The sequence below is a fragment of the Hibiscus syriacus genome, unplaced genomic scaffold (assembly GCF_006381635.1).
Source record: "Hibiscus syriacus cultivar Baekdansim isolate YM2019G1 unplaced genomic scaffold, ASM638163v2 tig00111582_pilon, whole genome shotgun sequence".
Taxonomy (NCBI): domain Eukaryota; kingdom Viridiplantae; phylum Streptophyta; class Magnoliopsida; order Malvales; family Malvaceae; genus Hibiscus; species Hibiscus syriacus.
Genome location: NW_024063126.1, coordinates 10,480,194 through 10,624,372, shown reverse-complemented (window position 1 = coordinate 10,624,372; position 144,179 = coordinate 10,480,194). Strand labels below are relative to the sequence as shown.

Below are 144,179 nucleotides of genomic sequence, written 5' to 3'. Positions count from 1 at the left end.
ATTGTTTTTAAAGCATAAAGTTAAAGATTTATTAGTAGTTCAAATTTATGTTGATGATATAATTTTTGGTTATACTAATAATGTTATTTGCCAAGAATTTTCTAAGCTAATGCAGAGTGAATTCGAGATGAGCATGATGGGGGAGCTCTCATTTTTTCTTGGGACTCCAAATCAAGCAAAGAAAAGATGTTATCTTCATCAATCAAGCTAAGTACGTCAAGGATATGCTCAAGAAGTTTGGACTGGAAAATGGGAAACCTCATGTCACTCCAATGAGCTCATCAACAAAGCTTGACAAAGATGAAGGAGGTAAATGTGTGGATGTTAAATTATATAGGTCAATGATTGGCTCTTTGCTCTATCTAACCTCAAGTAGACCAGACATTATATTTAGTGTTTTCTTATGTGCTAGATTTCAATCATGTCCTAAGAAATCCCATTTACTAGCTATTAAGAGAATCTTTAGATACCTTAAGGATACTCCTAGTTTAGGACTTTGGTATCCTTGAGATTCTAGCTTTAGCTTGCATGTCTTCTCTGATGCGGATTATGGAGGATGCAAAATAAATAGGAAAATCACCTCCGGTACTTGCCAATTCCTAGGAAATATGTTGATTTCTTGGTTTTCAAAGAAACAAAATTGTGTTGCATTATCTACCACTGAAACAGAATACATTTCAGCCGGTAGTTGTTGTGCACAAGTTTTATGGATAAAACAACAACTTTTTGATTATGGAATTGAAGTAGGTACCATACCTATCAAGTGTGACAATACTAGTACTGTTTATCTCACTAAAAATCCCATCCAATACTCTAGAACTAAGCACATTGAAATTAGACATCATTTCATTAGAGATCATGTCACTAAAGAGGATATAGTTCTAGAATATGTTGATACTTTGCATCAATTAGCGGATATTTTTACAAAACCTTTAGATAAAGAAAGATTTTGGACACTTAGGAGAGAATTAGGTTTAACCAACATATCTTGACTTAGTGTTTAGCACTTTTAATTTTGATTGAAAAATGCTTATAAAAATAACTCTTTTGATTGCATTTTTTGTTATTAGTTAGGGGGAGTTTATAATTTTGATTGAAAAATGCTTATAAAAATGACTCTTTTGATTGCATTCTTTGCTATTAGTTAGGGGGAGTTTATGATTCTTAATGAAAATTAATTATATGTTCAAATGAAGTTTAAGGATTTGATTTGATTGATTGAACATAGTTAATTTTCAATATATGAGTTATCAATACCATTAGAGCTAAATAATTTAGCATTTTGAATGTTTAAAACAAATTTTTGACATTTTTGTGCATAATGCATCGATACACTAGTTAGTGCATCGATGCATCCCTTGAATGTGCATTGATTCACCATGAAGGTGCACCGACGCACTCATTGAATGTGCATCGATGCACTCTACTATGCATCGATATACCAATCGGGTTTTGGGTTTATAATGTTTATTTTTCTTTATTCCTTCAAAACCCTAAACACTCTCAACCATGCATCGTTCGTCCCCCTCACACCCTAATCTCAAACTTACTTCAAAATCAACGTTTTAAGGTTAGAATTAAACTATTCTTCAACTCCTAATCATTCTTCTATCATTAAATCATGCAAAACATCATTACATTCTCACTCAAATCCAAATTTCAAGGTAATATTTTCTAAAACCCCTGTTTTATTGATTTTTAAACTTATGATTTGTTTTGATTAGTTATAGGTTGAACAAATTATCGGGCATTGATTGTTTAGTGTTTAGAAACTAGATTTTACAATCAATTTCGTCAAAAACACTCAATTTTTCAAAATCATTTTTGAAATTCGAAATAAAAAAATGAAAATTATTGTTATAATTGATGTTTTTGATTAAATTATGTTGTTTTCATGAAAACTATACATATTATGATCTTCAAACATTATTTTCTAAATAGCTTTCAAAACTATGCCCATTAGGATTCGGTTTAGAGAACCTTGAATATTATAGACTCTTTTGAGTTTTGGGATTTATTATATTGCATACATGTGTTTTAAATTTGCAGGTTACATATCCCATTCTGATTCATAAACCATGTCTAATCCTAAATATCCTAGGTCGTCTTCGAGTCACTCTAGTCAAAACCGACCTCTCATTCCTCATCCACCATAAAATCCAAACCCAAACGAACCCAAATTAATCATCCTTAATTCTTGCTTCAACCAACCTGGTCGTCGTCAAGATGAACTATATGATAGGTTCGTTAATCATTTCCAATCATACAAAATCCAAGAAGAATGTATCACTTCCATTCAAGCAATGGAGGATATTAACTTCGAGTATCTTCCTATCATTCGATCTTGGAAGTTTGATAAATTGTGTCAAATTAAGCCCATTGTCTATCAAAAATTAGTCCACATTTTCTACTCCAATGCAGTATGTGTCCAAAATGCACATAAATCCGAAACTATAGCCATTAGATCCTACCTTTTAGGACAAACCATTTATATTGACTCAGACAAAATCGCTAATGTCTTTGGTTTAGACAATAACGGAATAGATAATGAGAGAGATATTGTGGCAACTCCCTATCAACCTAAGGGTAGTGTTAGTACATTACGAACTCACCACGAGCGATTCCTTCATTTAATGATCTCTTGGTGGTTTAGACCATCCGGAGGTAGGTACTCCTCCCTTAGGGTCATAGATTTATGGTGGATACATTGTATCCAACATAATAAGAAAAATAATTTGCCACAAATTATTTTTGGTGAGCTTATCGATACCGTAAACGTCATTCCTTCTAAAAATATTGAAACTTTAGTTTATGGTTGTCTTCTTTCTAATCTATTTATCAAACTAGGGCTAAAGTCTTGGTTGATATTCCCATCCCTATTCAGAACCAAATTAATCTCACTTCCTTAAAGAAATCGGGATGGAAGAAGAATAAGGAAACAGGTCAATGGGTTTATCGACCTACTTAGCAAACTCCGGGAGCTAGCTCTTCACGAGCTCCACCGACACCGGCAGCAGACGATGATCCGAAGCTTCAGCAACTAATGCAAGATATTGATGATATCGATGATGAAGCACCCGAGGACGCGCCAGCACAACAAGATGATCAAACGCCTCCATGTTTTTTATCATTCTTAGAGTCGTTTGATCTGCTGTTTCCATTCATGGAGTCTCATCTCACTGTTATAGAGGCAAGAAAACGGAAGATGAACAATCGTTTAGATTCGCTCACACTCGAGATGCGAACACGATACCCTCCTCCTCCCGATCCTCCTATGGATTCGACCTTGCCTTGCTCTGCTTTGCTTGAATTGAACTCCGTATTAATGTTTTGGATTGTTAAAACTTTTGATGTTTTTAAATTGGATGTTTGAATGTTATATTATGGATATTGGATGTTTGAACTTAATATATATATTTGGTTTGTTTAAATTTTTAATCTTAATGTTCATTTCGTTTTCACATCATTTACATATTAGTTGCAATATGACCAATTTACCATTTCACATTGTTTTTGGATATTGATTTATGAAACTAATGGCTAACCTTTCTCTTGATTGTGATCTTAGCAACTTAAACTATATTTATTTAAAATCAATTGGCTAAATTTTTCAAAGTCTTGGTTTGAATTAACGTTTTATAGAGTCTTTTTGATTTAACAAAAAGGGGGAGAAAGATGTGTTATAGTAAGGGGAGAAAGATGTGTTATAGTAAAGGGGAGTAATTTTTCAAAATTGATTTCAAAAATTATTTTTGAAAGAAAATCTTAAAATTATTCAAGTGTTTTGTTATATCAAAAAGGGGAAGATTGTTGAAAATATTTTGATGTTTCGATATAACAAATTAAGTATAAATGAATTTTAAGATTTTACAAATCATTTTCTAAGTATATTCGATTTAATTATTCGAATATCAAAATATTACTCCAAGTCTTTCAAAGTTCGATTTCAATCCTTACTAAAGTTTAAAATTGTGTTTTAAACTTAAAACATTTTTGAAACAATTTTCACAAATTATTTCGAACCAAAAACGAGCCAAATATTAATTTTTCAAAGTAGTGTACCGATGCACCATTTAATGCATCGATGCACCCTTGAATAAATTGAATTTTGAATGCAATTTGTGTACCGATGCAAAAGGCATGCATCGATGCACTCCTGAATATTTTGAACATCAAATGCATTTTGTGTACCGATGCACAGACCATGCATCGATGCACTCCAGGCTCATTTGAAAGATCGAATGTATTTTATGCATCGATGCACCCCTAGTGTACCGATGCACTAAGTCTTCTAACAGTCGAAATATTTGAATTTTATACATAGTGTACCAATGCACCTTGCCTATGCATCGATGCACACACGCTCCCAACTGTTTTATTAATTGATAATTACACTATAACGGCTCTATTGACTTCACCAATGATCCCCAACTTTTAGAAGTGATCCAAGGTGCATTTAAACAACCTTAGAAGCCATTGATCAACAACAAGAAACAACAATTGAGAGAGAATCAATTGAGAAAGCTTTAAACATCAAGTTTGAGCTATTCAAGCCTATTTTTCATTCAATATCCATTTTGCTTTCAAGAACACCATTTGTACTCAATTGTATTCATTCTTGAGTGTTCTTTCTTTGTTCTATAATTGTGCAAACAATTTACCTTGTGAGGTTTTTCTTGTAAGTTTGCAAATTTGTGTATTTCTCTTTGGGAGAGAGTGTGCTCAAGAATTTAGGGTATAATTCTTGAGGGATTTGTAAGGTTACTCTTTGTCCTCAAAAGAAAGACAAATTAGTGAATTTTTGGAAAATCCTTAGTGTGGATAGCTAAGGTAGTGGAAGTAGACTTTGGTTGAGAAAGTCGAACCACTCTAAATCGTTGTGCAATTATTTTTCATTTTCTGCAAAAGCTTCCACCAAAATTTTTATTGCCAATTCACCCCCCTCTTGGTCGATTCGTCGATCGATTAACTCAACATTTGACATGTTTTAAAGTGTGATTTTCTGAAATTACGGATTTACTGATATTTTGATTTCTTTTTAAATGAACTATGACTATATGAAATATGTTCTCTGATTACCTATTTTCACTGGAGAATCATTCTTGATTTATGGATCATGGGATCCACTGGTATGTATGATAGTGGAATTACCCCGAGAATCTATATTTTGACTCGATAAAATTAAAGACACACCTGTTAATTCCTAATTTATTTGGAAAATATCTTATAATCAGTGTTTAACCTCAGAAAAAACACAAGACCTATAAATTCTGATTCTTGAATAAACACTTGAAGCCTAATTTATCAAAAGTATTGCCACTGAAAGGATTAAATGGAATGACGATAATACCCCTAAAGTGTAAATATGACTATAGATGGCTATGATAATGGAAATGACCTGAGAACTCATATTTTGATCCACTTGAACCTTAGAATCACCGATTAAATTCCCGATCTATTTGAAAAACCCAAAAAAAAACTCCTATATTTGGAATTCTAAATACGGTGATCTTCTTGTTTTGAATGATCATTTGAATACTAGATTACTAGAAGTGCGACATGTCACTGAAGTATTTAAATGATGTATTATTCTCAAGTTTTGAAATAACTAATGTGCTTGGACCCCAAAATAACTAAAATAACCTCAAATACTTAGATGATGTAAATACTTTATGAATTGGATTAAGTGAATGTCTTTGGATAGACTATGGGAACACTGATGAACCTAAATAATGTACTGCTCCTAAAGGTTATGGAGCACGACCCAAGTTGTCTAACATTTTGGATACTATTAGAATATATAAATGAAATAAATACCAACAGAATACATATTCGTCTCCTCAAGAACTGATCAATGATGATCCTGATATTGACAGTTCAACTAGTGTAGACAATATTTAGAAGTGAATAATAGTGAAGTATCATAGTCCGAATGATTGACAAGTATCACAGTGTTCGGATCTGTAGTTCAATTGGACTCGAAATCCTGATAATTCAATATATAATCTTGAATACTACAAATCAACATTCTACCCTTATCGAGTTAAATTACTGGGAATTCTTCAAGAATCAAAATGTCTGAAATACCCATGTTTGTTTGAATAATGGAATCACTCATGTCATACATGAAATCTTAAGTAACTCTAATGAAAAAGATTATGAATACCTTCCTAATTACCAAGTACCTCCGAAGAATAAATGGATCCTCTAGTGTGTTCCTTATATGACATGTAAATGTTTTACCTGCTTTAAAACATGATTTTATGAAATTACATATTTACTGATATTTTGATTTACTTTTAAATGAATTATGGCTACATGATATGTGTTCTCTGATTACCTGTTTTCACTGGAAAGTATAATCATTCCTGATTTATGGATCATGGGATCTACTGGTTACTACTTGAACTGTTTTATTGGGATATTATCTGGGTATGCTGGAGTATGGAGGTTCAACTCGATCAAACTGATAATTCCTTATATAGGTTCAAACCGATCGAGCTGGTAATTCCTTACGGACCTAAGGTGACCCTTGGGTATGCTCCGATGCCCCGAGAAAATTTCTTGGGTAGGCACTCAGGCCCCAAGGCACTCCCTTGAGTAATTTATGGGATTGCATATGGTGTATAGATGGAGGGCATTCATGTGATTTAAATAACTACATGATCATTTTTACAATATACTACTGGGTCATTGATTTTGATATTATAAGGTACTGCTAAATATGATTTCTACTGGGGACTGTATGGGTAGGCTGGAGTATGCAAGTTCAACTCGGTCAAACTAGTAATTCCATATATACGTTCAGACCGGACGAGCTATTCCTTATAGACCTAAGAAGACCCCCTTGGGTAGGCCCATAGGCCCTACGGTACTTCTTTAAGATGGCTCATTTGATGTGTGCTTAGGGTAAGTCCTTATGGATGCAGTTCTGGGGAAACTGCATAGAGGTGTTCGGTTGGAGGGTACTACTGTGGTTTTAAAATATGTTTTAAACTAGTAACGTTTTTAAAGGATCTCTATACATTACTCTATTTTATTGGAACACACTAGACATCCTATTCCGATCTCTTGAACTTGGTCCTCTGAATGTTTCCTATGAACTAAAATTTTCATGTCTTTTACTCGAAGAAATATCAGTGGAACCACATCTTATCCCAAAAACTTATAGACGTCTGAATCAATAAGGAAATTTTTATGCTTGCCTATTATTTTTATGTCCTTTAGCATCACTTGGTAGTTCTGTATTATTGAGCTTTCCAAAGCTCACTATTTTACTCATCATTTCAGGTTAAAAGAATTGAACCAGTGCAACTATCAACATTAGTAAAGGAGTTCCACCGGCGTTGCTTGCGAAGTACAATGCATGAGATTATGGGGAATATAGGTTGTATTCTATTTTTATATCCGAGTCTAAAACCTGTTTTATTACTGATATTGTTGAATTCTACTTTTAATATATATGAATAGTTTTTTGAACTTGTGTTTTAATTATAAATTATTTTATGATTTTTACGCGTTTTAACATAAATTTTAATTTTTCCTGGATTTTTTTCTGTGGGTCGCTCCGATGGCGCTAATATGACACCTCGGGTCGGATTAGGTCACATGTATCGGTCTGAGGGTGTTACATTTAATGGTATCAGAGCTTAGGCTGAGTCGAGTCTTCTGGGTAGATCTACTGGTCGACTTTCATAGGATGTCTGATTTGTACATGCCCCTAGATTATGACAGTACTCTCTGAGCCAGAACTCTATGTCAATAAATCATTCTATGATATAAAATGTAAAAAACAAGTTTATGAAATTTTTTGATTGGACAATAATACTTTTTATTGTTTAGTATATTATTAATTTGATATTTGAAATATAATTTTCTAATATATAATGTGAGAGAGGGATCATTCTAGGGATGGGCATGGGTCGGGTTTTGGCCAACCCGACCCAACACGAAAATTTTACATCCTTCACCCGACTTGAAACATTATACCCTCCACCTGATCTTACTTTTTGAGATAAAATTTGAACCCGATTTAACCCGACCCAAAATAATTAAAAATGTTATTTTTATTCAATAAAAACGATGATTTAATTGAAAAAAATAATATATAGATGATATTATTATAATTATTCCTAAATATATAAGGTAAAATTATATTTTTGGGTCGGGTCAGGTAGGGTATTTTTCACCCTAAACCCAAATCTGACCCGACCCGAACCCAAATTTTTTTAAATAAAAAACCCGACCCGACCAGAAACATGTCGGGTTCGGATCCCACGCCCATCCCTAGATCGTTCTATTTCTATAGGAGAAATTTATGAATTATTATTTGTTGGATTTTCTCTCAAATTCTTGATGTGAGAGCCTTTATTTTTGGACGGTTCACCCTTCACAAAAGGGTTACAAGTGACTAGAGAGTCAGAAACATAAAATGTGAGTATTTATCTTATATGAACTCTTAATCTATTTGGTGATCTCATAGATTAAAGAGAATGATATTTTCTCTAGAGATCTTAAGTTCAAGTAACTGTGTTTGTATAGTGTGCACGCTTATCAATGGTTAAAAAAATAAGAACAGTTCGATCTTGCAGAGGTCCTAGGCTCTCTCTATTTGAAGTCAACTTCCCTTCGTTCGTGCGATAACGAAGTTATGTAGCTATGATTCGGAGGTGTTATTTGAATGGATTCCAATGTATTGTAATAGGGTGGCTGATAGAATTGCAAAACTTGCTCCGATCCAACTATTTGATCTGGTACAATACGCTTTCCCTCCTATGGAAGTCGTGGACCTTCTCGCCTAAGATGCTGCCACAGTGTAACCAGAAGCTGTAACACCAGCTTTTTTGTTCGAATCATCATGATCTAGTCTCTTTTCAATTCAAAAATAAAAAATATATAAACATATACTACTTTATAAACACTCCAGACTATTCAAAAAATCTTATATGAACTCAGAGTGATTCTTCACATGATTAAGTGAATTGAATTGATGGTCAAATTTAATTGATTATTTGATAAATAATATTTCATAGACATTTTTAAAAGATTAATTTTTTAAAAAAAAACCTATAACAAAATATATGATTGTATTTCTACCTATAGAGTTTTAAATACATTTATTTTTTAACAATAAATAAACATGAAAGAAATGAAGTTGGAACTTGGAACTTAAGGTTTTCTTAGAGATGATTGATTTGAATATGAAATCAATTTGTTACTTTTGGAAAATGCGTAAATTTTATCCAATCAAGAGAAAAAAAATAGTACAATTGGACCAAGAATAATAAAATAAAGGGTAAACTTCATATTTAGTACCTAAAGTATATACATAATGTTTATTTTATGTTTCATTTTTATATCCCACCTTAAAAGTTTAACAGTGATGTTGGTGTGTCAACATAAGGTAATGTCACATTATTATTAAAAATAAAAAAAAATAGTATGTCATGTTTAACAGCGAAATATCAAATTAAAATCTAAATTAAATATTAAATATAATTTAAAAATAAATATAATTTAAATACTAAAATGAAATAAAAATAATTATTTGAATACTAAACGTGTAACTTACTTTAAAATAAACTTGTATTATGTATTAATTCGCATAGTTGTTGGACTTGTTCCAATCTTCTAGAAATGAATGCTCGCATGATTCGTTAAGTAGTAATATTTTGTTTTCTCCATCAGGGTCCTACTCTTTCATATTTAGAGGAGATTTTCTAATCCAAATCAGATAAAAAAAAACTAGAAAATAAAAATGTTTTCAAATGGTGCAATGCCACGTTTATGGATTATGTCCATAAATTACACATGCATGAATGAAACATCGTAACAATGAAATAAAATTTTATGTTAAGAGAGTGAATTCTTAACATTTTAAGAGGAGATAAATTTATAAAATCATAGGGACGAAAATATATTTTTAATAAAAAAATAAAAAAATAAAATATATAGTAGTTTTAAATTTTCAAGGACGATCGCCACCATTTGTCTCTCCTTAGTCCATCCCTGATCGTAATGCATATATAATTAAGAATAGACGCATGATCTTATGTTAGGAGATTGAATTCCTAAAATTTTAAAGACGAAAATAAATTATCAGTTGAAAATATAAAAAAATATCTAAAATATATATTAATTTAAAATTTTCAGATGACGACTATTTGTACTCGTCCCTCGATCCATCCCTATATATAATATTATAGGTCTCAGGTCTGCATGCTCATCGCTTACCAAGAGGAGGCAGATGAGACTAATCAGAGAGATAGAGGTCTTATTTCCGTAGATATGTATTGCCATTCCTTCAACCTCCACCTCCGCCACCTCTTCCGTTGCTCCTCCCCTATTTCATTCTCCGACAATTTGCCCACATCTTTTGCAGGTATACGTCACTTGTCAACTTTTCTTTTACTTCATACCAAGCACCAACATGTGACATTTTTACAAAAATAATGTAAATTATATTTTAATATTTTTGGTAAAGCTTGAAATTATTTAGGATAATAGATCAAAAGTTATAATAATGATAAAATAGTTATAATCTTATATTGATTTTGGATAAAACCGCCTTGTGTATGATTGTCATAACCATTTTTTACAAAATAATTATTTATTATTTAAAAAACAGTTATGATTTTAATTTTGGAAAAATTGGTGATTTTAAATTAAATTAGATAGAGTTGTCATCGACTTTTGGGTTAGGTAGGTCGAAAACTAAAAATATCTTTTAAAAAACAATTTTAAGAAAAATCATTTTAAGATAAAAAAATTGGTCTGCGTCACCAAAGATTCGTTTAAATGGATTCGGGAGTCGGTTACGCGTGGGGAAGGGTGAACATCCCACAGCGCCCAAATTTTGGTACCTAAACGATTATACATTGTTTAAATATTGGGAATTACAAACTCGAAAATATATTTAAATTACGATCCTTTTATTCATTCGAATTTATTTAAAAATGTAAACAATCTTCAGGAAAACACTTCCTTTGTATTTAGGAGACCTTCCCATAAATTTCTCCCCACAAGCGATATTATTTCGCAAATTTTGCCAATATAAATAAAACAAAATAAAAATAAAAAAACATAAAAAATACTCGAAATAAATAAACGTAGAACAAATAAAATTATTGAATATAAAACAAGCATTTATGAGACAAATCCTTGAAAAGACACATTCCCTTGTATTTGGGAGATGTCTTCGTAGATCTCCCTCACAATTAAATTTCCATTTTTGTATATTAGTAAACAATGATGATTGGAAACATGCGAAATAAAAATATTTACAATATAAAATTAATATTATTCATTTAATGATACATATAAAAATAAATAATATGTACATATATAAGGGGTTGAAATAAAAATAATTAAATATTACAAACCAAGATATAAATGCGTAAAAATTAAGTATTTAATATTATAGTGATCAGAATGGGGAAAACAAAAACTTAAAGAACCAAAATAGTACAAACAAGAGTTTAAAGGTCCAAAATAACAAAAATAGAACTTAAAGAACTAAAATAATAAAAGTAGAAAGTTAAAGGACTAAAATAATAAAAATAAAAACTAGAAGGACCTAATAAAAAATATGCACAAATCAAAGCCCCAATAATTAATTTTAAATAAATACATACTAAAATAAAATAAATAAGAAATATTAAGGACTAAATTATAATTAAACATAAATACAAAACAAGTGGTTAAAATAAAATATTTATAAATTTCATAGCCAAATTCGAATATTAATGAAATACACATTAAGCTAAAATAATGACTAAAATAAACATAAGACTACATTTGAAACCTAAAACATAAAATACCTAATAATCTTTTAGACAGAAACAAGGACTATAATAAAATAAATAACAAATTAGGAGTTAAAATAAAATAATTATTCCAAAAACACATTAATGAACACAATAATGATCAAAATGCAATGTAAATAAATATGGAGTCCAAAGTGAAACAAAAAAACATAGAATGATGATCAAAATAAAATTACTCAAAATAAGCAATCAGAAATATAAACACTTGAACAGCTATAACATCTAACAGATTGGACTAAAATGTAATATGGAATATATAGAAGGCTCAAAATAAAAGGATGACATTTCATTAATGGCTACAACAAATTGTTACAAACAAGGAGGGACCTTAAATGCAATTAACCCCTCACGTTGAACACGCAGACCCCTACCCCTATACGACGTCGTTTTAAATTTGGAATATAACATCCCATTAAGGGATTTAAAACCCTATATCCTGATTTCAATCCCCTTTCTCAGCTGTTCATCCCCTTTCTTAACTGTTCATCCTGAGGAAAACGAAACCAAAACCCCGGCCATCGTAGATCGGTAGCCACAGGGTTAAACACCTGAAGATGGCTTCTCCCTCTCTCATCTTTTCTGGAATAAAAACCCAACCCCTACCCATTCAAACCCGAAACTAAAACCCCAAAATCAAGACCCCTTTTACTTTGATGAGATCCACGACCACCAGGCAATGAAAGGTAAGGTTTTTTCTATTTGGTTTATGTTTCTTTTGGGTTATTTTTCTAAATCCCGAATGCTTCCATATATTTCTCTTCCCCCCTTTTCGGTCTGGGTCTTTTTTTCTCGAATATCGTTGCATGTCTCCTTTTAGTGATAGATGCTAATAGGTTTAGGTAGGATTGTATTGTACTGGTGAATTCCAAAATTTCGGGATTATGTTGGTTTTGTTTTTGACTTTAGTGGCTATTTGGCACGTTAAGGTGATTTGTGTATTTGTTTGGAAAATTTCGGTGACCACGACAGCTCGAAATGCGACTGGGGAAAGTGACCGAACCGATTTGGAGATGAATAGTCGACACGTACATCACACACGCCGGTGAGAAACGATTCAGCTTCGGAATGGCGGAGGCGGTGATATATTTAGGATTTTAAAACCCTAAATGATTTGGGTTGAGTCGGATCTTTGGGTCAGATTCGGGTCATCCGAGTGGGCTGCTAAACTGGGCTTCTGGGTGTTGTTTGGGTCCTCTTGTACTACTGGGCCTTGGGTTTATTAAGCTTGTTTTGGTGAGGCCTGCAACAAAAAATGTAATAATTAATAATAATAATAATAATAATAATAATTTAATTAATTTAATAATATTTATGTAGACTCAGACAAAAACAGGTGTCTACAGCTGCTCCTCTTTGCACATTCTTGTGTTAACAAGAATAGGGCAAAGACGAAAAAGACAATAAGTTTTTGTCCGATGATCTTTTTTGGGTTTTGAAATTTAACACTGCTCATACTATGATAAGTCTTGGTTATCAAGGATTGACACGGCTCCTACATAATGAGGAGATCTGATCATGTGATGACACTGCTCATCTGTTCATGAGTCTTAGCCATCTAAGGGTGATAACACGGTTCCACTCTAATGGGGACGGCTGGTTATCTGAGTTAACATAACTCCTACATAATGAGGAGATCTGATCATGTGATGACACTGCTCATATGTTCATGAGTCTTGGCCATCTAAGGGTAATAACACGGTTCTACTCGGATGGGGATGAATGGTTATCTGAGTTGACACAACTCCTACATAATGAGGAGATTTGGTCAGGTGATGACATTGCTCATCTGTTCATAAGTCTTGGCCATCTAAGGGGGTTTTTCCCAAAAGAAACTGACTTATAAATGATGCTTCAAAATCAAAAGAGACAATTTTATTTCCTAAGAAACAAACTCAAAGATTTTTTGTCTCAAATGAGATAAAATTTTGTTTTTAGAAAACACCATCAAAAGTTATAGACAATATGCTTGCTTCTTTATGTTGAGGAAATATCTTTAGAAGATTTGTTTGTCATTTCCGAATATTGATTTCCTGAAATATCAAAACATGCATTTTTGACTGACTATTTTGTTTGAAAATGCTTTTTTCCTTTGAATTTTCAAAATTTTGAAAAATATCAACAACAAAAATTGAAAATGTTACTTCCTTCTAGGTTTCAAAATTGAAGCAAATCATAAAATAGGAGTTCATTGGATATCAAAAGAATCAACTGCTCTTTTAATCTTTGATAGCTACAAATCTTTGACAAATATAAGATCGAAAAGGTTGGTTCGGAGGTTGCTTACCTAAATTCTATGGTTTATTTCACCTATTCGATCACCTTAAGGATTATGGCATGCCTCTCTTTCTTGGTTTGGACATAAAAAATGACATAACTAGCATAGTCAATTGCTAGACCTTTCAGAAGACTTTTGTTTCAGTTCTCTGAAATCTTTCATTTGTTTAAGCTTCGTAGACTCACCTAGTCAAGGTAGTGCAAAATATCGATCTAAAAATGAAATTTCTGAGTGCTCGTGTGAGTTTGACTATAACAGGTGTTCCTCAACTCCTTTAGTCCATATTCACCGAAACTCCTTACTTAATAAATTTGATTTAATTTGTCATTATCTGTCTAGCTGAATCTTATCCATAAAGTCGGGGCGTTTAACCAATTGCTCTAGAGGGACAATTCAAGCTTTATTATTATATATATATCTTATAATAGCCTTTATAAGACTAGTTGAAGGATTCATGTCGTCATAAAGTCTTCGACTTGACAATCACAGTGGAGCATAAACCGAATTGCCGAATACCCGATCAGTGTCATGGTTTGAATATAATCTATTCATAAAGCCAGGGCTTTCGATTTTCCTCTGTAACCAATTGCTTTAGGGGAATAGCTCAGCTTTATTGTATACATATATATTATATTTTTTGTTGAGTAAACAGATTCTATTTCGTAATCTTGTTAAGGAGAACCTGTTATAGTCCTAGTGTTCATTGAAGGTCAGAAAATCTCATCGTTAGAGTTCAATTCCCAAGCAACTGACCTAAACTGGATTCACCTACTCGATTATTCCATCTGAGAAGATCATGATCATCATTGAACGTCGTCAACAGAAGTAGAAACCAATTAGGTTTGTGATTTCATGTGCTAGATGCCCCATTTTGTTCGCTCTTAACACATACCTTAATGTCAAAATGATAGACTCTTCATAAGAAGAGAAAACTAGCCCAGTCTCTGCAAGAGAAGGGTATTTAGTCTGGTGTATGTTCTAGATCAAGATTAGGATCAAGTGGTCCTTATTTTGCAGGGATTCAATCTTTTCATTTGTCAAAGATTTATAACCTCAATTAGTAAAGAATTCAGTTAAGGTGATATTCAAAGAATTAAAGATTAAAATTTGTTCATTGTTCATTTCCTCAGAAGGAAGCATTTTATTTAAAATGTTTGATCATCAAATGACTTACAAACATTTAAACATAAACAAAAAAATAAGTTCAAACAAGATAACATGCATTTGATGATGCAACAAAACTTATAATGGATGCCCCAGCCGACTCCTGATCAAAATGCCCCATTACACATTGAATGTCAATGCCCCTAAATCGATCATATCTTGGACCTTGCGCTTCAATACTCTACAATCCTCAGTGGTATGCCCTGAGCTCCCAATGTGATAGTTGCATATGGCGTTAACATTATGGCCTTCAAGATATGGATCCTCTCTTGGTTTAGATTGAACTGGAATCACCAAGTTGTTCTCAATTAGCGTTGGGATCAATTCCTCATATTTCATCGGAATTGGATTGATATGAGTCTTTTTACGAAAAACATTATGAGACACGGTCCCCAGACAAGCTAAATTCACTAGACTGATCTCAGATCTTTCCTTAATGTCAGTATAGCTAGTACCACCTGTCTGGTCATTCTTAATAGCTATTTCGATCATTTCTCCATACATGACGATGTCAGAGAAACTCTTAGTGGCAACCCCTATCATGTAGTCGATATATGAAGACTGTAATGTATCTATGAATAGAGTGATAAACTCTCTTTTAGTCATTGGTGGATGCACTTGAGATGCAACATCCCTCCATCGTTGAGTATATTGTCGAAAATTCTCATCACTCCTCATCTATATATTCTGCAACGTTGTTCGATCAGGGTCATATCAATCATGTGTTTATAGTGGTCCATAAAGGCATTTGTTGAAAACATTTTTGATATTTCGATATAACAAATTAAGTTAAATGAATTTTAAGATTTTACAAATGATTTTACAAATTTATATTCGATTCAATTAACCGAATATCAAATTATTACTCCAAGTTTTTCAAGATCAATTTTAATCCTTACTAAATGTGTAAAATTGTGATTTGTACTTAAACTATTTTTGTAACAATTTTCACAAAGTATTTTGAACCAAAAACAAGCCTTAAATCAATTATTCAAAGGCATGCACCGATGCATCAGTCCATTCATCGATGCATCGATGAATTAATTGAAACATCGAATGTATTTCATGCACCGATGCATTCTCCATGCATCGATGCACTCAGGCTATTTTCAAACATCGAATGCATTTCATGCATCGATGCACACTTGGTGCACCGATGCATCAAGTGTTCCAACAGTCAAAATATTTGAATTTTACACTGATGCACCGATGCATCCTCCATCATGCATCGATGCATGAGACGCTCCACCCAGAAAAATTAATTGTTTTCACACTTAAACGGCTCTATTGACTTCACTAATCATCCCCAACATTCAGAAGTGATTCAAGGTGTATTTAAACAAGTTCTGAAGCCCTTGATCAATAAGAAATCATAGAGAAACAAGAGAGAAAGCATCAAACACCAAGTTTGTGCAAATCAAGCCAATTTTCCTTTCAATATTCATTTTGCTTTCAAGAACACCATTTGTGCTCATTTGTAATTATCTTTGAGTGTTCTTTTCTTGTTCTAGAATTGTGCAAACATCTTACCTTGTGAGGTTTTCTTGTAAGTTTGCAAATTTGTAATCTTCTCTTTGGGAAAAAGAGTGTTCTCAAGAATTGGGGTATATTCTTGAGGTTGTTGTAAGGTTATCTCTTTGGCATCAAAAGAAAGAACAAATTAGTGAATTTGTTGGAAAATCCTTAGTGTGGATAGCTAAGGTAGTGGATGTAGACTTTGTTTGAGAAAGTCGAACCACTGTAAATCGCTGTGCAATTTCTTTCAATTTTCTGCAAAAGCTTCCACGAAATTTTTAATTGCCAATTCACCCCCTCTTGGCCGATTCCGTCGATCGATTAACTCAACAATTGGTGTCAGAGCCTCACTCATTTGAAGGTTTAATCGCCTCTTGAGTCGATTCGGGAAGAGTTACATCGATTACAAAGTCATCAATGGCCTCCACTTCAAATTACGACTCCGGTCTCGATTCGATGCCCGTCAACAAGCCTCATTTCTTCAATGGGGCTAATTATGCCTATTGGAAGAATAGAATGATGTACTTCATTCAAGCAAGTGACATGGGAGCATGGAATTTCGTAGAAGAAGGATACATCAAGCCTCTCACTCATCCAAGGTTGTGGAGTGAAGGAGACACAAGAATGTTCCAGCTCAACTCCAAAGCCATCCATATTATTTTTTGTGCTCTTGGACCAGATGAATACGAAGAGTTTCATCGTGTACAACCGCCAAAGAAATATGGGACAAACTTCAAGTCACTCATGAAGGTACCGATGAGGTAAAGAAATCTAAAATTAGTATTCTAACGCATAGCTATGAAAATTTCAGGATAAAACCAAATGAAGATATCAAAGCTATGACGGATAGATTTTCAACGATTGTCAATGGTCTCAAATCATATGGAGAGATCATTTCAAATGAAAAGCTTGTGAGGAAGTTAGTCTACTCCCTCCCAAAATCGTGGCAATCAAAGAAGACGGTAATCATAGAGTCTAAGGACTTAACGTCCTTAACTCTTGAAGAGCTAATTGGGTCACTCCTCACTCATGAAATGATGCTCGAAGATGAGGTGGACCTCGACAAAATTGACGAGACACCAAAGGAGAAGGAGAAGAAGAAAAACATTGGAGTTGCTCTCAAATCCACAAAAGATGAGAGTGATTCGAATAACGATGATGATGACGAGGAAATGACATTGTTTGCCAAACGGTTCAGAAAAATGATGAGACCTTATCGAGGAAGAAAATTCAAACGAAATGAAGGCCTCAAAAATGAACCGAAAGAGAATGACCCAATCATTTGCTACGAATGCAAAAAGGCCAGGGCATGTTAAATATGATTGCCCACAATTGAAGAAAAATGGTCAATCAAAGAATAAGCACAAGGCTCATGTGGCTACATGGAGCGATGAAGAAAGTTCCGATGAAGAGGAACAAGAAGTAGTTAACTTGTGCTTGATGGCATTTGGGGAAGATTCTAAGGTAACCTCTAACTCATCCGATTTTGATGATTTATCCTATGATGAGTTATTAGAGGAATATAATGGGTTGGCTTCGGATTATGAGAAATTATTTTTAAAATATAAAAACGATGTTTCAAAATTGAAAAATGAAAACAAACTCATATCCAAAACCAACAACGATCTTGAAAGTAAAATCAAAGATTTGCAAATCAAACTAGAAGAGTTTGAAAAGAAAAATTTAGATTTGCAAAATTTACTTTCAAAGATCAATGATGATCATCAAAAGAAAATTGATGATCTTAAAACTTCTTTTGATAAAGTTGGAACAAAACATTTTGAAAAAGGTGGAAATTCAAAATCCAACTTTGTTAGAAAAAGTTTTAGAAACTACAATCATAGAGGTCCCCAAAGAACCTCTAATGGAAAATTTGTTAGAAGTATGTGGGTTCCTAAAGAACTCATTACTACTAAAGATAAAAATATCCTACACAAATGGATACCTAAGGGGACTAGGATTTTGGAAACTAATGAATATGGACCCAAAAGAATTTGGGTACCAAAAATCAAAAGTTAATCTATGTTTGTAGGGAAAGGAGCATTGCTACAAGGCACGGGAAACAAATTCAAATTCATGGTACCTTGATAGTGGATGCTCAAGACATATAACCGGAGACAAAAGCCGGTTCATTGAGCTTAACGCCAAAAATGGAGGAGAAGTGACTTTTGGAGATAATTCAAAAGGTCATATTGAAGGTATTGGTACTATAGGTCATACCTCTTCCATACAAATTAAAAATGTTTTATATGTGAATGGATTAAAGCATAATCTCTTGAGTATTAGTCAATTGTGTGATAAAGGATTCAATGTCTTATTTGAAATTAATGGTTGTAAAGTTATTGACATTGCATCTAATCGGATTATGCTTGTTGGTCATAGAATAGGAAACATTTACATGGTGCATTTAGATTCTATTGATATGACTAATTTATGCCTAGTTGCTAAGGATGAGCATGATAGTTGGTTATGGCATAGGAGACTAGGACATGCTAGTATGAGTGTTTTGCAACGGTTAATTCAAGGAGACTTAGTAAGAGGGTTGCCTAAGCTTAAATTTGATAATGATAAAATCTGTGATGCTTGTGCTAAAGGAAAACAAAAACGAGTTTCTTTTAAATCTATTAATGATGTATCAACTAGTAGAGTATTACAATTGATCCATTTAGATCTTTTTGGGCCAACTAGAACTACTAGCTTGGGAGGAAAACAATATGCATTTGTCTTGGTAGATGACTATTCTAGATACACTTGGGTTCTATTCTTAAGTACTAAAGATGAAGCATTAGAAAATTTCATCACATTTTCAAAAATAATCCAAAATGAAAAAGGTTACTCTATCACTAGTGTTAGAAGTGATCATGGAACTGAATTTGAAAATCTTGGATTTATTGAATTTTTTAATTCTAATGGTATTAGTCATAATTTTCAGCACCTAGAACCCCTCAACAAAATGGAGTTGTTGAGAGGAAAAATCGAACTTTAGAAGAAATGGCTAGAACCATGCTTTGTGAAAATAATTTGCCAAAATATTTTTGGGCGGAAGCCACAAATACCGCTTGTTATGTTGTAAATCGAGTAATGATTAGGCCAATTTTAAAGAAAACTCCATACGAAATTTTCAAAAATAAAAAGCCTAACATTAGTTATTTTCATCCTTTTGGATGTAAATGTTTTGTTTTAAACAACGGTAAAGAAAACCTTGGCAAATTTGATGCTAAAAGTGATGAAGGAATTTTTCTGGGTTATTCCTTAAATTCTAAAGCCTATCGTGTATTTAATAAAAGAACTTTAGTTGTAGAAGAGTCTATACATGTTGTTTTCGATGATAATCCCCTTCCGAGGAAGGATTCTTATGTGAATGATGATGTAGGTGTTATAAATACAAATGACGTTAGACATGAAGTTGGAGAATCATCATCAAAGGAAGAAACAAAGGATGAGGAAACTCATGATCCCCTCGAGAATCCAACCATTGAAGAAAGGGAAGTATCTTTTCCAAGAGAGTACAACTATGTCAAGGATGGTGAAATTATAGGTGATCCATCAAAAGGGGTAACTACTTGATCTTCTCTTAGAAATATCTGTAATTGTGTTGCATTTATTTCATGCATAGAGCCTAAGAACATCAAAGAAGCATTAAAAGATGAACATTGGATTATGGCTATGCAAGAAGAATTAAATCAATTTGAGAGAAGTAAAGTATGGACATTAGTTGAAAGGCCTAGTAATAAATCTACTGTAGGTACTAGATGGGTTTTTAGAAATAAACTTGATGAAAGTGGTAATACAGTGAGGAACAAGGCTAGACTTGTTGCTCAAGGCTATACTCAAGAAGAAGGCATAGACTATGATGAAACATACGCTCCCGTAGCTAGAATGGAAGCAATTAGAATGTTATTAGCATTTGCATGTTTCAATGAATTTAAATTATATCAAATGGATGTTAAAAGTGCATTTTTAAATGGTTTTATAAAGGAAGAAGTGTATGTGGAACAACCTCCAGGTTTTGAAGATTCAAATTTTCCGGATCATGTTTTAAAATTGACAAAAGCTCTTTATGGTTTAAAACAAGCTCCTAGAGCTTGGTATGAAAGATTGTCAAATTTTTTAATTGAAAAGGTTTTTCAAAAGGAAGGTTGACACTACATTGTTTTTAAAGAGAAAAGGTAAAGATTTATTAGTAGTTCAAATTTATGTTGATGATATAATATTTGGTTCTACTAATGATGTTCTTTGCCAAGAATTTTCTAAGCTAATGCAAAGTGAGTTCGAGATGAGCATGATGGGGGAGCTCTCATATTTCTTGGGACTCCAAATCAAGCAAAGGAAAGATGGCATCTTCATTAATCAAGCTAAGTATGTCAAAGATATGCTCAAGAAATTTGGATTGGAAAATGGGAAGCCTTATGCCACTCCAATGAGCTCTTCTACAAAGCTTGACTTAGATGAATGAGGTAAATGTGTGGATGTTAAATTATATAGATCCATGATTGGCTCATTGCTTTATCTAACCGCAAGTAGACCGGATATTATGTTTAGTGTTTGCTTGTGTGCTAGGTTTCAATCATGTCCTAAAGAAACACATTTACTAGCCGTTAAGAGGATCTTTAGATACCTTAAGGATACTCCTAGTATAGGTCTTTGGTATCCTAGAGACTCTAGTTTTATCTTGCATGCCTTCTCTGATGCAGATTATGGAGGATGCAAATTAGATAGGAAAAGCACCTCCGGTACTTGCCAATTCCTTGGAAATATGCTGATTTCTTGGTTTTCAAAGAAACAAAATTGTGTTGCATTATCTACCACTGAAGCGGAATACATTTCAGCCGGTAGTTGTTGTGCACAAGTTTTATGGATGAAACAACAACTTTTTGATTATGGAATTGAAGTAGGTACCATTCCTATCAAGTGTGACAATACTAGTGCTATTTGTCTCACTAAAAATCCCATCCAACACTCTAGAACTAAGCATATTGAAATAAGACATCACTTCATTAGGGACCATGTCACTAAGGAAGATGTAGTTCTAGAATTTGTTGATGCTTTGCACCAATTAGCGGATATTTTTACAAAACCCTTAGATAAAGAAAGATTTTGGATACTTAGGAGAGAATTAGGTTTAACTGACCTATCTTCACTTAGTGTTTAAAATATTTTAGCACTTTTAAATAATATTGAAAAATGCTTATAATAATAATTTTTGATTGCATTCTTGCTATTAGTTAGGGGGAGTTAATGATTCTTAATGAAAATTAATTTTATGTTCAAATAAAGTTTGAAGATTAATTTGATTGATTGAACATAATTAATTTTTGATATATGAGTTGCCATTACCATTAGAGCCAAATTATTTAGCATTTTTAAGTGTTTAAAACAGATTTTTGACATTTTTGTGCTTCATGCACCGATGCATTTAACAATGCACCGATGCATGCCTTGAATATGCATCGATGCATAAGACCATGCACCGATGCATCCGTCGGGTTTTAGGTTTAAAATCCTCATCTTCTTCATTTTTCTCAAACCCTAAACACTAAAACATACGGCCATTCGACCCCTCTCTCTCCAAAATCTCTATTTTTGCTCAAAATCTTCGGGAAAACATCGGATTCTTCAAGATTTTCATCCTACAAACCTGCTACACTCATTAAATCGCGCAAAACATCTCCTCATTCCCCTCAATCCAATTTTTCAAGGTATTTTCACAAAAACTCTATTTCATTAAATTTTTGAACTTAGGACTAGTTTAGATTAGTTCTAGTTTAAAATAATTATCGGGCATTGGTTATATGATGATTCTAAACTAGTTTCTACAACGAATTTCATCAAAAACGCATAATTTTTCAAAATTGTTTTGAAATTTCGATTTAAAAAAACAAATCGAAAATTTCTGATACTTTTGATTCAATTATGTTAGTTTCATGAAAACTATGTGTATTATGATACTAATTTTAAATAGTTTTCAAAACTTTGCCCATTAGGACTTTGTTAGAGAACCTTGAATTATTGAGGACTCATTTGAGTTTTGGGATTGATTTTTGTGCATACATGTGTTTTTAAATTGCAGGTGATATTTCTTTTCGATTTCCCTAACCATGTCTAATCCCAAACGCCCTAGGTCATCCTCGAGTCGGTCTCACCAAAACCGTCCTCCCGCTCCTAGACCTCAAAATCCATCCAATATTCCTTCATCCCTCATTAGTACTTGTTTTAACATGCCTGAAAACCGTAGGGATGAATTGTACTCTAGGTACATGAACTCCTTCCAATCCTATCGTATTAGGGAAGAGCGTATTCCATCTCTACAAGCTATGATAAAACTTGAATTTGAATACATCTCAATTCTTCGCCGATGGAAGTTTGATAAACTCTTTTCTCTTCAACCCATCGTCTTTCACCAACTTGTCTGCATCTTTTATTCCAATGCGGTTTGTATTCAGAACACAACTCAGTGCGGTACTATAGCGATTAGATCCTATCTTTTAGGACAATATATCACTATTACTTCTGAATCTATCGCATCTCATTTTGGTTTAGATGACGAGGGTTTATTTAATGAGAAGAAAGATGTGGAATATCCATATCTCCCTAATGCTAGTGTCAGTACCTTTAGGTCTCACCACGATCGATTTCTTTACTTAATGATCTCTTGGTGGTTTAGACCATCCGCAGGTCGGTACTCCACACTACGTACTACAGACTTATGGTGGATGCACTATATAAAGAACAAAAAGAAAATCAATTTTCCACATATTGTCTTTAGCGCGCTTGTCGATATCATAAACATTATTCCCTCAAAGCATGTAGAAACCCTACCTTATGGTTGTCTACTAAGCAATTTGTTTATCAAACTCGGCCTAGATGTCTCCCTTGACAATCCTATCCCGCTCCAAAACCCAATCAATATCACATCCTTAAAAAAATCGGATTGGAAATTGGATGAGAACACCGGACTATGGTCTTTTCGACCCGGTAAGCAAACCCCGGGAGCTAGTTCTTCACGAGCTGCTCCTAGTTCTTCTCGTGCTCCTCCTCCTCCTCCTCCAGCTCCTGACGCTGATGATGATCCAGAGCTTCAAAGGCTTATGAGAGATATTGACGAGGAAGTACCAGCTCGGCAAGATGATCAAACGCCACCTTATTTTCGATCTTTTCTAGAGTCGTTTGATCTGCGTTTTGCCTCCATTGAGTCTACGATTACTGAGTTTCAGAGGGAGATGCGTGATCGTATGGATGCTCTGACTCTTGAAGTACGAGCTCACTACCCTCCTCCTCCCGATCCTCCGATGGAGTAGACTTGCTTGTCATGCTTTCTTGTTCTTAAAACTTGGATTAATTTTGATTTTTGTGGTTTGTTTGGCACTTTGAACTTGATTAGTTGTTGAATGTTTATGTTTGTTTGGATATTTGGATGTTTGAATGTTTGAACTTAAATATATATATTTGGTTTGACATTATATATTTTTGCATCATTAGAAATATATGACCAAATTATGCCATTTCACATTTTATTATGAATATTGTTTATGAAAACTAATGGCTAATCTCTCTTTTGATTGTGATCTTAGCAGTTTATTATTAATAAATCAATTGGCTAATGTCTTTTAAAAACCTTGTTTAAATCGTTTTATAGAGTCTTTTTGATTTATCAAAAAGGGGGAGAAAATTTAAGATATGCTATAGTAAGGGGGAGTAGTAAGGGGGAGTAAGTTTTTCAAAATCGATTTCAAAAATAATTTCTTAAACAAATCTTAAAATTACTTAAATGTTTTGTTATATCAAAAAGGGGGAGATTGTTGAAAACATTTTTGATATTTCGATATAACAAATTAAGTTAAATGAATTTTAAGATTTTACAAATGATTTTACAAATTTATATTCGATTCAATTAACCGAATATCAAATTATTACTCCAAGTTTTTCAAGATCAATTTTAATCCTTACTAAATGTGTAAAATTGTGATTTGTACTTAAACTATTTTTGAAACAATTTTCACAAAGTATTTTGAACCAAAAACAAGCCTTAAATCAATTATTCAAAGGCATGCACCGATGCATCAGTCCATGCATCGATGCATCGATGAATTACTTGAAACATCGAATGCATTTCATGCACCGATGCATTCTCCATGCATCGATGCACTCAAAGCTATTTTCAAACATCGAATGCATTTCATGCATCGATGCACACTTGGTGCACCGATGCATCAAGTGTTCCAACGGTCAAAATATTTGAATTTTACACTGATGCACCGATGCATCCTCCATCATGCATCGATGCATGAGACGCTCCACCCAGAAAAATTAATTGTTTTCACACTTAAACGGCTCTATTGACTTCACTAATCATCCCCAACGTTCAGAAGTGATTCAAGGTGTATTTAAACAAGTTCTGAAGCCCTTGATCAATAAGAAATCATAGAGAAACAAGAGAGAAAGCATCAAACACCAAGTTTGTGCAAATCAAGCCAATTTTCCTTTCAATATTCATTTTGCTTTCAAGAACACCATTTGTGCTCATTTGTAATTATCTTTGAGTGTTCTTTTCTTGTTCTAGAATTGTGCAAACATCTTACATTGTGAGGTTTTCTTGTAAGTTTGCAAATTTGTAATCTTCTCTTTGGGAAAAAGAGTGTTCTCAAGAATTGGGGTATATTCTTGAGGTTGTTGTAAGGTTATCTCTTTGGCCTCAAAAGAAAGAACAAATTAGTGAATTTGTTGGAAAATCCTTAGTGTGGATAGCTAAGGTAGTGGATGTAGACTTTGTTTGAGAAAGTCAAACCACTGTAAATCGCTGTGCAATTTCTTTCAATTTTCTGCAAAAGCTTCCAGGAAATTTTTAATTGCCAATTCACCCCCCTCTTGGCCGATTCCGTCGATCGATTAACTCAACAGCATTAGCCAAATCCTTCTAAGAGCAGACTTGAGTATGACTCAATTAGTTATACCACCTAGAAGCAGGTCCAATCATACTGTTTTGGAAGCAGTGGATCAAAATCTGATCATTTTTAGTATATCCAGTCACCCTTCGAATAAACATCGTGAGATGGGCATTAGGGCAACTGGTTTCACTGTACTTTTCAAGATCTGACATCTTAAATTTGGGCGGAAGCACCAAGTCAGGAATTAATACTAGTTCTATTGCATCTATTCATTGTGAGAGCTCTATCTTCTTATTCCCTTGAATGTCTCTCTACACTACTGTTTTAAATTCTCCAGGATCTCATTCTTGGCTCTTCTCATTATCATGGGAACATATATGTTATAATCAGTAGAATTACCCCGAGGATTTAACACAATCGTATGAGTTTTAGTGGCAGGGAAGCTTATTGGGTCTCTTGGAATCTTGTGAGGTGAAATAAGTATTTAGGGACTAGCACGGGCTATCACACATTCAAAAATTTCACGAGTCGAGGAAATCTTCTCTTTGCCTCTTTCCTGGTTGAGCCCAGCTAACTTTTCTGCCATTTGGTCTACTAGGTCCTTTTGGTTTTGCAAGATACACTCCCTGGTGGCCTTTTATACCTGCTCTATTTTAGATTCCCACTCTGCTCGCATCTTTTGCAAATTCTCTTCCAGTACATTCTTCAGTTGCTAAAATTTGGCTCCCATTCTTAGTACTGTGTGAATGAAGTTACCGTTAGAAGCACTTCTTAAATGCTTAAATGAATGTCATGCAAAATGCAAATGCAAAAGGTATCGATTTCTAAAAGTAATCATTCTTAGAAAGAGTTACATTCCTCCAAAAGAGCTTTCATCTTTACAAGAGAGACCAATCTACGAATGCAGTTTGACCTTTTTATTTAGCTCCATGATTTCAATCATGACCCCAATAACTTTATTCTCTTTCTAGAAATGACTCTGAATCCATATGGTAAGTAGTTGATTGCAACCTATGAATCACTTTCCCTCCAATCTATGGCAATCATTTAAGGATAAAAAAGTCTCTTCCAAGATAGTTAGTACATGACTTATACCTCTTCAATCTATCAAATAAATCTTCTTGAGACAATTCCCCGGAAAGACACTCTCTTTTGTTGAATGTGCTTTTCTATCCAATCTTTAACTCTAGTTGTAATCTTCACAAGCTTACTTTTGAAGGATTGGACTTCAGAAATATGAAATGAATTCTATCTACTTGGAGGTTCTCGAAGTTGAATAGATTGTATACTCTTCTATTGTTGATGTCAAATCTTGTCTTTTGAAAGGGAAGCAATTGTATGTAGAATTTCGACATCGGACCAGAGCTTTAAGCAACGACTCGTCTATCTTTACGCATAAGAGATAGGTCATGTCACCATATTTCTTGTGAAATTTCTCCTTGGTAACTACTCTCCAAATCTCCCAAATCTTTATCAATTCTTGTAGATCATTATGCTTGAAATTGACATTGACATATGTGGTCATTTGTGATATGAATCCCCAGAAAAACTATCTCCTTTTTCCTTTTGTGTTTCTTTAAATCAATCTAGAATCACTGGATTGAGTTCTTCCTTGTTATGAAATCTCTTTTCCATTTTAATGGTCGCTCTTCTACTCTAATGATTACTTGGTTAATCAACACCTTTCTTTAATTTATGATGATCATGCAGAATGTGAAGATGCAAATACAGATGCAAAAGTGATGATCCTCTGAAATACAATGCATCATGCAGAATGCAAAGATGCAAATGCAGATGCAAAATTTATAATCCTCTGAAATGCAATGCAACAAGGGACGAAAAAAGAAACAAGCAAAAGAAACAAGATAAGTTAGTGTGGGTAAAATAATCAATAAATTAAAAGATGATATTTAAAGATAAATATAACACCTACCCAATCATGATATCTACCCGAGCATGCTTTCATTAAATAACAATCCTACCCAAACATGCTTTCTACCCCAAAATAATTATTTTCGATGAAATTATCCTAGTCGCATGGTATCTAGTTTGCATGCTTTTATTCGAAAAGAAAATTTAAAGCAAAAAGAAAGGTTCAGAAACGTTTCTCCTTTGTGTACACTTAATTTGGGTACCTACTGACGGACAGAGGTTCAGTATGACTATATATATAGTGACTGTTCTAAGGCTCACTATATGCATGGTTTCGACTCTAACGAGAAAAAGGTACTCGAATTATCCTGAATGTCAGTGCCCCCTTGGGCTACCAAGCCCTCAATCCTGGCCCATTACAGGTTCGTGTTGATCAAGTATATGAACCCCAAAGATTACTTGCTAAAACCCATATGGAGAAACAATTTATCTCACGTAGATATAAAGTATATGAACCCTAAAGATTACTTGCTAAAACCCATAGGGAGAAACAATTCATCTCACGTAGGTTAAGCTTTCACTTTAACTTAAAAAGGACAAAGCTCATAAGTGAGCTTATGGTATGCGAATGCACTTGTTTTGTGTGAAGAAAACTCAAAAACCTTTGAAAACATGACAGAAAAAAGAAATTTTCACAAGCTCAAAAAATCTGGTTAAATCTGAAGACCACTAAAATAAAATCAATTAGTAGAAAGTAAAATAATAAATGATATGTTGACGCTCAAAATAAACACAAGGATCATAAATTAAATACAATTTAAGTTTATAATTCCCAAATACAAAACAACATATAATCGTTTATGACTTGACTCACGAAGTCCCCAGTGGAGTCGCAAAGCTGTCATAACCATTTTTTACAAAACAATTATTTATTATTTAAAAAACAGTTATGATTTTAATTTTGGAAAAATTGGTGATTTTAAATTAAATTGGATATAGTCGCCATCGACCATTGGGTTATGTAGGTCGAATACCTAAAAAATAGCTTTTAAAAAAATAATTTTAAGAAAAATCGTTTTTAAGATAAAAAAATTGGTCTACGTCACCAAAGACTCGTTTAAATGGATTCGGGAGTCACTTACGCGTGGGGAAAGGTGAGCACCCCACAGCGTACAAATTTTGGTACCTAAACGATTAAACGTTTTTAAATATTGGGAATTACGAACTCAAAAATATATTTAAATTACGATCATTTTATTCATTCGAATTTATTTAAAAATGTAAACAATTTTCGGGAAAACAATTCCTTTGTATTTATGAGGCTTTCCTATAAATTTCTCCCCACAAGCGATATTATTTCGCAAATTTTACCAATATAAATAAAAATAAAAAACAGTAAAAAATACTCGAAATAAATAAACATAGAACAAATAAAATTATTGAATACAAAACAAGCATTTATGAGACAAATCCTTGAAAAGACACATTACTTTGTATTTGGGAGATGTCTTCGTAGATTTCTCTCACAATTAAATTTCCATTTTTGTATATTAGTAAACAATGATGATTGGAAACATACGAAATAAAAATATTTACAATATAAAATTAATATTATTCATTTAATGTTACATATAAAAATAAATTATATGTACATATATAAGGGGCTGAAATAAAATTAATTAAATATTACAAACAAAGATATAAATGGGCAAAAATTAAGTATTTAATATTACAATGATCAGAATGGGGAAAACAAAAACTTAAGGGACCAAAATAACAAAAATAGAACTTAAATAACTAAAATAATAAAAGCAGAAAGTTAAAGGACTAAAATTATAAAAACAAAAACTAGAAGAACCTAATAAACAAATATGTACAAATCGAAGCCTCGATAATTAATTTTAAATAAATACATACTAAATTAAAATAAATAAGAAACATGAAGGACAAAATTATAATTAAACATAAATACAAAATAAGTGGTTAAAATAAAATATTTACAAATTTCATAGCCAAATTCGAATATTAATGAAATACACATTAAGCTAAAATAATGACTAAAATGAACATTAGACTACATTTGAAACCTAAAACAAAAAATACCTAATAATCTTTTAGACAGAAACAATGACTATAATAAAATAAATAACAAATTAGGAGTTAAAATAAAATAATTATTCCAAAACACAATAATGATCAAAATGCAATGTAAATAATTATGGAGTCCAAAGTGAAACAAAGAAAAAACATAGAATGATGATCAAAATAAAATTATTCAAAATAAGCAATCAGAAATATAAACACTTGAACAGCTATAACATCTAACCGATTGGACTAAAATGTAATATGGAATATATAAAAGGCTCAAAATAAAAGGATGACATTTCATTAATGGCTACAACAAACTGTTACAAACAATGAGGGACCTTAAATGAAATTAACCCCTCACGCTGAACACGCAAACCCCTACCTTATGCGACATCGTTTTAAATTTGGAATATAACATCACATTAAGGGATTTGAAACCCTATATCCTCATTTCAATCCACTTTCTTAGCCGCTCATCCTCATTCTCTCCTTCTCTCCCTCTCTTTGCACCCCTCGCCTCCGAGGAAAACGAAACCAAAACCCCGGCCACCATAGATCGGTGGCCACGGGATTAAACACTTGAGGATGGCCTCTCCATCTCTCGTCTTTTCTGGAAAAAAAAACCAACACCTACCCATTCAAACCTGAAATCGAAACCCCAAAATCAAGACCTCTTTTACCTTTGATGAGATCCACGACCACCAGGCGATGAAAAGTAAGGTTTTTTTCTATTTGGTTTCTGTTTATTTCTCGGTTATTTTTCTAAATCCCGAATCCTTCCTTGATATTTCTCTTCCCCCTTTTCGGTCTGGTTTTTTTCTCGAATATCATTGCATGCCTCCTTTTAGTGATAGATGCTAATGGGTTTAGGTAGGATTGTATTGTACTGATGAACCCCGAAATTTCGGGATTAGGTTGGTTTTTCTTTTGACTTTGGTGGCTATTTGGCACGTTTAGGGAATTTGTGTATTTGTTTGGAAAATTTCGGTGACCACGATAGCTCGAAATGCGACTGGGAAAGTGGCCGATGAAGCCCACACAGATTTGGAGATGAAGAGTCGGCGCGTGCATCACACGCGCGGTGGGAAACGACTCAGCTTCGGAATGGCGACAGCGATGATACATTTAGGATTTTAAAACCCTAAATGGTCTGGGTCGAGTCAAAACTTTGGGTCGGATTCGAGTCATCTGAGTGGGCTGCTAAACTGGGCTTCTAGGTGTTGTTTGGGTCCTCTTGTACTACTGAGCCTTGGGTTTATTAAGATTGTTTTGGTGAGGCCTGCAACAAAAAATGTAAAAATTAATAATAATAATAATAATAATAATATTTATGTAGACCGAACAAAAACGGATGTCTACAATGATAATCGGAGCAATTTTTTACAACGTTAAAATTGTGTTTAGTTTTTGGTGACTTCAACAAAGTCATGAGCACCTTCCTATGAATTTGATGCCGTCTAAATGCTAAGGTTTAAAATTTTTAAAAATATGGATCGAAGTTGTGATTCAACTCATAAATCTTCATTATGTATCGTAGACATATGTTAGTATGGACACAAATACGATATATCACATGAAACATTGTCCCAAAATATATATATATAGTCTAAGTTTGTGTTTATCGTCGTGTTAATACATGTCTACAATACGTATGACATGATATATAATAATATCAATTAAGATAGATTCATAGGTCGAACTATTATTTTATCACCTGTTTTTTATTTCATTTTCATTCTTATTATTTCATGAGACGCCAAAATTATCGATAGTTGTTTAGATTCTATTAAAATCACCGATAAAATAATCATGATTTTCACATTTTAAAAAGTCCTTGATTACTACAGCACACCAGGGTTGTTCAAATCAAGTACCTGGGTTCTTGGGTACCCAGGTCCTCGGTAATTGATTTTTCGGCACGTGTCCTGACTGGATGTTGTCGGGTACTCAGATACCCGATTTTTTTTATCATTTTAAAATTATTAATTTAAAAAAACATGTATAAATTTAAATGTTCGAATTACATACTCCAACATCCAAACATAAAATTATTAATAATTAAATATATATATATATATATATATTACTAACTAGGTACCCAAAAAACCAATTTTGTGACCCGAGCTCGACCCGGAAAATGTCGGGTCGTTATCCGGTCGGGTAAATTTATTTTTTAGAAAATTATCCGATTTTTTTAAGTTCGGGTCAGCGGTCGACGGACCGGGTCAACCAGATCGAATATTTTTAGCACTCCTACAACACACTACAATTTTATCCAAAATTGTTATCATGTGAAGACTTTGCAACACTATTTCTTTCGATATATTTTCCTATATAAAAGTTGTAATAGCCTAGTCTTCTATAAAATGTTAAGTACAAAGGTGTGTGGAACTTATTGTTCGTCAACCATGACTATGTTTGTGTGCAAATGTATGTTGTGTCGGTGTGTATGGGTGGAATTGTTTTCTTGTTCTTTAGGCAATTGGTGTGTCCATAAGGTTTGTGGCAGATGTAAGTGTTTGCTTATCCTAAAATTTGAGTTTCTTTTTGTTAATTGTTCATTTCACTTTTGTCCGTTCAATATGAAAAATTTATGTTATTAATATATATATATATATATATATATATATATATATGTCTACTCTCGAAAATATTTTGATATCCACCATTACATAAAGTGAACAATAACATGTTTAGGGTTTACTTACATTAAAATTTTTCATGGTAATTGACTATGCCACTTTAATTTAGGTACAGAATCTGATGGTTTGTTCCAAAGTGGTTTCCCAGTGATTAAGTGGAGTGAGATTGTGGATGATGACATCCAAGAAAAAGAAGATTTTAAGGTAAAAAGATCAGCAAATATAGACATATGTGTGTTTGTGCTGATGTGATTTGTTTTTTTCCATCCAAAAAAGGGTTCAGAATCGAACAAGAGTAAGGAACATGTGGACAACATTAAATCCATGTTGAGTTCCATGGAGGATGGAGAGACAAGTTGTTCAGCTTATGACATGGCTTGGGTTTCTCTCATTGAAGACGTTAATGGAAGTGATTCTCCTCAGTTCCTTTCTTCCCTCGAATGGATTGCTAACAATCAACTTCCAGATGGATCATGGGGTGATGGACACATATTTGAGGCCCATGATCAATTAATCAACACGTTAGCTTGTGTTGTGGCGTTGAAAACTTGGAACATCCATCCAGAAAAATACCAGAAGGGTAATGTAAAATTGAACATAGTGATATCCGGGAATGGATCGAAGGAGGGCGGGTAGGGCAGTCGTCTACCATGAAATTTTCAAATTCTCCTATTTTTCTGAATTTTTCCGTATATTTTCTATTGATAATTTACTTTCGCTCCCTCAAAAATTTTATAAACTCACCCTCTAATATAAATCTTGCGTCCATCCATGACAATATCATACACGTATATGTTATGAACTAATCCAACATAGAATCTAACTCTCTTTTTTCTTTTATTGTAGGAGTTTTGTTTTTCAACAAGAACATAAGCAAACTTAAAAATAAAAATGCAGAGCATGTGCCAATCGGTTTTGAAGTGGCTTTTCCTTCATTTTTGGAAATAGCTCGGACCCTAAATGTTGAAATATCGTATGATTCTCCTGTGTTTTGAGACATCTACGAAAATAGAGATCTCAAGATCACCAGGTATATAGCTTTTTTAACAAATAAGTTTAATCACTATAACTTGTTTGAATACATTGTTAGAGATTGCATGGAAGGTTTCGATCTTCTAAGAAAATAAATTTATTCCCTTCGTGGAACTCTTTTATGAGGATGAAGAGAAATGCAAGATAATTTATTTCTAGGTACACTATCTTTATATATAATTGATTATAGAATCAGTTTTAAATATTTATAATTTGGACTTTCATCAAGTTATAAATATACTTTATGATATCTACACATTATTTTCATGACACTTTAATATCTACGACACTTGTGACATAATTGACCACTTAGTTTTATCATACTTTAATATATTTAACATACGTGGCCATAACCATAATGAAATGATTTTAATCTAAAAATATTCCACTTGGTTAACATATGTTTCCTCATAAATGTATAATCTTATGAGCTTAAAATTTATCATCATACAATGAATATTCTATAACAATCTTGTTCAACGATTGTATTCATATATGATTAAAATCGCCTTTATCATATTAATCATGTTAAACTCCTCAACAGTCACATCTGAGACCGTTATTGATTAGGGGAACTTCTTGTTCTAGTTTGTTAAAAATAAACAAAAAAAAGCAGAGAGAAAGAGAGATAATTTGATTAAATTTTATGTTTTTATAGTTTTCTTTGCCAAGTGATTAGTTTTCTGCTCCCTCAGTCTAGTGGTAGTGGAAGTGAGACTGGACAACAAACTCAAAAATCTGTGAGATCAAAAAGCGTTGAGAAATCTGACAATAACAGCGGCAGCAATGATGAGATGGTCTAAATGTTGGAGATGGTAGTGGCACTCAGGTGTTACATACCTGTCCTTCTGTTGCTAGGGTATTTTTTATGAGGTTAAATCTAGTGGTGAAATTTAGGCCTTAGATTGCTCTGAACTATAGTTAGCTAATTGATTTCTGAACTGCTATTCTTTCATTAATTTATATCATATTGCAGAGATGGAATTTTTCTGTTTATATTTATTTAAATATATTTGTTTTTAGTTGTAATGGTTCATTCAATCTTAATTTAAGACAATGTTTCACTGAAACCACCATAGCATGAGATGAGTTCTATAAGTTATGGATTACAATAAGCGCTGCTTGTGCTGACCTCTGCCTAGGAAATGATGTACACATTCTAAAGAAAAGAGAGCTGTTTAATTTCAGATCAAAATATTTGAGTAGCTCATATCACTACTTGGTAGGTTGTTTATATGAAAGAAAAACAAGTCGGTTCTGATCTCCAAGACTGCAATAGCGTTATTTATTGTTTGGCAAGAATTTCGTACAGATACAAACATAACAGTATAGGTATTTTGGCTTTATCCTCTAATTCCTTATCCTTGATGGTTTAACTTCATCTCTCTCAAACTTGGATGAAAAGTTCATAAAGTTGTTAGAAGAAATAAAGTTCAAACCAATCTTGTATGTAGTTGGAAGATATTTGGAATATGGTTTCCTATTTTACTATCATCTTATGGGTCGTCGTGGATAAATAACTTGAGTCCAAATAGTTTCCTGACTTCTTACCATGAAATAGATAGAGGAACATGTCCAGTTTGATTTAGCGGTTTTGAGATTTGAGCTCAAGTTTGTTGTGCAGTGGTTTGCATATGGTATATGTGCAGGCCTTCATGTAAAGGACACTAAATATAGTTTTTATGACTTTCTTCTTTTATAAAAATAAATATAGTTCAGTTAGAACATCTTAACCTTTTTAAGTTCAGTTCCTAAAAGCAACCTCCTTATCTTCATCATGACATTTTTCGACCATAGTATGCTTTGTAGGAACCTTTCATTTACAAGAACTACTTTACTACCCTTTTCATTAGAAATTATAAGTGTAGGGGTATAATATGTTAAGGTCCATTTATGAGACTAGATCAAATTTAATGGTAGAGGCCTCATGAATTTCTTCATCTGCATTGTATATGCATCGCACCAAGCCACCAATTGTAGTATATAATTTTCATTTAGGTTATAGACATGTTTCTTTGTGCACTTGTCTGTTAGATGGGGGTGGTAAATGTTTCTGAAGTGGAAGTTTAGTTAAAAATTAAAAGAAATCCGTGATTTTTTTTTTTTTTTGGTTTTCTCTTGGTTTCAGAGGACATTTTGTTGACATTATAAATAAGTCTTTTATATTTGACATCTCAATTTGTCTTGTAACATATGTTTCCTCAAGGTCATGCCAATATGCTACAGTAATCTCAACGTAAGCATTCATAGTCATGTTTTTGTTTCAGATTCTACCATATCAACAGAGGCAAAGTAGCTAAGGAAAATAGCATCGGCAATGTCAAAAACGAAAGTTCTACAGACAATGGTTGTTGACAATTTAAATCTGATCATTTAGATTTGAGTTTGTATGTAAATACTTGGATTGGGAAGTTGTATGATGAGTTTGGTGAAACCATTGTTTTCTTGTAAATTTTAAGACATTTGAGCTGGTATTGAGGATGCTAAGTTATTTCACTTTATTGTATATATAAACTTTGATTTATTTTTGTTTTCAAGTATTTTTGTTGTCAAGATATTAAATTTGAGTAATAAAAAATAAAAATCATATTTTTCAAATTAATTATCTTATCGGCATTTGTAAAAAAATGTCACTACAAGTCATGCTCTTTTGCGGCGTTTGGGCATAAAATTGCCACTAAAGGTGTACACATTGTGGCGTTTGTTCTGACAAACGCCACTATATATATAGACTATGACATAACATTTAGCGGCTTTTTTGGGAACAAATGCCACTATATGTCATAACATTTAGCGGCGTTTTATCATAACCTTTAGCGGCGTTTGTAAAAAAATGCCGCTAAAAAACACAACCTTTAGCTGCATTTGTGAACGGCAAACGCCACTACCTTTTGTGGTGTTTGTTTCAGCGGCACTTTTTGCGGCGTTTGTTTTTGCACCACAAAAGTTTTTAGCAATGCTTAAAAATGCTACTATATGATTGAAAAAACGCTGCTAAAAACTTGTTTTGATGTTGTAATTGCTCTAAATCTTCATTTTTCTTCCAACATTCATATTGACATACATCCGAATCAGAATCCAAGTAAATTGTTCCCCATACACTGTAGACAGTTCCACTAATGTTATGGGAGAATCTTAATGGTAAGACATACCTATAGACAGTCTCAAACGATGTTATGGTTTCAACAGTTTCAGGTGCATGACAATGAATGCTTTAATAACATTGATGATACAGAGAAGATGAGAACACATTAAATAGAATCCAGCATGCAAGAACTTGTTCAATTAGTACTGCAAAATTCCTCAGATATGGGCTCAGAATTCAAGCAAACATTTCTTGCAGTGCACGAAGTTTTTACTATGCTGCACATTGTGACTTGGAGACCACCATATTTCACATCGCTAAAGTACACATTGAGAAAGTTCACTGATCAATCCTTCTTTTAAGGTTGATGTAACTGTGATCGTTCCTGAAATAAATTCCCTTTATGAGTAAAGCAAGTTGTAAACTATTGAACTAAGTGGCTACTGTGCTGTAGAAATATTTATCTTAGCTACCCATGGTTGACATTATTAACCAGCAAAATCCAATGACATTGTCTTTAAAAAGCTCTCTCCTATAATAGAAATAGTTTAGAAGAAAAACCAATTTTAATTCTCAAAAGATATGGTGCTATAAGCCATGAGCTACTGCTACTAAGACAGACCAAACTTACTCTTAAAGAGTGGAAAATGACTTGTGACAGAATTAATTTTGAATCCAACACCATAACTTTTCCATTATCATGGGAATAAAAATTTGAACCGAAATGTTCATTTAACCAATCCTGATTACATAAAATTTTAAAGGGACCTTAAATGAAGGATTTTTAACATATGTAATATTCCCATACATACTTATGGGTGGTGTTGTACACAACAGTATCAGATGAAGCTAATGACCATGCTTGTTGTGCTATGACCAAAAGACAAAAAGTAAGATCTTTTGATGCAGCTAATACAAGTTAATAGAGTAACTTTGTCCCTTATCATGGGAATATAAATTTGAACCGAAATGTTCATTTAACCAATTCGGATTACATAAAATTTTAAATGGACCTTAAATGAAGGATTTTTAACATATGTAATCTTCCCATACATACTTATGGGTGGTGTTGTACACAACAGTATCAGATAAACCTAATGACCATGCTTGTTGTGCAAAAGACAAAAGTAAGATCTCTTGATGCGTCTAATACAAGTTAATAAAGTAACTTCGTCCCTTATTCTTATCGTGAGAATTGATCCCAGGCATGGTGGATGGAAAGGTTAATGCATAACCATCGAGCCAATTTTGTTAATTGTTATATTGAGAGCCCCCACTATTAAAAGTTATAAAATTGTCTTTCAACTATAGACAGCTTTTTTGTTGAGTCCTCAACTATTAATTCTAAAATGGTTATTTGGCTATTCATATTGTTCCGAACTCGTCCTTTTTCTTAAAAAAATTGGCAGTCATCACTACATTAAAATTGTTATACAGCGGCGTTTTGAGAGTAAATGTCATTAGCTTTAAACATATAGTGGTGTTTCCCTTCCAAACGCCACAAAATGGTAACTTTAGCGGCGTTTTTATACAAACGTCGCAATAAGATTAATTTATAGTGGCTTTTTTCAACAAACGTCGCAATAGAGTAGTGTTTTAGCGGCGTTGTAATACAAACGCAGCAATAGCTAAAATTTATATTTTCATACCGGATGACCAAAATATGATAGACTTAAAATAAAAGTGACATTTGGTGTACAGTGGCATTTTTAGCGGCATTTTTTGATAAAAAAGTTAGTTGTGTTTTTATACAAACGCCGCTAAATACTAAGACTTTCGTGTCGTTTGTTTACAAACGCCGCTATAAAATCGTACTTTAGTGGTGTTTTTATACAAACGTCGTTATAGAATTCTACTTTAGTGGCTTTTTTCAAACGTCACAATAGTCTTGTACTTTAGTGGCATTTGTATAATAAATGTCGCAATAATCATGTAATTCAGGGGCATTTTTTGTAATAAATGTGGCAATAAACATGTACCTTAGTGGTGTTTTTATTATAAACGCTACGATTGTCCAATCCGTTAACCCATCGGGTTCCAAATCCCTGATTTGGAAACACCCAAATGATTCTATGAAATAACATCTACTCTTTCTCACCAGCGAGGATTAAAGCTGGTATCACTCATCTTCTCAGGTAATCAAATCTTCCCTTTTTTTATTTCGAAATTTTTTATTCCTTATTTCATCTCCTTTCAAAGCTTACTTCTAATCAAGGGTTCACTTTGTCCCCCCTTCAAATTACTTTGGACATTATTTCCTAATCAAGGGTTTACAAACGCCGCAAAAGACTCTTACTTTAGTGGCATTTGTGTAAAAACGCCGCTAAAGACTCATACTTTCGTGGCGTTTGTACAAAAATGCCGTTAAGAGTCGTATTGTAGTGTCTTTTTTTACAAACGCCGATATAGACTTATACTTTAGTGGTGTTTTTGTTCAAAAGCCGCAATAGTCCTGTAATTTAGTGGCGCTTGTGTAATAAATGTCGCAATAGTCCAGAACGTTTGTGGCATTTTATTTGAAAACGTCGCGATAGTTTGTTCTATAATGGCGTTTGGTTTAAAAACACCGTAAAGTTTTATAAAAACCCCCTAATTTTTCTCCTGCCAGATCCCTAAATTAGTTTTATCATCTTCATCAAATCGAGGCAACAGTCGCCACCAGTCGCGCCGTCGGTCACCATTGTCGCGCCATCTGTCACCAATATCGCCCCTCCATCACTCCTCTATTTCATTTCACCAACTACTTAGGTAGAGCAACCCTGTTTGTCTTGTTCCTCAAGATTTTCATTGTCGTCCATTCCACTAACTCCTCATTTCCTCTTTCAATGGAATTTGCTACTCTCCGGTCCTTTCACTGTAACTCTCTCTCCTCCTCTCCCTCATTCGTACTTCTCTTTCATCTTTATTTTATTTGGATAATTTTTGTTTAGTTTTGTTGAAAACGAGTAATTGTTCATTTTTTTACTGTTTTGTGTAAATTATTGTTCATTTATGTTATTTCGAATATGAGAAATATGAAATGAAAATATATGCATGGTTTTCTTGTGTTTTTGGATGAGCAGATTTAACAGCATTGGTCCCATGGTGATATTGAGATTATAGATTGATGCATACTTCATCACAGAAATTTTCTGTCGCAATCAGTACTTTCACATGTGAGTCGTCAACAATTTATAGAATATAAATAATTACAAACCTTGAATAGTGTAGCATATCTCAGTTATGCTTAGATGCTATATGATTTAGATTATAATGCTCTTTTGGTTTCCCTATCTGAATGTTCCATTAAGATTGATAGCTTGCATAAACAACAATTTTTTGGGAAATCTGTCATATATAAACTTGATAAAAATGGTATGCACGTTGAGGGGGTCTATTAATTAACTTGAGATAAATAAGTTCTTAATTGATCCCTGAATTGAATTGAGAAAAAAAAACAAGTAAAGGGATAGAAGTCTTCATATAAGTTAATCACCCACACACACAATGAAACCGACCTGTATTATTTTATGTTTGAAATGAGCGTTGAGATTGCCATGATGCTGGGGACTTTCCATTATTTGTTGCAACAATTTGACCAAGCTCTGCTCCATTAATTGATCTCGATTCCTTTGAAATTTGTGGTTGTTGGATGTTGAACCGAGTCTATGTTCTAAGTGTTGTCATATTCGAAGTAAATTTGTACTATGAAATATTCTGTACTCGGTGAAAATTTTACTTCAATTATTGTTCTATGGTTAAATTACATGTTAAGTCAGGGATATAAGGGTCTATGAGCAGTATTTCCTTAATTTTTTATGTATGGATAGTGTCACTGCTATGTTTTTCCAACTTTTCATTGTTATTGAAATGTGGTGTGTCACTCTCTAAATACATGGCAGAACTTAGAAGATAAAACAAAGAACAAACTTGGAAACATATACATATATAACACACACCAGAGTCTGAATAACATAGATGCATTGTTTTATTTTTTTTCATGAACCCAAGTTTCATAAATTCATAACAGTTGTTTTTCTTAGATGAGTTTCATGTTTGTATTTCTTTACGGATCATCTCTTGATGGTTTCTTGTAAACGTTTATATCCACTGCATAGTTCTCACTTTATTGAATGGGTGCATGTTAATTAGGGTTGAAAAAAATCTTAATTCAAAATTGAAAGAAACTTGTAGTATGGGTTTTTAACCTAGGAGTACAAATGTCACATTTACATCCCCACATACCATACAACACTCTCTCACTACTACAAAGTGATTAATATAATAAGCATTTGTAGTTTATGTTTATTGTTTGTATCTAGTTTTTGATTTGTAGTTTAGTAAACAACAATGATTCTAATTTCTAAATGCTATCGACTGCACTTCTCATAGAGGCCTATGAATACACTATTGTAGCAAATTTTTGTAATGGGCAACTATGTAAGTCAAAGGGGGCAAGCAAATGATCCAAACAAAAAATAGAGCAAGAATCTATGGAATGTTTTTTTCATAGTAAAAATTTATTTATGAACTTGTATGTTTTCTAGCTTCTTAATTTTATGATTCTTATCTTGCATTAGTAGCACCTTAAGAATCAAGAAAATAATATTCATTCCTTTTGTAAAGGAGTCAATTGATGATTTTCTATTTAACCAATCACCAATAATGGAATGGTATCATCGTCAATGTCTCTTTCTCAACTTATCCTTGTTGGAGTACCAACAAGGTCGTTATGCTTGTCCTTGTTGTATTGCACAAACATGTTCGAAGTGGTTGTTTAATGGAAAGAAGTTCTCTTATATGGAACATCATCGGTGGTTAGCTGAAATCATAGATTTAGAAGTCAAAAGAATATGTTGATGGTACTGAAGAGTTTCGAAAAGTTCCTAAGAAAACAATCGGGTCTGATCTCTTCTCCATGTTGAAACATATCAAGTTTACTTATGGAAAGATTAATCAACCACAGAATACACGATCAAAGAAAAAGGCACAGCAGGTGTATGATTGTGATGTTGACTAACAGAGTGATGATGAATCTGATGAAGATGATGATCCAAATGAGGTAGATTTGTGAAAAAGATGAGTATTTTCTTTGAGTTTCCTTATTGGAAGGATCACATTTTGAAACATAATCTTGATGTAATGCACATTGAGAAGAATGTTTATGAGAATATTATTGAGACCATTCTCAATGTCGATAGAAAATCTAAAGATAATCTAAAGAGTCGACTTGACTTAGTCGACATCAAAATTTGACATGATCTTCATCCGCTATTACATTATAATGGAAAATATTTCTTGTCGTCTTCTATTTTTGTGATGTCGAATAAACAAAAAGAAGTGTTTTGCACAGTGTTGAATGATATAAAGGTCCTAGATGGGTATGCATCAAATATATCTCAGTGTGTCAGTGTTAAAGATCGAAGACTTTATTCTTTAAAATCACATGATTATCACATATTAATGCAAGATTTACTGCCAGTATCTTTACGCATTTGCATGTCGACTAAAGTGACGTCTTGTATCATTGAACTTTCTAATATAATGAAAGTTGTGTGTGAGAAAATTCTGATGGTTCAAGAACTTGAGAAACTACAAGATCGAGCCGTATTGACTTTATCAAACTTAGAGAATATATTTTCACCTTCATTCTTCACAATTATGGTGCACCTGCTAATTCATATTCCTCACGAGGCAAAAGTTGGTGGACCAGTTTTCTATCGATGGATGTACCCTATAGAGAGGTGTTAATTGAATTATATGTATTAAATGACTAGTGATTATACCCTTTCATCAAACTTATTTACATAGTATTTTGTTTTGTGCATAGGTTCTTGTGCAAGTTAAAGTTGTACTGTCGTAATAAGCATTATCCGGAAGGATCAATTGCTGAAGGGTATTTGGAAAAGGAATATATGACATTTTGCTCTAGATATTTGGAAGATGTTGAAACAAGATTGAATAGACAAAATAGAAATGTGGTGTTCAGTAAAGTTATGGTGAACCACTCAGCAAAGTTGAAATTGCACAGTTAGATGATAAGTCTTGGGTACAAGCACACTGATATGTTCTTTTCCATCACGATTCAATAGATCCCTTTCGCACGTAAGTTTTACTGACTAAATCCTAATATATTTACTTAAATCTTTTATATTTCTCATTCTTTATCGACATGATATACTTTATAGTGAGTTTAAAGAAGTCTTGAGATCTTATGCACGCTCCCAAAGATTACATCAGTGAGAGATACATAAGTTATTCACAGAAACTTTTCATGAATAGTTAGGCAGACAAGCAACTAAATCATTGCACATAGTTGTAAATAATATATAACTCTTGTTTTAATATATCGACATATATGTTAATTAATTCACCTTTCACGTGTAATAGGTTTGGAGTGGGAGAGAAGTTAGTGAAGATGTTAAATGACTTTCTCAAGGTTTGAATAGAATTGTTAAAAGATATAATGCCTTCCTCATTAATGGGTTCAGGTTCCACATGAAATCTCATGAAATATTTAGAATGACACAAAATTGTGGAGTAGTTGTTACTTTTTCAACTATAAGTTATGCTAATGCCAAGGACAATCATCTTTTGGAGGGAGATGTAGAATATTATGGAATTCTTACGGACATTATTGAGTTGGATTATTATGGAAAACAAAAGGTTGTGTTGTTTCGGTGTGACTGTGTTGATGTAAACACTGCTCAAGGCATAAAAAGAGATAAATTTGGTTTTATAATGGTGAATTTCTCTTGATTAATTCATACTGGTCAACGATTGATGGATGAGCCATATGTATTTTCTTCTCAAGTCAAATAAGTTTTTTACTATCACGATTTAATGGATGAGGGTTGGTATGTTGTGCTCCGTAATACCCCCAGAGACTTGATAGACATCGGGGATGGAAGTAGAGTTGACATTGAAATAAGATAAAAATCTTTACCTTTTGTAGCACAAAACTTAGATGAAACTATCACTAATACTACACAATTTCAATAGGTTCGGGATGACGTGGATGAAGATATTTATGAGAATTGATATGACATAAAACTGTAGTAAGATTTTATATCTTAATTTATTAATTTATAATATTATAACTTATAACATGTTGTCCTTCAATATATTCATTAATTGAATTGTTTTCTTACTAAAATTGTTGTTTGTTTATTATAGATATCATACCCAGGAGAAAATTAATTGATTTGTGGATTGTCGAGCTTCTCAAGAGGAGAAACAAACAAATAATGAGGAATCGACTGTTGTTGACTCTTAGAAAGTTCCTATTACTATTGAAGAAGCTATAGAAATTAAAGGTAATGTTCGACACTTTCTTTAATTGTTGGTTCATTTTGAAAACTTACATTTAATTATTTCTTATATAGTTGAAAATGGTCAAACATGCAAGACTAGAGGACGTACAACGTTGAAGGAATTATATCAACTTCCTCATGGGCACTGTGTGAAAGTTTTAAGAAATGATATCGGTCAACCTATTACCCAGAAGCACGTCTTCTATCTGGTTACTTAGGCATGGTTGCATGTAATACTAATCTTTTACCGATCAAATATGATTCATGGCATGAAATGCCAAACAGTAACAAAAATCGGGCTTTGGATTTTGTTAAGGTAATAATGTCATTATAATAGATACTCCATAATAGTTAAATAGAAATTTATACTTACTTTGAACACTTATGTTATTTGTAGGAGAAATGTTCTTTAGAGGTCTCATATGATTATTTGAAGCAATCGTTAGGGAAGAGATGGAGAGACTACAAGAGTTCATTAAAAAACAAATACTTCAAGAATGATCTCAGCCTTGAAGAGAAGTTGCAAACTGTCCCACCTGGAATGCTCAGGTGTCAATAGAAAGATGCAGTCAGGTTTTAGAGTTCAAAGAATGAACATGTATAATGTATTTTTCAAAAATAATATAATGTCATTATAATATTGATTTTATAAGTAAATAATTCAAATTGTAGGACCGAGAGCATATTGGTGTTGCTAGCAGACAACAATAAAAGTTTACTCAAACAACTGAATCGAAGAGCTTCGCTTGTATAGCTAATGATGAGGTATTATTTATTATTCACATAGTGAATTACAGTTTGTAGCACATACTAACAAAAATTAGTTATATTATTAATTAATTTTTTCCAAGACTTAATTTTTATTCTACATTGTAGGAAAATATGTCTGGTTGTAAAGTTGGACGAATAAAGCTCTTCAACATGACACGTACAAAAAAGGATGGCACTCATATGACTGATGAAGCTGCAGAAATTATGGTACATTTATTGGACACATGATTTGAATTATGTTATATTTATATCTATAGTATGGCATTCTTATTGAATATAATTATTTAATTGATTATTAGAAAAAACTTAGGGATAAAAGGGCAGAGTATGAAGCTACGGCTTCAAGTCATGGTATTGTTAATTGGATGACATCAAAAATCAAGTTATTAATGAAATTTTGGATCCTGAAAGATATGGTCGGGTTCGCTATCAAGGATCATTCGTTACTCCCACCAAATATTTTGGATCCATTTCATCTCAGTACATGTTTTCACAGAGTCAGTCTTCCCAATTAGAAGTTAGTCGTTTAAAACAACAGTTGGGTGAAACGGATCAAAAAATGGATCACATGAAAGCCGAAAATGAAGCGAGGGAAGCAGAGAGAGAAACATCATATCAGCAAAAATATCAAGAATTTGAAAATCGACTTGAAGCTATGATGCAGATAATATGAAAAAATCAACCTCAAAGTCCACCATCTTAGGTCTTATTTTAGATATATGCTTTGTTCATTCTAGTTAACAATGTTGAACTGCATTATATTTTACGTTAATGTAAAGTTTGATTTATTATAATGGATTTAAAGTTGGTTGTTATGGATTTAAAGTTTGTTGTTATGGATGTCATGTTTATTGGATAATGCTACATGTTAAAAATTTAAATTTTGGTAACAGAAGAGCGGAAAACACCGTTGGCAAAATATGTGTTAATTAGGGGCGTTTGTTATACAAACGCCCTTAAATACATAATCAATACATGTGTTTTAGAGAGAAAAAACACCACTAAATTTCTAGATCAGTTGTTGCGTTTATACAAAAAAGCCACTATAGACATAGTCAATAGCGACGTTTTAATTTACAAACGCCGCTATATGTCATGATCTTTACCGGCATTTTTGGGAACAAATGCAACTATATTTCATAACATTTAGTGGCGGTTTTCTACAAACGCCACAAAAGAAAAGATATATAGCGGTGTTTTTTAACAATGCCACTAAATATCATAACCTTTAGTGGCGTTAATGGAAACAATGCCGCTAAAACTCATAACCTTTAGCGGCATTTGTAGACCAAAAACGCCGCTACTTTTTACGGCGTTGGTTTTAGTTGCATTTTTTCGCCACAAGGTTTTTTAGCGGCGCTTAAAAATGCCGCTTGAAACATGTTTTGCTGTAGTGCATCGGAGTTGAACATTAACCTGTTAATTGGATATGATAAAATCATATTTTGATGATGTCTATTGAACTAAATACGTCATGTATACTGACATGTTAAACTGTAATGATAACATAATTACCATTGATGGAAATAATTCACAACTCGTGAAGCATTTGCCTTAAAAAAAATGAAAAACAAAAACACAATACTTTTAAAGCTTACGGTTCCCGTTAAATGGTTGAGATTGACAGACGTTAAATGTAGAAGATCATTGCAGTAAAATCCGCGTATCGTCTCCATCTCGATCTCCTCACGCCGCCAATGGTGGTTTAGACTATGAATTTAAATAATTATTTGCTATAATAGTGGTAGTTATATAGTGATTGTGGTCAGGGTTTCAAATCGCAGTCGCGTTTTCGGTTATTTTCGATTTACTGTGATTGCGGCGGTCGCGGTCACGTTTTCGGTTATTTCGGATTTACCGTGATTGCGGCCGTCGCGGACGCTATTGCGGCCGTCGTGGGTAACTCGGAAGGCGGCAAAACCGTTATATCGCGACCGAAATCGCGATCGTAGACCGTTTTTTAAAACCCTGATTGTGGTGTCATATGAAATTAATATTACACGATAGTGATATCTATAAATACTGCAATAACATCTGTTATGTTCGCAAATCGTGATAAACGCAACGCAATCGAAAACACGACTAAATCTCTAATCAACCAATACATCAATTCAAAAAATCTTTTCATTCCTTCTTTTCCTCTCTATTTGTGATTCTTTTTTCCCTGAAAACTTTTTTTTCAAAATAAGAGAGTCACACGTGGATTAACACTTGTTCTATATGATAAAACGATACCACATCAGTCAGACTAGCATACTACATCAACCTCCTATTACCGGGGTAACAGTTGTGCCGAGATGTTCCTTTTAAAATCTAAGTGTCAATTAAAAAAATGAGATTTTATAAAAATATTCGTCTCAAATAATTTGGGACTCGAGTTTAAAAACAATAAAATCGGTTCATAGAGTTCCCACCAATCTTTGATTAGGATGTGATTGGGCACCCAAATAATATTTTTTGTTTTTATAAAAATATTAATTTTAATTAAAACAATAACTATAAGGTATGCATTACCAAAAATTTGAGTTCGGGAATTGGTTACGCGTGGTGAATGATTAGCACCCCACAACGCCCTAAATTGGTACCTAATTAATTAATTAATTGTCTTTGCAATAAAACTTATAAATTCGAATGTAATTTAATTTAGGACCCCTTTTAAACATATACAAAGAAAGAGAAAACTTAAATCCATACATCAAATGAATACAATTAATTAACTATTTTACATACCTTTAATGAAAATAAGGATGTTCCGTTATTTAAAGACATCAAATATGGACCTTAGATCCAATCTAACAGTCTTTTCTCGGTGACTTTAATTAAAAGAACATAATATTTTTCTCAGTCCTAAATTTTAAATGAAATCAATTGTATTTGTTTCGCTTGATAGGATACCCTTTTATTTTAAGCCATTGGAAGTGTCCTCTTATTTGTTAAGACAATCACTTACGATGGACTTAAAATAAAAAAGATATTACCTTTAATCTTATTATTTGATTCGAATTCAAGTAATGCTTATGAGGATATCATGCACATTAATTCAAATTAACCCCTAAACCTATATGCACCAAATTACACATTCACATGATGCCAAGTAACCAAATTTATAAACAAATGAAATTATTAGAAATATTACCCTTCATATATCCATATACATGCATATACATTTTAGAAAACAGTGGGCAAACATATAAGAGTAATGGCATATGTTAAAAGAAATACAAAAAAAAAAGTAGATACAGGGACACTTAACAGATATAAGCATGTATATACACTATATTACGTGTAATATGGATACCAAGACTAGGTACTCTATATAATATACATAAAGGCATGCATATGTTTATACATAATATAACACACAATATATGTATGAATGCGCATAAAATAAACATCCAATGAGATGGCTAGAATCAACTTTTCATGCATAAATATGAATATAAACCTAAGATATATATGTACGTATTCAATGCATTATAATGATAGTAAAATAAATATATAGATCAATGGAGTAAAAGTCAAATAATAATAATAAAAAGGAAATAAAGTTTTAAGACAAAAGAGAAAGAAATAAATCCGAAAAAACAAAACATTAATCAACATTTTTTAAGGAAACTAAAATAAAAGAAAATAGGAAACCCCATAGAAATAGGCGACCAAATTTTGGGAAATAAAAATTTGAGTATTATTACAATAACTAATTTTATGCATATTAGTAAATTAGGAAAGAATAAACCCGTTCAGTAAAGAAAAAAATATATTAAAACAATAAAAGAAATAAAGTAAAAAAATAAAAGGGGGTAAATTTACATAGCCAATTAATAATAAAAATCAAATAAACATGGAAACATAATTAAAATAAATAAATGAAACTTCTAATCTGGTTCCTGCTCCCCTTTTTTTTAATGCTCCCCTTTTCTTTTATATTCCCTGTTGTATTCTGATTTGATGATATTTGGTGATGGTTTTCGTGGCATAAGGAAGCTATGGCAGAGGGAATGATTTCCTTAAACCCATTAATTAAAAGTCATATTTTATTTTGATTTAATCTTAATTTTTAATTGGTTTTGGTATAGCCGTTTACTGATTTCCTTTTTTTCATTGTTTACATAGTTGATGACCATGGCACAGTGACGACGACGAGAATGACTTCACTGACGACGGGCGGTGACAGGAAGCGCTGGTTGACAATGGCAACGATAGAAGCTGGAAACCCTAGGGTTTCAAATCCTAATTGTTTTGGATTCTGTTGGGCTAGGGTTTGGGTCTATTGTAATGTTAGGGCTGATTGGACCTTGTAATTGAGCCAATTTGGGTTTGTTAGGGCATGTAATAAAATAAAAATAAAATAGATAAATAATAAGAATAATAATAGTAATAAAACATCTGGATGAAAACGAGTATCTACATGCTGTTAATGGTCGAATGATAGATTTGTTATAAAATGATAACGTTAGTGACTTTTTCATTACTTTTGAAACTTCAGTTCTGTAAGAAGAAACTTATAATTTAATGACCAATTTATGTAGTTTACCCTTTAATTAATCAGATTGAATAATAATAAATTTTGATAAACTAAAACCAGAATTTAATATTTTTGTTTGGACTTGAAAAGTATCCAATTTCAATGTTGAAACGGTTACTCAAGAACCGGAGAAAATGGCCGACCGTCGATGTCCCATAACCGTCGTCACTATCTTTAACTAAATTCAGATGAATCCTCGGAGATGTCCATTACCGATCCCTAAATGGATCTTCTCAAAGAGGAGCTTCTCAAGAAGCGGCAGAGCTTAGCTCAGGATACCGGCGGGAAACGCGTATTCAAACGCTCCGAGATAGAACAAAAGCAAATTCAAAAGCTTCGCGAGCAAGAGAAACGCGAACTCGAAGCAAAATCTCGCCGCCAATCCACCGCGTCCCCCTCTAGTGTCGACGCTACTCCCGCCAAAGCGGACCCCTCCGCTTCCGTCACCGAGTCCACAACCGCAACTACCACCGCGTGTTCCTCTAAGTCACTCACAAATGAACAGAACATCGACAATCTCGACCTTCCAAGGCAAGAAGTCATCCGCCGCCTTCGCATCCTCAAACAGCCTATTACTCTATTCGGCGAAGACGACGCAACTCGTCTCGACAGGCTAAAATACGTCTTGAAGGCCGGTCTTTTCGAGGTTGATAGAGATATGACCGACGGTCAAACCAATGATTTCTTGAGAGACATTGCGGAGCTGCGGAAGTGGCAGAAGTCGGGGATTTCAAGCGATAGGAAGAGAAAGGAGAGGGAAGAAGAGGGAGGAGGAGAGGATGGGGAAAGAGGCGGCGGAGAAGAAGAGTTGAGTGGTGATAGCGGGTCCAATGGAGTCGATATGGATAAGGATTTGAAAAGAATGAAGACGATTTTTGATGAGCTGTGTGATGAAGATAAGATTCTGGTGTTTTTCAAGAGGTTGTTGAATGAGTGGAAACAAGAACTGGATGAGATGGGTGAATCTGAGAAGAGAACGGCAAAAGGGAAGTCCATGGTAGCCACGTTTAAGCAGTGCGCTCGTTACTTAAATCCATTGTTCAAGTTTTGTAGGAAGAAGGTATTTTCCCCCTCTTTTTTCTGATCTTTGAATTCTGGTCTTTCTTCTTGTTCTACCTCTGTTGACAAGTAACATGATGGAGAATGGGATTTCTAACTACAAAGGAATTGAAACTTTAAGTGCAAATGGAACCAGTGAGAATTAAATGATTAGAAGTAGTTGTTAGATTAAAATTGCAGGCATAGGACTCGTATTTGTTAGTAGAAATGACTGTCTAATTTTGTGAGATGTTCTGTGATTTCTGTCCCCTTAATCTGGGGGACTTGAGAAGGGTAAACTTATTGAAATTAATGGTTTGAGCCATTACTCTGCTGCTCTTCGCATATATTCATGGTATCTTCAAGTTGAGATTTCTAGTGATCAAAGTGATAACTGGGAATGTATGTTGCTCTTACATGTTTGTTTTGAGGTTTATTCTTGTCGAACACACAAATAGTTGTTGGCGTAGGAGATCCACTTGGGCACCTAGAAGAAAAAAGACAACTTTGAACATGCATGTGGTTATCTTGTAACAAATAATTGGTTTCCAAATGTTTGTTTTATTGAGTGCACATCGATATCTTCTAACAAATTGATATTAGAGAATCCGAGTTATTTGTTTCGTTCCAAGATGCTAAACGTAACACTTAATCAAACTCTAACCAAGTTTAAAATGCATTTTTACCTCATACTGATTTTGTAAAACTAGTTTACACATAGCAATTAGCATTGTTGTTCCTTGTGGTTTTAACAGTGTTCAATGATTGGAAAGTTGCTTTTATTTCATCATCCTTTGATTCCTTTCTTGTTTCAATCTATGAAAAAGTTAAACAGAGAGCCAATCCGTTAGTTGTTGAATTTTTCTGTGCGATCTCCGTTCTTTTCTCTGTTATTTGTAGACCATGTTATTTGTAGACCATTATTGTATTTTTAGTTGACAAACTTTTTACGGCCTGTGTTAACGGCATCGTAACACAGAACATATCTCTTGTAAGACCCTGTATTTACTTGTCATGTTCTCTAATGCCAGGTGCTTCCTGTTGATATACGGCAAGCACTATTGGTGGTGGTCGAGTGCTGCATGAAGCGAGACTACCTGGCTGCCATGGACCATTACATTAAGATGGCTATCGGCAATGCACCCTGGCCAATCGGTGTCACTATGGTCGGTATCCATGAACGTTCGGCGCGTGAGAAGATCTATACTAATAGTGTCGCCCACATAATGAACGACGAGACTACTCGAAAATACTTGCAATCGGTGAAAAGGTTAATGACCTTTTGCCAACGACGGTATCCTACCGTTCCGTCTAAAGCAGTTGAATTCAACAGCTTGGCTAATGGTAGCGATTTACAGTCATTGTTAGCAGAAGAAAGGGATTCCGAGTTTAGTTCCTCGGATGACAAGCTTAGGTTAATGCCCGCTCCGAGTGACACCTAATTCTTTTATTCTTCAAGTTATTGAGATAAAACGATTGTTTTAAATGATTTTTTTCTTTACAAAATCTATTTTTGGCAAAATGCATTGGTTTTTTTTTTTTGGAAAATATTTTTATTAGAGTATTCCCCCCCCCCTCTTTTCTCTCATATGGAACAAAGAAAAAGAGAGAAAAATCTAATAAAATTTGATAATTTCAAATTTTATTATCAAAAGAAAATCTTTAACCGATTATAATTTATCTAAAGTGAAAACCATTTTTTTATATCCTAAGGTGATATAACCAAACCAACTTGGAGCTGGTTGGTTAAGTTGATTAATCGGCTCAAATTAGATATATAGTTTTCATATAAAATAAAAAATATTTATTATATATTGAAAATATTTATGTATAATCGTCTTCTAATTGGATCAGTTTGAGAATTCAAAAATTAATAATCGAAATAAGAGATCGATTTTGTTGTTTTAAGCGAAAAATAATCTCCTACTTGAAAGAACTTTTTTAAAGAAAAAGTCATCATATTTATTTATAGGAAAAATTACTTCAAATACCACTTAATGTTGTCCGTTGACTCGTTTATACCATTGAACTTTTAATTTTGTCAATTATAACATTGAATTTTAGTTTACATTCAATTATGTCACTCCGTTGTTAAGTTACTAGCGGAATGATGACATAGCTAACGGTTGCTGATGTGGCATGCCACACCAAAACGACATTGTTTATGTGCAGTTGTTATGATGCCTAAAACATCATCGTTTTAAATATTAAACTTTAGGGTTGTATCGTTTTTTTCACCAAACTTTTAAACAAATTTTTTAATATTGCACTTTCTGACAATCGTCGGTAGCCAATCACCACCCATCATCGATTATCTTTCACATCAAAATAGATATCAAAATGTTCGTATTTCACTTCTTTTTCTTCTCATATGATTAGTTTTCCACGAAACCTACTCAAAATCAATAAAAATAAATAAAAATCCATGATTTTTTAGATGTTTGAAGACTTTCTTAGATTTATGGAATTTCGGGTGTTTGTTTGTAAATCTGAAGGGTAAAAACTATTATTTCGAGAAGACGAACAACATATCTTAGAACTAGTATCATTGGACGATCATTGAAAGAGATTGAAGTATTAATACATTGAACTTTTAAATGAATTTTCGTCGATTTTGAGTGGGTTTTTTGGAAAAACAATCTTATGAGAAAAAAAGGTGAGTGAAATATGAACGTTTAGATATCGATCTTACCACAAAATATGATTGCTGAAGGGTGGTTTTTCGCTAACGGCAGCAGCTAAAAAGTGCAATGCTAAAAAGATTTTTTAAAAGTTTAGTGATAAAATTGATACACCCCTAAAGTTTAGTGTCTAAAACGAAGTCGTTTTAGGCATCAAAATAGTCGCACTAAAACGATGTCGTTTTAGTGACAGATCACGTCGGCAACCGTTAGTCATGTCATTATCCAGTAGTTGAACGAGTCATCGGACAAAGTTTAATAGTATATAAAATAGTTTTCCCTTATTTATATTGTAAATTTTGAACAAATAAGAAAGACAAGGAATTTATGAAAAAAAAACTGAAACAATAGACCTATGGATAATAAGAGCGATGCATCAAAATCAAGTATCCTAAAGGTCCAAGAAATGTTCATCCAAAGATTCATCTACAAACTCATCCTCTTTCATGAATGCAAGTTATGTTAGATAATATGTTAATTTGAAATAAGTGAATATTATTATTGAATCGAATGAAATAAAACAACTATCAAATTAAAATAGAGAAACAAAATTGTTTACTCGTATGTAGACATGGAATAAGATGAACAGAGTCGGATAAATAGAAGAATAATTTTTATTGAGGTATGTATAAACAATTTTCTTACGACAGATTCATCATCTCCTCGATGCTTTGAGTAACGTTGGACATCGTTCTCCCAGGATACAATAATAAATTATCACAACAGAAAGCACAACATCAGTAAACAGTCGAATACAGTCTTGCATTTCTCTATCACCGAAAAGAACAAAAATTTAAAGAATTTTTTAAGTCTTTTTCTTTTCAAAGTTGTGTCTAAATTGTGTCTCAACTAGCCTTTATATAGTGGAGAGGAAATTAATAGAAATATTAAGACCATTTGATGAAGAGACTTGATCTTTGATAAGAGAATTATTAAAAAGCTAATATATATGATTGAATGAATGCAACTTTAAGGGGTTGTTTGTTTACTTCAGAATGATTAAGCGCTGAATGATTCAAATGCTAAATGATTCAGAGGCTCTGTATAAATTAGCTCTGAATATGACATGTTGTTTGATAATGGCTCTGAATCATTCAGAATGTACATTGATGTTGAATCATTCATCACTGTTTTGTTAAATCAATCAGCACTGAATCATTCAGAGGTGAGAAACAAACGCGCTGAATGTTGAACGGTTCAGCATTCAGTGCTAAATGGTTCCATTCATAACCAAACAATCAGCCCCTAAATAAAAAAATCAATAAGTCTATTCACCAAGTGATATTACTTATTAGCATCAATATCATTCAACTAATTCATTATTTTTCTAACATTCCCCACATGAAAGAAATTGATGGCTCAAAAATATTGACTTGATGCGGTGATAGATTATACGTTTGATATTTGCATAAGATAGGTAGGCTTTCCCCTATGAACATTCCTTGTGAAAATATGTTTACCTTACTGGCTGTCTACTAAGCGTGATGTCCTTGAACTGTCATGTCATTTTTGTAAGCAAAGACATACCTCACACAAATATCTCTCTAACAATAATTTGGTTCTCGTGGCTATGTCCATATAGCTATGGACATTTCTTGGTTCTATAAGACTTGGAGAATTATGCCCCGTAGTCTCTTTGAAGCGACTTCACTTCACTCTCATATAGGTGACTTGTATTGTTTGATTCACTGAAACACATAGTATTCATTAAAAGCATTGTTTAACCTTTTTCACATTTTAATCATTGTTTTTATCATATGAATGAACTTGAGATAAGAACCCTCACAGTGACCTCAAAAGGTCTATTCAAGTAAGTTGTCCCATTAAACTTAGTTCTTGGGATCTCCAGTCAACTAGGCTGGATTTTCCTTCACATAACACCATAATAATTCATAGGCTTCAATCTCATTTCTTATGATGTTTTATTAATTTAATCTCGATTCAACCCTTTGGTTAGCGGATCCATAATGATATTTTTTGATCTTGCAAAATAAATTGAGATAACTTCAAATGAGATTAGTTGTCTAATGATATTGTGCCTACGACGTATGTGTCTCAATTTACCATTATACATTGCATTCTATGCTCTACCAAGGATTTTTGTAAGACCCAATATTCGGCCACGTGTGGTGACCCAGATATTATGAGTGCACACTAGATTTCAAAGCGAATCGGACAAAAAAGATCTTAAATCATGTTTACTAAGAGAAAATGATTTAAAATTTAGCAAACAACATACATAACACAGTAGCATAAACATTCAATCAACATACCTCAAGCAAACAAACAACATGCTTTATAAATTACTCATATTTAAACACAAGGGCAAAATGATTATTTTAATAAATACATAAATTCATTGAATAATACAATAATTAACCATGCCAATATTCATTATTACACACATAGGTTCCTAAAAGTACTCACATTTCCTCAATTCTCAATATAAGTTTCAACATACACTTTGAAGTAAAAAAGGTTTATTTGATCACCACTTAGTGCTTGACTCTCGTTCCCCAAATCATATACTAATCCTATGTAAAATGTTAAACAACAAGTGTGAGCTATAGAGCTCAATGAATGATTACATTCAATTATGATCTATACATAAAGATTATAGGAAAGTGTTTAACTATGTTTTGATATAATAATTTATGGCAAATAGTTTTTGGACTTGAATTGAATTTATTCAAAGTTTTTAAAAATAATTCAAAGTCCATTTAACTTGGAATTGAGCACAAAATGCTTTTCTGGACAAGAAGTATCGATATTGTTCTTACAGTATCGGTACCTCATGAACAGTATTGATACTACTCATATGGTACCAATACCAAAGGTAAGGGAAGCTCTACCGATTCAAAGTTTTTAAAAATAATTCAAAGTCCATTTAACTTGGAATCGATGTGCGAATTTTTCTATCTTTTATTCTCTTTACTCCTTAAACTCAAATTTATCAATTCACCCTTCTTGCACAATTTTTGGTTATTCAAATTGAGCTTCGAAAATCCCAACAATTGGTATCACAGCTTGACTCATTAGAAGGTTTAACCACTTTGAGACGATCCTAGAAGAAGCTCTACCGATTCTTGATGTAACTAATAATAAAATGGTTTCGACCTCCGCCTCATACTATATCGAAGACTCTCAACTGGTTAACAAGTTGCCTTACTTTAATGGAGAAATTTATGCCTATTGGAATAATAAGATGATGCTCTTCATTCAAGAAAATGATCTAGGAGCTTGGAACTCAATCATGAAGGGTTATTCCACTCCACCCAGTGAGATGGATGATTGGAGTGATGGAGAGAAAAAGAAGTTCCAACTCAATGCTAAGGCTATGCACATCCTCTTTTGTGCATTGGGCCCGGATGAATATGGAAAAATCTCCTCTTGTTCCAATGCCAAGGAAATATGGGATAAGCTCCAAGTCACTCATGAAGAAACCGATGAAGTAAGGGAAATGAAGATAAGTCTTCTCAACCATAGCTACGAGAATTTCAATATGAAACTCGATGAAGACATCAAAGCTATAACGGATAGATATTATGTGATTGTTAATAGCCTCAAGGGATTTAGAGAAGTAATCCCAAATGAAAAGCTTGTGAGGAAGATGATCTGCTATCTTCCAAAGTCTTGGTAATCAAAGAAGACAACGATCATCGAAGCTAAAAACCTCAAGTCTCTCACTCTCGATGAGCTTATTGGTTCTCTTCCCACTCATGAGTTAATGGTGAAGGAAGAGGAAGAAGATGAAGAGAATCAAAACAATAAGAAGAGGGAGGTAGACAATGTCTTCAAGTCCACCAATGAGAACAATCAATATTCAAATTAAGAGGTGGATAAAAATGACGATGATGATGAAAAGATGGCCAAGCTCTTTAAAAGATTCATAACTTCTAAGAAAGTGAAACAAGAATCGAGGAAGAAGAAATATCCCCTGATGTGTATCAATTGTCAAATAAGGGGCACGTCAAGTATGAATGTCCCCTCCTAAAGAATAATAGATAAATTAAAAAATGTATTTGTGGCGGTTTGAAGTGATGAAGATGACTCCAATGATAAAGATGAAGTAGCCAACCTATGCCTCATGGCCATCGAAAAAGATTCAATGGTACCTTCTAACTCAAATGAATTAGATTCTTATTCTTTTGATGAGTTACAAGTTACTTATAATGAGTTGTATTTGAAATTTGAGAACATGAATTCCAAATATAAGAAATTAATTTCAAAACTTAAAGATGAAAATGATTTGGTTTTGAAAGCAAAAGTTGATTTTGAAAAAAAAATATGAAATTTTGAAAAATATGATTTAGAGCTTTCAAAAGTCAAAATCAATGATTTAGAAAAATAAATTTTTGGTTTGAAAGTTAAGCTTGAGAGCTTAACAAAAGAAAAAGATTTAATTTCTAAAAACAACTCATTATGTTTAAAAATGACAAAATGCTCACATTGCCATTTTCATGGTCATATGGAACATGATTGTTCTTTCAAGAAAGGAAAATGTTTTAAAATTAGACAAGTATGGGTTCCTAAGGGAACAAGGGGCATTGAAATTAACGTCCAATGATCCAAAGCAATTTGGATACCAAAATCTACTTAAATGTCTCTTGCAGGTGCGTGGGAGCAATGGTGATGAAAATGAAGGCATTCAAATGCTTTAGCCATACTTGAAAAGGAATGGGTAACCTCTAAGCTTAATGCTTTTGTTTTTGATTAATTGGTTGCTCATTTTGATTTAAGCATGCATGAGTTTTAATTTTAAATCATTTTATGTTTTCTATCTCATGTATGTCAAAAAGGTTTTATGATGAGCACTTTAAAGCTTTAATGATTCTTCATAATTTTAGTTCACCATAATGAATTTTGGTCAAAATTGGTTTTAAATGCAAATGATATCTCTCTAACAATTGATATCAATTTTTTGAATGCTTTGACTTTAAAAAATTTTAAGTTTTTGACCTAAATTTAAATGTTTATGCATGTAATTTAAAATGTAAATGATATAACTCTAGTAATTGATATCAAATTTTTCAAATGCATAACATTTTTTAATAACTTTATGCATATGCACTTCAACAATTGGTATTACATAAAGTATTTTAGACTTGGATATATTGAATTTCATGTACTACTAACATGTTTGTTATTATTTGTTGAAATTCAATTTTGTTTTAAGTGTCATGCTTTTAAAGTCAAATTTTTGTTTGGAATACATTAATCAAGGGGGAGGTTTTGATTTTTCAAATAATTTTATGATAAAATTTACCACTTACTCTCCCATGTTATTTGTTAACTTTAAAGTTGAATTATTTTTATATAACAAAAAAGGGGAGAAGTATGGGTTTAAAATCTCAATTTCTCAATGAAAAAGGGGGAGTTGAACATTTTCCAACAATTGATATTTTTTCATTAAATATTTTATAAAGAGGGAGTTTTGCCAAAAACGATTTTCAAATGTTTTGTTATATCAAAAAGGGGGAGATTGTTGAATTATGTTTTGATATAACAATTTCTGGCAAAATATTTTTGGACTTGAATTGAATTTATTCAAAGTTTTTAAAGTTTTCAAAAATAATTCAAAGTTCATTTAACTAGGAATTGAGCACAAAATGCTTTTCTGGACAAGAAGAATCGATATTGTTCTTATAATATTAATACCTCATAAACAGTATCGATATTGTTCATATGGTACCAATACTAAAGGTAAGGGAAGTATTGATACTCACTACGTAGTATCGATACTACCAGCATTGCTCAAATTCTAGAATGCAAAATGGTATTGATATCATAGGCTTAATATCGATACCGTCAATCCCAATGGCTAGTAACAACTAGTTTTTTTTTAAAATAACAAAGGTAGTATTGATACTTCCTATAGGAGTACCGATACCCTCTGTACTGGGCAGTTTTATTTTAAAGAGAAAAACATCCCTAACGGCTCCAAATCACTCCCAACAGCTAGAAACGACCACAACCTCATTCTAACATATAAATACAAGTTCAAGACACTTGAATAAGGGTTATAACACCTATCCAAGAAATCAAACACAAGAGAAGAATTTTTCACTCTTTATTTCTATTCTCTTGTAAATATTTTGTTCTTGTGAGCTAAATTCTTGTAAACACCCTACCTTTTAGAGGTTTTATTTGTTAACATCATTTCCTTGTAAAAGGGGTTTTGGTTCTAGCTGAACCTTTGAAAAGCTAGGGAGTCTTGTAAAGGTTATCTCTTTGTCCTTGAAAAATAAAGAACAAATTAGTGAATTTGTTGGAAAATCCATAGTGAGGAGCTAAGGTAATAGAGGTAGACTTAGTTGAGAAGTCGAACCACTATAAATCGTCGTTCCAATTTTTCTATCTTTTATTCTTCTTACTCCTTAAACTCAAATTTGTCAATTCACATTTCTTGCACAATTTTCGGTTGTTCAAATTGAGCTTCAAAAATCTCAACAGAAAGCATCATATATGACATGTACTTTACTTGTTCTTACCTTAAATGTTCATACTTTTTTTCATGTTTCAATTAGGGATGTGAAATCAAGTAATCGTTCAAGTTTCAATTGGATATTGTCAGGTCAAGTCAAATCATGTACAAGTTGAGTCAAGTCAATTTAAGGGTTTGACTCAAATCAGGTCAGGTTTGGGTCAAATTAGTTCGGGTTATTTTTAGGTTTATTTGATATCAGATTCAGTTTGGGTTCGGGTTGGGTTAATTTCAGTTTGGATCGATGTTAGTTTAGGTAAAAATGGTTTAAGTCCAAAGTAATTAAATACCAACTTAATTCAGGTTCAAATGGACTTCAGTCGGATCTCATACAGATCACATCATTGACAAACAATTCAGGCCAGATCTTACCAGATATATATTGACTTCAGCTCGAGTCATTTTTGAGTTAATTATTTTTCACCTTTTAATGTTTTTTAAACGTCGAATTGTAATTTGTAGTTGTATATGATTTAGAATAAATTACAAAAAATATAAATAATTATGGTCAATTTTGATAAAAATCTAATTTGAAGTACTAAATTGAACAAACATGAAATTACAAATAAAATTTTAAATAAATTAAACAACATGCATGAATGAGGGACAAATCGAAATAATTATAAAATGTAAAGTTGAAATTAATATAAAAATGGACTAAATTGCACCCATTTAAAAAGTTGGTGAACAAAAGTTTATAGAGTTTGGAGATTATGATATAATTTATAGAATTTGAAATGAAGTTAATTATGTGATTTATATAGAGTCTGAAGTAAATTACAAAAATATAAATAAGTATGGGTCGATTTCATATACAGATATAACTTTAAGGACTAAATTGAATAAATATGAAATTATAAATAAAGGAAGTATGAGCTATATATATATATATATATATATATATATATATATAAGTATATCTTAGAGGGTCTATGACAAAGTATCATGAAATTATATTTGTATATGAAATCGACCCATACTTATTTATATTTTTGTAATTTACTTCATGACCTACAAGTTCATCTATCATAGTGGAGCGATTCTGTTTTGATGTGAGTCTATGACTCGTATCCACTAGATCGACTCCTATTATAGTTTACTTCAGACATCCTTAATGATGTGTTATAGTTCCAGTAGAAAAGAGAGAGTTATTGAGATAAAGGTTTCAGAGAAGAGTAAAGGATTTAGAGAAAGAATAATTTATTCATTCATTTCATAAGGAAAATGTCTCAGCATACAGGTTTTATTTAGTTACAATCGTACTAAGAATCTAAGGAATACCAGGTCGTTGTCCTTTGCTAACTAACTCTATCTTTCTTCTGTAAGTATTGGGATTTCGAATTTGGGTTGATCCAATATTACTGGTTCAACTGATAAGAAACACATGCCTTTCACATACAAGCTGATAAAATTCCCAATTCAGCTCCTTCAATCCATAACCATTGCCCTTCAATTCCCAATTCTTCTTCTTTTCCTCGTCTTCATTATTCTCCTACTTTGACAATACCCACCCCTTGAGATGATCATTGTCCTCAAGGATTAGATGATCATTATCCTCAACGATCAAATGATAGAAATTTTCCTTTAAGAAAGGAGAAATCCTCCCATGTATCATATGTGTCATCCAAATTTGTCCAACGTACTAAACATTAAGTCACAGGTTTGTTACTACGATTCATAATGTATCTGCCCAAGATCTTAGAGGGTTCAATTCTGAACTGACCATCTTCATCTACTGTAGGAGGATCAGTTACAGATGTCACGAAGTCACCAATGTGTTTCTTCAAAAGGCTAACATGGAACACTAGGTGCAAACGTGATGTCTCAGGCAAGTTTAAACGATATAAAACTTCCTCTATTTTCTCTAAAATCTTATATGGACCATAATACTTGGCTGCCAATTTCATGTTTTTGTGAAAGACGAGGGAAGTATACATGTAAGGTTGCATTTTGAGGTAAACAACATCCCCAACTTTGAATACTAGTTCTTATATGTTTTTGTTGTATTTTTGCTTCATTAGATTGCTAGCCTATTCCAACTGTTGCTTAACTAGCTGTCGAATTTCCTCTCTGTTATGCATTATTTCACTAATAATTTGTACTTGCGAATACGTATGCCAAACCATAGTTGGGGTTTATAGCCATATAGAGCTTAGAAGGGAGTGAGTTGTAGGGCAGTGTGGTAAGTGGTATTGTACCACCATTCTACATGAGGCAACTATTTATTCCACTGCTTAGGTTGAAAAAAACAAAGTCCCCTAAGATATTGCTCTAGGCATTGATTGACACGCTCTATTTTCCCATCTGTTTCTGAGTGGTAAGCAATACTAAACAGAGTTTTAGTTCCCCAACTGTTTCAATAGTTCCTTCTAAAATAAACTAGTAAATGTCTTGTCTCTGTCTAAAATAGTAATTTTAGGCTGACCATGTAGTTTATAAACATTATCCAAATATAATTTAGCCACATCAGCTATAAAATAAGGGTGGGACAGGGCTAAAAAATGAATATATTTAGTGAATTTATCCACCACTACCAGGATACAGTTCTTTCTTAGTGATGTAGGCAGTCCTTCTATGAAATCCATTGTAATGATCTCCCACGCTTGGTTAGGAATAGGCAAGGGTTGTATTAATCCAGGCTTTGCTATATATCCAACCTTAATTTGCTGGCAAACTGTACAGGACTTCACATAAATAGCCACCATAGCCTTAAGTTTAGGCCAATAAAAATGAGATTTAATCCCATGATATGTAGCATGGGCTCCATAATGACCTCCATGTGGGGAATCATGCAGGGTTTGAATAAGTTATAGTCTAAGACTACCAACAGTGCCAATATAAACTCTGCCATTGAATCTGAGGATAATTTTTGAATATCTTCATTTAGTGTCAGCAGTGGGGCTAACAGCCAAGGTTGAAATCTATTCGGTAGCTAAGTTGCCTTCCTTATAACTGTCTTCTACCTCCTGAACCCAATTGGGTATTAATAAACTAACTCTCATAGCATGACACTAAGCTCAATCTTCCTACTACCTTGACAAGGCATCTGCAACCATTTAGATTTGCCTTTCTTGTGCTGAATAGTGTAGTTTAGTCCAGCAATTTAGACATTTTTTCTGTATTATGGTAGTTAACTTCTATTCCAAGAGATACTTCAAGGGTTCATGATCTATCTTAATAATAAAAGGGTTGCCTTTTAAATAATGTCTCCACTTAAATAATGATACTAATATAACAAGATATTCTCTTTCATATATGGAAATAGTAGAGTGTCTAGGACTTAAAGCCTTGCTAAGATAGGCAATATGCCTCCCATCTTGAGAAAGTACATCACCCACTTCTCCAGAATTAGCATCTGTTTCTAAATAAAAACATTTAGAAAAATCTGGTAATGCCAAGAAAGGGGCAGAACACATAGCTTGTTTAAGTTCCTCAAAGGCATTGTAAGCATCTGTATTCTATTTAAAATAGTATTTCTTTGGCATTTGTGTCAATGGTCTTCTGATGGTTCCGTAGTTTCTAAATCTTCTGTAGTAACCTGTTAAACCTACGCAAAGACTTTAAGGTTTTAGGTACATGCCAATTCTTCATTGCCAACACTTTGGTATGATCAGTAGCCACTCCTGCAGCTGAGATGATGTGGCCTAAATACTCTACCTGAGTTTGTATAAAGAAACATTTGGACAACTTGGAAAAAAGTTTGTTCACTTACAGAACCTCTAAAACCAATTGTAAATGTTTAATATGGTCTGTGATAGTGTTGTTTTACACTAAAATGTCATTAAAGAACACCAATACAAATTTTCTAACAAATGAACTAAACAAATCATTCATGAGTGCTTCAAATGTAGCATGAGCATTTGTAAGGCCAAAAGGCATTACCTTGAATAAATAATGACCTTGATAAGTCTGGAATGATGTCTTGTAAATGTCTGCTTTAATTCTAATTTGCCAATAACCAGATCTTAGGTCAATTTTGGAAAATTAAACTACCACATATAATTCATCTAGTAAATCCTCAACCACAGAAATAAGAAATTTATTTTTCACTGTCATATTGTTTAACTGCATGTAGTCTTCACAAAATCTCAAAGTACCATCCTTCTTCTTAATAAGGAGACATGGAGAGGCAAATGGGCTCTTACTAGGTTGTATAATAGATTAAGAGAGCATGCTAGCAATATACCTTTCTACCTCAGCCTTCTGGTTATGAGCAAATTTATAGGGTCTTAAATTAACAGGTGTAAAATCAAGTTTGAGTGTAATGGAATGATCATGGCTTCTTTTAGGTGGTAGGCCTTCATGTTCAAAAAAATAGCACTGCATTTCTCTAATATGGATTGGATTTCTGTAGGAATAAGTTGAGAAGTTCCTGTCATACTCATCAAAACAATGTGACCCAAAATAGATGAATCCAAGGCTGATAATTTTAGTAAGGTGGCCCCCGAGATATATTGTAATGTTTTATAAATATGTTATCCTTGTATAAAAATTTATTCTCCTTGTTGTACAAAACTCAATGTCATATTGTTAAAGTCCGTCAACATTTGACTAAACAATTTCATCCAGTAAACCCCTAGGACCATGTCACTTCCCCCCAATTTAAGTAGTCTGAAATCATGTAAAACGGAATGGCCCTACATCTGACATGACAAGGGATATGGAGTAGTTACTTGAATACCGCATCAACCCATTGTGGTGTTAAAAAACTATGGGTACTACCACTATCAATCAAAATATTCAATGGCCTGCCCGGAATAGTTCTTTGGATCCTCAATGTATTATGACCAATACAACCAGTAATATCATTCATAAAAATCTCTAGGCTTTACTCTTCTTGTAGCACAAGTTGGTCTGAATCACTAGGTAAAGTTTCCAAATGTGTAGTAGTCTCTTTCTCAAGAATCATGTTCAGATATCTTGGTTTACACTGATGACCTGGGGAAAATTTCTCACCACATTTAAAACATAGGTTATTATATCTTTTGTAGTCAAGAAGATTCTGTTTTGGGGTGGTATTAATGTGTTCTTGTGAGGTAATGGCAATGGATTTGGTATAGAAGAAAGAATGGGGTTTGGGTAGGGTAGGGTTTTAAAAGGTTGTCGCATTCTCCTATTCTCAAACTCAACAAATAATTCATACAACTTAGTTTGCTTGTATGCTTTCAAAAGTGATTTAGGGTTGAGAGCCTTAACTCTATGTTTAATGTCTTCTCTAAGCCCACTAATAAAAGAGATATAAAGAATTCCTCACCTAAGGTAGGATTCTATAATAGCATGTGAGGTTGTAACTCTTCAAATCAGTCCTAGTACTCTGTAACATAGCCTTTCTGGACCAATTTTATAAATTCCTCCACTATATCAGAAATGGATCGATTAATGAACCAGTGACAAATATTTGCCTCAAACTCGTTCCACGTCACATGGTGTTTTTGCATGATGTAACCATCAAACCAAATCTCCGCCTTATCCGTAAAATACATAGTGGCTAGTTCTACCCGTTGGGCATAAAGAACACTACAGATGGAAAAATACTTACGGCATTTTTGTATCCACCCTCGTGGATTGACCCCGTCAAAAAAGGTAACTCAATCTTAGGTCAAAGCCAAATAGACCCCAAAGTATTAAAAGAACCACATGTGCCTCATTTATCCTCCTCCAAGCCAATCATATTGGTTCTAAATGTATTGTTTTCACACATTTGATTATCAAGCCTAAAATTGTTTTTATTGGCTCGAAAATCATCCGATTTAGCTTTTAAAATCCCAGGTTCATCAGGCTTACAAGAATATTGGTTCTTGTCATTAATCACTGTGACCATAATAGGGTTTTCCCCTATTTTTGAAGTATTAAGAGTTTGTACCTGTTCCCTAGTAGACATTTCCTGATCTCCATTTATGCTCGTCAAAATATTCAGAAACTTCTCCATATAACCTTGGTTTGTGGTCATTCTGGATTCTAATGAGGTAATATGTGTTTCCTGGTTTTCCTACCATTTTAGAGGATTGGTTTCATCCTTTGCTTGTTGCACCAATGTAGCTAGATCTTCAATTTGTTTTTGCAACGCAAAGAGGTCAGTGTCATCCATATTTTGGTTCCTCTTTGGCATATACCCACTCAAAAACTTGCCAGGAATAGAGGCTCTGGATACCAATTGTTATAGTTCCAGTAGAAAAAAATAGAGTTATCGAGATAAAGGTTTCAGAGAAGAGTAAGGGATTCAGAGAAAAGAGAATTCATTCATGCATTTTATAAGAAAAATTCCTCAGCGTACAGGTTTTATTTAGTTACAATCGTACTGAGAATCTAAGGAATGCCATGTTGTTATCCTTTGCTAACTAACTCTATCTTTCTTTTATAGGTATTGGGCTTCCGGATCAAAGTGGATCCAACACTACTGGTTCAGCTGATAAGAATCACTTGTCTTTCACGTGCAAGTTGATAAAATTACCAATTTAGCTCCTTCAATCCTTAACCCTTGCCCTTCAATTCCCAATTCTTTTTTGTTTCCTCGTTTCCCTTTTTCTCCTACTATGACATGATATTTCGTAATTATTATTTTAAAAGAATAACATGTTGACATACACTTGTTATTAATGATTATATACATGATATACATGTGCTTGCAAAGGATGATTATATGCATTATATACATGTGCTTGCTACTGATGACTATTTGCAATGTGCTTAAACATGTTAATGATAGAATTAATTGCGATAATCAAGATAAGGTGATTGTCGTATAGATAGTTGGTATGAAACTATCATGATGAGAATCACCTTAGTTGACTAAAAGTATATCCTATACTGATAGTTTTTATATCTGATGCATAATGAATTTATGACTACAAAAAATGTAAACATGATAGAATGAATAAGATAATATGATGATTAGAGATAGACTACACTCTAGACCTCGAGTAAGCATAATTAATTATGTTGATATATTAAAGGCTATAAGAATAAATGCTTAATATCCATGAATTCAGAACAAGCTAGAATGCTTATTTTTATAAATTTCATGAAACATAGTGGAATAAATGTGTACCATTAAACTTTGTTAACTCAATGTTTAGATTATTTTTTTCGCATACTACAATTCTTGAGGATCGCAATAAGATAATGATATTATCGGAGGAGTGAGAGTATTAAAATACTATAGGAGACTTGAGTGTGCAAGTAGATTTTATGCCCTATTAAGTCATGTTGTACATATTTCATTTTGTATTTAGTTTTTAAATAAAGGAGATACGTTTTTGTACTTTATTTTATGTATCTCATATTTTTGTATTATTCGTTTTAAAAAATTGAGTATATCGTATCACCAAAGTGTGTAAATTTTAAGGCCATTTCGATGATTGTATGTGTCACTTTCAATTCGACATTATATAAAGGTCGAATTAAGGATATAATAATTATATAAAATATAAAAGTGTCTGATTAATTGATACTACACTAATTTAGTTATGAACTTAATAATAATATAAAGTAAATATAATATTTAATAAATAATCTTACATAAAATTTTGAACTAAATTCTTAAAAAAAAAAGGAAATTCCCAAATTTAAATTGAAATTTTAATAATCTTTAGCTTTACTCACGCTGATATCATATTCCCATACGGATATTTTTGAAAAGAAATTATGATATTTCAATAAACAATTTTTTTTTAAATCACATTTTAGAGGATTTTACAAAACCCTTATCGCGTATGTTTTTATTTTTCGAGAGAGGTAGAAATTAATAGACTTGAATTAGTGATTAACAAAAAAAATGATTAATTAAATATTATCTAAAACACAATATTTCAATGATTTCTGATTTATAAATCTAAAAATAGTAGATATCCAAATTAAATTAATTTTTTTTATTATTTTTGTTGCCCTCTCAGTTTCAAGGTTTTGCCTTAATTAATCCGGACCGACCCGCATCACACACTTGACTTTAGTGGATGAGTCTCCCAGCAGAGATTTTCTGCATACACAAGGACTCGAAGTCGAGACTTTGCTTAAGCGATTAAAATTTGATTATTTATTTAATTTATAATTAATTATAATTATTTATTATATAAAAATACTTATTTTATACTTAAAAGTAATAAAAATAACTTAAAATAATATATATGAATTATTAGTAATTTTATTTCCTTGAAAATTAACTTTTTAAAAAGTGTTTATGAAAAAAAATTAATTTCTTTTACTAAATAATGTTAAAAACTATAAAATAACACTATTTTAATAAAAAAATAAAATATAAAAATAAGTTAAAGTTAATATGGATAAATAGATAAACCGAAATTAATGGAACAAAGCATTGAAGAATAATTTTAAAAATATTAAAAAAAAGCTAAATCAAATCAAAGCTTACACTCCTTAATTGTAATCAATTAGTGTTAGTTATTACCAAATACCAAAATTAATTAAAAATAGAATAAAATGTAAATAAATGAAATAAATATTAAGCATTTAATGATGAAAAAACCTATGATTATTAATCTATGGGTAAATATACATATTGGGTCCCTCAATTTGATTATAAGGTTAAATTGGTTACTTAAAAGATTTTTTTGGGGTCCAATTAGGTACTAAACTTTGTTTTAAGGTTCAATTTGGTAACTAAACTTTTCTTTTGTCCAATTAGGCGCCTTAACTTGAGATTTTTGTTTAAATCAATACTTAAACTTGACTTATTAATTCAAATCAGTTAAACAAATAAGTATTGATAAACCAAATTCATGTATCGATTTGAACCAATAAGTCACATGCAATTATCATATTGGGCAAAGATAAGTTTCGATACTAAATTAAAACTTAAATCCATGTTCAAGTATGTGATTGAATAGAAAATTTGAAGTGTCAAATTTAGGTACTAAATGACATATTTATCCCTTTATTTATTTATTTATTTATTTATTTGGATCCACTTCTATTTTATTTTATTTTATTTTTAATTTTTTTGGGGGTAAGCCTGGCAACTTTCTATTTTCTATTAAGGGAGAAAGAGAAAACGTGCGGAAATAGGGAGGGAAAATGAGAAGGAAGGAACGATGTTAAAAACTCAATCTTACCCTTCTAATTAAAATATACTATGGTAAACTACACGTTTAGTACCTAACTATTATTTTTTCCATTTTGGTACTTTTTTTAAAAAAAAATATGTCAATGTTTAGTTTAGGTTTCAATTTGGTACCAACCGTTTAAAGATTAACAAAACTGCCGAGGTGACTTTTTTTTTTATTTTTTTAATGATCACGTGACATTATCTTATGGTGACACATAAACATCACCGTTAAGTTTTTATCGATGGGTATTAAAATAAAACTTAAACTAAACGTTAGGTATGATTTTGGAAAACATAATGTTTGGATATCAAAACATAATAAAAGTAATAATTTTGATACTAAATGTGTAGTTTACCCAATATACTATATACGAATTATTAGTAATTTTTACTTGAAAAATTAATCTTTTAGAACATATTTAAGAGAAAAAAAACTTAAGAGTTTTATCAAATATTATTTAAAAGTCGTGAAAATTAAAATAAAATCTAAAAAATGAAAATTCAAACTTAATATAGAAAAATTTAAAACTAAAATTAATCAAATCAAAAAACAATTCCAAAAAAAAATTAAAAACCTATGATTATTTATTTTATGGGTAAATATACATCCCCCAACTTGGTTTCAAGGTCCAATTGGCTGCTATTAAAAAAAGGTTCAATTGGCTACTTAAAAGATTTGTCTTGGTCCAATTAGGTGCTGAAGTTGGTTTTAAGGTTCATTTTGGTAATTAAATTTTCTTGCATGAACCAGTGACCTCGGTGAAAAAGGAATTGTTGTTATTCTTTGAGGTCCTGAGTACCAGCACAAAAAATATCAGGGGTACGAGCGTTCAATATCAAAAGGTTTAGAATTATCTTTGAATATATTCTACCTTGTACTTACTCCAGATTAATAAAAAAAAACTTTCTTTTGTTCAATTAAACACCTTAACTTAAGATTTTTGTTTAAATTGATAATTTAAATTGACTTATTAGTTGAGATTAATCAAAAATAAGTACCGATAAACTAAATTCAGGTATTAATTTAAACCAATAAGTCAAATCTAATTATAAAATTGGAAAAAGACAAGTTTTGATACTACATTAAAACTTAAAGCCAAGTTCAAGTATCTAAATGAATAAAAAAACTTTAAGTGTAAAATTGAATCTTCAAATTAAGTTTAGGCGTAATCCCAAAATTAGCCCCCAATATTTATTAAAATAGTCATTTTAACTAATAATCTTTTCTTTTGTAGTATTTTGTCTCATAACGTTTTATTTTAGGACAAAAATGCTCCAAACTTTAAGTAAATAATCATTTTGGCCCTTATTCTTTTTTTTCTAAAGCATTTTGGTCCTTACTATTTCATTTTAGGGTTAAAAAGCTTATATTTTAGAGTGTTAATAATTTGATATTTAACAATTTTCATCTAGAGAAAGGCCTTTTTTCCCTAAATGAAATGTTAGGGGCCCAAATGCTAAAAAGAAAATATGAGTCAAAGTGATTATTTAGTCAAAAGTTGAGTATTATTTGACATTATGCATTAAGTTTAGGTACTAAACTATATATTTACCCTTTATTTACTTGGGTCAACTTCTATTTTTTTTATTTAGAAAGAGAAAATGTGCGCAAATAGGGGAGTGAAAATGAGGAAAAAAGAATAAGGAAACAATATGAAAAGACAATATTACCCTTCCAACTTAGTGGTTTTATTGCATAGAACCAACCACAGTAATCACCCATAGTAAAGCAAAGCTGCTCCTTAACCTTTCTCTAACCTCCCCCCTAAATAAATAATTCCGATAAACATTTGAATCGCCATTGGAACGACCTTAAGCTATCTATCGACAGTACAATACGACGCCGTTAAACGGTAGGGTCCCGTTTCAATCTTCCGCATTGTGGGTAAGTTACGTGATCACTTTCCGACGGTTTTGATACGACTCTTTTGCACGTTAATTATCTTCATTGATTTCTTCTGGTTTTAAAATCTCCTTTTGAGTAGTTTGGGAAATTACGTTTTCTGTTGTTCAAGGTGAAATCCAATGGGGTTTGTTTACTTTTTTTTTATATGATTGATACACAGTGAGATCATTTTCTGAGCGAAGGGGAAAACGGAATTTTTTTAATCTAGGGTTTTGTTAGATATGGAAGGATCTAGATGTTTGCAGTTGAAACCTGATGAGAGTGAGGGTAATGAAGATAGTAAAGAACATAGTGTGAAGAAAAAAGTCAAGGAGGAAGCCTTAGAATGTAAACCGCAGTTTTCTGGCAGGGTTTTGCGGTCGATGTCTGCAGTGAAAACTTTGAGTGGGATCGAAGGGGATAAGGTTGAGCATAGGGTTGTTAAAACTGAAGATGGAAATAGTTCTGAGATGAAAACAAATGAAGTAGTTAAGGAGGGGAATGATCAGTCTCATGTCGAAATGAAGGAGGCACAGAGAAAGGTGGATAAGATGGAAAAGCGTAAGCGTGGGAGACCACCCAACTTTCAGGGGAAGAATGGGTTTGAGAAGAAGACACTTGAGCGGCAAGTAGGACAGAATGATTTCCAGGATGGTGAAGTCAGGATGAATCTCAAAAACAAACCTGGGAGACCACCCAAGGTACTGGGCAATGACAGGTATATAAAGGAAGGATTTACTAAAGAAGCTGGGGGGAGTGATCGCTTTGACGTGGATGTGAGTAAGGAGTCAAAGTGTAAGCGTGGTAGACCACGGAAGGTGGGTAAGCCTGGAAGACCACGGAAGGTACAGGAGAATAGTGAGTTTGAGAAGAAGACACTTGAGCGGCAAGTAGGAGAGAATGATTGCCCAGATGGTGAAGTCAGGAAGAAGATCAAGCGCAAGCCTGGGAGACCACCCAAGGTACCAGGTAATGATAGTTATGTAAAGAAAGGATTTACTAAAGAACCAGGGAGCTTTGACGGGGATGTGAGTAAGGAGTCAAAAGGTAAGCGTGGTAGACCACCGAAGGTGCGCAAGCATGGAAGACCGCGGAAGGTGCAGGGAATGTGGGTTTGAGAAGAAAGAAATTAAAATTGAAGCAGAAGAGAGTGATCAGTCTAATGTTGGTGGCATTAAGAAGTTAAATCGTGCTCGTGGGCGTGGCAGATCAGTAAAGGGGCAGAGGACTTTGGCGGTTGAGAAGGAAGCAGATGTGGTTAAAGCAGGAGAGAGTTATCACTCTGATGTTTTGGCAAGGAAGGAAGCAAACCACAAGCATGAGTCACCACCCAAGATGAATTTTGATTATGGGGTTGAGATGAAAGCTGTTGATGCGGAAATGGGAGTGGGCAATCACTTTGATTGTGAGTCTAGGAAGAAGGTCATGCATCAGCGTGGGAGACCACCCAATGTGCAGGGCAATGAGGGGTTACTGAATAAACGAGTTGAGTTGGAAAGGGAAGGGATTGATCAATGTAGTAGCAAGGTAAAGGAAGGTGTGCTCCGTAAGCAAGGAAGACCAGCAAAGGTGCAGGGTGGTAATAAGGGTTTGAAGGGGAGGGTTATAGATGGGAGAAAAAAGGTGGGTGGGCTAAGAAGAGGCAGAAAGAAGTTGAGGGGTAATTTAAAGTTTAATATGCCTGCTAATACTTCATATTCAGAGAAGAGACTGATTGGGAAAGAATCAAATCTTAAGAGGTCTGCTAATAAGGATTTATTTGATGATATGGAAAAGAATGAGAGCAAAGCTTCACTAATTGTGGAAGTGGAAGGCAATGAAAAGAGAGTAAAGAAAGCAGGGGATGAAGGTGAACTTAGAAAGTCAGAAGCAAAACAAGCTTTGAGAGATCGAATAGTGAATATGCTAAAAGAAGCAGGTTGGACAATTGTTTACAGGCCTCGGAATAAAAGAGAGTACAATGATGCAGTGTATGTTAATCCTGAAGGAAATACTCACTGGTCAGTTACCCTGGCCTACAGGGTGCTTAAAAACAATTATGAGAATGGTGACCCTAAGGCTTGTCCAAATGGCTTTGTATTTACTCCAATTCCTGAAGAGGAACTTAGCATCCTTAAAAGAATAGTTCAAAAGAAAAGGGTTGGAAAAAAGAAGCCAAAAGGGGAGGATGATGGACTAGTTAAAAAGAAAATGAATAAACGAAAAAGGAAATGGAAGGAAAATGAGAAAAAGAAAAAAAAGAAGCTTCATGAAGGGGAAAACTCTGATGGTTCATTACAAAGGGGAACACAAGTGTCATGCAAGAAGCGTAAGCTACAGCAGACACAAAAGAGAAAGCAGTATGCTTTGTTGGCCCGCAACTCAATGGATGGAGCTGGATCTGATAATGATGGTTATATGCTATATGATGGTAAGCGGACCCTGCTTTCTTGGATGATTGATTCGGGAACTGTTCCACAGGATGGGAAAGTGGAATGTTTGATTCAAAAAAGAACACGTACTAGTGAAAGTAAGTCTGGTAGGATAACTAGGGATGGAATCCAATGCAACTGCTGTAGTGATGTCTTCGCCATTGCAGAATTTGAAATTCATGCGGGGAGCAAAGTTCATCAACCTTTCCAGAATATATGTTTAGACACAGGAGTCTCCCTGTTGCAATGCTTATTAGATGCATGGAACAAACAACAGGCTGAACGTAAGGGCTTCCATTTTGTGGATTTTGGTGAAGATCCAAATGACGATACCTGTGGTATTTGTGGGGATGGTGGTGATTTGATCTGTTGTGATAGTTGCCCATCAACATTCCATCAAAGTTGCTTAGGTATAGAAGTAAGTCCTTGTTGCCATGTCTTTATTACATGCATATGGGGTCTAGCTCCTTTCCCAGCTTTTAATTTCTCTGAATCAGTTTTTCATTACTATTGCACATGAAAGGAAGGGAAAATGTTTGATAATTTTATGTTACATTTAGCAGAGAATGAAATCTATTTTATTAAGGGGATTTGGTGTGTGTATAACGTTAAGACAATTTGCTAAGTTCAACCTCTGCTAAAATTCTCTTATTTACAACTTGCAGTCTGCCTGGAATATCTTTAGTTCATATTTTGTTTTCCCTTCTTTGCTGTGGACCCTAATAGTGTAGGGCAAAGAGTGACTGAAACTTAGAACAACAAGCATATATTGGAACTTATGCTCAGAATTCTTTCTTGAAGGCTTTTGGAAAGGGATTTCTTTGTCGAAGTTCACAATATGAATCATTTGTGAAAAGTAGTAAGAAGGAAACCTGTCCGAGAATTCTATTTCAATATTTTGCCTTTTTCTGGAGTTACATGCAGATGCATATTTTAGTTTCAGTGAAAATTGAAATCTTGATCATGCTTAATCCTACTCTTTTTCTGATTTTCTTTTATTTGTCCCAGGCATTCCCTTCAGGTAGCTGGAACTGTGTCTACTGTACATGCAAATATTGTGGGTTGGTTGGGAATATGTGTCAAAGTGGCAATGATGAGGATACATATCCTACAGTTCTAACATGCCAGTTATGTGAAGAAAAATGTATGCCTTTGTTAAGTTCAAAGCTGTTGTGTTTATATGTTTATTGTTGATTCCCTTGACCTTTATTTTAAATACTGGTGTCACCATTATTTTCCTTATGCCATTCATTTCTGAAGGACTTTTTTAATAGATCATGAACCTTGTATTCAGCCAATGGATGCTTTTGATGATGATTCGAGTAGTGCGTTCTTTTGTGGGAAGAGATGCAAAGAGGTACAATTTTAGTTGGTAATTGATATAGTTGTGCCACGAGGAATTTGTAGTGATTTGCTAGATTTGTAAAATATAGTTTTAATTGCTATTTTATGTTGTCAGTTAAGCAATCTGATGGTATGAAATGGTTGTGGTTCTCGCTTTGTCAAATTTAAGAGGGGTTGTCTCTATTTCTTAAGCAGTGGTCTAACTCTTTATCTACTAGGGATGTTTCAGTTATTGAACTCGGCCACTAATCTGATCCCATCTTGTGCATTATGGTTAGCAAGAATGGGAAGGGGGAGCCCCATAGTATTGTGTGTATTATGTTTAACCCTTTTGAAGGAGTGTTGTCTATTTTTCATGTTTCGAAGTTAATCTTGAAGCTTCTTTTTTTCTAGTTGTTTGAGAGACTTCAGATGCTAGTTGGGGTTAAACATGAACTTCCAGAAGGCTTCTCATGGACCCTTGTTCAGCGCTTTGATATCAGATCAGATGTTTGTCTCAATGAAGCATATCAAAATGTTGAATCAAATTCAAAGCTAGCTGTTGCATTATCAGTGATGAATGAGTGCTTTTTGCCTCTTGTTGACCACAGAAGTGGGATCAATCTGATTCATAATATCGTCTATAATTTTTGGTATGTGTTCTATCACTACTTGAGTCTATATTACATTCTTGAAGAAAACTTGGTTCTTCTAATTATGATGTGAAAAGTATGGTTTTATTTTTTTAGCTTGGTGCAGTATGCATTGTCTTCGTTTTTTTAATTCTTTTGTGGGTTTTGGCAATTACGATTTGTGCAGAACTTTCTTTCTTCAATATCCCTAATTTGAAGTTAGATATGTATAAGGATGCATATGTTGTCGAAGAAAAATGATCTTACTGCATAGAAGTTTAGAGAAGATCTTTGTGCAATGCTGTACCCTTGCCCTAGGTCTGCAAATTTAGAGGATGTTAAATTTAATGAACAAAACAGCATTAAATGTGTAGATAAAAACAATCTGAGCAGGCAACATATGTGGTGATGGCTTAATGTAACATTTATACATTATAATAGTTACTATAACCATGTGAAACGTAAGGCTTCCATTTTAACAGATTGGCATGGGTAATTCTATTGTGCTCTAGTGGTACTATTCTTTGTGATGTGAACATCTGGGAGACAACCTAATGCCTATATTTATGGTGAAGTGATATTTGATTTTTCTGCACAATTGTTGTTGCTGTGATTTTGAAATTGAACAAAACCAAGACATTCTTATTTCAGGTGAATTATCTCCTTTTGTACTCAGGTCAAACTTCACTAGGTTAAACTACAGTGGTTTTTACACAGCAATTCTAGAAAAGGGGGATGAGATTATTGCTGCAGCATCCATCAGGTAATACTTTTGTACTTAGTTTATTGCGAATTATTGGATAGAATATGTGGAAACAATGTCTTTACATTTGAAGAATATTGTATAAGATATCCATCCAATCATACCAACTCATCCGATTGAACACTCTTGATTGCCATCCTTTTGTCCTCTGTTAGCTTCCAGTACATATTTACATTTTAAGCTATTTTGTTCAGTTATCCCCCTATCCAAATTGCCACTAGCCCACTAATAGTTGAATATACTGAGACTGAAGATTTGACGCATTGTAGTTTGTTTAATATTCTTAAATACAATTAATTAATGGTACATAATCACCATTACCTGTGTAATACTGAGTATTGTATATTTGTTTCTCATAAACTAATAAACCTGCCCACTCACGTAACTGTTGTGCTTGTTTTCTTAAATGCTAATGATTACAATTTTTTAATTATGGGCTAACAGGATCCATGGAAACCTGTTAGCTGAAATGCCTTTCATTGGGACGCGGTATGCTTATAGGCGTCAAGGGATGTGTCGCCGGCTTCTATGCGCAATTGAATCTGTATGTCTGAATCATTATTCTGTTTATCTTTTTATATTTTCATTTTGTATTATACTGCTGGAGTCTTAATTACATTTTAAAGAATTTTTATATCTACAAGTTTATTTTGTATGTATGACTAAATGTTATACAGCATGGCACTTCCTGCCAGAGTATATTCCGGGGGGGGGGGGGACGGGGGTGGATTACTTAATGATTAGATTATTTTTTTTAGAAAAGAAGACATTATGACCATATATCAAATTACTTTTCCCCTCAACCTAGTGATACAAGATAATTCACAGGTGACATGCATTCAATGGACTGTGGGTATGCCTGAAAAGAGTAATGGTGATGTGAAATTAGGCTATTTTGATTTTAATTAATGTATTTCACCCGGATTTCATTTTTCATGTTTCTTGTCCCCTAATTTCAGGCCCTCAGCTCCCTGAATGTTGAGAAATTGGTCATACCTGCAGTACCGGAAGTGAGGGAAACATGGACTTCTGTTTTTCGTTTCGAACCACTAGAAGCTGCATGGAAGCCAAAGATGAGGAACATGAATATGTTGGTCTTTCCTGGTGTGGATATGTTACAGAAACCATTGCTGACACATGTTACAGAGGAGTGGAAAATGGATGAGATGTCCTATAAATCTGGAGAGAAATGTTCGGTTGCGTTTGATTTGAATGTTTCTGCTGAGAGTTCTGCACCTGAAACAGATGATAAAAATGAACCTGCTGTTGAATCTACAATGCCGCATCCTGATGGCACCTCGAAACATGAGGGTTCTGTCAAAGACTCTGATAATATTGTCCATGTTGACAATGAAGTGGCAGTTATTTTTCATGTGCCAAAGGATGCTAGTAAGGAAGTTACTAATGGTTTTAATGGTACAGTTCAGATATCTGAGGATGCAAATAACACGAAGCATCATGGGAATTTAGAAGTAGATATGGTAGAATGTGTTTCTGATTTTGGCAAGACAGTATTTCAGTCTGAAGAAGCAAAAAATTCCCATGCTGTTTCCAAAGATGTGACCAACCAAACTTCTCTATCATCACCTGAAAGTGCACAACATGCTTTGAATGGCCATTTTGATGTTGCATCCAATGTCAGTAAATGTGGTCCTTCCCTACAGGTTGGTGTCTCGACTCCAATCGATTTAAATTCTCATGCTAGCGTTGGTTTGCAATGATACTCCAAAAAAAGGGAACTTGCAGCGGTGCATGCACATGTCCAGAAATGTTGTCTGTCGGTTCTGAGGTTGCCATTGTTAGCATCCATGATTAGAGAAACATCAACTGCAACAGAGTCTGATATAGCTTTACTAATGACCCGGATGAATACCAAATCTGAAGCTTCTCTTATCAAGTCCTCAAGTTTACCATGATTCTGGATCTTAACTCGAATTATAATTCTGGAGTGGCTCTTCACGTGCATTTGTCGAGGGTGAATAACACTCGAATCTGAGATGAGAGTTTTGCCTAACCAAGCTCCCTTTTACCTTTATCTCTGGCAGAGATCCGGATATTTTTAATGGCAACTACTAATCAAGGTACTAGAGTTCTGTATGCTCGGTATAGATTTTTTTTTTATGGTAGGAATTTTGGAAGAATTAACCTTTGGATCCTGGATTATGGATGCAATGGTAGACCAGCTTTAGGGATGCACGATAATTATTTTTGTTATGTGCAGTATACGCCAATAGTATTCTCTAGCTTAAACTCCATTGAAGTTTTTGTATATTAAAAGTCTCCTTTTCCTCTTTAAGTGCTTCATCCGGTGGCTGGCCATAAATTCGAGCTCCCAAAGGTTGCAGATGTGCCGTGTTTACAAGCTCGTCCGCTGCACAATTCATCTCTCGGTACACACATGGTAAATTCGTACCACCCATTGCCAATGCTTGCTTCACAGACGATGAATGGCACGAAGGTCAGGATTAAACTGATCAACATTATCACCATTTACAATCACCTGAACTGCAGCAAGGTTGCCCAATTCGAGCATGACTTGATTGAATCCAACTGCTCTTGCTTGTCGGAGGCCTTGGAACGCTCCCTATAATTCCACTTCTAAGATGCCACACCATCCCAAATTCTTGGTAAACCCAAAAGTCCAACTTACCTCATGGTTGCACTGATAGGGATGGACATATGTCAGGATTTTGACTGATAAAAATATACCCCACTTGAAATCTGGGTTTACCGGGTTTAGGTTTATTTCACTCAACACCCGACTTGCCTTTTGACTTGATACAAATGTGTGTGTGTGTGTGTGGGTTTATTTCACTCAACACCAGACTTGCCTTTTGACTTGACACAAATGTGTGTGTGTGTGTGACTCTGGCCAATTTAAACTCACCAACACATCTCATGCAAGCCACATATATCCCAAGCAGTATACTCATAGACATAGTCAAATAACATACAATTATGTTCAGGGACGGATCATGATTTTATATAAGGGGCAAATTTATAAAATTTTACATGTAAAAATATATTAACAATAGAAAATATAAAGAAAATACTTAAAATATATGATAATTTAGAATTTTTATAGAGACAATTGCCTCTATTTGTCCCTCAATTTATCTCTGATTATGATTAGACCTAGAGGTGTACAAAAAATTCGAATATCTGATTTTGCGTAAAAAAAATATTCGAAACCGAATTTGGGAAAAATCAGTTTTTTTAAAACCGGATCGGATATTTTAAAATCGGATAGTATAACCGGTTTGGGAAAAAATTGGACGACTGGATTTTTTACCGGATTAAAAACCAGTTGAAAAAAAAGGAAAAAAAACCTGGTTTTTTATCCGGAAAAAAATCCGGTATGGGGTTTAAAAAATTAGATGACCGGATTTTTTACCGGATTAAAAACCGGTTTTTTTCAAACAGAAACCGGTTACATCATCCGGCCCTCCAAACCGGTTATGATCCGAACCGGTTTTTTTATAAATCGATTTTTGGGCTTAGTGAAAAAACCATATCGATTTTTATCTGATCCGGATCGGATTTAAATCCGGCTATGTGCATCTCTAATTAGACCAAAGCATCCAACAAACAACTCCAAATATCAAATCCTAGTCACTCTTAAGAGCATAATTTGATGCATTTGATAACAACTATTATCTACAGAATTTTAGGTGCATAAAAAAATAAATCCTAGTCACTCTTAAGAGCATAATTTGATACATTTGATAACAACTATTATCTACAGAATTTTAGGTGCATAAAAAAAATAAAGTTTATAACTTTAAAAGTCCGAGTCTCTTTTATTACTAAAATAAATGGGACAAAATAAAAACATTAGTATTGGTTACCACAAATAATGATGAGAATAACAATAATATAACTATTATGTCGTAGTAAAATTTTCATTATATTATTCTTTTCGAAAATAGGAAGTAGAACTCGCATGGTATTTTTCTTTTCGAATATAGGAGGTGGAACACACATATGAAAAATTATTTTATGAACTATTTTTATCATGTCATCAATTATCTTATAAACCCTTCTTATTATATCATTCGTGATCCCAACCACTATAAATTCTCCATCTTACCCTTTTTCATCCATATTACTAATAATTTAAAATTAACTTTTAAATAACCATTCACTTTTATATTTACATGAAAACAAATTGAATATTCGTCCTGTGAAAAAAGTGACATGGAGGGAAAATGGATAAGATGTATATTTTTAATGATTTAGGATTATAGATGATGTGGTGTGATCTGTGTGGAAGTTTATACAATAACTTTTCTTGTACATTTGTAATTAATGAAATTGTGACATGTGAAAAATTATAAGAAAAAAAGTTTTAAAAAAATAATTTTCCATCTCATCCTCCATACAAACATAGAATGCCATTTGGGTTAAGTAGGGCTTATTTAGCTACAAAATAAGTATGAGGGCTTATTTGAATATAGTGTTGTAGTTTGAGGGCTTTTTTTTTTTAGTATATTAGCCTTTTTTTTATTTGGGTAAACTTTTATTCTCTTTTTTATTTGTTGTTGGGATTAATTCCAGCAACTTTTGATTTTCAATTAAGGATAAACGGAAATCATGCGCAAAAATGGAGGGGAAAATGAAAATGAAGAGGAATGAACAATATGAAAAGACAATATTACCCTTCAAACTCGGTGGTTTTAGTGCGCGTGCAAGTAACCAACCTCTCTAATTAGCCAAACTAAAAGCAAAGCTCCCACAATAGAGAGACCCCAAAATCCCTCTTCTCTAAACCCTCCACCTCTAAATAATCCCCAAAACCATTTGAAACGTCATTGGAGCGACCTTCTGCTTTCTACCGGACCATAATATAACACGACGCCGTTGTACGATAGGATCCCGCTCAGTCGGCTGCATTGGTAGTAAGGTACGTGATCACTTTCCGCCGGTTTTGATACGACTCTTTGGCACTCTTTCTATTTTAAGATTTTTCCCCCATTGATTTCTTCTGGTTTTTGAATTTCAGGGTCTTGAGTTTAGAGTTTCTCGAGATTCTTTTAAGTAGTTTGAGTTTAGAAACAGGTTGGAAAAAAGAAGCCAAAAGGGGAGGATGATGATACAAAAGATGTGAGCAAGTTAAAAAGAAAATGAACAAACGAAAAAAGGAAATGAAAGGACGCTGAGAAAAAGAAAAAACAGAAGCTGCTGAAAAAAAAGCTTCATAAAGAGGAAAATTCTGATGGTACAATACAAAGGGGATCACAAATGTCTAGCAGAAAGCGTAAGCTACAGCAGACACAAAAGAGAAGGCAATACGCTTTGTATTGAAAAGTCAAAGATTGGTGTGCATAAATGCACCGAAAGTTGCTGCAAATTGATTGAAAAATTTCCACCGAAAATTAAGCAGCTTTTGTTGAAAATGTGAAAGGGTAAAATACCCAATTTAGTCACTTTACTTTTAGGGTATTTACAAGTTTAGTCCTTAAGCTTCAACTATAAATACCCTAGCTCATTTAGCTTCAAAATCATCCCAAAGCATTCTAGCTTTCTTCCAATACTAGAGAGATTTTAGAGAGTTTCTTGAGAGTTGTTTTCTCTTTTTTATCTAGAGAGAATTATCATTGTTTTCTTCTTGGTAGATCGAGAGAGGTTGTAATTCATATTTTCTCATAGTGAAATTCTTCTACCGTTGCCCGTGGTTTTTACCCTAAATTTTTAGGGGTTTTCCACGTAAATTTTGTGTCTCTTTTATCTTCATTTTTATTTTCTCAAATTATCAGTTGCGATTTTGCTCTATCCGATAGCCGTCTTCCGCAAAAATTGGTATCCGAGCTAGATTAGAGTGTGTAATATCTGCTTATTGTATTTGTGGTTGCCACCAAAATGTGGATCCTCCAAACATAAGAAAATAAGAAGTTATTACCCATTCTTTGAAGGTTCCAGAGAACTATTCACGATAGTGAAATAGTGGGAGCTATCCGTAAAAGAAGCTATGACAACGAAATTTGATATTGAAAAATTCAATGGGAGAAATTTCTCATTGTGGAAATTGAAGATGAAGGCCATCCTAAGGAAAGACGGGTGTCTAGCAGCTATCAATGAAAGGCCGGTGGATTTCGCAGATGACATCAAATGGAACGAGATGGACGGGAATGCTATGGCAAACTTTCATCTAGCATTAGCAGATGAAGTATTGTCAAGCATCGAGGAGAAGAAGACAGCTAAGGAGATATGTGATCATCTCACCAAATTGTACGAGGCCACATCGTTGCACAATAAAATTTTTCTTAAGAGGAAATTGTACACTATCCGTATGCCAGAATCTACTTCAGTGACGGAGCACTTAAATACACTGAACACTTTATTTTCTCAACTTACATCCTTAAGCTGTAAAATAGGAGAACAGGAACGTGCTGAACTTCTACTTCAAAGTCTACCGGATTCGTATGATCAACTCATCATCAACTTGACAAACAATAATGTCACTAGTCTAGTCTTCGATGACGTTGCAGCAGTTGTTCTACAAGAAGAAAATCGGCGCAAGAACAAGGAAGACAGACAAGTAAATCTGCAACAAGCAGAAGCATTGACAACGATGACAACGATGAGAGGGAGATCAACAGAACGTGGCCAAAGCAACAGTCACAAACATGGTAGATCGAAGTCGAGGAGCAAGAAGAATTTAAAGTGTTACAATTGTGGAAAGAAGGGTCACTTGAAGAAGGATTGTTGGAGTCTAAATAAAAACTCCAATCCACAAGGCAATACTGCAAACACTTCAGATGATGGAGATGTTCTATGTTGTGGAGCGTCAACCACCGTGGAAGGCAGAAAAAGATTTGCAGATATATGGCTCATTGATTCGGGAGAGACATATCACATGACCTCAAGAAGAGAATGGTTCCATTATTATGAACCTGTCTCAGGAGGATCTGCGTATAGTTACAATGATCATGCCTTAGAGATTGTTGGAGTGGGAACCATCAAATTGAAGATGTATGATGGAACAATTAAAGTTGTTCGAGATGTGCGGCACGTGAAAGGCCTAAAGAAAAATTTATTATCCTACGGATTGTTGGATAATAATGCAAGCAAGATTGAAACACGAAAAGGAATCATGAAGGTGTTCCGTGGAGCGCTTGTGGTGCTGAAAGGCGAAAAAATAGCTGCAAACTTGTACATGCTGAAGGGAGAGACTTTGGTAGAAGCAGAAGCCTCTGTTTCCTCATGTAGTTCAGATTCGGCAATGCTATGGCATCAGAAACTTGGACACATGTCAGAACAAGGAATGAAAGTCCTTGTGGAGCAAAAGCTACTTCCAGGCTTAACAAAGGTATCACTTCCTTTGTGTGAGCATTGCATAACAAGTAAGCAACACCGGTTGAAATTCAACACATCAAATTCTAGAGGCAAAAGTGTTCTAGAATTGGTTCACTCTGACGTATGGCAAGCACCAGTAACGTCCGTAGGTGGAGCAAAATACTTTGTCTCATTTATTGATGACTACTCCAGGAGATGTTGGGTGCACCCTATTAAGAAGAGTCAGACGTGTTTTCAACTTTCAAAAAATTCAAAGTGCGGGTGGAACTTGATTCTGGAAATAAGATCAAGTGTTTCAGAACAGATAATGGAGGAGAATACACAAGCGAAGAATTTGATGACTTTTGCAGGAAAGAATGCATCAAAAGATAGTTCACAGTGGCGAACACTCCTCAACAAAATGGAGTGGCAGAGCGGATGAACAGAACCTTGTTAGAAAGAACAAGAGCAATGTTAAGGGATGCAAGCCTAGAAAAATCATTCTGGGCAGAAGCAGTCAATACCGCCTGTTATTTAGTGAATCGAGCTCCATCAACTGCAATAGAGCTGATGACACCAATGGAGATGTGGACTGGTAAACCAGCTGATTATTCAAACCTCCATATATTTGGAAGTATTGTGTACGTGATGTACAACGCCCAAGAAATTTCAAAGCTGGATCCAAAATCCAGGAAATGCAAATTCTTGGGGTATGCTGATGGAGTAAAGGGGTATCGCTTGTGGGATCCCACTGCCCGTAAAGTGATCATCAGCAGGGATGTCATCTTTGTAGAAGATAAGCTATAAAGAAAAGAAGATGATGATAGCACTGAAAAGTCAGAGACTACGCAGATACATGTGGAAAAAGAGTTTGAACAAGGAGATTCTTCTGAAGCAGAACCAACACATGATGAACAAGAACCAGAGAGTTATGAAGCTCCAACAACTCGTCAATCAGATCGTGTGAGAAGACGTCCCAATTGGCACTCAGATTATGTTAAAGAATGTAATATTGCATACTGTCTTTTAACAGAGGACGGTGAGCCATCAACATACCAGGAGGCAATAAACAGCTCAGATGCTTCACTGTGGATGATGGCAATGCAAGAAGAAATCGAAGCCCTTCATAAAAATAATACATGGGACCTTGTGCCATTACCACAAGGAAGGAAGCCAATTGGTAACAAATGGGTCTTCAAAATCAAGAGAAATGGTGACAATCAAGTTGAGAGGTATCGTGCAAGACTGGTGGTCAAAGGATATGCTCAAAAGGAAGGTATTGATTTTAATGAAATATTTTCTCCTGTGGTTCGACTAACAACAATTCAAGTAGTTTTAGCAATGTGTGCTACATTGAACTTACATCTAGAGCAACTAGATGTTAAAACAGCTTTTCTTCATGGAAATCTTGAAGAAGAGATTTATATGCTCCAGCCTGAAGGTTTTGAAGAAGACGAAAAGAAGAACTTGGTTTGCAGGTTGAACAAATCTCTATACGGTCTAAAGCAGGCGCCGAGATGTTGGTATAAGAGATTTGATTCATTCATTATGTGCCTTAGATACAACAGACTTAATGCTGGCCCTTGTGCTTATTTCAAGAGGTATGGTGATAATGATTTTGTTATATTGCTGTTGTATGTGGATGACATGTTGGTTGCAGGACCCAACAAAGATCATATTGAAGAATTGAATGCACAACTAGTTAGGGAATTTGAAATGAAAGACTTGGGATCAACAAACAAGATTCTAGGGATGCAAATTCACCGAGACAGAAGTAATAGGAAGATTTGGCTTTCACAAAATAATTACTTGAAGAAGATCTTGTCACGATTCAGCATGCAAGATTGTAAGCCAATTTCTACCCCTCTTCCTATTAACTTCAAATTATCCTCCAGTATGAGTCCTAGCAGTGGAAAAGAGAGGATGGAGATGTCTCGAGTACCGTATGCATCAGTAGTGGGAAGCTTAATGTTCGCTATGATATGCACAAGACCAGACATTGCACAAGCAGTGGGAGTGGTTAGTCGGTACATGGCGAATCCAGGCAAAGAGCATTGGAATATTGTAAAGAGGATCCTCAGATACATCAAAGGAACCTCAAATGTTGCATTATGTTACGGAGGATCAAACTTACTAATCAATGGTTATGTAGATTCTGACTATGCAGGGGATTTGGATAAAAGCAAATCTACTACAGGATATGTGTTCAAAATTGCTGGTGGAGCTGTAAGCTGAGTTTCAAAATTGCAGTCAGTTGTGGCTACATCCACAACAGAGGCAGAATATGTAGCAGCTACACAAGCCAATAAAGAAGCAATTTGGTTGAAGATGCTATTGGAGAAGCTTGGGCACAATCAAGAGTATGTCTCTATGTTTTGTGACAGTCAAAGCGCCTTGCATTTAGCAAGGAATCCAGCATTTCATTCAAGGACAAAACACATACGAGTTCAGTACCATTTCATTCGTGAAAAGGTGGAAGAAGGGACGATAGATATGCAGAAGATCCATACCAAAGACAACATAGCAGATTTCATGACGAAGGCGATCAATACTGATAAATTTACTTGGTGTCGATCCTCCTGTGGCCTGTCAGAGACGTAAGCAACATGATGGTACAAGGTAGAAAGAATGGTGTGAAGATATGATTGTTCCAATCAAATCTTCAAGTGGGAGATTATTGAAAAGTCAAATATTGGTGTGTATAAATGCATCGAAAGTTGCTGCAAATTGATTGAAAATTTTCCACCGAAAATTAAGCAGCTTTTGTTGAAAATGTGAAAGGGTAAAATACCCAATTTAGTCACTTTACTTTTAGGGTATTTACAAGTTTAGTCCTTAAGCTTCAACTATAAATACCCTAGCTCATTTAGCTTCAAAATCATCCCAAAACATTCTAGCTTTCTTCCAATACTAGAGAGATTTTAGAGAGTTTCTTGAGAGTTGTTTTCTCCTTTTTATCTAGAGAGAATTATCATTGTTTTCTCCTTGGTAGATCGAGAGAGGTTGTAATTCCTATTTTCTCATAGTGAAATTCTTCTACCGTTGCCATTTTACCCTAAATTTTTAGAGGTTTTCCACGTAAATTTTGTGTATCTTTTATCTTCATTTTTATTTTCCCAAATTATCAGTTGCGATTTTGCTCTATCTAATAGCCGTCTTCCGCAACACTTTGTTGGTCCGCAACGCAATGGATGGAGCTGAATCTGATGATGATGATTATGTGCTATATGATGGAAAGCAAACTCTGCTTTCTTGGATGATTGATTTGGGTACTGTTCCACGGGATGGGAATGTGGAGTATTTGATTAAAAAAAGAACACGTACTCATGAGAGTAAGTCTGGTAGGATAACAAGGGATGGCATCCAATGCAACTGTTGTAGTGATGTCTTCACCATTGCAGAATTTGAAACTCATGTGGGGAGCAAAGTCCAAAGACCTTTTCAGAATATACGTTTAGATACAGGAGTTCCCCTGTTGCAATGCTTATTAGATGCATGGAACAAACAACAGCAGTCTGAACGTAAGGGCCTCCATTTTGTGGATTTTGGTGGTGAAGACCCAAATGACGATACCTGTGGTATTTGTGGGGATGGTGGTGATTTGTCTGTTCCGATAGTTGCCCATCAACATTCCATCAAAGTTGCTTAGATATAGAAGTAAGTACTTGTTACGATGTGTCTTTATCATGTGCATATGGGATCTAGCTCCCTTTCCCAACTTTTAATTTCTCTGCTTCAGTCTTCCAGTACTGGAGCACATGAAAGAATCAGAAAATGCTTAATATTTTTTTATACATTTAGCAGACAATGAAATCTATTTGATTAATGGGATTGGGTGTGTAAGAATGCCAATACGTTTCTGTATAGTCATGTTAAGACTATCACTAAGATCAACCTCTACTAAACTATCAGGTTACTTTCTCATTTACAGCCTGCTGTCTGCCTGGACTATCTTTCTTTCATACTTTTTGTTTTCCTTTCTTTGCTATGGGCCTTGGTATGTAGAGCAAAGGGTGACAGGAACCTAGATCAACAAGCATAGATTGAAACTTATGCTCAGAATTCTTTGTTGAAGGCTTTTGGAAAGGAATTTCTTTGTTGAATTTACTTCAATACAAATCTTTTCTGAAAAGTAGTCAGAAGGAAGCCTGTGTCTGAGAATTCTATTTCTATGTTTTTTCTTTTTGGAAGTTACATGTAGAAGTAATTTTGAGTTTCAGTGAAAGTTGAAATCTTTATTATACTTAATATACTCTTTGATTTTCTTTTCTTTGCCACAGGCAACTGGAATTGTGTCTACTGTACATGCAAATATTGTGGGATGGTTGGAAATACACATCAAAGGGGTAAAGATGACGATGCAGTTCATACAGTTCTAACATGCCATTTATGTGAAGAAAAATGTATGCCTTTGTTAAGTTCCAAGATGTTTTTAAATGTTGATTGCCGATTCCCATTGACCTTTATATTTAATTTTGGTGTCGTTATTATTGTTCTTACTATCACATGCAATTCATTTCTTAAGGAATTTTTTTGGGTAGATCGTGAGCCACGTATTCAGCCAATGGATGCTTTTGATGACGATTCAAGTAGTGCATTCTTTTGTGGGAAGAGATGCAAAGAGGTATAATTTTAGTTTGCAATTGATATAATTGTGCCGAGGAGAATTTGTGGTGGTTTCCTAGATTTGTAAATATAATTTTAATTGCTATTTTACACTGTCAGTTAAGCTATGCCTTCTGGTATGAAATGATTGTGATTCTCACTTTGTCAAATTTAATGAGGGTTGTCTCTATTTCTTAACCAGGAGCCTAACTCTTAATCTACTATAGATGTTTCAGTTATTGAATGCAGACACTAAATTGATCCAATTGTCTGCAATATGTTTAGCAAGAATGAGAAGGGAGCCCATATTGTTTTGTTCATTCAGCCGATTTATGGCTCTCTTTGGGAGCTACTTATTTGCACACGTGTTATGCTGGCTTTAAATATGTAGAATACATTAATACCCCACCCTTTTGGGGGGTTATTTTTCATGTTTCTTAGTTGATCTTTAAAGGGTTTTTTTTCCTTTGGGTTTTTTCTAGTCGTTTGAGAGACTTCAGAAGCTAGTTGGGGTTAAACATGAACTTCCAGAAGGCTTCGGATGGACCCTTGTTCAGCGCTTTGAAATCAGTTCAGATGTTTGTCTCAATGAAGCATATCAGAAGGTTGAATCAAATCCAAAGCAAGCTGTTGCATTATCTGTGATGGATGAGTGCTTTTTGCCTCTTGTTGACCACAAAAGTGGGCTCAATCTGATTCATAATATTGTCTATAATTCTTGGTATATGTTCCATCTGTACTTAAGTTTATTGCATTCTTGAAGAAAACTCTTCTTTTCCTTCTGTCGGAACCGTCTTTCGGTTGAGCCCGAAATTAGGACTTTGACTTAGGAAAATGTATTGGAGTCGCCACTGACCATTTTAAAACAAATTTAGGTGGGTCGGACACCGTCTTACCTGATCTGCGTTGTACTAGAAACATATCGAGTTCGGGAGTCGGTTACGGTCAAGGAAAGATTAACACTCTTGAACCACCCTTTCGGTACCAATTAATTCGCTGGTTGTCTTTAATTACGAAAATTAATAATTTAAATTGAAATTTAAAAAACCCGATTCGAGTTACTCACCTTTGATTGGTTGAAATTACTACTGAAAATGCCAAAAAGCGTTAGGTGATAAAATAAACAAGAGGGGAAAAATTCTAAGATAAAATAAGTAGTAGAGATAATTAAAAGTTAGTAAAAAAAGAAAATAAACAAAAAAATAAAATAAAATGAATAAAGTAAAAAAAGTAAGAGGGTTAGTTAAAAAATAAACTAAAAATAAGAATAAACTATAAAAAATATTTAAACTTAAACCGTGAAAGGAAAAATAATAATAAATAAAACAGAAATGATTAAATTAAAATAAAAGTAAAATAAAGAATCTAAAGTAAAAACAAATGCAACTAGTGACCAAATTGAAAGAAATAAAAGCATAGCTCCAGAGCTACAAATGTGAAACTCTATAATGACTAGTGTCCTAATTAAACAAAAAAATCTATGAAACTAAAATAAACCCTTATTTCACGTGTGAATTCTGGATTTAAATTGTGCTTTCTCCTCCTCTTTTGCTTTCTTCACTGCGGCACATCTCCACCGCGGCACATCTTCACCATTGTTTTTGCACCAAAGAAGCTCAGAACGACATGAGAAAGGTCGAAGAAGCTTCGTCGGGAAATGGGTATCTCTCATCTCTGGTTATTTTTCACTTTGTTCGAGACCCCCTAAATGTTTCTGATTTTTCTCTCGTCTTTTTCGTCGATTATTCTTGTGTGTAGATCGTGTTTCCCCCCTCGAATGGGTTCGATTACATGTATTTATAATGAGGAAAAACATTATTTTTAGCTCTGACTTTTAGAGTTTTATTTGGCCTAAATCACTGCTTGGTTGTGAATGAGTCACTTTGACTCACGTTATTGATGGTGAGAAACAGACGGCGTGAAGATCAGGTTTGTTGACTGAGCGGTTGTATAAGCCATGGGCAAGAGGTCAAAAATTGGTGTTCACAACTGCCCCTCTTTGTTCTTTTTCGTGTAACGAAAAATAGACAAAGATAAAAAGACACAAATTTTCGTTCAGTAGAGTTAAAAATTGACTCTAATATTTCAATTAAGAATAACTCCCTGACGAATTGAGTTGTGGATGGCTCCTCCGTTGCGAAGTCGAGTCCATCTTGGAATAATATGGAATTGAAGTCGTAGTTCGGGATTTGAATCAGGATGTGACTTCTCGTTGCCAAATTGTAGTCAACTTCGGTCTTCTTCTCGGTTTAAAGGACTTGGTTTGAAAATTTGACTGGAAAATAGTTTCTTGATGTGTCATCGAGCTGAATAGAATCGAACTCGAAGGGTCTTCGTTGACATATAGCTTTTCTCGACTTAAGCTATGCTGTCGGGAAACGGTTTTTTTGTTATTGAGGTACGGTTAACCCGAGTCTTCTTCTCGACTTGAAAACCTCGATTGTAATCGGACAATAGTGTGATTGGGGTGTCATCGAGCTGAATGGAACCGAACTCGACAATTTTATTGACAGATAGCCATTCTTTCCTTGAGCTATGGTGTAAGCTTGATTTGCCTCTGAGTTGAATGTAATCGAACTCGAAGGTCTTTAACATATAGCCCTTCTCGACTTAAGCTATGCTGCAAATGATGGTGCCTTTGAGCAGAGTGTAATCGAACTCGAAGGTCTTTGATTGGCAGATAACCCTTCTTGACTTAAGTTATGCTGCAAATGTTGGTGTCTTTGAGCTGAGTGTAATCGAACTCGAAGGTCTTTGGTGACAGATAACCCTTCTAGCCTTGAGTTATGCTGTAAATGATGTGCCCTCGAAGCTGAGTGTAATCGAACTCAAGGGTATTTGGCAGATAGCCCTTCTCGACTTAAGCTATGCTGCAAATGATGTACCTTGGAGCTGAACGTAGTCAAACTCGAAGATCTTTGGTTGGCAGATAACCCTTCTCGACTTAAGTTATACTGCAAATGATATGCATTAGAGTTGAGCGTAGTCGAACTCGAAGGTCTTTTGGTTACAGATAACCCTTCTCGACTTAAGCTATATTGCAAATGATGTGCCTTGGAGCTGAGCGTAGTCGAACTTGAAGGTCTTGGTGAAGATACCCTTCTAGCCTTGAGTTATGTGTAAATGATGTGCCCTCGAAGCTGAGCGTAGTCGAACTCGAAGGACTTTGGTGGGCACGATAGAGTTGAGCGTAGTCGAACTCGAAGGTCTTTTGGTTACAGATAACCCTTCTCGACTTAAGCTATATTGCAAATGATGTGCCTTGGAGCTGAGCGTAGTCGAACTTGAAGGTCTTTGGTGACAGATAACCCTTCTAGCCTTGAGTTATGTTGTAAATGATGTGCCCTCGAAGCTGAGCGTAGTCGAACTCGAAGGACTTTGGTGGGCACGATTCCCTTCGTGAAGTTGATACCGTAGATGACCCATTCTTTGTGAAGTTCAGCCTCAAATTGGATATCATTCGTCGTGAAGTTGAAATCCAAATATTTGTGCTGTTTCGAGGCCAATATCCTTCGTTGTGAAGTTGAAATCCAAATATTTGGGTTGTTTCGAAGTCAATATCCTTCGTCGTGAAGTTAAAATTGACTCTAAAACTGGAAAGTTGTTTGTTGACAGTTAGTCGCCCCTTCGCTGTGAAGTTGAGCTTGTGTTGTCTCGAGTCTAATATCTTTCGCTGTGAAGTTGAAATTGACTCTGAATGAAACTGAAAAGTTGTTTGTTAACAGTCAGGCGCTCTTCATTGTGAAGTTGAGCTTGTGTTGTCTCGAGTCCAATATCCTTCACTGTGAAGTTGAAATTGACTCTGAATGAAACTGAAAATTTGTTTGTTAACAGTCAGTCGCCCTTTCGCTGTGAAGTTGAGCTTGTGTTGTCTCGAGTCCAATATCCTTCACTGTGAAGTTGAAATTGACTCTGAATAAAACTGAAAATTTATTTGTTGACAGTCAGTCGCCCCTTCGCTATGAAGTTGAGCTTGTGTTGTCTCGAGTCCATTTGTTCAAGTTCTATAAGCTTCTCTAACAAAGGTAGTGCATAAATATCGGTCTAAAAATGAAATTCTTGAGTGCTCGCGTGAAATTGACTATAACAGGTGTTTCTTAACTCCCTTAGTCCATTTTTACCAAAAATTTCTTGCTTAGATAAATTTGGATTTAATTTGCCGTTATCTGGCTAGCTGAATCCATAAAGCAGGGGCGTTAAAAAGATAATAATGTCATATGCAAAAGGATGCCCCATGTTGTCCGCACCATATGAAAAGGAAAAGACTATATCGGTTAATTGCAAGAGCAGGGTACGGTGTTTGAGGGTATATTCTGGGTAAGGTCAAAGTCCTTGTTTTAAATCATGTTACTTTGTCAAAGATTTATAACTTTGAACTATTTACAGAGTTTCTTATTTCAGTTGATATTCAAAGAATTGCAAGTTTGCAAATGTGATTCATTGCGTCATCATTAAAGTAACATAAATTTACTCAAATGTTCTTACAAAAACTTGAGAAAAAAATGAAAAAACAAACTCAAACAGAATGCCTCAAATGATGAAATGATTTTCCTCACTTGGATGCCCCCAAGTTGTTAAAGTCGATCCAATTCTGATTACGCCTCTTCTACACGACTCTCTTGCATGCGTAACAGTTCTCAATTGTGTGCCCTGAAACACCACCGTGATACTCACAATGAGCATTTTCATCATACCATTTGAGGTATGGGGGCTTCATGGGTTCCACCGGGTATGGTGACACTATATGGGTGTCAAGAAGTTGTTGATAAAGTTCTTTATAGGTCATGAGAATAGGGTCAAAATGTTTTTTTTCCCTCCTTGGTTCTCTGGAATCTTGTTTCCATTTTCTTTTTTTTTCAGGCAGGTGTTATGCGGATGGGGTGTGTCCAACTCTTGTTAGTTAATGTGAATGAAAATTAAAAAAATGTGAAATATGCAAGAATGCATGATGCATGAAATGTTCGAGGCATTGATCCAAAAAATACGCCTGTTATTATGAATAATCCTTATTGGGGACAAAAATGTTTTATCTTTTAAGAGACAAAAATATCCTGACAGCTTTTGACATGTTGACTAGTCTTCTATATTCGTCTCTCACCGGTTGAATAACCTGTCGAACCGCTCTGGCTTCTCTGGATGAACCGTGCAAATGTTGAGTTGCTTTTTGTACTGGCCCAAGAAGTCTCGAATGACTGCATCTCTGGCATTTATCTTTTTTTGAACATGTTCCCAACGAATACGTCATTGGAGCCCTTAATTAATAGGAACTATGTGAAGTTCATTTGTCTGTTTCTTGAATTCTTCAGCAATGGTCTCCAATTTCAACTATCGTTTTGCCATTGTTGTCTTTGAAGTGACTCCCAAGATCAGTAACATTCATCTTGCCCCTGCAACCTCTGCCAATCAGTTCTTCAAAGATAGACCTTCATTGCTTGATGTAGACCCGGTTCATTCTAAGTTCTTTATAATGCAACAGAGTGATATACTCTTCAATTGTGGGCACCACGTCTTCTGGATTGAATATGACACATAGTCGCCTTGTAGAATGTCCTCTATATTTTCATCTCTTGTATTACAACCCCTTTGTCCATTAATACAAATTATTCATGTTTAACAAACACGTTTTTGGTGGATCAACACCTCTTTTAAATAATGTGAATTATGAGAACAAAATGAAAAGAGAACAAAAAAATTAAAAGAGTTAGTGAGGTAAATCAAAACAATAATAAAAATGAAAAACCCTATCCCACATGATATCTACCCCACATGCTTTAATTCTTACTCGGACATGATCTTTATCCCACATGCTAATTTCAAACAAATCCTAACCGCATATTTGTCTAGTTTGCATGCTTTGAACATAAAGTAAAGCAGGAAACAAAACAACCTAGGGTTTGGAATGAGGTTTTGGGGTGGGCTCTAATTCCTGTACTCCCGACATAGGTTCTAAAAAGGTACCCGAGTTCTCCTTGCTGGTGCCCCCTTGGGCTTGTCAGGCCCTTAGTCCTAAGCCCATTACAAGCTTATGTGGACTAAGTTAAACTCGAGAGGAAACATTCTCATATGCCCGCACGGTGAATAAATTCACACGAAGACATAAGGAATATACATCCCGAAGGTTACTTGCTAGGCCCGCACGGAGAATAAATTCTCACGAAGGTGTCATTTTCACCCCCACTTAAAAAGGGTTTGGAGCTCGGGTATAGAGCTTGAGATGAAATTTTCAAAAATCTGAAATCATTGAAAAAACTTCAGTACAACTATTTATTTGAAAAATAATCAAAGGTAAATAATTGGAATAGAATAAATAAATTAAAATTTAAACTTACCATTTTCGCATGAAAAGACAATCAGAAATTAATTTCGGCCTGACTCACTTATCTATCCCCAGAGGAGTCGCCAAGCTGTCGGAACTGTCTTTCGGTTGGGCCTGAAATTGGGACTTCGACTTAGGAAAATGTATTGGAGTCGCCACCGACCATTTTAAAACAAATTTAGGTGGGTCGGACACCGTCTTACCTGATCTGCGTTGTACTAGAAACATGTCGAGTTCGGGAGTCGATTACGGTCAAGGAATGATTAGCACCCTTGAACCGTCCTTTCGGTACCAATTAATTCGTCGGTTGTCTTTAATTGCGAAAATTAAAGATTTAAATTGAAATTTAAAAATCCCAATTCGAGTTACTCACCTTTAATTGGTTGAAATTACTACTGAAAATGCCAAAAAAATGTTAGATGATAAAATAAAAATAAATACGAGGGAAAAAATTCTAAGATAAAATAAGTAACAAAGATAATTAAAAGTTAGTAAAAAAGAAAATAAACAAAAGAATAATAATAAAATAAAGAAAATAAATTGAATAAAGTAAAAAAAGTAAAAGGGTTAGTTAAAAAAATTAAAAATAAGAATAAACTAAAAATAAAATAAAATAAAATATTTAAACTTAAACCGTGAAAGGAAAAAAAATAAATAAAACAGAAATGACTAAATTAAAATAAAAGTAAAATAGAGAGTCCAAAGTAAAAACAAATGCAACTAGTAACCAAATTGAAAGAAATAAAATTATATCTCCATATCTACAAATGTAGAACTCTATATGACTAGTATCTTAATTAAACCAACAAAATCTATGAAACTAAACAAATCCTTGTTTCACGCGTGAATTCTGGATTTAAATTGTGCTTTCTCCTCCTCTTTTGCTTTCTTCACTGCGGCACATCTCCACCGCGGCACATCTCTACCATCGTTTTTGCACCAAAGAAGCTCAGAACGACATGAGAAAGGTCGAAGAAGCTTCGTCGGGAAATGGGTATCTCCCCTCTCTGGTTATTTTTCACTTTGTTCGAGACCCCCTAAATGTTTCTGATTTTTCTCTCGTCTTTTTCGTCGATTATTCTTGTGTGTAGATCGTGTATCCCCTCGAATGGGTTCGATTACATGTATTTATAATGAGGAAAAACACTATTTTTAGCCTCGACTTTTAGAGTTTTATTTGGACTAAATCACTGCTTGGTTGGTTGTGAATGAGTCCCTTTGACTCACGTTGTTGATGGTGAGAAACGGACGGCGTGAAGATCGGGTTTGTTGACTGAGCGGTTGTATAAGCCGTGGGCAAGAGGTCGAAAATTGGTGTTCACACCTTCTAACTATGATGTGAAAAGTATGATTTGATCTTGTTGCTTGGTGCTGTACACACGTCGTCATTTATTCTTTTATCTTTTTGGGTTTTGCAACGAAGATATGAGAACTGCCTTTCTTCAATAGCTGGAATTTAAAGTTCAATACTCTGAGGAACCACATTTTGTTGAATAACTGTTACCTTACTGCTTAGAAGTTTAAAGAAGAATGTAGGAGACATTAAATAGAATGATGGCAAATGGCTCTAAATGTGTAGATAAAAACAATCAAAACAGACAACATATAAAGTGATGGATCGATGTGGCATTTATACATTATAGTAGTTACTATAGCAGTATGAAATGTTTAAAGGCTTCCATTTTAACAGATTGCCCTGGGTCATTCTTTTTGTGGTCGAGTGGTACTATTCTTTCTATGTGAATATCTGGGAGGCAACATAATGCCGTTATTTATGGTGAAGTGATATTTGATTTATCTGCACAAGTATATTTGCCGCGCTTTTGTTATTGAATAAGACCAAGAAATTCTCGTTTCAGGTAAATTATTAATCTCCTTTTGTTCTCAGGTCAAATTTCACTAGGCTAAACTACAGTGGTTTTTACACTGCTATTCTAGAGAGGGGGATGGGGTTATCGCTGCAGCATCCATCCGGTAATTCTTTCGTTTTTATTTCATTGGGAATTATAGAATAGAATATGTGGAAATAATGTCTTTACATTTGAAGAATGATAATATAAGATATCCATCGGGCCATTCCGACTCATCCCTTTAATCACTCTTGATCACCTTCCTTTTGTTCCTCTGCTGATAGCTTCTAGACATTTTCATTTTAAGCTATTTTGTTATCTCCCCATCCATGTAGCAACTATAGCCCGCTAATATGCGAATATACTGAGACTGACGATTTAAAAAACTTTGTTTTTTTACATATTCATGAATACCTTGTGCTCTGTTTGGAAACATGAATTTGAAAATTTGGATTTCATTTGCTATGTCAATAGCAAGAATGAAATGCATACATTATGAAGAATAGATTGAATATAGTATATTTGAAAAAGTATAAAAACATGGATCTATAAAATCCAAAATTATATTAGGCATTTCAAACTCACTACTATATAGGCATCTAACAAATCCATGGATTTGAGACAAAATAATGAATGCTACGTTTCTAACTATTTATTACTCAATTTGCACTATCATTTAAACCCAAATCTAAATCCAATTCTAAAATTCAAGTTTCCAAATGCTACCTGTTGCTTAGTAATATGGATTATAGTATATTTGTTGAGTATAAACTAATGAACCTGCTCAGTCTCCTAACTGTTGTACTTGTTTGGTTTAATCCTAATGATTACAATTATAGGCGTCAAGGGAAGTGTCGCTGTCTTCTTTGCGCAATTGAATCTGTATGTCTGACTCAATGTTCTCTTTGCTTCTTTCTATATTTTCAATTTGTATTAATTACATTTTTTTCTCATTTTGACATTTACATATTTTTTTTTTGGTAGGGTGGGGGTTACGTAATAGTTAGATTATATTTTCCAAGAGTAAACATTATGGCCGGATGTCAAATTACTTTTCCTTCAGCCTATTGATACAGGAAAATTCATAGGAGACTGGTATTTTATTCAAATATCTATAGGTATGCCTGAAAAGAGTAATACAGCTACTGTGATATAAATTAGGCTATTTTGATTTTAATTAATTTATTTCACCTGAACCTCATTTTTTATGTTTCTTTTTCTTTTCCCCTGATTTTTCAGGCCCTCAGCTCCCTGAATGTTGAGAAATTAGTCATACCTGCAGTCCCGGAACTGAGGGAAACATGGACTTCTGTCTTTAGTTTCGAACCACTAGAAACTGCATGCAAGCCGAAGATGAGGAACATGAATATGCTGGTCTTTCCTGGTGTAGATATGTTACAGAAACCTCTGCGGACACATGTTACGGAGGAGCAGATGACTGGTGAGGTGTCCTATAAATCTGGAGAGGTGTTTGGTTTCATTCGATTTGAATGTTTCTGCCGAGAGTCTTGCACCTGAAACAGATAATAGAAATGATGAACCCTCTGCTGTTGAATCTACAATGCCACTTCCTGATGACACCTTGAAACATACTTCTGATATAATGGCTGATACCATCAATCTTCCAGAGGCTGCTACTGTTTCTTCATCTTGCATTCCAGTACCTGAAGACAGGAAGCTGGAATTTGACTCAAAAAGCATATGTTCAGAGGGGAAAACTGATGAAAGCATTGTTAAACAGAGCCTTGATTCTAAGCATGAGAGTTCTGTCAAACACTGATAATATTGTCCATGCTGACAATGAAGTGGCAGTTGTTCATGTGTCAAGGGATTTTGATGAGGAAGTTGTCACATATGGTTTCGATGGCACAATTCAGATTTCTGAGGATGCAGATGGCATGGAGAAGAATAAGCATTCGAAATTACAGATGGTAGAATGTATTTCTGGTTTTGGTAAGACAGGCCTCGAGTCTGAAGAAGCAAAAACTTGCCATCCTATTGCCAAAGATGCAACCAACCAAACTTCTCCATCATCTCCACAAAGTGTGCGACATGCTGCAAATGGCCATTATGATGTTGCATCCAATGTCAGTCAAAGTAGTCCTTCCCGACATGGAGATGAGATGAATGCTTCCAGAGAAGTCTCAGTTCCAATTGATGAAAATTCTCATACTGATTGCAATGATACTTCCAAAAAGGAAATCTTGCTGCAGTGCATGTGCATGTCCACAGAGGTTGTCTCAGCAGATTCTGAGGTTGCCATTACCATCATTCCTGATCAGAGAAACATCAACTGCAACACAATCTGATATATCTGAAAGGTAATATAGTTGCTAATATGGCTCTGTTGAATATACCAAATCCCTGAAGTTGGATGTGATTCTGGATCTTAACACATTCTAAATTCTGAAGTGGCTCTTCACCATGTTTCTACCGTAGGAGTGAATCACACGTTAATCCGAGGTGATAATTTCTTTAACCGGTCTCGTTTTCGTTATATGCGGTCGAGTTCAAGTGTCCTTTTTGAATGGCAACTACTAATCAAGGTACTAGATTTCTGTATGCTCAGTATAGAATTTTTTATGGTACAAATTATGGAAGAATAAACAACTAGAGCCTGGATGATGGATGCCATTCACATGGCAAGCAGGCTAGCTTTAGGGATGCATTCGGTAATTCTTGTTGCTATGTACAGAGTACAGTATAGGCCAAAAGTATTGTCTAGAGTAGCTTAACGCCATTGAGGTTTTTGTATATTTTGTGACTGCCCCATGCACTTGGTTAAATGCAAGATTTCATCATTGAGATCCACGAAGTCTTTTTCTTTGTGATTGTCCCGTGCACATTAATATAATAATGTAAAATATTGTATTTTTTCTAGCTGCATATTTGATATTAACAGGAATCCGTGGTCACCTTCTACCCATCGACCTGGCCTACCCTATCCATACTGTCATCGTCAACATCAATTAACAGGAACCCCGGTAGTTGTCTGCCGAGCAGCAACCACACCAACCCCATCACCTTCCAAGTCAAACCGTGCAGAAGACATAGATGCAGCCTGGTCCAAGCTTATAGCTGCCAATTTAACCCATTCGGCTAATAAAGGTCCACTCGGCGCTTACATTTAGTTGCTTCTTGACCTTTAACCTCTTCAGATTCACTTCTTTTGTAATATTCTTGTTCTTACCAGTTTTGGATCTCCCCCGAAGTGAAGCACGCACACCTTGTTTGCCCTTCACTATTCTAACCGCCGGTGTGTCCCTGACAGCAGATTCGATTTTTGGATTTGAGCTTCAGCATCCTGATCGGGAACTATCGGTCAACCCGATAATTACCTTCAACCATCACTTCTTTATTCTTCAATTTAGTTCCTTGTGCAGCACTAGGCAAATTCGTTGTTTCGTTACTGGATTTACCGGACTTATCAACCTTACCCTCATTCCTTCTGTCCGTCATCACTGCTCCCTTCGCATCAGAAATATTATGAACAACCCCTATCTCCACATTGACCAAGTTAGAATCCTCCTCCCTGTCCGCAATCTTTAGCACATCAAATCTGGAAGTGGACTCCCTACCTCCACATTGACCAAGTTAGAATCCTCCTCCCCGTCCGCAATCTATATCACATCAAATTTGGAAGTGGACTCGATTGCCACCCTTCCTTTGACTGTAGTATTGTCGAAACGATTTGTTTTTTAAAAAAATAAGATTTTAAAAATCATACATATTTTAATTATCCCTTTATGATTAAATTTTAATTAAAAGTGAATGTGATTTTAAAAAACTGCTTGTTTTGAAAATTTTGGGATTTCCTTTACGATAAAAAAAATACGGTTCGAGGAGTCGTCACCAATCCTTGATTAGGGTGATTGGGTACCTAAAAATGTTTGTCATTTTAAATAAAAAAATAATTTTAATTAAACAACAAATTGAAGTCTGTGTTATCAGAAAATGAGTTTGGGAGTCGGTTACGTAAGAGGAAGGATTAGCACTCTCAGAACGCCCTAAATCGACATATAGTCGGTTAATTAACGTCTTTGTAATGAAATTTACAAATTCGACTTTAATTTGGTTTATGATCCCGTATAACAACAAAAAAAATGTGAATTTTATAATTTTCAAAAACACTAAAATAGATTAAATTAAAATTATCAAGCCTTTTAGAAAGATAAAGAATATTCGATTATTTAAAAATATCGAGACTAGATCTTAGATGAGTTCTAACAACTTTTTCTCGACAAATTTAAATAGTCGAACATTTCTTTTTCTTTCATTCCCAAAATTTAAGTGAAGAATCAATTTTTAGGTGTCACTAATGGGATATATTTTTAATTTAAAATCGTCGAGAGCGTCTCTCTAATGAGTTAAGACAAGCCCCTCAAAACAATATTAAATTAAAAGAGTATTACCTTTTATCCAATTATATAATTATAAGTCGAGTTATACACATGGTATCATACCAATAAAATATCATGGCCACGTCTAGATGCAAGCAATCAAGTCTTTGTAAAATATGAGTATTTATATATATATTAAAGCATTAAATGACTACTTTCAAAGCATATGTTAATGACTACTTTCAAAGCATATGCACACACGTTCTTTATAACACGATGGTTTTTTATATTAAATAATATGCATAAGTTATCGAAAATATATACATAATATATAATATAAAGTGACATGTGCAATAAACACATGCATTGTGACATGTAAGTAATGCTCTGTTGATGTATGTACACTATAATAAAAAAAAGTGATTTTTAAAGTTTGGCTAAATAGATCTTAAAAAGGAAACTAAATCAGAATAACAAAATAATCAGGGGTTATATTCAAATTATTCGCAAATTCATCTAAGGACTAAATTAAAATAAAATGAAAATTAGATATATAAATCAAAAACTAAAACAAGGATTAAAATAAATAAAAAACATAACTATGAAGGACTTAAACCTAAATAACCCGAAAATTATAATTACAACATAAATTTGGGAAAACATCAAAATCAGGACAAACAACAAAAAAGTAAATTCGAAAGCAGCCCTGCAGTGACTAAAGTGCAAATCCGCGGTAAACCTAGGAGGATTAAAACCTAATTCTACCCTAAAGATACGATGGCTAAACACTAATTAACCCTAAAGTTTTAATATATATCCTACTTTAGTTTCAAACCAAGCAACTCAGCCGCATCCTCTCTAAACCACCGAGCTTTCATTTTTCAATTTCTTTGAAGAGAAAATGGAGAGCACGGCCACCAACGACCAGGGCCCTCTTTTGGGTTCTCCGATAAAGACCCAACACACGAAGAACGAAGATCGAAGGCTCTCTTCGGCGTCAGAACATCCCCGAGCCAGGTAACCCAATCTTAAACCCACTAATTTTCTTGAGATTTAATATAAAGAAGAATGATTCCTTCGAAAAGGAGACCCCCTTTTCTTTTTGCTTTGTATTGCTCCTCGAGATTTATACTAAGCTACTCTTTTAAAAGCTCTTGCTTTTTTATTTGAATTGAAAACCCTCTCCTTCCTCTAGTTTCGAAAAATTAATTTTTTATATGTTTTTTCAGTAAGGAATTCCCTAATGAACGGAGACCTACACTCCGACAACGACATGATCAACAAAAGAAACGGTAACGAGATTAAACTCATTCTTTTCTCACATCGTTTATTTGTTTAGAAATAAGAACACCCATAACATACTGGAAATTGAAAAGAAAGAAAGAAAATACCACAAAATAGGTCTTTACTTTCTATTGCTTCCTCGTTCTTTTTTAATGCAACGGTGAGACTCCTGGGGACTTTTCTTGCTTGTATTCGAATGCTAGAAAAAGAATGTCCCGTCTTTGTTGCTTGCCTCCTCTTTTTGTTAATGGCTAATCCTCTTCTTTTTTTGCCGTTTTGTATTGCTGATGTATTACTCCTCATTTATTCGTCATTTAATTCTGCCAATACAGCTTGGTGTAACAGTTTGTACGAATGGGAAAGGACATACTCTCAGCTTGTAACTGATACAACCTATACAGGCTGTTGACTTGCTGTAGTGCTGCTGACGGCAAAATTAGGGTATTACAAGTACTTCCACAGGTACCTTCCAAGGATGACATCGTCGGTTAGATGCAACCATCCAAGGCCCATAGATATCTTCTACCGGTCTGAACCAGAACCATCTACTTTTCATTCAGACCATCTTTATCGGTAAACGTCACACACAAATCCTGACCATGACCGTAAACCCCGCATTTAAAACAGATTTGTTGGAGGTTCGAATAAATCTATCAATGCCGATACATGGTAATAACGACTTATTAAGATTGACAACCACGACCATCCTAGCAAAATTTCCTCTTCCTCCAACCTCTGTGTTGTAATCCACATTAATGATATTGTCAATTTCGGAAGCAATTATACAAAGAAGAGATTTCCTATAATTACGATAAACAAGTCCCGAAAATCGAATCCACGTTATAACTTAGGGAAGGACGACTCTCAAAGGTGGAAAACTTCCTACTCCAAGACTGCACCGTTTAATAACTCCGGAAGATCATCCAAGGACCTTCCATTAAAACTGAAATGTAGTCACTATCAACCTCAAATCTAACCAAGTAATAATCATTATCTAAATCGATTAATTGAAACTTCCTTGCGGCTGCCAAAGATCCTACATCTCCATCGACCATCGTTGCATATGTTTTTTGCAGCACTCTATCTATCAGACTTATTTTCTTCCCCTTGCTCAGTTGGACCTATCACACCACCTCATGACCGGAGACTTGGGATCAGTCATGCATAGGACCAAACCCTAACGTAAGCAATAAGGGAACTCTTGTTGGTTTGACGATTATTTTGGGTATTTAATCCAAATTAATTGCATTTTTATAAACCTTTCAAAAGTGTTTCTATAAAATTAATTCGGATCATTTAGATTTGAAAATGAGGCGATAAGCAATACTTAAGGTATAAAATATTTTGTTTAGATGTAAATTTCGAATTTGATTGTGTTAATGTCAAACCTCGGGATAAAAAGTAGAGCTTCTTTAATAATTGCAAGTATAAAAATAGATAGTTTTGGAAGAACCGTTTCAATCAGACTATAAGGGAATTTTACGAATGCTATATTATATATAATAACAATTTCAAACGATATCGTTATGTTATATAGCTCGTAATTATATAATAACTGTAGTAATTATATAGCACGTGATTATATAATAACTGTAGTTTCAAAGGATATTAATATCATAAGAGGGTAATTCTAATAATGTTCCTAGGGAACACAACGTAAGGTTATAAAATTCACCTTCAAATAAACAAAGAAACCAACACACGCCATAATCTATTATATGCAAAACATATATTTAAATCGTGGGATTTTCATTAAACCTAGCTGCTGCAGCCATGGAAGCAGCCACTCCACCGGGCGTCGTCCTCATATTCCGATTATTTCTCAGCTCTGCAGCCACCACCCTATCGGCACCTTCACGACTCACTGCCTTGTCCCTAGGCAACATCTTAGTTGCATCCTTCAACGAAAACAAAACTGTAATAATATTTCCAATTCCAACTATTTTGAGTTTTACACTATTATTTTTTTTTCGGGCGGTGTGGTAAGATTATTACAGATAAAACTGTTGGTAATGTTCAATCCGCATAGTATTGGAAACACTATTGGGAATGCGTATTTATTGTTTGGATTTCTCACTTTCTTGTTGAGTGAAAGAGAACAAGGGGGACTCTCGCGAATCGCCGTTGCCGCCGCCGTCCGGGTCGTGGTCGTGGTCTGGTTCATCTAGACGTTTCAGCTGTTACAAAGAATGATTTTAATCCTGGTTTTCTTTATGGACGATTTTAACCCTATTTCTAGCCTATAAATAGAGATCTGAATTCAGCTTCTCAACTCACTCTCAACATTTCAGAATTCACTCTCCAAGTGTTTTCTAAATATTCTCTCTGTGTGCTTTCCGATAAGAATAGCAATACCACCAGCAGTCCACTCCGGTTTCGGGTGTACGGAATTCGAAGCGACCGTGTTAACCTCAGCGGACGGTCCGCCTACTGTAGCGATTACACACATCGGGGCGAATTCATTTCTAAGGCAGTGGTTTTACCACGACACGGTTTACGAATCTATTCCTTTTAAATTACTGTTTATATTTTCTGTCAATGCTAACGGTGTGGTTTTGCAGTCCATATTTCCAACAATTTAGAAACAAATTCTATATACTACAATCATGTCAACACCTTTGAGCAAACTAATTCCCGATCTTTCCAAGCTCGATGCACTTGATGGGAAGAATTATAGAAGGTGGTCTCAAAGAATCCTGATATTCTTCGAGCAACTTGATCTTGACTACGTGTTGCTCAAGCCACCACCTACCATGTCGCCAACCCCAGCTACCGATAATGATGCGGATACGGTTCTGAATGATGATGCCTTAGTAACTGCCGCCGCCGTTCTCGCTACGTACGAGAAATATGAGAAAGACAACAAAACGGTGCGAGGACATCTACTCAGCCACATGTCAAATAAACTATTTGATATGTTTCTTAGATAAAGGAGTGCCAAGGCAATATGGGACACTCTCGAGAAAAAGTATGGTGCGAACGATGCAGGCATCAAGAAGTACGATGTCGGTGAATGGCTCAAATTCCAGATGACAGACGACAAACCGATAATGGATCAAGTTCATGACTATGAGAACTTAGTTGCTGACATCATCACCGAAGGGATGCAAATGTGTGAGGTACTGCAAGCAAATGTTATCATTGATAAGTTGCCCAAGTCCTGGCCTGACTACCACAACTCTCTTAACCATAAGAAGAGATAAATTTCGCTTGAAGAGCTCGTGGGCCATATGAAGATTGAAGAAGCCAATCGTTTAAAAGATAAGCTTACTAATTGTATGAGTAATTTATCTTTTAGAGCTAACTTGGTTGAGTCTAAATTCAAGAAGATCATGAAACGTGTGAATCAAGACAATAAAACAAAACCCCAAAAGGCTACCAACTTCAAGAAGTCAGGAAAGGCCAAACCTGAAGGAAAGACGCTCAAGTGTTATGTCTGCGGTTTACCCAACCACAAAGCTTACCAATGCCAATACCGCTCAGACCGCCAGAATGAAAACAAGCCACAGATGCACGTTGTAGAAGAAGATGATGAAATCATTGCTACGGTGGTCTCAGAAGTTAATCTGGTGGAAAACAGTTTGGAATGGGTTATTGACACTGGCGCTTCAAAGCATTTCTGCGCAAGGAAGGAGTTTGTCACCGAATTCGAGGATGGGAACGTAGGTGAACGTGTGTACATGGGGAACTCTAGTAGCTCTGAAGTGATAGGCAAAGGCAATGTTTTACTCAAGCTGGCCTTTGGTAAAACTCTGGCTTTAAATAATGTTATATATATACCTGCCTTGCGTAGAAATTTGATAAATGGTGGGCTTCTGAATAAGGCAGACATTAAGTTAGTTTTTGTGGCAGATAAACTTGTACTTTCCCGAAATGGTGATTATGTTGGGAAAGGGTTTTTAAGCAATGGTTTATTTATCATAGAAACTCAATTTAATGAAAATAAAGCTACCACTTCTGCTTATATTGTTGAATCCATTGATATGTGCCATGCTAGATTAGGACACGTGAATATTCATGCTTTAAAGAAATTGATAAATATGAATGTTCTACCTAAACTAGACACAACTAGCTTTAACAAATGTGAAATTTGTGTAGAAGCTAAGCATACTAGACCTCACTTTAAGATTGTTTCTTATAGAAAGACTGAGCTGTTAGAACTCATTCATATTGATCTAACAGATTTTAGAAACACTGAAAGTAAAGGAGGAAAATACTACTACATAACTTTTGTAGATGATTATTCAAGATATACTAAAGTTTATCTCCTAAGGACTAAAGATGAAGCTGAAAACTTCTTTCTTATTTATAAGGCAGAAGTTGAAAATCAGTTAGATAGGAGAATTAAACAGGTTAGATCTGATAGAGGTGGTGAATATGGATCTAATTTCTTAAAATATATTTGTGAAAAGAATGGCATAATTCATGAAACTTCAGCCCCCTATTTTCCTCAACATAATATTATAATCGAAAGGAAAAATAGAACTTTAAAAGAGATGATGAATTCTTTACTAATAAGTTCAGGGTTATCTGATAACATGTAGGGGAAAGCCATTCTATCGGCAACTCATATCTTGAACCGAGTTCCTCATAAGAAATTAGATTCTACCCCATATGAATTGTGGAAAGGATACGCTCCTAATTTACAATACCTGAAAGTGTGGGGGTGTCTGGCTAAAGTGGGTTTGCCAGACTTTAAAAAGTCCACCATTGGACCTAAAATCATTGATGCAGTGTTTATAGGGTATGCTACAAATAGTGATGCATACAGATTCATGCTTTTACAAGATTATTCTATTTGTGAGTCAAGAGATGTTGTTTTCTTTGAAAATATTTTTCCTTTAAAGGAACTGAGATTAAATGTCGAAACATAAATAGAATATATTCCATCCACTTCTTCTAGTATTCCTGCTAGGTCTTCTCAAGAAAATGATTTTGAGCCTATAAGAAGTAAAAGGCAAAGAGTTGAAACCTCTTTTGGACCAAACTTTATTACTTCCTTTATTTCTGAGATAAATGATTTAGACTCCATTTCAGATCCTATAGCTCAAATTTTTCTGTTAGATGAGGATCCTAAAACTTTTGAAGAAGCTATAAGATATATCGATGCTAGTTTCTGGAAAAGCACTATTAATGATGAACTATAATCGATAATGTCTAATCATACTTGGGAATTAGTTGACTTGCCTAAGGGATTCAAACCAATCTGCAACAAATGGATCTTCCGGAAGAATTTGAGGCCAGATGGTTCGATTTAGCGGTACAAGGCAAGGTTAGTCGTCAAAGGGTTCACTCAAAGGTTTGGTTTAGACTACTTTGATACATACTCCCCCGTTACGAAAATCTCAACGATTCGTGCATTATTTGTGCTAGCCTCTATTCATAAGTTGCAGGTACATCAAAAGGATGTTAAAACTACTTTCTTCAATGGGGATCTAGATGAGGAGATTTACATGGAGCAGCCACTAGGTTTTGAAGTACCTGGTATGGAAGAGAAAGTCTATAGACTTAAAAAGTCACTTTATGGACTTAAACATGCTCCTAAACAGTGGTATGAGAAATTCTATAAAACTATTCTTAGTTTTGGTTTTGTTGTGAATGGTTCGGATGTTTGTTTGTATTCAAAGATTTTTGGCACTGAATGTGTCATCATAAGTTTGTATGTTGATGACATTTTGATTTTCAGTTCTAACATTGAGTCCATTAACAAAGTTAAAAATTTCTTGTCCACTAAGTTTGAGATGACAAATTTAGGAGAAGTAGATGTAATCTTAGGAGTCAAAGTTACCAAAACTGAAAAGGGATTTTCTTTAAGTCAAGCACATTATATAGAGAAAGTGCTAAAGAAATTTGATAGTTTTCGTCCCTGTTCGAACTCCTTATGACCCTAACATACATCTAGTTAAGAATAAAGGAAGTAGCGTTTCCCAAATGGAATATGCAAAATTAATTGGAAGCTTAATGTTCTTAATGAACTATACTCGGCCTGATATTGCTTATGTTGTGAGTAGACTGAGTAGATATACTCATAATCTGAGTGGTGAACACTGGATTGCTCTTAAACGCTTACTGAAGTATCTTAAGGGTACTTTGGATTGGAAACTTGAGTTTGTTGGTTTTCCTGCAGTACTAGAAGGATATTGTGATGCCAATTGGGTTTCTGATAATGATGAGGTAAGCTCTATGAGCGAGTATGTTCTTACTTTGGGTGGAGCAGCAATCTCGTGGAAATCATCAAAGCAGACATGTATTGATCGTTCTACCATGGAGTCAGAGTTTATAGCTCTTGACCTAGCTGGGCAAGAAGCCGAGTGGCTCAGAAGCTTGTTAGCAGATATTCCGTTGTGGGGAAGACCGACTCCTCTAGTTTCATTGTTGTGTGATTCACAAGCTGCAATATGTGTGGCTAAGAACCAATCTTACAATGGTAAGAAAAGACACATTCGCATAAGACATGAATCAGTTAGACACTTAATAAAGAATAGAGTGCTCTCTTTAGAGTATGTGAAGTCGGAAAGGAACATAGCAGATCCACTTACCAAAGGGTTAAGTCGGAAGCTGGTCCTAGATTCGTCGAGGGGGATGGGTCTAAAGCCCATTGGTTGAGGAATTCATGGTGGATACCCAACTTAGTTATCTAAGTTACATCTGGTCAAATGAAACCATGGAAAGACTCATAGTGCACATTCTGACTGCCTATCCCTATGATGAATAATGTGCATGCCCAATATGAACTTAAGTGCTCTTAATAAATTCATAGCCCAGACTTTGGGTGGTCTTAGTGAGAAAGACTTGATGAATTTACCGATTTTGGCTGAATATCTATTCTTAATAAGTTCATAACCCAGAGTGAGTGGGTATTCCTAAATAAGAAGGAAATAATGAACTTACCGACAGAAAGGTTGAGTTTGTTAAACTCTTAATAAATTTAAATCCAAGTATTTGGATGGTTCTAATGAGAATGACTTATTGAATTTACCGATAAATGAGGTTGACTATTTATTCTTAATGACTTCTTAGCCCAGAGTTTGGGTGGTTCATTAATAATGAACTTGAAGAAAGTCACCATACCCTTTGTGAGGTTGAGTTATTATAAAAGCTGTTAATTATTTCATATCACTTTTTAAGGGTGGTTTATGTCGAGATAAACTTGATGAAATAACCTATGTAAGTGAGAAGGGTTAACTATCTTCTATGAAAAATGTTGGACCATTTTTCTAGCACACTTACTAGAATCCTGAGGTAAGATGGCCAATTATATACTTTTGTATATATATATATATATATATATATCTTACACATCGAGGACTCAAGTGAATGAAGGGGTTAGTTGTGTGTTATGAGTTTACCCCCATCTTAGAAAGTTCCATACTAGTTTCACTTATCTAAGAGAAGGATTGCTCATCATCACTATGTACTAGTTCCAGATACGTTCACTAGTGCTTAAGCAACTAATCTCACTATTGCTCTTCTGGAAAGTTTATTTTCGAGTTTCAGAAGAATTCTTTCGCATTAGTGGGGGGATGTTGGTAATGCTCAATCCCACATAGTATTGGAAACACTATTGGGAATGGGTATTTATGGTTTGGATTTCCCACTTCCTTATTGAGTGAAAGAGAACAAAGGGGACTCTCGCACACTGTCGCCGCCGCCGTCTGTCTCGACTCGTGGTCTAGGTTGAGGTCGTGATCGTGGTCGTGGTAATACGTGTCTTTGACACGTCTGCGCAGATACTATCTTTTTAGAGAAAATTCTTGAGGAATTTCTCTTTGAAAGAAACAAATGGAAAAATGTGAAAGATTTCAACTGATATTTATAGACTGTTGAGGACTGTTTAAATTCAAATGATAACAACTGATTTATGAGTTATCAAAAATTAAACAGTTTTTTCCCTAAGTTAAATAAAAAATGTTAAGATGTATCTAACTGATTTCCATCTTTTTAGAGAGGAGACAAACTGTTAATATCAGGAGTTACAATAGTTATATGATTTAATATAAGGAGTTACATGATATAATTTCAGGAGTTATAACAGTTGAATAATGGTGCAATAAACCTGGACTATTTCTGAGTAAAGTTCATCTAGATGTTTCAGCTGTTACAAAGAATAATTTTAATACTGATTTTCTTTATAGACAATTTTAACCCTATTTCCAGCCTATAAATAAGAGCTGAATTTAGCTTCTTAACTCACTCTCAACATTTCAGAATTCATTCTCCAAGTATTTTCTAAATATTCTCTTTGTGTGTTTTTCGATAAGAAGAGCAATACCACCAGTAGTCCACTTCGGTTTCGGGTGTACGAAATTCGGAGCGAACGTGTTAACCTCGGGGGACGGTCTGCCTACTGCAGCGATTACACACATCGAGACGAATTCGTTTCTAAGGTAGTGGTTTTACAACGACACGGTTTACGAATATGTTCATTTTAATTACTGTTTATATTTCTTGTCAATGCTAACGATGCGGTTTTGCAATCCATATTTCTAACGAAAACGTCGGAGAGGGTAGCTTTATCTTTGGACCGCATAGTTGGGAATTTCGAATGGTCGCCGACTGAGCTTATGCGGCCACACCTCCGAACAATGTCTCATTACAGCCAGTAGCTCTTCTTTCAGCCGCTTGAATTGCGGCCACATCGCTCTGCTCTATTGGTTTATCGACGGCAGATAATGCCGCCGCCTTTAAAGCTTCTCCCACCGTTATAGGGTCGTTATTGAACGATGTAGTGTCCCTAGGAACTTTGGGTTGAATGTATTGCCCAACAAACTTTCTCATTAAAACAACGCTAATAATCAGAGCAAAGAGCTAATAATAAAATTATCTATCTTTATAATGTTTTTTTACATGTCCCTCGACGGCTTCAGTGATCCAGGATTCGCCACCCGCGGTGACTGATTTAGTTAGGGTGACGCCTTCATCTCCGGTAACATCGGTTTGATCGTGGCGAACGACGCCTGCTCTTTCTTAGACGTTGGCTGCAACTTGCATGCATGACAGCCGAGGGACCACTTCTCTGTGTCTGTCCGAGGACGGTGGTCTCAGCCGACTGCATTGCGGAGGCATTTAACGATGCGATGGATTTGGAAGCAAGTTCACCGGTGACGTTAAAAATGTCACCATACTTGATGGGCCCTTCTTGATCACGGGACTGGTCAGACTGAGGCCTTCGTGGTTGTTGGTGGCTCATGGTTTCGTAGATTGGACTGAAAAGTGAAAAGGAAAGAGGAATGGAACAATGACAGTGGTGAGGGAGGTGCTTTAAGGACGGAGCCGCTGGTTCGGTGAGGCATACAAGTACAACCATGGTCACGCTGGAGCCCTGTTGCTTAGACAACGTAGCTTGGAATTACAAGTGTTAGCATTCGAAAGAGACGTATGGGACCACTAGGCCAGCCGGTACATGTTAGAAGGGTTAGAAAGGAGCAAAAATTGATTCGAAGAAAAAATGAAGTATTTTTATTCATTATACATTAAAGTTTTGACCTGACTTATAATTTTATGAACACAATTTAATTTTAAAAAAATAAATTTGAGTCGAATTACAAAATAGAAATTCAATAACTCAATTTTTTTAGTAATTAATAGATTAATTTTAAGTTTAAGTCGAGTTATAAATTATAACTTGAATAATTTAAATTTTTTAATAATTAATGAATTGATTTTCAAGTTTAAATTAAACCTCTTACCTTTATTACTCACCCATCGTCAGACCTTTACTACGACCATTCTTCTTGACATTATCCCAATCCCCATGTCTATAAATCCAAACTAAAATCTTTAAACCTAATACCCAAATCTTTAACCATAATTTAAAATTTATCATTCTCACTCTAGATTAACTTTAGGGGATTTATGTGGACAATAGAGAGGTGCTAAGCATAACCAAGGAGGGAGGAATTTTTTTCGCATGCAAGAGGGGATAATTTTTAAAAAATATATTTTTTAAAAATAATATTTCAATTTTTATATAAAAATAAAAATTTTAAATATATATAAACACGACATGTTTCAACTAACAACTAAAATTAATTATCGTTACAACTCAAGCACCTAAAAGTATAATATCATAAACATTAAACACATTTTTAGTAAAAATTCTTTAAACACCTAAAGTTAACTTGGGGTATAGTTTGAACACTTCTTTTTGCATTAAACCTCAAAAGTTAGATATTGTATCGGTTAAAATATTTCTATGAATTTTCATTCAAATATTTGTAATTTAATACTAACTCCATCCCATTAAAGGTCTCTCTTTGGGTTTTTTAAATTATATTCTTCAAAATTTCCTATTAGAAATGTCAACAAACAACAACATTTATATTCTTTTTTTTACCCTTATATATCTCACTCTTTTACACATATTCAAATAAATCTATCAATCACTTTTTAGGGATAATTTTGTTATTTTTATTGGTCAAATATATCTCCTAAAACTATGTAAAGTCAATATGTGGCATAAATTATGGGACAAAAAGAGTATTAAACTTTAACTTGTTGAAAAGAACATATGTCAAAAATGATAATTTGATAAAAATATCTCCGATCAAACATTGTAATCTTACATTCATGTTAAATAAACTAAATAAGGTAGTACAATATTATCATAGTAATGTTATATTTAGGGATGAGTACGATGCGAGTGTGTCGATTTTTTTGCCGCCCTGACTCCACTCCAAAAATATATTGCTTATATCTGACCCCTTCCTGCCTCAATGAATTCTAGCCTTTCTTCTACCTCGAATCTATCTCGATTTTTAGATTAAAAACCCGATTCCGATTCAACTCCAACCTAAATATATTAATATTTAAAATAATTAAAATAATGTTTTTTATAATACATTTATAATCATTTATGATAATTTAAATGATTAAAATAATATGTTTTAGATTATTTTATTATATATTATTTAATACATAATGAAACTAAACTGGAACCTAAGCTATAGCATTAGATAAGTCCCCACGCAGCATGCCATGGATCGGGTCGGATCAGTGGTTTTTTTTTCTTTTAGACCCAATCTCGTTCCGTCTTGAAGCTATTTGTTTCGAACTTGAAATTTAAATATATATATATATATATATATATATATATATATATATATATATATATATATATAATCTAAATCCGTTAGATTTAGATATTTTGACAATCCCTAATTATGTTTTATTAATTTTATTTAAAAAATAATAATCTATATTCATTAAATCAAACTTCCACTCAGTGTGCAGCTCTTTTGCTCAGATCCACCGCAAACTGAAGTTTCATTACACCGATGTCCCCTAAAATTATTGTCATCTCCTCTGATCCACTCCTTCGCCACGCACTTTACACGGAGCCAGCCATTCTCCTTAAACCATGTAAGACCTAATGGCCCACTGTGGTTGCCAAAGTGCGCCGACCACCTCATCTTAAACCAACGCACTCCCATTGACAATTGACTTGTTTTTTTGCTAATACATCCATTTGTAACAGACAAAATCGATGAATCATCAAAAGTATTATGAACATAACATGTGGTTGTTCAAAGGGTGAGTTGAAGTTTTCTTTTTTCGTTGATCCATTTTCTTTAAAAAAAAAATAGGGTAAACAACATGTTTAATACCCTAATTATCATTTTTTATGTTTTAGTCACCCAATTATTTTTTTTCAAAATCATACCTAATGTTACATTTTGATCACTCATTGTTTAAAAAGTAATAGAACTATTGACATTAGTATTTTTTATTTTTCTTCAATGATGATGTAATATTATCTTATGATGATATGTCAACATCATTATTAATTTTTAATGGTTGATTATCAAAATGAAACCAAAACTAAATGTTATATATGATATACAAAAATAAATAAGTGATCAAAACAAAATAGAAATAATAGTTGATGCAATAAACATGCAGTTTACCCAGAAAAATCATCTTGATTTTGGCTCTTACATACTTTTTTTGGTTTCCCCCAATCTCCAACATTTCGTTATGCCTAATTCAAATTAATATTTGTTATACATTTTTTCGTACATAAAAACTCAAACTTAAAATTTACTTAAATAATGTGAAGCTGTACGTACCCTCTTTTTCATCTCAGTGTCTTCCTTGCAAATAATAATAATAATAATAAATAAAATAAATAAATAAATAAATAACATTCTTGTGTCTGAGCTTTAACTCTTACATAGTACTTTGTCTCTTTGTTTGTTTATGTTACTTGTGTTCATTTATTTTTCAATCACCTCTTTGCTGGTAAATCTCAGTGAAGAATTAAAGGTTTAATTTTGAATGTTTAAGTTGTTGGAATGGATCTGAGTTGGTGAATTTTCATGTTTCAAGATGGTTAGCTAATGAATTTTTTAAGCTATAATATTAAAAATATTCTCAACGTTTGAACAAATAATTATTTTATTATTATTTTAAGTATTTTACTTCTAATATTTTAATTTTTAGTCAAAATAAACCATACTAGATGAGAATAGTTAATTGACAAATCGTCAATCTATGTCGTTAACGTATCATGTATTAAATCACTGACATAACATGATATATGTCATATCATCAATTAAACACATAAAAAAATAACACTACAACATAGATTAACAGTTAATTAATTAAGCAATGACCTAACATGATATGTATTATATCAGCATTAAAATATGCAAGCTACTCGTTAAGTATTAAAGTTTTAGTTAAATAGTGTTCCAGTTAAATATAAGTTTTATCAATATTAAATCAAATTAATAATTCAATTAGATAGTTGTCAGTTGACGGCAAAATATTCAGACTTGACCTTGAGACTCGGGTTTGAATAATTAAATTAATATATTGATTTTAATAAGGTGACGGTGATGTGTGTCATCTTTTTGAATGGAAATAATTTAATAAAATTATTTAAATTAAATATAAAATAGAAAAGGTATAAACTTTTCACATCAATTTAAAACATCGTTTATTAGGTAATTAATATTTTCTATAAATAATTATTTTAATTAAAAATTAAAATATTAGAGTTAAAATTCTTAAAAAGATAAAAATTAAAATAAATATCCAAATAATTATTTATAACCATTTATGCAAACATAGAGAGTTAATTTTGTCATTATACCTTATGCTTTCGTTCAAAAATACTCATATCTTTTTTCAAAAGAAAAAATCCGTTATCACCTAAATGATATAAATTGATAAAAATTTAAACAAATGTATGGTTTTACTTGATATAGATTATATAAAAAATTACTTTAACATATTATTTTGGAAAAACTAAGATACAGTCTACGACAGAGATGCAAAATTTTATGTTAGAGAATAAAATTATAAAGGGAGCAAACGAATAAAATTTTAGAGGACACAAATATATTATCATTAAAAATATAAAAGAATTTAAAAATTTCATAACGTCATTATCCCCTCACACCTTAATCCATCCCTGATCTACAATAAAAACATAGGAGTTCCTTTGATTCTTTTACCTATTTTCATTCGCCCTCTTATAATAAAATGTTTTTCTAAACTTAGCATGTTTTCCTAGACTTAGCATGTTATATTATAATTTAATAATTTGTTTGAAATTTTTAAAAGAACACTGTTTTCACATGAAAGTTATTTGAAATTTTGTGTTTGTTAAAGATGATGATGTAGAATTATAAAACGTTCAAACATATAAAATTCTTATTGAAACAAAATCAGATTTAGTGATAATATTAAGGTTATGTTTATTTCACTGAAAATATTTTTTGAAAAATATTTTACGTAGAATGAAATACATTTTTTAGACAATATTTTCTAGAAAACATTTGACAATGATTAGAAGATGGTGTGTAAACCATTTTTCACTAGTTAGTAAATTTTCTAAAAAGTATTTATTACAAATATCAAATACAATAAATAATATTATTTATTATAAAAATATTCAGACTACTATATTCTATTAAAATAAAAATATTATAAATTATATTAAATATTTATTAAAATAAAAATATTATATTTTGAAAATTATTAATAAATATATTTAGTTATTTTTATTAAAATATTACTAGACTATTATATTAATATTAAATACATGAATAATATTATTCATTATTAATAATTCAATAATAATATTTTTTTTGTAAGTTAATAAATAATATAAATTTTATTAATAATTTATTGTATTATTGAAATAATAATATAATATCATATATTATTATAAATAATTAATTATATTATTTTAATATTAAAAATATAATATTATATTATTAAAAATGAATAAATAATTAATATTTTTATTAAAATGATACTAATATATTATATTAATATTAAATATATTAAATAATATTATTTTAAGTGTTTATGTTTTGATGTGAAAAGTTCAGAAAATAATTTACAAAAAATTAGATTGTAAGTCATTTTTTAGAAAATACCAAATAAATTCTGTTGATCAGAAAAATATTTTACATTAACTAACTTGTTTTCCGCCAACCAAACACTAGAAAATGAGGAAAATGTTTTCCAAAAAACATTTTACTTGAAACAAACAGACCTAACAATATATTGGATTGTTGACTATTAACTGCTTTGATTCTCCTTCAATTATTAAGGTCCTAAGTTAGAGTATTAAAGATTATAAGGGTATTTAAATTTTTATTATTAAATGGTTAAAATCTTTAAAACAAATATTATCTTGTAAATAGCCTAGATTAATCAAAAATATTAATTTGAGATGCCCTTGACTTATTTTGGACGTAAGTTTTGAGTTTATATTCTTATTTTATAAAGAAAATACTAGAATGTAGATATTTCACCCTTTCAGTTTCTTATAATGTATGTCTTTAGATAATTTAATTTATATTCTTAGATTCTATAATTTTTTGTATATTTAAAATTTAATTTTTTTAATTTTAAAAATAGTTTCTTTATTATTTTAATATGATAATTTAAGCACAACTTATTACTGATTTGATTGAATTATTTTCGTATTTTTATTAATTCTATTTTATTTTATTTATTAATTTAAGGTGAATGCAAGATTATATTGTTTGAAAGATGGGAAAATTACTCCAATATTGTAATTGTAATTTTTATTTTTCAAAATATAGTAACTCATATTTTCTTTTTCAATCTATTGCTCTTTGAATAGTAAATTGAAAGACGGTGGGATTGCAACCCATCTTCACTGTTCATATAATTTTTTTGAATAAAAAATGAGACACGGTTGGTATGCAACCCATCTTCACTATTAAAAAAAATGCTACAATGAAAAAGGTGTGATTACAAATCGTCTTCACTATTCACAAAGAAGGTGTAGACAGTGAGAATACAACCCATCTTCACTATTCACCAAAAAAATAATTAAAAAAACTACAGTGTAGATGGTTGGAATACAACCCGTCATTATTCATTAAAAAAATCATTCAAATGGAGTAGCAGGAAGAGTTACCGAGTGCAGGTGTAGGCGTTCAGGCTAGGTGTATGAAGTTTAGGAATAAAAGATAATAGGATAGTATTAATATATAGGGTAAGGATATTAATTATTTGTTAAAAATTAAATTTTATTGTTTAGGGGTAGATGATAGGGGTAGATAAGGGGAAAATAAATTGTTTTGTTGAAGGAGTTGATATTTTTGTGTTAAATAGGTGAGGTTGAAGATAAAGTGTTGAGAAAATTGGAGTAGAAAAGAAGAAGAATAAGAAGAAAGAGGAAGAAAATTTAGTAGTAAGTTGGATTTGATATTTTTTTTATTGAAGTAATATTATATTTCTAGTTTTGTTTTAAATTTTTAGATTGTATATTATTGATATAATTTTAATTTTACACATGCAACTTTAATAGATTTGGAGCAAAAAAAGAAGAAGAGAAGAAGATTTGGAGCTTTGATAGAATATTTTGGACAAAACAAGTAAGTTGATTTAGTTTTTAATTAAATATTTTTTATTATATATATACATTCATCCATTATTATTTTAAGTTGCTTAGAATCTCGAATTTAAATTTTATGTGTTATTTTAGTTTAGAATTTTAGTGGTTTTCAAGTAGTATGTTGTAAATATAATGTTATTTATTAGTTGAAATTAAGTATGATAGTAGTATATTATTTTGTTTTAAATATAGTTATTTTTAAACATGCAGAGAAAATTAGCAACAAATTTATGAAGATTGTCCATTACAATGGAAAAATTGTGAAAACTGATGTTGGGGTTGTATTTGAATATGAAAGCCCTGTGAACATGATGTTTAAAAGGATGTCACGCTTCAAGAAATGAGGGAAAGGATAAAAATAAAAATTGAAGTTGAGATTGGTGGTTTACGGTACAGGTGGAAAACATGTCACAATCAAATTAGATATTCTACAATATTTCTTCGATATGATAGTGATGTTGGAAGCATGATTGCAGTACATGAATCAACAAATACTCGAATTATTGAGTTATATGTTGATGTATGTGACATATATGATGTTCCTGGCTCATCTAGAAACATATTTGTAAATTATTCTCAAGTGGGTTTCGGTAGTGAGATTGAGGAACATACATATCAGTGTAGAAACAGTTTTGTCGCGATGCTAGAAGTAGGACATCAAAAACATTTCTTCCATATGGTTGGCATTCGACATATGCAGTTGTTGATCCGAATGTTGATGCTGACGTTGAAAATCTTCGAGGTTGATGGGGGGAAACACTTGTTGATTCTGGCGATGATGAAGAAGATGATCCCAATTTGACCGGTGATGAACTTGATGATGACCCTATTTTCGGTGACAGTGAATTTATTTCAGCTAGCGATGCTATTACATTCTATCAACCTCCCGCTCACATGAACTTAATAGATTACAATGCGATACAGACGTCTAAATTTTTTGATATGAAACAATTAACTTCGAGTTACTCTCATGACTTATCAGTTGAGATTCAATTTAATGAAAAAGAGGAAGTTGCATTGGCAATTAAAGAATATTGCATCAAAAACCATGTGGACTTCGTCGTTGTAGAATCTAGTCTGAGAACTTTGTTCGCAAAATGTGTTAAATATGGAGAGGAGTGTAATTGGAAGATCCGAGTGTCTAAACTTCAGAGGAAAAATGCTTGGGTGATCACAAAGTACCATGGCAATCACACTTGTTTGCAAAATTCCATTAACCAAGACCACCAATAATTGGACTCGAATGTAATATGTCAACAAGTGAAGATGTTGGTTAAAGTAAATCCAAGGGTTCCAGTTTCAGTGTTACAGGCATCTATTACTAACCAATTTGGATATCAAATAAAATACGCCAAGGGTTGACATGAAAAGAAGAAATCAATGAAGTTATTGTTTGGTGATTACGAAAAGTCGTATAACGAGCTACCGACTTTATTACAAGCAATGCAATATTTCATCCCGAAGACTATAGTAAAGTATCAAACCTTGGATACATGTAACCGAAAAGGTTGAGTTATTAACGGGAAAAAATATTTCATCGATTATTTTGGGCATTCAAGTCATGCATATAAGGGTTGGTATGTTTTTGTATGGAATATACAAACATGTATTATTGATAGCAGTTACACAAGATGGTGACCGAAATATCTTCTCGATTGCATTCACAATTGTTGATAAAGAGTCATTAGAGTCTTGGAACTTCTTTTTGAGTACTTTACATGAGTATGTCGTTCAAGAAGACGATGTTTGCTTGATATCTGATAGAGGAAAAGGTATTTTAGCTGCAATTGAATGATCAGAAAGTCGTTGGACACCTCCACACGCATATCCCATGTACTTTGTACGCCATATTGGTAAGAATAGTTGGGAAAAGTGTAAAAACCAACATATTCGCCGTGAAGTTTTAAGCATGGGTAAATTTTTATTCTGTTATTCTAGATTATATATGCATATACATTTATGTGTTATGGTTTTTCTCGATGTTAACATCATATATGATGAAACAGGATGTGAACTATTGCGACCAAAATTTGTGAGGAAGTTGAAGCATTTGAAGGTGTACGGTAAACATGTTTGGACGTGGACAAAATAACATTGGGAGGGAAAGATGGGCTCAATCATACAATAAAGGCCGAAGATACGGAAAAATGACAACCAACCTTGTGGAGGCCATAAATGGAGTACTAAAAGGAACACACCATCTCCCAATTGCAAGCTTAGTGAGAGAGACATATTACAGGTTGGCTAAAGTTTGGAGTGATAAAGGGAAGAAAATTGAGTCCATGATAAATAGAGGGCAACGTTGGTCTCCGGATCTTGTGAGGAAAATTCAAGACAATGTGGATAAGGTAACCTCCATGACTATTCACGAGTTCGACCGACTGAATCAGACTTTTGATGTTGTTGAATCTATATGCAACAATGAAGGATGACACCGAGAAACATTTTGTGTTGATTTTCAGGTTCGATGGTGTGATTGTGGTCGGTTCCAGGTATGGTGATATCCATGTGCCCATGCAGTTAATGCATGTATGTTTGTAGGGGTTGACCCATACACTTTTGCCGATGAATCTTTAATTTACAGACGATATTAAATATTTATAGTTGCGAGTTTCCACCGATCGAAAATTCACAATATCGGTCACCAGCGGAGCATGACAAATGGCTACCAAATCAACAAATTCGTAGAGAGCCAACGGGCCGACCTCAATCAACTCATATCCATACTATTATGGATCTTAATTATAGAGAGACAGGATAACCAAATAGATGTAGTGTTTGTAAGGGTGAAGGACATTTAAAAAACAAATGTCTTAATCAACCAAGATACATGCCTCAATGATTTCATTAAATTCTTTTTTGAGAATGATTTCTATCTATATTCGAATAAACATTTTAATATTTTGGCATTTAATCTGTTTGTAATTGAACTTGAATGTTTTGTATTTTTCTATTTTGTATTTTAATATTTTGATATGTGACTCAAATTATGTTTAGTATTTAAATAAACTTGAAATGATAATTTATGAACTTTAGGGATTATATTATAAATCAAAAAGTTATGAAAGCCATTTTGAAAATTTATTTTTATGAACTAAATATTTTTTTAATAAATAGATCTTTCACAAATAAGAATTCCAACTATATGACCTATAAACATTCACCATTCATTTAAAACATTTAAAGAGTTTTTAATAATAAAAAACAATATTCAAATGTCATTCATTAATTGAAAAAACTAAAAATGCATGAAATCATTTTTTAAATTTTTGTCCATGTCGAGGTGTCGTGGAATAATAATGCCTCGGTGGATGTCGATCTCGTTGTTCCCTTTGTAATTGAATGGATTCTTGTTCATTTTCATTTACCTCATCAGTTACTACAAGCATAAGAGATGGTGTTGTAAAAAAATGGTCACCACTTTGCTCTCCCATGGGACTATAAATCGATATATTAGACATGAAAGATGTCATGTCCTGAAAATCCATGTTGAAGCCAATATTTTGGTAAATAGGTAACTGTTGTGGATAAAACTTGGGTCTATATGCTTCAGGATCATCAAAATTTTGATTGTGTGATGAGCTTCCGCTCACTACTAGATCCTCTCCCCACGCACGCGACCAAGCGCTTGAAGGATATTGTCTTGTTACGGCTTCATTCTGAGATGATACCGCTTCACTCTTATATGCGTTTGCTCCACTCCTAGATGATTCACTGCGACCACCATATTTATTTTTATAGTTGTGACATTCTTCTCGTTCTTCGGTCGTTGTTAAGTACGGTCTTCCATTGACAAGATAATAAATCATGTACTCTGAATTCTCCAAACTGCCATGGCACCCTATCTCCAAACTGAAACTCGACAACACAAAAGTAAATCATCGGTGTAGCCGGATATTAGAATCCACCATCAAATAATCTGGTACATCTGCCAATATGTCATCATTGTCGTATGGCCTCCAAATAAACTTTAAAAATCATATATAAATGAGTACACATCGAAGTAAATTATAAATAAATAATATGTGAAATTAACTTTTCATTCATATATCTGATCTTTGCAATACAAATCAATCATCAATCTAAATACCCTGACATTGTTGTGCACTAACTTTGTGCCTTATTTTTTCTCACACCATTTGCAAACAAATAATATATGAAACAAACATTTATTTGATAATTTTTTTTCTTTTAGATGAAAGATATTTTAAAATAAAGTAAATAAATTTTAAATTAAAATCAAAAAGAGGAAAATGAATCAAACTTTGGGTAATCGGTGTAAAAAATGGCAGTTGATGCCAAGCCCACGTTTGTAATAATAGTAGACGTCCATTAACGTTCGTTCTATTTTGACAATTTTCTAACAAAGAGGCCTTGCACAACTCACGATACAAGAACACTAATATTGTCGATCCCCAACTATAATTGGCAGTTTCCCAAAACTCATTCATAAATTGGAGATACTGTGTGTGAACTAGATTACTAGAACTATCTGGCATCAGTATCCCTCCAATGAGTTGCATAAGATATGCTCGAGCTCCACGCTTAATCTCCTCTCTAATATTATAATCAGTGACTTTAAATTCGTTCTTCAACCAAGTCATTTTTATACGAGAACCTTTTATATCTCTCCAATATGGTACCTTCCCCAAATATTTTAAGCAAAGCTCCTGAGCATTAAGATCAATATGAGCAATCAATGGCTTCCCATTTATAGGGACCCCGATTTACACGACCACGTCTTCTAGAGTAATGATACATTCTCCATATGACAAATGAAAAGTATGGGTTTAAAAGTTTTTATCATGTAATTTATTATATATATTCAGAGTGAATTAAACTAAACACTTAATCCCTAAAGGTTTAATAAAATAAAAATTAATCTTCCTCCATTACATTTTAAATACAAAAAATTATCTATATATTATCTTATCTTATATATTTTTTATTTTTAATAATCTAATTATAAGTAAGTTGAAATTTAAAAAAATAGATAATTTTTTATTTAAATTTAATTATGTTGCTCTATTTTTTTAAGAAATTTTAAATTTAAATTCTAATTATATAAATTACATTTTTTTATATTAGCCAAAATTTGTTTTAATCTTACTTCTTCTTTTTCTTTATATTTTCTCAAAATTTCTTGTATTATATTAGAATAAAAACAACAAATTAATTTAAAAATAATTTAAAAAATACACTACTACATCATATATATATATATATATATATATATATATATATATATTTATTTAATTAACAATTAAATTATACATCTACTTACTAATATTTTCTCCTTCTTCTCATTATTATTCTTCTTTTTCTTTTACAATTTTTTCATTCTTCTCAAATTACATGCATAATATTAAAATTATATTAACATTTCTCAACAATCAACTAACTATGTAATATATCATTCAAAAATTAAAAACAAAGTTAACGATATAATATTACGTAATTAAAAAATAAAATATACATCTACTTACTAATGGAAAGTTTTACTTCTTCCTTCTTCCTTCTTCCTTCTTCCTTCTTCCTTCTTCCTTCTTCCTTCTTCCTTCTTTCTTCTCCTTTTTCCTCTTCTTCTTCTTCTTCTTCTTTTACAATTTTTTCCTTCTTCTCAAATTGCATGCATAATATTAAAATTTTAGTAACATTCATCATCAACAATCAAATTAACTATAATATATAATTTAAAAATTAAAAACAAAATTAATGATATAATATTACACAATTTCTACTTACTTTTTCTTATTCTTCTTCTTCTACTACATTTGTTTAAATTAACTTCAACAATCTCTCCTATTTAATACAAAAATTTTAAATTTTAACCACATATTTATTCATCCATCAATCAACAACTTTTCTACTCCAATTTTCTACATTTCCAATGACTGCTTACCTTTATTCTTTTTCTTTTTGAACACTTTAATTGAAATTATTATTTTTATTTTCTTTGAATATTAAATACCACTTACCTACTTACTTTTTCTTGGGGTAAAGTGTTTAAATAATGTAATGGAAAAAAAATTCTTCACATAGTATAATTGAACAATTATTTGCTTAAGTAGGGTGATTACTACAGTGACCGCCATAGGTCTGCAGGAGCACATGGCGACCTTCATAGGTCTCTAGGAGCACACAGCAACCTATGAAGCACTTGGCGACCTATGAAGCTGCAACAATGAGGGAAGAGAGAAGAGTTGCTGCAATAGAGGAGGCTTTGTCGCAAGGAGCACTTGGCGACCAATGGGATCACTGTAGCAAACACCTCAGTTCAAGAAATAAATTAGGTAGAACCTTATATGAGAAATTGTGTTCCCTAAAGCCCTACATGGGCGAGGAAGCCCCTTTACTTGACCCTTGTTTACTACGTCCTGCACACTGACTCATGTAAGGTTTTTTTTTAGTTAATAGTGTAATGTGGATTCTTTTTTTATTGTTTTGAATAGTGAATATGGGTTCTAATCCCAACGTCTTCATTGTAGCTCTTTTTTTGAATAATGAAGACGGTTTGTAATCACACTTTTCACTGTAGCAATTTTTTTGTGAATAGTGAAGACGGGTTGCATACCAACCGTGTCTCATTTTTTATTCAAAAAAATTATATGAACAGTGAAGAAATGTTGCAATCCCACCGTCTTTCAATTTATTGTTCAAAGTGCAATAGATTGAAAAATAAAATATGGGTTACTATATTTTGAAAAATAAAAATTACAATTACAATATTGGAGTAATTTCCCTTTTGAAATACTATCAATTATTTGACAATAAACATTTATACACCCATATAGATGTCGTGCTCGAATAAAAAATAAAAATTCAAAAGTGGGAAGAGAAAACAATAAAAATACAATGAAATCTCTATAAATTAATAATCTCTTTAAAATAATATTTTTCATAATTCTGACTTGGACCAAAATCTAAATTAATAATTTCGGTATATTAATAAGATAACGATTTTTCAGAATACTCTTATATAAATTTATAGTCCCTCAAAATTATAAATTAATAATTTTATAAAATTACAAATATAATTATGAAAACTTAGTAAAATATGATTTTATTATTGTTTGTTTCTTCTTAAATTTTAAATCTACATGTATTTGATCTCTAATTTGTTTATCATACATAAAGTTGTATTAAGTTTTAACTAGTACTACGTATTATAATAAATTTTAATTTTAAGGATATGTATTATATTTAATTAATCATATTGTACATAAATATCATTTAATTGGTCAATATAATAGGCGATTTTCCCGATATATCACCGGTGACCGGTAATATTACCGATCTAACACCGGTCAGACTATATTTCCCGATCTAACACCCTTAGCAGTAAAGTGCGCCCCCTGCACCGCGCTATACGATGATTTGGCGCCACGTGGGGTATAGCGCACCCCCTACACCGCGCTATACGGTGAGCTGGCGCCACGTGGGTATAGCGCGGCCCCTGCAGCGCGCTATACCTGTATATCTGACATGTGGGGTATAGCGCAGTGCAGGGGGCACGCTATACCCCTAACTACCGACCCCTCCTCCCTATAAATACCCCATTCTCAATCAATTTTATCACACCAAATTCTCTCAAATTCTCTAAATTTCTCTCAGATACTCTCTTTTTAAGGTATATTTTATAATATTTTTACTATTATATTTTTACTTTATTTAATATTTTACTAATATAAATCTTTTGCAGATATATAATGGAAGGCAGTCTACTTCGCTCGGATGAAAATCATATAACTCTACACTTTGCTGATACGATAACATTTTAACGTTTTAATTTAATTTAAATTATTAGTAATATTTAGTTATTTATTTAATGCATGATTATTATATTAATAATTAAATATCTCGACACTTTGTTGATACGGTAACATTTAAACGTTTTAATTTAAATTAAATTATTATTAATAATTAGTTGATTCATTTAATGCATGATTATTAGATTAAGAATTAATTTTTGTAATTATTTATTTTTAGGAGAAGGATCGTGTATTAGATCATTTTATTAGGAATCTTAAGTTAGTGATACTCAGTCGTGTCTTGCCGTATTTAGTAGAGGCTGGATTCGGTTACATAGGTAGATATCAGGGTCACTGTAAGATAGAGCCAGACCTGATTTCTGCCTTAGTAGAGCGGTGGAGGCCGGAGACCCACACATTCCATATTCTGTGCGGAGAGTGCACGATCACGCTTGAGGATGTTTCTATGCACCTGGGGCTTCGGGTGGATAGAGATGTGATATCGGGGATAGCTTCCGGTTCTTGGACTGGTTTGTGTCGGGATAGTCTAGGACGTGTCCCGAAAAATTTTATCGGAGGTAGGATACCGTTAAATTAGTTAGATGCCAATTTTCGAGAGTTGAGCGCAGACGCCTCTGAGGATGAGGTTAAGATGTATGCACGGGTATGCATATTGCAGCTGATAGGAGGGTTGCTGATGCCGGACAAATCGCGCAACCTAGTTCACTGCATGTGGTTGCGACATCTTAGCGACTTTCGTCTCGCCGGATCATTCAGTTGGGGCTCGACAGTTTTGGCTTTGCTGTACAGGGAGATGTGTGGAGCCACTGACTACAGGCATAATGCTATCAGCGGATGTCTCATGCTGCTGCAATCTTGGGCATGGTATCGATTGCCCTTTTTATATCCCGTTGTGAATAACCCATTCGTATTTCCACTACTTCTGAGGTAATTATAAAACTGATTTTGTATATTAATAATTTTATACAGCGTAATACAAAATTTTTTCCTTGAATAGGTGGTCTACTGATAGGAAAAATCATCAGGAGCTACCTTATGATTTAGAAAAGATTAGGGTGCTAATCGATCAGAAGGCTGGCACATATGTATGAATTTTAATGTTTATAAATCGCTTTTAGATTATAGTTATATAATTAGATTATTATTTTTGATAAAAATTATATATTATTTGTTTTAGTTTGAATGTGTGCCATATTCTACTGATGATGTGAGGGCGGTGATCCCGCCTGAGTTGAGGGGTTCATTAGATGTTTGGATGGCGATGGTCCCTCTGATCTGTTATGCGACCGTCGAGTGGCACTCCACTGATCGTGTGCTCCGGCAGTTTGGTTGTTTTCAACCAATTCCGGAAGTACCTCGCAATATGGATGAGTTGCATAGCTTAGATAGACGCGGCAAGACATATACAGATTGGCTGGTGAGGCATTATGAGTGGGTCGTGTTGTGGGAGGATCGACATCGGCGCCTTCCACGTAGAGAGCCCATTTTTACTGACTTCTTGATGTATGCTGAGGATTATTATGAGTGGTTCAACAGTAACGGGAAACCGTTTCTACTTCCCGAGGATGCACGAGGGCAGACCTTTCCACGACGTCGACAGAGACGTTCACCGACACAGCACCATCGTCCCCCGACTCGTGGACGGAGAGCAGGTGCTTCCGATTCATCCTCAGCTGCACCAGCAGGACCTTCCCAGCAGCCACCGCAGCCATATATGATGCCGTCATCGCCTTTCCATTACCAGATGCTGCCGCCGTCGCCTTCACCCGGTTTTATGACCCCCGCCACCGCCAACGTCACAGATGACCCCTCCTGGAGGCTATTATGGGTCTATGTTTGCAGACCCGACTTGGGGTTTATATGTTGGATATTTGGCGGGTTCAGCCTCATCACCCATGGCCTCAGCACAAACACCGCCTCCTGTACAGTTTTCACACTCAGCGATGTCTGGGTTTTATGACTTTTCCCAGTTTTCGCAGGCCGGTGGGATAGTCAGTCATACACCTCCAGGGTCTTTATTCTACGGAGGTGCTTCATTGTCATCAGCTCCTCATGTACCTGCGCAAGACGACGACAACGACGACGACGACGACGATGGTGATGATGATGACAGCGAGGAGTCAGAACCAGTGATACGAAGAAATCCTCCTCGAGACCAATAGCCACCGCCTTGCGGAACACATTCGCGTCGCATGCATCGATAGATTTTGTTTTTTATTATATTTGTATTTACTTTATTTTGTTAAATTGTAATTTTTTTATTATTTCTCATTTAATACTTACTTTATTTTGTTTTTTTAATGTATTTCAGTTCTTTTTTTTATTACCATTTAATATCAGTTATTGTAATTTGGTTATCATTTACCATTTAATACTTATTGTTATTAGCTTGTTAAAATTTAATGATTGTGTTTGTTTTTTTAATCTTCATCAGTGATTATCAAATGACATTAACTTGAAGTAAATGCAAATTAAAGTAGAAGACTTATTATTTGATAATAAAATACATCATTTCCTCATCAATTGTTACTTGATGACAACAGAAGTGAACATGTTTTTCTAGTGTGTCTTGGGTTTCTACAATGCCCACATCTTATGTCTTGTCTAGATCTTTCTCTAATATCCATATCGCAATGAATTCGATTGGATTTTGGACGACCACGCTCCCTCAATAAACTCGGATTTGGTACAATCGGAAGTCAATCTTGAACCTTATCAGGGTCTTTGTCATTACCTATGGGGGAAACTCAAATTCGTATACCTTAAAAACTTCAGATAGTAGGTATACGGGATCCACAAAATAGTTATAGTCTTGACGTGTATGCGAGCAAGCTGCTATCACACGAGAGCATGGATACTTCAGAGCTTGAAAAAACCCGCAGTCGCACGTTCTGTCCCTTAGATTTACTCTTAACGACACAACTTCAATCCCTTGAAGAGGTCGCGGTAACTCTGTGACACGAAACATTCCATGCCTTCTAGAGAAGCTTGTTACAGACATTCCATTTGATGCAGCAATTTTTTTCTATAGATCTGCAACTAATTTAGGGTGATAGACTTGATCGCCTTGCATCCAGGTTTGAGCTTGTCCCCATAGTTTTGCAAAAAGCGCCCCCAAACAAAAATATATAGTCTTTACCAAAGCCGCTACAGGTAAGTGACGTGCACCCTTTAAGGTTGAATTGATTGCCTCTGCCAAGTTGGTCGTCATGTGTCCATATCGATATCCACCATCATATGCGTTCGTCTACATTTCTTTATCAATGAGGCTGATATAATCATATCCTTCCTCGTTAAGCAACTGGAAGAATATACGATTGCCATCTTGGACACTGCCAATAATAAACTTGCTGTATTTTCCATACAAGAAGTCTCGTCGATCTGGACCATAGGCTTGCAGAATTTGACAACATTAACACACTGTGGGTAACTTCAAAAAACCCGGTAGAATTGGCATCGATCGCGAAGAACTCGATCATTATGGTAAGCATAGGAGGTTTCGAAGTCCACAATTGTCCCAGGATTCAACGTTCGCACCAGCCTAAACCAACCTGGAAGTTCGTTGTAAGATGCATCCCATTTGCTATGAAGTTTGACAATGGCATTTTGTTTTGCCAACCAAGCTTTTTTATAGGAGACAATGTACCCATACTGCGATTGTATAGCTGAAATCAACACTGCAACAGCTATATGAGAGCTTGCTTTGACCATGGGCATGATGGCTTGGTATATCACTTCAGAGTCCAAGTTGGGATGATCTTGGTTTTACGAATATTGTAATTTTTGATAGCCATCATCGCTTCTTCTTTGCTTGAAAACTCCATGCCTAAAGATAACTCACCATTATTTATTGATGAGTAATACCCATAGTCACCGAGATGAGGCATATCCGCAAATTCTGGTCCGTACATTGCACCATAATCAGCTTCATACATGTGTGCATGAGGGTCAGTTTGTGCCACATTTCCTGGAACTTCATCATCATCGGAGTTGAATTGCGGTGATTCTAGGTCAATGAACAGTCCAGTCTCAGCACCATCCGCACCAGGCTCACGAAGCGGTTCTTCTGGTGGAGATGATGGTTTCTCCATGCTCTCCACATTTAGGTCAAAGAACCTACTACTTGCACGCCTTCCCCTTGAACTGGAAGGCATATCACCATCACGTCAAATGGAAACTGCACAGATGTTGCGTCGATGGCATCTCTATATTAAGGTCAAAGGGATTTGCAGATGAATGTCTTCCCCTTGAACTGGACGCGATGTTGCCATACGGATTGTTCTTCGACCTACCTTGGTACATATCGTAAGGATTTGCGGATGAATGTCTACCCATTATGGCATTAAAATCATTACACATTACTGTCGTCGGGTTGTCAACTTGATCAACTTGTTCAGTCAGCCCATAGTGAGAGCTTAATGATTAACCCCGAACAACACGCACTTGAACAAAATGTGCATACATCTCAATAGCGGCGTCTGAATAATTACTTTGAGCTTCAACCATCATTTCAAGATCATCATTGTTCGAAAGTTCGAACGCTGTATAAGTTAATGGCAACAATGATGTTGGAAATCTATACTGCAACGACGACACTCTTCTACTACTTCCAACATGAATCTTCCTCGAAATCTTCGTTATAAGCTCCTCAAGAGTTATGTTTCTCTTAAATGATATTTTAACACGCTCATTTGATACGAAAACAACGTCGGTTTCATCTTCTCGAATTTCACCATCATAATAAACAATAGCTGAAAGTCGCGCCATTATTTGAGTTTAAAAGTGCAGCACTATTATATCTGGAAAAAAATGAAACAAACCTGATTTAATAAATTATATATGAACGAACATATAACACAATAAAATTTTTACACATCAACGTAAATAAATTAATATAATTTAATATTATTACCTTCACCGCAAAACTATTTCGACGTATGCTCCCGCTTTCCAATTTTACAAATACAAAAATTAATTGAAAATAATTAGTATAATATTTTTTTTCAAATAATCATAATAAACAATAAATAAAAAAAATTATAATAAAATTACCTTATAACGAAAAATCGCACGAATTTCTAAATAAAATATGAGAAGATTGCCAGAATTATTGACTCGTTGACGAAATTGTTATATTAATTTATAAGTTGAGAGGAGAGATGTGAGAAATTAAACGGCGAAGAATGGTATTTATAGCGAGGAAAGTTATACAAAACGCGATACCTGCCCCGCGCTATATAAAATTATGTCAGGAGTAAATGTATGTCGCGGTACCTGCCCCGCGCTATATAAAATTATTAAAGGTATAGCACGGTACGTGATCCGCGCTATACCCACGTGGCGCCAGCTCACCGTATAGCGCGATGCAGGGGGCGCGTTATACCTCACGTGGCGCCAAATCATCGTATAGCGCGGTGCAGGGGGCAGTTTTACTGCTAAGGGTGTTAGATCGAAAAATATAATCTGACCGGTGTTAGATCAATAATATTACCGGTCACCGATAATATATCGAGAAAACCGCCAATATAATATATATGTTTTATTCATGAAAAATAACGTAAGTTTGTTAAATCAAAAAATCTTTTTAAATTTATTGATTAATTAATTTTTTTAAATGAATAAAATTACATTATTAATTTATAAAGAGTTTACTGTAAATAAAATGTCAAAATCGTAAATCATTTAAAAGACGAGGTCTGCGGTACTAAAAAAATATGAAAGGATAGAGGAGCATAAAGTACATGGAACGATATTTAAATATAACTGTGAGAAAATCATTTCAGATCCGTGAGAGTCTGCTTCATTCCTATCTGCCTCTAAAGCTTCCTCACTCTCATTTCCATGGCGTTTTGATGATTTTGAGCCCAAAAAAAAATAGAGAAAAAAAGTTCCTGAAATCAAAGGAAAAAAACAAAACAAGATTCACCCAATACCCATTTACATGAAATCACCTTTCACCAGAAGAACAAGAAGGAAACGAAAGAAGAAGAAGAACGTTTCACTCCCTCTTCAGATCTAAACGATATCAGATCTTACTTCACTCCCAAACATTTCTCAAGGTCCAACATCCTTTTTTCCGGTGATTTTTCCAACTCCCAAGTTTCTCTGAGATATTTAACCCCGATTTTATGTTTCCTTTTTTATTTAAGATTCGTTTTTTTTCCCTTTTTTGTTGCAGTTTTGATGACTGATGGTTGTGATCTATGAAGATCTTGTCTGATTCGAGGTTATAGATTTGTGGGTCTTTTTTAATTTGAATCCAGTAGTTATACACATAAGTAAATCAGTTCGATTTTAGTTACCTTCTTATTTGTATCTGCAATGGCGGAGATATTGTTCTGGGCATGATTTTGGTCTCAAAAGTTGTCATCTTTATTATGTACTTCAGTGATCCGTAGCAAGGATTAGGGGATTTTAGAAGGACTTGGTTTATTTTTCTTTTTAGGGTTGAATCTGTGGTTTTTGATTTTCAAAATTACGAAAGCTATGGAGACACTTGTTGTGGTGGCGCACCATAGGAATCAGTACTGTAGGAAGGTGAAGCCACACGATCCTGCGAGATTTGGGTCATCACCACCGTCTAGGAATTTCAGAGGTGTCAACTGCCGGACTTTTCAATCCGGAGCAGGATTGCTCCCAACCCCATTTAAATATAATTCTACTCCTTCAACCAAACGGCCATCTTCCCCTCCCTTTTCACCATCTTCCCCCAAAACACCATCTCCTTTTGCTGATGGAACACACTCAAAACCCACCTGGAAAAGCTCTCCTATTCCTATCACCAGCAATAGGACTCCTAGAAATGGTAAGCCTCTTACCGAGGAGATTTCTGGGGAAGGTTTTCTTTACTCTGAGCTTTGGGCTGGACCTGCTTATTCCAATTCGCCGCCGCCAAGTTCTTTGCCGATACCCAAATTCTCACTTCGGGTGAAGAGGACCGTGTCGCTTGATTTGCCTGCTGCTGACCCTGTTATTGATGTTCATCAAACTGCTAAGTCTGCACCTGCATCCCCTACCAGGGAGCTTAGCCCTTCTGTAGCTGAACTTTTTCGTAGTGCTGACTCTGCGTCTGCGACAAAGGCTTTACGTCGTATTCTCAACCTTGACAGTACCTATGACTGAAAAGAGTGGAGTTCTTCAGCTCCTGTAAATAAGTTTACTGTGCAAAATTTGAAGTTTGGTTTTTTAGTTTATATATAGATTGAATAAGATGGTTGGTAGCATGGGTCGGTATGTGTTGGTTCAGCTTTCTTTGGGTGGTGATGAGAAAAAGGAATGGCGATGGTAGGTTGACAATCTCCAGGCTTTCCTTTATGAGATGGTTTATAAGAACTTCTGATTGACTCAAGGCACGAGGTATGTGATTTGTGGGTGCTGTAGGCTTGGATGGAAGATGACTCGAGCTATTCAGGAAGCCAAGGGGGGGGGGGGTTCATTAGAATCAAACGTTGTCTGCTATCTTTGAATTGACATGAAATCAAACTGATGACTTGGTAGTGGAAGACTTTACAATATCAACTCCTTGGTGATTAATGTCTGTTTAGTTGTCCTTGAGCTAATTTCTGATACAGTGTATATATTAGAGTCTGTAGATCCCCTACTAAATTGCTTCCCAAATTTCTTAGGTTTCTTTTTTCTTAGTGCCCTTTGTTTCTATTAGTATTAACTTTGATCATCCCCTTTGTTTCTTTTTTCAACCTTAGATTAAATTAGCCTGCCTATGTGACCTTTCTTTTTCTTGCAACTACTTTTGTTTCTCCAGCATTGCCTTAATTGGCTGCTTAACAATCAAATATCCGCAATATCCTCTTACGGGATTTCTCTCTGTTTTCCCATCCTGTCCATCTTTTTCTGGTTTTTTTGTTAAGAAAATGGTGGTAAGGAAAAGTAAAGTGGTTATTTGTTACATCTGAAACTTGTTAGGTTAACCAGTTCCATCCCCAGTTGAAAGTATCGTTTGTGTCTTGTTCATCCTGGTGCCTAATGCCCACTCTGATATTGTTTCTTAGAGCCATCTCTTATGGAGATTGTTGATTGTTCCAAGATACTTGCAAGGTATTTTCTTTTCCTTGACATTTAATTTAAATTATCTTGTTCTTTGTTAATCATTACTAATGATCTGCTCTTAAGGTTTTCAACAGGTAGCGGCCACTGGAATAAGTTGTTTTCAGGAGGCTTTTGTTAAAGTAGATGTGCTGATGTTAGATGTCTTTAATGCAAGCCTTTCTGTAACCAGCAACTTTCTTGGAAATGTTTGTTTTCGGTGTCTGTTGTTCTCGGGTTCTTTAAGTAGCCTTGTGTTGTGCTTAAAGTGCCATGATAATGTTCGAACTTCGAAGTGCAGTATGTTCTCTTTGTTAGCTGTTTTTTACACTTATATTTATGCATTATGATATTCGAGTATATCGGAATATGAATCTATTGGAATGCTATCATACATGGGAAAGTACTTTGTGTTTGAAACTGGCAGCTTGTGTCCCTGAAAATGCTCATATTCTTACTTGCCTGCCAGTAACACTCTGTTCTTTCAAGTGGAAACATGTTAGCTTCCTTTTAAATCCAGCTTCCTTTATTAGTTGGGTTTCACAGTGTCAAAGTGTTGATCAGTCGGGCATGCAATAATTGTTTTGCGATATAATGGTTTGATTGTTGTAATCGATTAATTGAATGACTCAATTATATTTTATTGAAATACAATGATTTAATTGAAAACATTCAAATAATAGTGTTATGTGATGCAATCTACCCATGTTTTTCCTTTTGCTAAATGTTAATGAATTTAGATTTAGAATTTTTTGTTGGTGTTTAGGTTTTAAATAAGGATTATTATCTCACATGTAGATTATTTAAATAATTACTTTACGATATTTTTTAAAAGGTCGAAATCTACATGCACGGATTACATTGTTCAAATGCTCGAACTTAGATCTCTAAGGGAGAATAAGATACCTTAACTGATATCACTCCAGGTTCCTTGAGACCTAGTATTATGTATGTTACGAGTATGAACGTTTAATGTTAAATAACTTAGAGTTTTTGAACATGTACTATTTAAATTAATAAAAAAATGGTTTTGTGATATCGTAATGAATTTGATGTTGAAAAAATGTTTTAAAAGTATATAAACGTAATATATCTAATGTATTAAAATATGAAAAAAGGCAAAAAATTCCTCACATAATAACGTCCCTGACAATTATTTATTGAAGTAGGACGAATGTTATAATATTACATGAAAGATTTCTTAGGATGATATATTAAAATATGACAAAAACGTAAAAACATTCTTCACATAATACTCCTGTAAATTATTTGTTGAAGTAAGATGATTATTACAGTGTCACATGTAAGATGTTGAGAGTATAATGCGTCTTTAGTTTTCTTGAGAAGATGCATGGACGATAATACGTTTTCTTCATGGTCGGTTATTTTTCTTTTTGAGAAAACTGAAGACACATTATAATTATTGTGTTTTCTCTAAAAAAGTAAAAAACGTATTATGCTCCTAGTGTTTTTCATATAACATTGTAATAATCATCCTATTTCAACAAATAATTCATGAAATACTGTGCGGAAGCTTTTTCTTTCACAACATTATCGGGATAATTTTACCATTAAAATATTCATATACTATTAATGTTTTCTAAAACAAAATTTATATTTTTCCTGCCTTTATGATTTGACCTTCAAATAATAATAAAATAAATGATTTAACGCCTATTTAATTTTGACATCTATTTCACTATTCTTGAGAAAACGCACTGCTGCAGTTATCAAAATTGTTCTTTCTATAGTACAGTTCAGGAGTTACAAGTAAATCGATAAATTTTTTGGAGCAGTAGCGGTGGACGTTCACGGTCATCTTACTGCTTTTTGTTTCCATTTTCGTTATTTTCTTTTCATTTTACTAGTTTTTAATTTTAATTTTATCATAATTTCATATTAATATTTTCTCGACCTATTTTTGTAAAGGATATTATTATTACCTATGTTTGTAAATTTTCGGTGCAAGTTTATTTCTTGATTTTTTTATTGGTCTGTATTTTAACATGCTTCTATGGATGTGATTGTTTTTCAGGGAATATCACCTTCTCCGTTTATCATTTTTGATATTTTTCAAGTTTTTCTTCCATGATTGATGCTCAGATCTTTTGGTGCGATCAGTTTATAAACGTCGTTGTTGTATTTATTCATATTTTTACTTATTAAACTATCACTAGACGATCATTATGAGATTTTATGATAATTCCAACCGTGTTTATTTACGTTAATACATTTATGATAAATGAATATTTAAGGAAAAACATCTTTAACTAAAAATATATATAATTTAAATATTATTTTTCAGTTAAGTTAAAATAACCCACGTGTCTCAAAATTATATATATGGGGGCAGTACGATGGGGCAGGGGAATTCCGTTCGTAAATTTCTCTGTGAAAAAGAAAAAGATGGAAGAAAACGAAGAGCGATCTGGAAATGATGTGGTTTGATAATTCCATTTGAAGAAAGCTTCTTCTTTTTTGCCTAATTGCTTTATCCTTCAAACATTGATCTACAAAGATTATATAATTTATCCAAAGCACAAAGGTCTTAATTCTCCTCTCCATGGAGGATCATTTCCTGATATCGGCACTCCTGACTGCAAAAAGCTTTCTCTCCTCTGTGCATTGTAAGAGTTAAACAAATGATCAGATTATACATTAAACAAACCTAATAGAATCAAGTTCAGAAATCTGGGTTTTGATGAGGAAGTAAAATGGAATATGAACCTGTAAATGTAAAAGTCAATCTTCTGTTCAAGATTCTTCTTGCATGTGTGACAAAAGCTGAGGAAATAATCACTCTTTGCTGCACACTTGGTCCCATCAACTTCACTGCAACAGCTCTTAACAACGCAGTTTATATATATATGAGTTGTTTTTGGATTAGGCCCGTGGGATTTCACGCATGTATAATCCTCTGATAGCTCCTTTTCTGAACTCTGAGATTGGTCCCAAACACAACCTTGTTCTTGTTGTTACTTGTCTACAGAGAACTGCTGTTTTCGACTATGGCGAGACCAATACCTTTTGGTTCCAATGGTTCGGGTGAGATGAATCTTTTGGGAGGTTTGGGTTGATTTGAATGGAGAACAAAGGTGTTACCAAACGGAAACAATGGCTTGTCGTCGAGGATTGAAGTAGGGGACATGACGGGTTCAGTCTCGGGGAGATATTTTGTGGTGAAAGATTTGAATCTTGGAGAGACAAAGAGAGAAGTGTGATCAGCCATTAAAGCTTGCTTGTTGGTCACTGCTCTGAACTTATTCCTCAGCATAACTTTCACTTCTCAGATGTATAGTAATCCCAAATGTGTAATGAAATCACTGCAAAACCAGAAACCAAAGGGAACAAACAGATCAATTATGCTCAATGAACATAAGCTTCAGCACTCGCCTTGATTGTTTGAAGTTTGAACTTACTTTCTGTTGGTGGGGAGCAAGACTATCATTCTTGACATTGATTTCACTCTTCCAACCCTTCTGCTTTAATCATCAGTTTCATTCAGCTGTGCAAAGATGGCTAGGAATTTGCAATAACCTCTGCAGAAGAGAGAGAAAAAGGTAAGAGGCACAAAAGAGTGTAGAGTTTTGTAGTTTAGTGTAGCTTTTTAAAGAGACCTATGCCATGCCTATGCATGATCATTAGTGGGGTTTTTGCAGTGAAAAAAGCATGCAAAAAAGGTAGATTTCTACATCAATCTTTCACTGTTGTCTGCAGTACAGGCCAGGTAATGGTTTTTAACAATATTTTTAAAATCAGATTGGACTTTAAACATGTAAAGTACTGATTTATTGGTTTAATTGTGGTTAAACTGGGTTGAATTAATTTATATAAAATAATATTTTTTTTTAAATTTTATATAATATTAAAAGTGATATTAATATATATATAACACTCTTTTTTAAGTTCATAATATTAAAAAGTATAAAAATATCACAAGTCATGACATATATAAGTTAAATACCATAAAATTAAGTGAAACAAAATGATTCAAATTAACTATAATATAATATTTAAGATCAATACCTAATGAAATTCATTAACAACTAAATAAAAAATATTTAATTATTTTATAAAAAAAACATAACCAGTGACCGATTCACACCAATTTTATCGGTTCGTTGCAAAATTGATTGCAACTGATTTGATAGGGTGATCGGACCAAATAGACAATCGATTTTCGATTTAACCGGTCAAACTGACTGATCCAATTTTAATAACACTGGTTTTTAGAAATAAAGGCACGTAGTGGAAGGGATGATGATGATAATGAACCGAAAATTTTTATGGATGAAACTATGATTTAATCAAGTTCTTTTACCTGCAGGTGTTGAAAAAAGCAGAAGAAACAAAAAAATACTAAAGTAAAGTTGTTCGGTGTTTTTAGCAGCATTTTAAAAAATAAACGTCACTAATTTTAAATATATAGTGGATTTTCAATTTAAAATACCGCAAAATAGTAAAATTAGCGGTATTTTTATACAAACGCCGTAATAGGGTTCATATATAGAGGCGTTTTTCAACAAACACCACAACATATACTAATTTAGTGGCGTTTTCATACAAACGTCGTAATAGGGTTCATATATAGTGGCATTTTTTCAACTAACGCCGCAACATATAGTAATTTAGCGATGTTTTCATATAAACATCAAAATAAGGTTCATATATAGTGGTGTCGTTACAACAAAAGTCGCAACAGATTAGTACTTTAGTGGCGTTTTGCAACAAACGCCGCAATAGATTGGTATGTTAGCGGCATTTTTATACAAACACCGTAATAGGGTTAATATGTAGTGAAGTTTTTCCAAAAAATAACGCAATAGAGAAGTACATTAGCGGCGTTTTTATACAAACGCCGCAATAAGGTTAATCTATAGTATCGTTTTCCAACAAACGCCGCAACAGAGTTGTACTTTATCATATTTTCTATACAAATGCCGCAATGATTAAAATATATATTTTTTAAAACGGATGACCAAAATATGATAGACAATATTTGTTGTTTAGAGTCAATGGTGTTTTTTTATAAAACGTCGCAAAATACTCTTACTTTAGTGGCGTTTGTATACAAACGCCGCGAAAGACTCAGACTTTCATGGCGTTTGTAAACAAACGCCGCTATAGACTTTTACTTTAGTGGCATTTTTGTTCAAACACCACAATAGTTATGTACTTTAGTGGCGTTTTGTAAATAAACGTCGCAATAATCATGTAATTTAGTGGTGTTTTCGTAATAAACACTACAATATTGATGTACCTTAGTGGCATTTTTATTATAAACGCCGCAATTGTGTAATCCTTTAACCCATCGTGTTCCAAATTCCTAATTGTTTCATTTACCCGTTTAAAATTTCCCTAAAAACACAACCTTTATCTCTTCATTTAACATTTTCTTCCCCTTTTTTTTCACTCTTCGTCGTCGATTGCTCATTGGCCTCTGTGTTGCAATACATCAAATATACTCTTCAGCCGCTGTCAGCCCGCTCCTCTATCGCGTCCTTTTCTTTTCCCTACTCAATCATCCCTTTCTTCCGCCGTTTGTCGTCATTTCTACTTTCCACTTTCCATCTTTCTCATTTGCATCTTCATTCTTTGTACCCTAACAGAAACCTTGAAAAGCAACTCTAAAGTGATGATCCACTGCTATCAGGTCTAGAATCAGCTTCCGCGCTTCATTTACTTCACCCTTCCGTCGCTCCACTCTGTTTAAAATCCCAAAATTTGAAGGTTAGGGTTTTTCGGTTGTTTAAAAAATCTAGAATTGCAAATAACATTTTGCTTTTATTTACAGGAATTTGAATTGGATTCATATCTTATTGGGGTAACTTCTGACTTCATTTTGTTTTAAGTTTTATGATTACTGTAAATTTTATCGGTTTGGTTCATTATTGATTATAAAATAGCCAAGCAAAGCAAACCATCAGACCACCAGACCAAGAATGATATATTGTTGTAAATTAAACATATGTTTAAATTATCCTGAAACACCAATGTTTAATGTTGCACCTTCTTGTACAACTTTCTAACATTTTGCAGGATGTCGGGGTTCCTTTTTAGATGCCTTCTATGTTTTATCATATTCTTAACAGTGTAGTAAATCACTGCCAACAGCTCAGTATGATGTTTAACATTTAACATTTCAAATGCTTTGATGCAAACTTGATTAACATTCCAGTTGAAGTGGAGACCCCCGCCATTATTATCATGTATGAATCAAACCAGTAACAAATTTTCCGTCAAGGCTATAATAAAAAAGAGTATTGTTGTTTACACCACAAAGGACAATATATATAACGACGTTTCCTAACTATGTCGCTAAAAGTCATTATCTTTAGCGGTGTTTATGGAAGAAAAGCTGCAAAAAATCATAACCATTAGCGGCGTTTTAGACTAAAAACGCCACCACCTTTTGCGACGTTGGTTTCAGCGGTGAATTTGGCAGCGTTTTTTTTCCGCCATAATTTTTTTTGTGGCATTAAAAAATGTCACTATATGACTAAAAACGTTGCTAAAAATCTTTTTTGTTGTAGTGAATGAAACCTTTGATTGAACTAAGAAAGCAAAAGATTATTATTTAAGCAGTAATAATTGAGAGGTAAGTTTTATCTTTTAGTATGATTCATCGAGATTTTTACTATATCCTTCATTCCCACAGATAAAAAAAAAATTAACTTCGATAAAGAAATGGAGCATCTATTTATCCCATCTGTCGAGACGTTTCTCTGTCCGATGACAGAGAGTGCAAATAATACACCCCAAACGGTGTAACTAGTCTCGAAAAAGTAATTATTTATCCTCCATGAATCAGATGAAACACTAAATTGTAGAGTCGCCACCAATTTTTTTATTTGGTGAGATTGGTCACCAAAATGTTATATTATTCTAATAAAATTCCTAGGAATAATATTAAAATAATACAACTCGGGTCTGCTTACCAGAAAAAATGAGTTCGGGAGTCGGTTACGTATGGGGAAGGATTAGCACCCCAAAACGCCCAAAATTAGTACCGATATTTATTAATTAATGTCTTTGCAATAAATTATAAATTTGCTCCTTAAAATAATTATTAAGTAATATAAAAATCTATTATAATATGATTATATTATAAATTATATAATTATAAAATACTAATAATAATTACTCATATAATACTTAATGATATTTAAAACATAAAATATTAAAATTAATTAACTTAATTCCAAATAATACTAAAGTTGTGTACTAATTATGTAATTTACCCTAAATTACTAATACGGGATCAACATAAAATTTATTAATATTTAAGGACTAAATATATAATTTTACCTAAAATATATATATGTGACTAAAATAAAAATAATTAAAATTGAAAAGCCAAATTAAAAGGAGAAAAAAACTTGTTTCGTGACCAAAATGGAATGTTTACAGAATCAGGGGGACCACGCTTATAGTTTACTCATGCTAAAATTTACAAAGATACCCTCCCAAAATGACGTAGTACGAGAGAGGGTATTTAAGCCCCAAAATCATCCCTAAGGCCTTCATTCTCTCAATTTTTCTCATTTCTTCTCTCTCTCTAGACGAGCTCTGGCATCTCTCTAAAAACCCTCGCCGAAGGGTAGCCGGTCACCGGCCGACAGCCTTACACCATTGTATTCCACCGCCGCGGCCACCACCCACGGTAGGCAAAAAATACCCAAAGACACTAAATTGAAGCCCTTACTCTCCTGAATTCTAAGTCCCTTTTGTCCTAAAAGCTTCTGAAATATTCTAGATATATGTTTTTACCTTTGGCTTTTAGACTTCCCAATGACGTTAAAGCTCCTTGGACGACCACTGTAAGTCTCTCGATCTCTTTTCCTTTCGGCTTTCGTTGCTTGCTGTGTTGGTTTTCATTGCTTCCTCTCTATGTCTCGTGTTTCTTCTTCTTGTTGTTGTTGGTCTCTCGCTCTTGTTGTCTGTGTTCATTGCTTCCTCTGTAATGATGAGGAAATCAGGTGAGTCACCGAACCTACGATGGTGACTCACCATAGCTTGATGCATTGTGTGGTCTGTAATCGTCTTCTGGATCCTTCTGTTGGAGGCGTCGTCGTCGTGGCATGCACTAGTTAGAGCAACGAGACGAGGTGGACGGAATAGACCTTAGGGTTGCAATGAGCACCCTAGGGTTTTGTTGGTTCGCTTCTGGCCCTTGGATCTGCCTTTGATCGAATGGTAGAGATGAGCTGGCGGCGCTGGAACGACTGGTGGAAACCCTAGCTGCTTATGGGTTTCTCTCACAAGCTTGCTGGAATTGGGCCTAGCTTGGGTTGTTGGGCCTGAATCAATCTGGGCTTGAATCTGTTTGTAATTTGGGCCTTCGGGTCTTTATTTGTAATATTGGGCCCCAAATTGGGCTTTATAATATTATTTAATAATATTAATAATAAAAATATATAATAATATCATATATATAATAGTGGTATAATATATAATTATAATAATAGTAATAATAATATAATAATAATAATAAGTAAGACCGGACGAAAATGACTGTCGACAGCTGCCTCTCTTTGTTTATTTTTTTGTTAACAAGAATAAAGCAAAGATAAAAAGACAAGAAATTTTTGTCTTACTGACTTATTATTATTAGGAAATCAAAAATAAAAAAAAAGATCCTACCCTGAGGTTTTACAGATGACCCGGAGGTTTTACAAATCACCCGGAGGATTTAATTTTCTAAAACATTAAATGAGAAACTTTGAAAATCGTTTTCTCATTTTCATGCGAAAACATCATACCCTGAGGTTTTACAGATGACCCGGAGGTTTTACAAATCACTCGGATGATTTAATTTTCTAGAACATTAAATGAGAAACTTTGAAAATCGCTTTCTCATTTTCATGCGAAAATATCCTACCCTGAGGTTTTACAGATGACCCAGAGGATTTAATTTTCTAGAACATTAAATGAGAAACTTTGAAAATCGCTTTCTCATTTTCATGCGAAAACATCCTACCCTGAGGTTTTACAGATGACCCGAAGGTTTTACAAATCACCCGGAGGATTTAATTTTCTATAACATTAAATGAGAAACTTTGAAAATCGCTTTCTCATTTTCATACGAAAACATCCTACCCTGAGGTTTTACAGATGACCCGGAGGTTTTACAAATCACCCGGAGGATTTAATTTTCTAGAACATTAAATGAGAAACTTTGAAAATCGCTTTCTCATTTTCATGCGAAAAAATCCTACCTTGAGGTTTTACAGATGACCCGAAGGATTTACTTTTCTTTGAACATTAATGAGAAATTTTCTCATTTTTTGAAATAACTTGTTGGTTGGGCATTCCCCAAAATAATGCTTCCTCTACGGATTACGTCCATCTATTCTTCAGATGTTTGCCTATCCTAACACGATTCCTTCATTTGGGATTTGAATCCTACCTTATACTCATAAGGTATTCTGTCCCTGCATCTTTTTATGAAAAAAATGTATTTATGCAAGTACAATGTAATGCATGATATGTTGTGCAAATGTTGTCCTTGTGAATGCAAAATGTCAATTCAATCTTCATTTGATTCCAAAGTTTGATCTCCTTCTATTTGATCATTGATTTCCAATGTTCACTTCAATCATCAATACAACCACTTATATTATCAAACTTGTATCTGATCAACTTGTATCTTGGTGTCTTTTTTTGCCTTCAGAAGAATTGTTTCATGTATGGAATTTTTGTCATATTCAGATTTATGACCTTGTTGCCCCATTTTATCCTTGATAATACCACCTGTCTTTACCTAAACTTGTATAGAAATCCGATAAAGCTTTCGTCTTTGAAAAGAGAATCTATCATCTTTGAAAAGAGAATTTATCATCCTTGCAGAATGTAGATATGAATATGCTAAACCCAACAGAGATTAATCAGGATATCAGGCATGTTTGTTCTGATTTGACTCTTGAAACAATTCACAAGAAGGATTTATCCTAATTCCTTTCATGTCTTCACATCTAATAAGATCTCGAATAAGATTATTCAAATCATATTATGTTGAGATTCTTAACAACAACCCATCGTTCAATCTTAGTTGGTTCCACTAGTTTCTTTTTGTTAAAGTTCCAACGCTCCTTCGTGGAAAGAAATCTTCATCATTTCTGAATAGAATATCACATGATCGCAACATTAGTTCAGCATCATAATTACTGGTTTGTAAAACATTTGACAACACGTTCATCATTTCTGTGGTTTTTGCCTAGATTTCTCAACCAGGGAATTCTTTACATGATGTTCGAAGCTTTTGTATGATGTCACAATGATACTTCAGTAAAAAATACAAGTGAGATGATATCAGGGAACATTTGACAACACATTCATCCTTTCCTGCAGCTCCTGTGGGGATAATGTAATCACATGGTGGACAAAAAAATGATGTATAGTTAACACTGTCATTGTTTAACCATTTTTCATTCTTTATACTCTTCTGTTTCATTGAAAATATTTACTCAAATTCATGATTTTTCCTTGATAAGGGTTCAGGTACCCCATCATTTACTTCTCATTGATGTGAACCTTCAAAATGCCCCACATGGATTATTTCTGACTGAAATGGGCCTTCAGTATGCCCCAACATTCCAAGTTTTAAGGTTCACTCTTAATGTCCATTTGATTTGAATCTCATAGTTCCCTCGTGATCCAACTTTAATACTGTCTCATCGTAGGTACTTGTGGCTCTCTTGGTGCCAAATCTGTTTATTTTGAATGCTCTCATTCCAGTATAACTAAATAGCAATGTTGTCAAGTAACTTTGAGGGATTCTTTTCATGTTGTCACATCTTAAAAAGTGACCAATTCTTATAACAGAAATGTCCGAGATATGTGCCTCTTCCAAATAAGGTAATCATATTTTTCCTAGATTGGTAATCACACAGGGAATATTATAAGTCCAATTCCCCAGACTTTTGATTTCTCAGGCCACTTGCTTTCGAGAATGTGAAATGTTTCATCATTCTGGCCTTGCTAATTTTCATTCTTAATAAGGGTAGAATAGGCATCAACTTGCTTCAAGATCATTTCTCATTTGAAACTATCTTATTTAAAAATGTTATTCATCCTTTCTTAAAGAATGAAAGAATTTTGTAAAATATTGCCCCTTATAGGTTCACAATAGAATCAAATCATAAGCATGAATTCAAAAAAAATATCAAAAGAATCAACAACTTTTACCATTTCAGAGTTATAGTTCTTTGAAAATTATCAAGATTGAGAGGTTAGTTTCAGGTTAGCTTCCCTATTTTCTATGGTTACATCTTAGTGAAGATGTCACTCCTCTCTCGCTCTTTTTTTTAACATTGTCACATACCTCATTTTCTTTGACTTGGTATCTTTAATCGGATGCATACAAATGACACAATCTAGCATAATAATTACTAGACCTTCTAAAATACCTCCATTTTAATTCTCTGAAATCTTTGATTCTATTCAAAGCAGTGTGAAAACATTGATTTAATAATGAGATTCATGTGCGCACGTGTGTGAAATAGACTATAACAGGTATTATTTCACTTTCTTTACAACAACTTCTTTTGCTATTTTGGT

At 33.8% G+C, this 144,179-nt stretch overlaps 4 protein-coding genes and 3 long non-coding RNA genes across 10 annotated transcripts; 5 read left to right on the top strand and 2 right to left on the bottom strand.

The window, feature by feature from the left end:
- The first annotated feature begins 49,084 nt into the window (after nucleotides 1–49,084).
- Nucleotides 49,085–51,493, top strand: LOC120165324 (pre-mRNA-splicing factor 18-like). Its single transcript, XM_039174872.1, has 2 exons — nucleotides 49,085–50,031; nucleotides 51,041–51,493. Exons 1-2 carry the CDS (start codon nucleotides 49,195–49,197, stop codon nucleotides 51,449–51,451), a joined length of 1,248 nt encoding a protein of 415 aa, XP_039030803.1. The 5' UTR covers nucleotides 49,085–49,194; the 3' UTR covers nucleotides 51,452–51,493.
- A 19,684-nt stretch (nucleotides 51,494–71,177) lies between these two features.
- Nucleotides 71,178–98,104, top strand: LOC120165341. 3 transcript variants are annotated; one of them, XR_005519805.1, is made up of 8 exons: nucleotides 71,178–72,949; nucleotides 73,540–73,675; nucleotides 73,806–73,888; nucleotides 74,269–74,507; nucleotides 75,163–75,249; nucleotides 75,694–75,793; nucleotides 76,209–77,330; nucleotides 77,547–77,886. XR_005519805.1 is itself a non-coding variant. In XM_039174886.1 (8 exons), the coding sequence occupies exons 1-8, from the start codon at nucleotides 71,201–71,203 to the stop codon at nucleotides 97,073–97,075; spliced, it is 2,937 nt and encodes a 978-aa protein (XP_039030817.1). In that variant the 5' UTR covers nucleotides 71,178–71,200; the 3' UTR covers nucleotides 97,076–98,104. The 3 variants fall into 3 exon arrangements, 2 of the variants coding, with proteins under 2 accessions (XP_039030817.1, XP_039030816.1); XM_039174886.1 differs by lacking the exon at nucleotides 77,547–77,886 and adding an exon at nucleotides 96,788–98,104 and having other exon boundaries at nucleotides 76,209–76,463; XM_039174885.1 differs by lacking the exon at nucleotides 77,547–77,886 and having other exon boundaries at nucleotides 76,209–77,464.
- On the top strand, nucleotides 94,317–96,677 carry LOC120165343. The gene is made up of 4 exons (XR_005519806.1): nucleotides 94,317–94,439; nucleotides 95,334–95,419; nucleotides 96,135–96,177; nucleotides 96,535–96,677. It is a non-coding gene; the product is annotated as an uncharacterized LOC120165343 (long non-coding RNA).
- A 2,385-nt stretch (nucleotides 98,105–100,489) lies between the features above and the next one.
- Nucleotides 100,490–101,624, top strand: LOC120165344. The gene is made up of 3 exons (XR_005519807.1): nucleotides 100,490–100,652; nucleotides 100,865–100,927; nucleotides 101,252–101,624. It is a non-coding gene; the product is annotated as an uncharacterized LOC120165344 (long non-coding RNA).
- Nucleotides 101,625–109,481: 7,857 nt separating this feature from the next.
- Nucleotides 109,482–110,226, bottom strand: LOC120165432 (late embryogenesis abundant protein D-34-like). Its single transcript, XM_039174950.1, has 2 exons — nucleotides 109,909–110,226; nucleotides 109,482–109,688 (listed from the first exon to the last, which is right to left on the bottom strand). The coding sequence occupies exons 1-2, from the start codon at nucleotides 110,224–110,226 to the stop codon at nucleotides 109,482–109,484; spliced, it is 525 nt and encodes a 174-aa protein (XP_039030881.1).
- A 20,138-nt stretch (nucleotides 110,227–130,364) lies between these two features.
- On the top strand, nucleotides 130,365–133,007 carry LOC120165495 (DNA-directed RNA polymerase II subunit RPB1-like). 2 transcript variants are annotated; one of them, XM_039174996.1, is made up of 3 exons: nucleotides 130,365–130,656; nucleotides 130,756–132,632; nucleotides 132,719–133,007. In XM_039174996.1, exon 2 carries the CDS (start codon nucleotides 131,064–131,066, stop codon nucleotides 131,697–131,699), a length of 636 nt encoding a protein of 211 aa, XP_039030927.1. In that variant the 5' UTR covers nucleotides 130,365–130,656; nucleotides 130,756–131,063; the 3' UTR covers nucleotides 131,700–132,632; nucleotides 132,719–133,007. The 2 variants fall into 2 exon arrangements, with proteins under 2 accessions (XP_039030927.1, XP_039030928.1); XM_039174997.1 differs by having other exon boundaries at nucleotides 132,708–133,007.
- Nucleotides 133,008–135,168: 2,161 nt separating this feature from the next.
- Nucleotides 135,169–135,510, bottom strand: LOC120165269. The gene is made up of 2 exons (XR_005519792.1): nucleotides 135,348–135,510; nucleotides 135,169–135,238 (listed from the first exon to the last, which is right to left on the bottom strand). It is a non-coding gene; the product is annotated as an uncharacterized LOC120165269 (long non-coding RNA).
- Between the last annotated feature and the right edge of the window lie 8,669 nt (nucleotides 135,511–144,179).

What these genes read in the sequence shown, in the direction of transcription:
- LOC120165432 (XM_039174950.1), bottom strand. Translation starts at nt 110,226, where the DNA reads ATGGTTGTACTTGTATGCCTCACCGAACCAGCGGCTCCGTCCTTAAAG. An exon ending in GTCCCTCGGCTGTCATGCAT is followed by an intron (nt 109,689 to 109,908) that starts GCAAGTTGCAGC and finishes TTAATGAGAAAG; the next exon opens with TTTGTTGGGCAATACATTCA.
- LOC120165341 (XM_039174885.1), top strand. Translation starts at nt 71,201, where the DNA reads ATGGAAGACCGCGGAAGGTGCAGGGAATGTGGGTTTGAGAAGAAAGAA. An exon ending in AAAGTTGCTTAGGTATAGAA is followed by an intron (nt 72,950 to 73,539) that starts GTAAGTCCTTGT and finishes TATTTGTCCCAG; the next exon opens with GCATTCCCTTCAGGTAGCTG. An exon ending in TTCTATGCGCAATTGAATCT is followed by an intron (nt 75,794 to 76,208) that starts GTATGTCTGAAT and finishes CCCTAATTTCAG; the next exon opens with GCCCTCAGCTCCCTGAATGT.
- LOC120165495 (XM_039174996.1), top strand. Translation starts at nt 131,064, where the DNA reads ATGGAGACACTTGTTGTGGTGGCGCACCATAGGAATCAGTACTGTAGG.
- LOC120165324 (XM_039174872.1), top strand. Translation starts at nt 49,195, where the DNA reads ATGGATCTTCTCAAAGAGGAGCTTCTCAAGAAGCGGCAGAGCTTAGCT. An exon ending in TCAAGTTTTGTAGGAAGAAG is followed by an intron (nt 50,032 to 51,040) that starts GTATTTTCCCCC and finishes CTCTAATGCCAG; the next exon opens with GTGCTTCCTGTTGATATACG.